At 41.5% G+C, this 101,741-nt stretch overlaps 1 protein-coding gene across 1 annotated transcript; it reads left to right on the forward strand.

Moving 5' to 3' along the window:
• Window positions 1–12,328: 12,328 nt before the first annotated feature.
• On the forward strand, window positions 12,329–82,623 carry uvrag (UV radiation resistance associated gene). Its single transcript, XM_028422260.1, has 15 exons — window positions 12,329–12,641; window positions 15,459–15,576; window positions 15,706–15,740; window positions 16,894–17,055; window positions 17,597–17,671; window positions 17,796–17,881; window positions 23,925–24,030; window positions 27,554–27,680; window positions 33,616–33,700; window positions 35,618–35,705; window positions 36,044–36,104; window positions 38,733–38,898; window positions 50,908–50,983; window positions 73,240–73,331; window positions 80,324–82,623. Exons 1-15 carry the CDS (start codon window positions 12,537–12,539, stop codon window positions 81,168–81,170), a joined length of 2,229 nt encoding a protein of 742 aa, XP_028278061.1. The 5' UTR covers window positions 12,329–12,536; the 3' UTR covers window positions 81,171–82,623.
• Window positions 82,624–101,741: the final 19,118 nt, after the last annotated feature.

Raw genomic sequence — 101,741 nt, forward strand, 5'->3', positions numbered from 1 at the left:
CTGCGTTCATCATCTTTCTGCAGGAACAGAGGCCAAAGGTCCTGGCAGAAAAGACCTTTAAAGACAGCGCGGCTGTGAACGCATTCGTAGGACAGACAGTGAGTGTGTTTTTTATCTTACAGTCATACATGTATGTCACAGCTTTATCATCTCTAGAGAGCAAATCTGTTTAATCACATGAGCAGTAAACAAAGCCACATTTAAAGTTCCACATGTAAGAATCAGGCACCAATGTTTAGCAAAACACTGTGTGTTTGTGTGTATATACTATCATGTAATTGATCAATGATATAAACCTATGTATTGTGTCTTAACAGTGTGGACTGCAGTTCACATACTGACACACAGGTGTCAGTATTAGCAAAGCTTTTCTGACTTCCATGTAGAACATGAACTGTGAATCTGTGTATATTTAGCAAATCCAGAGTTGGATGTTGAATGTTTGCACTTGTGTTTGTGTGTGTCAGTGCATGTGGTGCTGATGTTGTATTGTTATCTGTCTACAGTGGAACTCGATGTCACCAGAGGATCAGTCCCCGTACTACACACTGGCTGCAGTAGAGAAACACCTTCATGCTCAGCAATACCCTGAGTGGTCCACCAGCGACAACTATGTATGTACAGTTTGCATCACTGCTCCACAGTCTTTGCAAAGAGTTTTTTATCAGCTGAAATCCAACAGAATGTGTTTGATTTTAGGGCAAAAAGAAGAGGAGAGACAGAAGGCGAGCTCCAGCCACAGGTAAGTCACATGCCAAATGTGGTGACTATAAGATGAGAGTTCATGTCAAAGTTGTGACGACTGATCATGTTTGTGTGTGTTCCTCTGCAGAAAAACCTGAAAATGAGACGCGGCCTCCAGCCTCCCCTGCAGCCGGCGCTTCTAACGATCAGGACTCAACAGAAAACCTGCTGCAGTTCCTTATGGCGCTGAATGTCCCCCTTTCTTAAGAGCACCCCCACCAGTGTTCTCAGAGGCCCTAATGTATATATGTACATAACATTTCTGCACAAGTTTGTTCGTTTATTTTTGCATTTTATAATTTTCTTTTAATATTTTATATTTTTATATTTTGTTTTATTTTAGTAGTTTTTAAGTAACACATTTTGTAATGTATGCCTGAACATGTATTTATCTGAATTTGTATGTATATATCACAATAATACACCTATGACCCAATCCCATTGACTGTTTTTACCCTGTGTTTTTTCCTGTGTCCCTCCACCATGACTACTACCCACTGGGTGAGTGGGGCAGTGGTTGAAAGCTTCCCTGCATCATTAGTGCCTGTTGATGGATTTCACATCTAACAAACATTTCTGCACAAACATTTCTGCACAAACATTTCTGCACACACCGTAACATTTCTGCACAATTTTGTTCGTTTATTTTTGCATTTTATCATTTTCTTTTAATATTTTATATTTTTATATTTTATTAGTTTTTAAGTAACACACTTTGTAATGTATGCCTGAACATGTATTTATCTGAATTTGTATGTATATATCACAATAATACACCTATGACCCAATCCCATTGACTGTTTTTACCCTGTGTTTTTTCCTGTGTCCCTCCACCATGTGTCAGGGTTTGAGCCAGGGCTTTTATTTTGATAGGTTGTTTTCTGTTTGCATTAATTTTAGTTTTACTAGTTACTTCCTGTTTTATTTTGGTACTTGTCTTTTCCCTTGTGTTTCAGGTCTGGTGACTTCCCCTTCCTCATGTGTGCTCCCTTCCCCCTCCTGTGATTACCTGCTCCGCCCTAATGTGCTTCACCTGTGTCCTATTGTCTTCCCGCCCTCCTGTGTATAAAGTCTGTGTGTTTCCTCCCTCTTGTTGCCAGTTCGTTTTGTGAGTATTCCTAGCGACACAGCCGTCCAAGTTGCCTTTCCGCGCTTGTGATTTTCCCTTCGAGTTCTTCAGTGAGTTTTGTATTTCCCTGTGAGTGACCTGTTTCTGGATCTGACTACTGTTTTTGCCTTTGCCCTTTTTGATACCTTTGCCTCGCGGACTGAACTCTTGTGTACCGACCATTGCCTGCATTAAAACTGTGATTTGCTTTATACTCCCGGCTCCGCTGCATCTGTGTCCTCCATTTTGTATCGGCCCTGACATTACGAACTGGCCAGAAATGGACACAGCAGACGTCGAGCCAGTCCGATCGGCGCTTTCTGGGCAAGTCCGCCGATTGAGACAGCAGGAAGAACAACTCGAGTGTCTCCACCAGGCTCACGTGGAATTATCGGGAACAACAGAGCGACAATTCGCTTCCCTGAGTGATCAGATCGGCAGGCTCGCTCACCAGTTACAACAGCAGCACCTTCCCGTAAAGCTGGATCCATACTCCGCGAGACAAAGAGCGGAGAACGCGCTCCACGGGTGGTAAGAGATACAAAAAAAAAGGTCTTTTCCGCACTGAGGTACCATACTCCGCGAGACGCGTGTGTGCAGAACTCCTCATACGGCCCGCCCACTAAACTATAAGGAAAGACTTTACTGAGTTTTTTAACACACCACAAGGACGTGTGCCATGGCAAGAGGGCATTATACAGAGAGGGTGCCTGCAACAGCGTGAGATGTCCGGCGATGAGTTGTGAAAATGCGACATTAAAAGTAACAATAGCAAAGATTCAGTGTTTGTGCCTTTATGACCACATTTGCACATCTACTGTGTTCCAATGTGCCTGCGATACTTCAAACTGTCCGGTGACGAGCTGTGAAGATGCGACATTAAAAGTAACAATAGCAAAGATATACAGACATTGTTAACGAGCCTATTATGCCTGGGTATGTAGGAGTATATAGAATGGTAATAACAGTCACCATCTGGTATGTGTGAACGGCTGTCTGGAGTTATTGGTGACAAATCACCCTGACTTGCCTTTCTTTCTTTCTTTTATTGCTCATCATGCAAAACCGGTATGGTCTTATCTAAATCTGTTGAATCAGCGCTGTTTATACACCTACCTATATACCTGGAGAGGCTCTTGCGCTTCTCCACTTTCATCACGCCCACAATAAATTCCGACCAATCACAGCATGGTTGCCGCACAGCCTTGAAAGACAAAGTTCGGCCCGGACCCTGTGCACAGGAGTGCGGATCAGCGGGCGGTCAGAGACAAAAAATGACGTCATTTTGTGGGCGTAACGTCTGCAGGGGGGGAAAATGTCTTTGTCTCGCGGAGTATGGATCCAGCTTAAGTCCAGCGGCTATTCCAGCGCACCCCGACGTCGCCGCTCCTCCGGCACCAGTTCAGACCGCCATGTTCCAGATTCCTGTGGCTCTCCCAGAACGTTTTTCGGGTGAAACGGGTGACTGTCGTCCTTATATCACCCAATTCCGACTCCTGTTCGCTCGACAGCCCTCCGCCTTTCCCACTGATGAATCGAAGATCTCCTGTTTCATCTCTCGTCTGTCCGGGCGAGCCGAAGCGTGGGCTACGGCGGAGATGGACAACGCCACCCCAAGCTGCGATACCTACGAGACCTTCGTTGCAGCTTTCACCCAGGTTTTCCAACGATCCCGGCCCGGGAGGGAGGCCGCTCGGTCTCTCTTTAACATCTCCCAAGGGAAACGCAGCGTGGTGGACTACGCTATCGAGTTCCGAGCTCTGGCTAGCGACAGTGGGTGGAATCCTACTGCTTTGTTTGACGCCTTTTTAAATGGGCTTTCTGAGGAACTGCAGGACCGACTTATTTCCGTGGATTATCCCTCAACACTCGATGAACTAATAACTCTGGTGACGAGGATCGAGTATAGACTTTGGGATAGGAATAAGTCCTCCATATCTCATACAAAGACTAATAACCGGAACTCCTCGCTAACCCCCTCTCTACCATCTTCCACAGGTGATTCCCCGCCTGCTATTCAGGCTGAAGAGCCTATGCAGCTAGGACGGAATCGACTCACGCAGGCCGAACGGGACCGACGGATGAGGTCTGGTGAGTGTCTTTACTGTGGTCAGAGGGGTCATGTGATTAGAGAATGCCCGGTTCGCCCTCGCTTGTCAGTAACTGTGGGTAACCTGGCGAGCGGGGGCCCATCTCCCGCTAACTCCTGTACTCTAAACGCATCTATTGTTTTTCAGAATGGCACGCTCCCAGTTAAAGCTCTAGTAGATTCCGGTTCAGAGCAGAACCTCATTGATCATGAGCTAGCCAGGCAGGTAGGCATCACCATCGAACCACTCAATTATTCTGTTCCAGTTACTTCTCTCAATGGCCGTGTGGTCTCCTCTGTTAAGTATCGTACAGCTCCTGTTCACCTCATAATCTCTGGCAATCACCACGAACACACTAGATTCTTTGTATTCAATTCACCTAATAACCCAGTTGTACTTGGCCACCCATGGTTTGTCCTTCATAACCCTGTAATTGATTGGCCCACCAGCCGGCTCATCGGTTGGGGGGACCACTGCCATGCTACCTGCCTGCGCTCAGCTCTACCCCCCTCCAGTGACCCCTCTGGCCCTGCTAAGGCGCCGCCCTCACCAGATCTATCCTTAGTCCCGCCCGAGTATCATGACCTAGCTGAAGTTTTTAGCAAGGATAGAGCTCTCTCACTTCCTCCTCATCGTCCTTATGACTGTGCCATCGACCTCCTGCCAGGGGCTACCTTACCCAAAGCACAGCTGTATAGCTTAGCCAAGCCTGAGCGGGAGGCGATGGAGAATTATATCTCAGAGTCCTTGGCTTCCGGTATAATTCGGCCGTCCACCTCACCTGTTGGAGCCCCATTCTTCTTTGTGGGAAAGAAGGATGGAACCCTCCGACCCTGCATAGATTACAAAAAACTGAATGCTATAACCATAAAGAACCGCTACTCTCTGCCGCTAATGAGACTCTGCAGGAAGCTCGGGTTTTTACCAAGCTGGACCTTCGAAGCGCCTACCACCTGGTGCGTATTCGCTCGGGAGATGAGTGGAAGACAGCCTTCAACACACCTTTGGGACATTTTGAGTATCTGGTAATGCCCTTTGGATTAACTAATGCTCCTGCAGTTTTCCAACATTTAATCAATGATGTTCTTAGAGATTTCCTGCATCGTTTTGTCTTTGTGTACCTCGATGACATCTTAATTTTCTCTAAAAACATTACTGAACATCGGCGGCATGTTCGACTAGTGCTCCAACGCCTGTTGGAAAACAGGCTGTTTGTAAAAGCACCTAAATGTGAATTTCATTCCTCCACAGTGTCTTTCCTTGGTTTTGTCGTGGCCGGGGGGGAGATGAGACCTGACCCAGATAAGGTCAAAGCAGTTCTGGAGTGGCCTACACCAACCAACCGTAAACACCTGCAAAAATTTCTGGGCTTTGCCAACTTCCTCAGGAGGTTCATTCGGGGCTTTAGTACGGTGGCCGCTCCCTTAACAGGTCTCACTTCTCCCTCGGTCCCTTTTGTTTGGTCTGTGGCAGCTGAAGCAGCCTTCTCCCGTCTCAAGACCCTGTTTTCCTCCGCGCCTGTCCTGATTCAGCCAAACCCCTCCAACCAGTTTGTAGTAGAGGTAGACGCCTCTAATCATGGGGTAGGGGCGGTCCTCTCACAGAAATCTGAGAAAGATAATAAATTGCATCCCTGCGCTTACTTTTCTCGTCGTTTGTCCCCAGCAGAGCGCAATTACGATGTGGGGAACCGAGAGCTACTAGCTGTAAAGCTAGCTTTGGAAGAATGGCGTCACTGGTTGGAGGGGGCTGAGCAGCCCTTTGTGGTTTGGACGGACCATAAGAACTTATCCTACATCCGAACTGCAAAGCGGCTGAACCCCAGGCAGGCGCGGTGGGCGTTGTTTTTTGATCGTTTTCAGTTTACCATTTCTTACCGCCCTGGCTCTAAAAATGTTAAACCTGATGCTCTTTCGAGACAGTTCGAGCCTCAGGAGGAGAATAGAGAGCCAGAGAACATTGTACCCCCCTCCTGTGTACTTGGCGCGCTTACCTGGAACCTCACTGAGGAAATCAAAAAAGCTCAGGTTCAGGAACCAGACCCCGGAAGTGGTCCTGCTAACCGTATGTTTGTCCCTCAGAGTGTCCGCACCAAGGTCCTCCAGTGGGCACATGCCTCCCGCCTGACCTGCCATCCTGGGACCCGCAGAACTGAATCCTTCCTCCGTCGTCGGTTCTGGTGGCCCGGTATGGTGAGAGACGTCAAGGAGTTCGTGGGAGCCTGTACCATCTGTGCCCAAGGGAAAACCAGCAACCAGCCACCGGCCGGGGAGCTGCAGCCGCTCCCTGTGCCCAGCCGACCATGGTCCCACATTGCAGTGGATTTCGTGACTGGGTTACCCCCTTCTAAGGGGAAAACCACGATCCTCACTATCGTGGATCGCTTCTCTAAGACTGCTCATTTTGTGGCTCTTTCTAAATTACCTTCTGCTGCCGAGACAGCACAACTTATGATTAAACATGTCTTTCGTTTGCATGGGCTTCCGCAGGACATCGTCTCTGATCGTGGTCCCCAGTTCATCTCGCAGGTCTGGCGGGCCTTCTGTACAGCCTTCGGCACCTCCGCCAGTCTCTCCTCAGGATTCCACCCCCAAACCAATGGCCAGACGGAGCGGGCCAATCAAGACCTAGAAGCTGCCCTCCGCTGTGTCTGTGCACAACGCCAGTCCACCTGGAGCACGGACCTCCCATGGGTTGAGTATGCACACAATTCACTCACCTCTTCTGCCTCTGGTCTCTCTCCCTTCGAGTGTTCCATGGGTTTCCAGCCACCGCTATTCCCAGAAGAAGAGACCGAGGTGGCGGTACCGTCCGTCCAACATCAGTATCGCCGGTGCAGGCGCATTTGGAGGGAGGCCCGTGCTGCCCTGCTCCGTTCGTCCGCTACCAACAAGCGGCTGGCTGACCGACACCGCTCCAGAGCTCCAGACTACTCCGTCGGACAGCAGGTTTATCTTTCCACATCCAACATCAAACTCCGTACAGAATCTAAGAAACTCTCACCCAGATTCATTGGACCATTTGAGATCATAAAAATCATCAACCCTGTGGCTGTCAAACTCCGCCTTCCCAGAAACCTCCGGATCCACCCAGTATTCCATGTTTCTCAGTTGAAGCCATTCACCACCAGTCCGCTGCATCCACCTGCTGCACCTCCTCCGCCTCCCAGAATCATCGACGGTCAGCCAGCCTACACTGTCCGCAGACTTTTGGACGTCAGACGACGGGGCAGGGGCCTGCAATACCTGGTGGACTGGCAGGGTTATGGTCCTGAGGAGAGATCATGGGAACCGGCCTCAAGGATTTTGGACCCCACTCTCATCCAAGACTTCTACCGCCTCCATCCGGATAAACCAGGTAGTGCGCCAAGAGGCGCACGTTGAGGAGGGGGTACTGTCAGGGTTTGAGCCAGGGCTTTTATTTTGATAGGTTGTTTTCTGTTTGCATTAATTTTAGTTTTACTAGTTACTTCCTGTTTTATTTTGGTACTTGTCTTTTCCCTTGTGTTTCAGGTCTGGTGACTTCCCCTTCCTCATGTGTGCTCCCTTCCCCCTCCTGTGATTACCTGCTCCGCCCTAATGTGCTTCACCTGTGTCCTATTGTCTTCCCGCCCTCCTGTGTATAAAGTCTGTGTGTTTCCTCCCTCTTGTTGCCAGTTCGTTTTGTGAGTATTCCTAGCGACACAGCCGTCCAAGTTGCCTTTCCGCGCTTGTGATTTTCCCTTCGAGTTCTTCAGTGAGTTTTGTATTTCCCTGTGAGTGACCTGTTTCTGGATCTGACTACTGTTTTTGCCTTTGCCCTTTTTGATACCTTTGCCTCGCGGACTGAACTCTTGTGTACCGACCATTGCCTGCATTAAAACTGTGATTTGCTTTATACTCCCGGCTCCGCTGCATCTGTGTCCTCCATTTTGTATCGGCCCTGACACCATGACTACTACCCACTGGGTGAGTGGGGCAGTGGTTGGAAGCTTCCTGCATCATTAGTGCCTGTTGATGGATTTCACATCTCCCTGTGCTGTAAACACAAACTTTAAGTGCACAGAAATGAGAAGACTTCTCATAGCCTGCATCTGATGTATACCCATACAAAACCTCCATTTACAGGGCCGAGTAGCCCAAACGCTGCTCTTCCTTCGACTGAATGGGTCTGATACAAAGTGACAAATGCTTTAAAAATACTGATACACTGAACTTGACATCTCCCCCTTTCCTGCACATACATACACAAACAGTTTCATCTGTGGGTGGGTGGATTGTTGCACTAGAGGGAGTAACTGAAGTGGGTTGGCTGCTCCATAGAAAACAAATGACCTCTGATTGTCTAATGCCAACTTTGTGAAGAGACCAAAGAGGGGCTCCTCTGTGGTTTGATACTGCACCAAGTGGCTAATGTTAGCTTCCTTCAGCCAGGATGGAATATGCCTTCAGGAGCCTTTTTTCTGACATTTTAACATCTGTAGAGCACTGTCAATATTGACATCCATAATGTTTACTGTGATTTTAAAGTTCAGCCTCTAAACTCAAAGCTCCATGCTCCAGCTGGATGGATAAATGCTGGCTGTGCTGCCGTGTGTGTGTGTGTGTGTGTGTAAGCTGACAACAAGCTGCAAAATGCATCCAGAGGAACTTTCCACTCTGCCTGCCTGCAGTCACAGCGGCAGTGATCCTTTGTGTGCTGGTGTGTTGGTCAATACTGCTCTGTTTGGCAGCTCGGCTCAGGTTGAGCATTTCTGTGACGCTGATGCTGATGAAGCTTTCATCTGTTTTGAGAACAAAGTATATTTCATGCTGATAATGAAATGGCCAGTGTCCATAATAAAAACATTAAAGAGTATCAGTCCATTTAGTTTTACAGTGTTTTTCATCGCATTAAACTTTTTAAATGACAAAACACTGTCTACAAGGACATTTTACATCTCTGTTGATGGGAAAATAACACATTTCAGAGAACTGCTGTGGTATATTGTAAATGGTTAATTACTTTGACCTGTAGAGGGTGCTAGCCGCTTGCAGGACATGTTAAGAAGAGAGCAGAATGAAAAAGGTCATCTTGAAGTACAGTTGGTGACTCACGCATGGTTTTTGTTAAGAGGACACGACATGGTGTCAGAAGTGCCGCTGTAGCTTCGACTCAGGAGGAATTGCTGCACTTTCGGAGCCAACACGGTCCACATCAAGGAGTGAGGAGATAGGAACCGGGGAGCAGGTTGAATGAGCGCTAGCAGTGACGAGGAAGGAGCTTCAATTCAATTCAATTCAATTCAATTCGAGAGAGAGAGAGAGAGAGAGAGGAGCAAACATGATACAAACGTGATACAGTACAGAGCAAACATGACAGCAAGATGAAACAGTGATTATATTGTAATAGATATCTATATATATCGTTAGTCCATAAGTAGGAATAGTAATGAATAGTGAATAGTGTGAATAGTAGAATATTATTTTTATATATATATATATATATATATATATATATATATATATATATATATATATATATATATACATACATATATATATACATACATATATATATATATATATACATACATATATATATATACATACATATGTATATATACATATATATATATACATATTTTCAACATAACTTTTAAAGTGTAAACACTATATTTTGAGCAAATTTTAAGATTTGTAGAATTAAAATTGTGCGGCTGCCATTTGCATCATCACTGTAAACTGTGTTTCCACCACAAGAGGGCAGCACCTCACAGTCAGTCAATATGGTCTGACTGGAGATATGACTGCTAACCAAAGAAAGGGTGGTTTCAGGTCAGTAAAATCATGATGGAAACTAAACACAGTGTCATTAACCTTTAAATGGTAAGCACTCGCACATCACCTGCACTTATTTGAAGGTGTCACCAAGGTAATGGTGACAATTTCTTCATCATCATCACATGAAGCTCCATTTTCCTTTAACCACATTGTGATCTTTTCCATAAATGCAGCATTGTCATCCTTTTTTGACTTAAACCATGCCTTCTGCTTTTTCTCCTCCTCCGGAGATAGGGGAAACTCAGAGAGCAATGTGTTATGAAGTTCAGAGGCACTCTGACACATTTGTCCAAAAGTTTTTCTAAACAATGGGGACATTTTCCTGGGAATCCAAAAGAGAGGTGATTTGTATTTTTAACTGTTTGCTTGTTTAAAATAGGCACTTCTTTCTTTTTGAAGCCTTGCAACTACTACTGTGATTCCTTTAAAGGTGCTGTCTTGATCTTTTCTCAGCAACAGCACATTGCACCTCGGCACATTCAGGTTCCACAGCATGTTGCTCATCCTCCATTGTCAATGAATCATGAGTGCCACTTCAAACAGAAACATTTCATAGCTTGTCAATGTCCATACAACCATCAAAGCGAACGATCATCCACTCCATTCAATTTCCATGAACTCGTTGAAAAGTCCGAGCCTCATCGTTGGACTTGAATGCAGCACACCGTACTCATTGTAGTATCTCCCTGCGGCAGACAGGGACAAACACACAATCCCTTTATCTGCTCCAAGTGTATGCACCAACCGGACCTCCTTTATCTTCTTTCAATGTCCAGAATCATTTTTCACCAGCCTTCAGCCACTCGGTTGGGTGCAGGGGATGTTGTTTTCCTATGCCAGGTATTTCCAAAATGAATCGTTTGATGCATCATAATCTTTGGGTGAGGTTCCTGTTTATTGTTAACAAACATATTTGATCATGATTACAAACAGACAAAAATGGGTCAGCGGTAAAAACCGTACGACCCCCTTCCCACACCTGTCTGAATCACCTGTGTTCATTAAGCCTTACCCACCAACCCTAAGCTGCCATCTAGCGACAAACAAAAGCAATTGCAGGTTAACTTCATGGCTCCTGCTTTGGTTGATTTGTGATTGAGATTGCTTTAAAAACTAAAGTGTGTCTAAATGTGATGACACCCTTGCTATGTCTTTTAGTGCTGATAACTAAAAACTGATTTTATATGATTTATAATCTGAATTATTTTTTGAATGGTCGTCTATGGGACAATCTGACATCATAGTAATTAAAAATTTACAACTTAAAAAGTAGCCATGCTATACAGCTGAAACTTTGTGAAAATATTTTCCAGATGTATATACTTAAATTTAGTTAAAACTGTTGTTGTAGCGCCACCATGAGGTAGGATATGAACTGTCAAAAACTGAAAAACGTTTTTAGTAATAACTCAGCAACCCTGAGGGCTACAGCAACGTGCCCGGTGTCCATGGATTCAGTACATGATGAGGAATGTGGTATAGGCCACTCCCATTTGCGTCATAATAGTTTTTCCGCCATATTGGACAACTGAAGATACTGTGAGATTTTTTATTTTATATTATCTAATAGCGTTTCATTGCTATTGGCTTTTGTAGGCGTGGCCATGTGTACTTACTACTACTTTAACTCATGCATACTGTAACATATTGCTGCCAAATTTGGGTCACCTATGTGGGCTAGTACTAGGATTTAGTGTACCAAGTTTCATGCAGTTGGCCACTAGTGGGCGCTTAAGTGAATGTATTACTCACCATAAATCCATCCTGTTTTTCAAATGCTTCTGTGAAATACCTGATATGACTTTAACAGCACAGCTTCAGGTGTGAAATGGTTGTGTGTATTAGGTGATATCTGTTACACTGTACAGGCTTCAGTGAAGGTTGGACTGGCTTAAGTGAGACCTTGGAGACATGCTTCTCATAGAAAGTCACAACACTGTAAAGCTTTATAGCCTCTGTACTGCCTCGTGCTTCGTGATGTGCTCGTGCTTCTGGTTCTCATCTCTTTTGAAGCTTCATCTGCAGCAAACAGCTCTGCAGTCACACTCGCATTTTATTCAGGAACTGCCATTCTAGTTATTATTATTTTTAATAATAATAATAACAATAACTTCCACGTTCCAGCCATGGGAGTGCTGCAAGACAACTGCGGGGCAATATTACTAAACCCGGACATTATTAATCAGATGTGCCACACATTACTGCCACCCCCTCACTGCGGTTGGTTCCTAGCTCAGAGTGTTTATTGGTAGGTCAATAAAACAAAGTTAGTCCCTGTATGACATATAATTTGTATAGATTTTTGAAATCTGATTTACTATAATCTCTAACACAGATGACAAGCGAAGTATACGTACATATTTCACCTTACTACTTACTGTCACCTGCATGTCACGCTGTACTATGCAACTTCCTCATATTTTGCAGCTTTGACAGATTTCACTCGCCCCATCCTGCAAGACAAACAGAAAATACAACCAATAGTGACGCGAGTTTCCTAAGACAGGCCCCGCCTTCACATGACGAACGTTACTTTCAGCCAATCAGAAGCCTCAATGTCTCGCCCCCAACCGGAGACGGATTTCCGAACCAAATGAAGCAAAATAGCCTGTACTTTGTTTACGTCCCGTTGGTTAGCTGACAGCAGTTGTTGCGCGGTATACACACACACAACAGTGTCTGCATGTCTCTAGCAGTTACCCGGAGCTCCGTAAACTTTTATCTAAGGATCGTGTACGGTGAGGATGGGATGTTTTGTTGAATGAGGGGGAACCGCTAGATGCCGACAGGAGGATGAACTCCATCACCGGTCGGGTTCTTGCTATCCCTGCCGCCTCTGTCACCAACTCTGGAGCTTCATCCTCTCGAGCCTTACATGTAGAGCTCACAAGCCAGCAGGTAAATGCGAACCTTCCGAATTCGTCGACTCCATCCCGGTTGAGTCAGAAAGAATCGGAGTGGACCGCTTTATAGTGTTGTAGTAGTTTACAGCGTCAGTTACAACTGCTGCTTGGAGAACCATGGCAGGCCTGTCAGGCTAGCTGGTTAGCTAGCAGCTGCTAGCTTGCTATTGGCTAGCTTACTTGCAATAATGTGAGACTGGAGTGACCACACAGACACATTAAAACCTCGGGCTGTTGTAAGAAATGATTTCCAAACGGCCCTTTAGGTGTACTGTCCTTATTAGGTACAAATACCCTTCTTTATGTTCAAATGTGGGAAGAGCTAGCATGCTAATGGTAACTTAAGTTGGCGTTATGTCAGCACCCAGGTGACAGCTCAGTTAAAGGGAAGAGATAGTAAGTCATTAAAATGACGTTACACCGTTTTATGGCACTGTTCTAGTGTATTTTAAAACTCTTTTATGTTGTGAACACATTTTAGGACTACTTGCCGAGTCATTTTTAGGAAGCGTTTAGACTTGAAATAATCATCCATCCATCTTTCCATTTATCCATCCATCCATTCATTCATTCATTCATTCATACAGAAACAACATGTAAAGTTGACAGTGCTGACCTCAGACACAGACACACAGCACTGTCTCTGTTATTCAGCTAAATACTCTTTATAGTGAGACACATTTAAAATATAATGTATACTAAAATATGTTTATTTCATTGGTTTATTGAGTGCTTTCTTTAAGCAGCCTTTAGTGAGTCAACTGTATATATTGTGGGGTTTTTTGGGACATGTCTCGGCTTTTACCCTGCATACTTTTCACCTTTTCGGTAGGAGTGTAGAAATTCTGTAGGTCAAAGTATCTACAGTGAACAGTGGCACAGTGTGTGCACCTCACCCCAAATATTTATGGTATTAAATTCTTGCACATGCAGCAACATGGTTCTCAATGTCTTGCACACTGGTGTTGCTCATATTGTGGGTGTCAGTGACACAGCATATTGTCACTATAATAATAATGTAGACATTGTCTCATTAGCCCACAGTTCTTAGAATGACCTTGTCCATACAGTGTACAAATCAATGACTACATGATTGATTTTCATAATTGTATTGAGTTGTATTGATGCACATTTTCAGTGATGTGGTTTTTAGTTGTGGTGGTAAGTAATAATAATATTGATTGTTTTTTTTGGTGTTTTCACACTTCACCCATTTTCTTCTGGACATGCAGATAGTATACTGTATGTGTTAAGGTTTCAAATGATCTGCCACCTGAATACAACAGACTAATTGGCTTTTGATTGTAGTTTCCAGAACACCGACAGCTTACTTTTGCAAGCCTTGTGTTGCAAATGATGTGAAATTCTATTCACATCATTTGAGTAATTGCTGACAAACATCTCACAAAATATAAAAAAGGTACTATCAGCATTGCTCTACTAGTGATACTAGAGGTCTGCTGTGGCCTACAGAGGAGTTGTGTGTAATTCTCAGACCTGGATTTTGATAAAAACTCTTGCATTGAGTCTGTTTCTAGTAACATTCGTATAATGCAAATAAAAATGCTATGCTGCATAAAGGGTTTTTCATTAGTGTCAATGTTTCTCTAAGGTGGCCAGACATGGTGATTTGTAAATAAAAAGTATGTACAGATAATAATCAGGATGACTTTTTAGCCGTGTGAGCGAAGTTCTGAACTTAACTGGATCCAGAGATTGGTTATATTTGTTCTAAGTATTTTTATTTCTGAGTGCAGTTTCAAAATGTATCTGCTTGGATCATTTTAAAACAAATAAAAATTGTAGCTCTGTTTCTATAGCTGTGATTTAAGTCGTCTAGTTTCTAAAGAAATGGAATGTCTGTATGGCCATGAATTACAGATGTTCAGCACAAGACTTGTGACCAGCTAATCACTTTGTTACACTAATCGCTAATCACATACCACTTATATAATCAGTTAAAAAAGTGGTTAGCTTTGTAGTCAGCCTAACTTTAATCTCTGCTTGAGTTTTTACCGCCGGTTTTTATATTGGACCTTCTCTTCTAATTTACAATCCATGTTCTTTGTCTGTAGTTCACATTAGCCCATTCAGAAATGTGTAATGACATACCCTTTGTAACAATCAGTTTTTTTGTTTCTGAGGTCCTTAATCTTATAGGCAATCCCATGACTTAGATTTAGTCTCTGCATGGCTGCAGGAAAGAGGCAGGGCCAGTCGGTCGGTCAACTGAGAAGTTGTGTTGTGTGGTGACGTGTTTGCCTAAAGCGGGAAGTGCTGTTGTGTTTCTCCTTAAACACACATTGCCAGATCAGTATCTTTTTTTTCACATCAACATAATAGACTTCTACTTGATTTCTTGAAGCTGTTTTTTGTTGCATTAGCATAGAAACAACTATTCACACTGGTACACTTGTATGAAAAGTCACGTGCTTATGACTGATGTCTCATGTTAGTTGGGTCTTTGCAGATTCTGAGATAAATCGAAGTGGAACTAAAAATGTTAACACATTTATCATGTGACTGTCATGTCTGCCTGGTTAAGTGACTTAATTCTGCCATGAAGATGTTGTGCTTCTATTATGATTAAACTTTCAGTAACTGTTGTTTCCTCTGTGCATGAGAAGTAACTGTTTATATAGATTAGGATATAGATTCTCTCTCTTTTACCTGTTGTGTTTTGTCGAGATTGCATTCGGCAATGGCCATCTCATGAGTCAAATGAAACTGAATACATCAGCTCTTATGTCTGTCGTCATTGTATCTTCACTTTTTTTTGTCCGTTTCTCTCTGTATCTTCCCTGGCATGCAGAGACGGTTGCGTCATCTCCGGAGCATTGCGGCCAGAAACATTGTCAACAAGAATGGATTTCCACTGCTTGATACTTACTTCACTCTCCACCTCTGTATAGGAGACCGCATTTCTAGAGGTGAGGGTTAACACTCATGCCAGGTCAATGTATCTTTCAGTTTAAGTATTTACTTATTTTTAATATTATACTGTATTTTTGGGTTAATTGTGCCCTTCTTTTAATTGTCAATCTTTGATGTGTTTTTAGATTTTTACAAGAGTGAAGTCATACGAGACTCACTGGTGAGTATACCTATATAAACCTCAATAAGCTTTCAAGATGTTCAAGATGTTGCCATTACCTGCAGACTCCTGCTGCACTCCTGTCAATGTATACAGCCACAATGAAAGAAGCAGGCTTTGTTGTAGTTTAATCACTGCCAGAACTGGTATTAAAACATTATTTTAACTGTGGTTCTAATAATACGTGGTATGCATGAGCCTAAGTTAAATATATTTGCTTCCCCTTCTTGGCCTGTAGGCCTCAGCCAGTTGTGTACATGATCTAGCTGTGTATTACAATGCAATATTTGGAGTGTTTCAGAAAAAGCTCTGCATGAAGCTAAGGGAGCAGCCAAGGACATCAAGCCATTACTGTTGGGCTTGCTGCCTGTCATGAACTGACCTAAGCTGGTTTCCAGGCATACTGTTCACTACCCTCAACAGACAGAATGTATAATGCACTGCAGGAGTAATGACTCCTGTCGTCTCCTAGCCAGCCCAACTTCCTCCTGTTGAATTTAACAGCCTTGCAGACATTCACCTTCTAATATTCCTTCTCCTTCCTGTCATCGTTCTTCTAGAGAAATGTTTCCTGTTGGTCTTCCTGCTTTCATTGTAACTGCTGTACCCCTCTGCTTCCGCTACTGGCTCTCACTTGTTATGTTTTCTGACCCCTCCCCCATCCTATACTCCATGTACAGTAGATTGTACTTATGCTTTTGACTTTCCTCCCCTGTCTGTCCTTGAATTTAACCCAAAGAGCCAAAGATTTTTCTCTCTGACAGAGGGAAATGGACATAATTAAATGATAGAATGACTCCGGTGCAGTGTCGTAGCACCAGTAGTCATGCTGTTATTTTGGATGTTCAAGGACAGAGTACAAACAGAGGGTAGGGAGAAGACTTTAAGGTTAATGTACAACAGGATGATTCGATTACATTGCAGCAGATGGGATTCACGTTAGGAATTTGACTCACAATATGTTTAACATGCACTCTCAATCTGCATATTTTCCCTTTACCGTTAACTGTTATGAATGCGTTGTTACAGTTTCATTAAATAAACCAGTTTTTGTGCTGATCACCTGTTATATCAGGCAGTAATGTACAATTACTGTGTTCATTACTCTTATCAAGTTATTCCTAACATGTGTGTGTGTGTGTGTGTGTATCAGAATCCAACTTGGCGGAGCCTGGACTTTGGCATGCTCCCGGACCTGCTGGACACCTCAGTATCTTGCTTTGTGGTGAGGATCTGGGGAGGACAGGAGGAAGAGTACCAGCTCCTAATTGAATGGAAAGTCAATTTGGATGGTCTCAGATACACAGGACAGCAGGTCAGCAACTGCACGAAAAAAATAATGACAAATGTTTTTGTAGAATATAGATATTTGTCACAAGGATGTTAACCCTTTTTTTTTACTTTTCTTGGTTTACAATTTTAGCACTTTATATTCAGTTGTATACTTTCAAGATCCTTTTATGGCCACACAATATTAATTGGAACAAAAACCAAATTTAATTTTTCAATATTTTTACAGTATGATTGATTCCTGCCTGCATCAGTTTACTGATAAACATATTTTATTGACTCAACAGTAGGCTGTTAAAGCTCGATAAGCCAGACAGCATGTTGCATTTAGAGTTATGAACTTTGCAGTTCATGTTGAGTTTTGCACTTTAAAAGAATCTAAGCTTTAAATCCTAAGGGACCTCGTGTTATTACCATTTCTTTACAATGAGTCTGAGTCTGAATTAAAAGCTCATAAACAGCTACTGTAGCACAGTCTCATGTGCGTCCAGATGCTGGATGTACTTTGTCCTTTGTTCTCTGTCTGTCCCTACAATCAGCGTTCTGCTGCCTCGCTTTGTCCACAGATTCGATCCAGAAATCCAAATGAGATCATATTTGGATTGAATGACGGCTACTATGCAGCTGACTTTGATCATAAGGTACAGCCTTTTGTCTCTTTTCCAAAGTGTTTGCATCATAATGAATAGCCCGTCCTAATCTCATTAGCTTTATTTGAACTCCGTTTGGCATCTGCACTGAAACTCTGACATGTGGCTGTTCCAGGATCAGTCAGAGCGGAAGAAAAACAGTCTGCTTCAGGTCGACCAGAGTTCAGTCAGAACCTCCTACAGTGTTTTCCCTTTGCTCAGGTAAGGTTATTGACCTTCAGCTGTATGGCATCATTTCCTAATTCTGAACTCTGGGATCATTACAATGCAGCAGCTTCACTGCATCCTCTGTAGAGGCTCACTATTAAAGATGCACTTTTAATAGTGCATTGCTTTTATTTAATTTATTTAATTAATATAATTTTATTGATATACTTCCTGCTACTACCTTTGTGTTGCACATTGGTCTGTAGCGTTTGTTGTCCAGCAGATGGTGCCATAGGAAAGCCAATATTTTTGCGCCATAATCAGGTGAAACCTGGCCTAATATAATTCACAAAGCCTGCAGACAAGACTTTGTTTGTTGGAAACAAAAAAAAACGATATATAAAACCTTTTTAAATTTTCTACACCATTGAAAGTTTTTTTTTTAACTTGTGATTTTAAGTTGACTTAAATGTGTGAAGCAAAAAAAAAATGGCTGCAATACTGTATTACACCACAAGGAGGCGACACCGTTTTGCTGAATAACTTGTTTGTTCGTAGGGAAACCCTCTATCAAGACACAGTAATTAAGAACTGAAAACACAAGGGTGTGCTGGCATCTGTTGACAAATACAGGGTAGTTGTTCTGCATTTGTATTTAAATGCGGTTGAATGTAAACACTGCTTTCAGGAATCTCCAGGGCTTCCCCCCAAGGGAAACCCTCTGTTACTCAAAGCCTGATCACACAACAGTGTAATTACACCACCGTTTTCAACTAAATAAATCTGGAGGGTTTAGGTTAGACACTTCCAAAATAAGATAAGGATCCTGTCATTAGGGCTATTATGAAGGCTTTCACTAACATTTTCCTTCTATAAGAATAAAATAGGGGGTCATAAATGCACCACAGGCTTTGCAGTTTAGCAGTACTCCCTCATCTTAAAGTGGTGATGGTTTATGTTTATAAAAGAGACCAATTTCTTCCCCAACAGCTTTCAGGGAGAATATCCAGGTTGAATCATAACTTTTATGACCTCTGCTCTTGCTTTTTCTTTTATTGCAGCCTTCCTCCTCATCCCCTGCTCTCTGTCCATACCCAGTGGGGGTTTAACACACTTATATTGATCCTCCTCTTTCCTCAGTGCTGCTCTGCCTGCAGTTCTTCACCCTTGTCAGTTTTTCTTTAGCTCAGTGCACTCATATGCACTTGCTTTATGATTATGTGATCTGATTCATCAGATTGTGTACACTCCAACAGGGATTATCCTTAATTGCTACTTAACCAGCCACCAGAGTTCTGCCTTCTTCTAAGTGCATTCATTTTCTGAAGCGTTTTTTGTGGAATTCTGCTTGTGGATGCATTCATTACACACGTTGTACTGCTGGGCTGCAGCATGAGTTGACTTTTTTCATTAGGTGACAGGAAGTACAGTGGTCCGATCCAAGAATTACAATGGTCATCTATTTCTCAGAGTAAATGTCTTTTTCCCCTCCCAGAACAGTGATGCATGTCCACAGGGGACACCCACAGTGTGAGACATTCTCACCCAAGTCTCTCCCACTGTTTGTTCCTTGGCGCACTGCGAAGTGTCTTTCTCAGCCTAGCACTTAATGGAAAAGGATGAGAGCCACTTCCCTAAGTGCGCGCTGATCTTGATTAATGATGGTAATTTGTCAGCAGATTCACCGTCTGCTTTTCAGCCTGGCTCCAGTTGACAACACCCTTCACTTGTGTGAGTAACATGGTGATATGGGCTAGCACACACAACACGTCTCAGATGGAGAGATGAAGAGGGAGTGTACAGGTCATCAATCAACAAACTCTTGTCATTTTTAGAGTGGCTGAGATAGAGGGCAAGCCACATCCTACATAAAATCGGGCCCTGTCTTGGTTTAAAAAAAAGAAAAAAAAAAGACAGTGACGAAGCAGATCCAGCTGTTTGTAGACTAGAGGTTCAGATCATCCTTGACCTCCCATGTAGGCTCCTCGGTCCTCTACAAGAGTCCTGATGTGTAAATAAGAGAGAAAGGACAGACATAATAGACTACTTGGATATTAATCAAACAAAGAGATTGAAAGAACTTGACGGCCTCTCTTTATTGTTGTTAACGATTATCTTTTGTGATATATAATATCTCAGCTCTCTAAATCCAATGAGATATACACTAATTGTGTATAATAAGTGCGATTTTTATTGTTTTGAAGTGGGGCGCGGTTCATCACAGTGAAGCTGCAGATTAAATGTGTCTAAAATTCATGAAATCTAAAGAGGAAAGTTTATTTTCTTCTGCTGTGATCAGAGCCATATGTCGCCCATGTTTACTGATTTGCCTGTTCCTGTTTGGAGCATGCATACGTGTACATGCGGGTCGTGTCAACAGAAGCTACGCATGGTGATGGTAAAGTTCTTTTAGGGGGTCTTTCATGCCCCCGGAGCTGTTGAGTTGATAATGCTTTCCTGCAGTCAGACCCTGAGCTCTGCTCGCCTGCTGGTTGGATACTTCAGCCACATCTCTTAGCCACAGGATGCTCTTGTAGCTCTGCACTAAACTGGCAGTGGGGGCAAATAGCTAACCCTGGGGTTTCAACCAGCAGCAGCCAGACTACAGAAATGCTGGAGCTTTAAAGCAATATGTGGAGATTTATGATCTTGTTTTCGTTTCACACCTCTGAAGTAGAGGTCCACAGATTCAGAGTAATCTCTATATACATCACAGAGGATGTGGGATGGTGTGGGGTTGTTTTTCAGTTAAGACCCCTTCTTGTATTTGCATTGCTGCCTGTCCTCCCCCAAATTTTTTAAACATTTTTTTTTTTTACCCTGAGATTACATTTTTGTCAGACATGCATTTTTTCCAGCTTGTCTGCCTTCCTTTCTCTCTACTGGCCTAGCTATTTCTTGTTCTTTTTCCTCTCACTGTCTCCAACCTGCATTCTTGGTGAAAATGTTTTGATATACTTTAGGATTTAGTATATATTATATACTACAGTATTTTTTTTATTTTTATTAACTTCACCAGGCAGCTCAACTAATCATTTATAGTGTAAGACAATGGCTATTTTCACTCATCTTGTTTAATTGTCTATAGTTATCTGAATGCAGGACCACTTTGTGACCCTTTAATGACCAGGACATATCTTCTTCATAATCTCTGCTTCTCTGTTGTAGGTTTCATGTAAACATGACTTATAGCACCTCAGCAGATTGCCACAACAACCACAGCCTGGAGGAGTAGAAGTGCATATGCAGGCTCGCCAAAGAAACGTCACTCAAGCAGTCTTATCGTGAATTCTATTGTTGAGGGAGACAAAAGTCAAGTGATGCGAATAGCAAGTGGTTAAATCTGTTGACATTCTTTTGCAATGAGATATAGATATATATATTAAACAGCCATATAAAAAGTGTTGCTGGGTTGGCTTGGTGTGCTGGCAGTGTTAACAGTAGAGGTGTGGAGTATCCTTTATTTGCTGTCACAAAATAACTCAAATCCTCACACACTACTGTGTGAGGAAAATCATTCTCATCATGATGAGTATCTGCACATCTCTCTACTCCCTTTTTTACTTTTGTGCTGAAATGAACAAAATGCTTTGTGGTGATGAGGGTAAGCAAAGAAAGTTTTGAAAGATTGTCTGCAAACAAAAGACAGGAGGTGTTCATGCAACAAGCTTCAGCTGCTGCACAGTGAAATGAAAGGATATCTCATCATTCGAACCCCCCCGCTTTGAAGAAACAGAGCGACATAAAGGCTTACAATATGCCAGACTTTTGTTTCTCTCACGTTCTGTTAGAAGAAAAACAGTACACTCCCAGGTGTCCCCCCTGGATTCTTTCTTTTTCCATATCGCTGTAAGCCAGATGACACATTTGCATTTGCTGATTCTGACTCAGCCTTGATTACAAAATTGGAAATGCTGGACAACAACACAGAATATAAACCACAGCAAATGTATTTTATTTCAGAGCCAAGGGGTACGGAGGCTGCCCAGTCTGCTGCTGTCTTTAAAAGAGACCTGTAGGTCATCATTTTTACCAGATTGTACGATGGGATTATCTAAAAAAAAAAACAAAAAAAAAAAAACACTTACTGTTTTTTTTTATTTCACTATACCTGCGTAAAAGCCCCTATCGAAGTCTTCTGTTTATCAAGAAGTCTGGAAGTTTCAAACGCAGATGTTCCATCTGACACCCCTGCAGAATGTAATGCTGTGTTGAAGGAGCAAATGTTATTGTTTGTCTGATGTTCATCAGGATCAAGGGTTGAGTGCGCAGCGGCAGCCATAACTTCCTGCACATCCAGGAGAGTTCTCTCGTTCCAAGGAAAGAGAAAGTTGTCCAAGCTTGTGAGTTAGTGTCCCCTGGACAGTTTCATAGTTATTAATTGCCAGTGAGTGTGTATGATGAGAACCCTCCCACCCCCTGTTGGTCTATAGGTTGTAGTAATGGACAGGCATTAGGCCAAAGCTTAGCAGATGATAAGAGAGCAGACATGCGTGAAAAGAAGAGAGGAGATAACTATTCTCACCTGGGGGAAAAGGCCATATCAGATTCTCCCATCGCAATCATCTAAACAGATGAAGCTGTCAAAACAGATTTGCCCTGATGTTCCAAAGGACTATCTCCAACTGCTATCACTATCACCTCAGATTAAAAAAAGAAAGATAGAAAACATGAAATGATTTTTCATCCAGGACTGCTTTTCAAAGCTCTGTTTACATCGTCATAGAAACCATTTTTTCTGGGTCAGTTGCTAGAGAGAGGCAATAATATTCAGAGGTGACTGTGAGTTTCATAACAAAAAGCCCCCTAGGATTTGTAAAATGACCCCACCAAGCTGTTAAAAAAAGAGCTTCTTACACTAAACCCACTCAAGAGGCAATTTCTTGAAGACTCAAAGCGAGCACATACCTCAAGAAAAACCCTATTCACATCCCCTTTATGACCCAAACCACAATCCTCTCATTCACTCTGCTATAATCACCAGTCTCCGATTTCTGCTTGTTTCTTATGAACTCTATGTGATGGGGCAGCAGCTGTCTTGTAGTTTTTAACACAGTTTTAAACAATCTGTGTCTACCTTGGTTTGGTCTTGGTTGGTCTCTTCTGAAGCTAAGAAAATTCACCAAGAGGTTTTCTCAAAGTGCTGTACCAACAGACAGTGGAAAGAAGGAGTCACTCTAACAATAAGATCCAATAATATCTTAATCTTTGGGAAGGGCTGAAAGCCATTCTGTTTCCACCAAGCAAGAAAGATGTTCGTGGTTGTGTAATCCAGCACTCATGGCATATGGATGGCATTGAGACATTTAGCACGAAGTAAATGATCTAACACCATTCTGACAGCTGGATTGCTAATTGGCAGCCCTCTTTGTCTGTGCTCTGTAACTCATTTCCACCATGTGGGATTGTTGTCTGTTGATGAGTCGTTGAGTCCCATGGGTTGCGCTCAGGGGATTTTTGTCAATATTTCTATGTGCTGTGGACGTGAAGAAAACATTCTTGGAAGTTAATTGCTCTCGTGATTGATGCTCTAAATAATGGGCTAGCTTGTCATTTGTGTACTGATGTTGTTGTTCCTTATTTCAAGTGATGACAATGACATGGAATTTGGAAATGGACCTCCATCTTTGTGGTTTCAATTAATTAGTGGGACTTTTGACTGTTGGACGGTGTTTGATCTCACACTTTATTGTGGTTAGATCATTAGATGATGATAGTTATTAAACTTTTCTTGTGGTGTTTTAGAACTCGATCCTCCGTTCTGAACTGTAAAGTTTTATTATGAGATTGTTTTTGTTTTTATTTGATGTCATAACTCATTAACTTTTAGGGTTTAAGAGACCCAGCAGGAAAAATGAAGATAAAAAAAAAATCACACTGCACACACTGTCCCCACATGGGGACAATCATAATTCTTATTATGTCTGATGAACAGTCACTGTAAACAGAATACATTGCTGGTGTATTTGTAATTGACACATTTTTATTCGGCCAATCAGTTTAATGGTCTCTTGGAAGCACAGTTTCAACACCGAGTTGGTCTAATTTGTGGTCGTAATGATGTGGATGGTGACTTTGTGTTCTCCTCCTCCTGCAGGCTTCACACAGTCCAAAGAGCCATTAAACAGACTCAAGTGACGGTTCAGAAGATTGGGAAAGAGATTGAGGAAAAACTGAGGACGACTGCAAGCTGCACAGAGAGGGTGAGCACCCATCAGCAGTAAATTCCAACACATCAGCGAATTTTCATCCATGTTTACTCTTTACTGATTATTTTCAGTAGCAGTTTGCATTATTAGTCCATCAGCTTATGGTATAGTGAAAACATGACAAAATATATGATGACATGCAGTATGAGATGTGATGTTTTCATAAGAACATTAATTGGAACAGGCTTATTGTCCTCTCCACGAATAATAAGCATCAGGAGTCTGTATTGTGCTTAATGCTTACTGGGATTTCAGTGCTTCAGCTAAAGCCCCAAATGTAATTGTAATGTATAGCAATGTAAGATATCATTACACTCTTTGGGCTGCTATTGCGCCTCTTTGTTTTGATGGCTCCACTAAAAAGTGTAGAAAGAGCAGTATCTAACCAGGCTTAATGATGGGGCCAAAATCCCATGTTTATGTTTCCACCTCTTGTCATATCCTTCACTAGGATCCACAGCAAAAGCAAGAAAGCATATTTAACATTTTTGGAATTGGCAGCCACACAGCTGTGAAAACGGAGCACTGATCCCAGGATTGACATTGTGTTTATTGTAAACATAACTTCAAAAGCATCCCCTCTCCTCTGCTGTTAAAAAAAAGAAAAAAAAGCCCAAGGTAGTGACACTTTGGTGTTTTTGTCCTCCAGGTAGATTTGCCTATAGAAAAAGCTTTTTTCCTGGTGACAGGATTCCGTACATGGTAAAATTCTGTGTTCTTATGATGTTTAAATCTGTGAGTGTGTGTGTGCTGTTGCACAGATACCACATTTGAAGTGTTTGAGGGCCTCTTTAGTGAGCTTCTTTAGACAGCTGTTACAGCTGTTGCTTTCCATCTTGCTCTCCATCAGCTTTTGATATGCCTCATTTTTTTGTTCCTTTCCCCGGACCTTCACCCTACCTATTAAAGAAACTCCACTATGCCTTAGCCTCTCCACAAAAACATTGAGGCTCCTTTCTTTTTGCCACAAAGGATCCCTTTCAAAAACTTGCCTCTGATATTTCCCCTTCAGTGAAACATTCCTTGAAACCCCTTTCAAAGCTCAAGTCAGCTAATAAATCACATAATCCTCGTCTTCTACCTTTCTGTAAAAGCCCTGAATCTTGGAGAGAGTGGAGCATTGTGTGACTCTTCTAAGGGTTTCCCTCTCTAGATAGCTCTGTACTATCCTGTGCACGTCATGGTGAGCCTAGATCAAAGAGCGACAGGCTGGAGGCCACCAACCTCAGCGCATGCCCCTTTCACCCTCTCACCCACACTCTTGCCATTAATCTGCTGGGTTATAAGTTGCTCCCCCCCACGCCTGCTGTGTATTTACTCAGCTGACCCACTCCTGTTTGATGTTCATTTGGAGTCAGACGGACCCTGGTGGTGGTTTACAGTCTCTCTCACACACATACACGACTGTGACCCACTTGTCAACTATGCTGCTGAGTGAAAGTGTAGGAGGATCATCGTTCGTGCCAAACCTAGTGGTGGTTAACATGCAAGCATCAGGGTGCGACACATTGGAGGGATGGAGGCTCTATCAGTCGTCTCTCAGTGACTCTCTGTTTTTTCCACAAAATCCTTAGATATCTTCCAGAAGAGGCCTATCTGTGTTTCCTCTGTTCCAGGCCACGATCACTATCTAAGTGTGTGAGATTCCACAGTCCCTGTTTGCAAACTACAGGATGAATAGCAAGGCTGAATCACCCTGCCAGCAAGCTCACTCACCCTCCAAATCTCTATTATCCATCTCTCCACTGTAACTCCCAAGTTTTTGTCTTCCAACTCGTATTACATGAGCATTTCTTTATCGTCCTCTGCACAGCCCTTAAAGGTTGCCTCCTAAATCTGTTTCTGAATGTTCTGAAGTCACCCGATCAGTGCATTTCAACTTATCGTTTTTCATTGTACGGTTCTGCTAACCACCAATCTCTCCCATCTACTGTATACCACATCCATCTGTCCATAAATCCCTAGTGCTGTTCCTCATTAGATGGTTAGCCCACTCCAGGCTCCCCTTTGCCCAATAGAGACATGAACCCTGATGAAGGGATACCCCCATAGAGAGGGCAAGATGTTGACTAATGACCTACTCTCTGATGCTGCAGGCTGCTGGTCAGAGAACATGTGGAGAGAGAGACACCAGGCAGAATTGATTGAGATAAAGATGGGCACTCTTCTGGAGTTGATGGTTTTCAGTGTAGTGTGTCACAGAAAAGTAAACTCTGGCCTTTCCTTATGCTACTTCATTTGTTTAGTACCACTGCCTCCAAAATTTCTATAACACATATTTTCAATTTCCTGTGCTGCCACAACACATTCTTTGTTAAGATAACACACTGATAGTGTCAGGGTCTGCATCTGTTCCAAAACACCTTGTGTTGACACCTGTCTGATAGATATTTGCTCAGATTGAAGTTGGGAACAGCTGCTTCCAGTCTTTATGCTTAGCTAATGTTACCCTTGCAGAGAGGACAATTTTTACAAATCAAAAATATGTTGGATGGGTTGCTTTATGTTACAGTGTAAAAATAAACGCACACTTTTGGTATATCTGTCACAAACGGTAATTACATGGCTGAAAAAAGAAGGTAAAAACAGTATGAAATGGGTGATAATTTAAAACATGAAATCAAAATGATCAGTGCAGTATGATGTAACAAGAAGACACCTAGCATCATCTGTTCACATCTCATTGGTGCAGCAGTTTGAATGCTAAAAGCCGGAACTCCACATCACTGATCTTCATCCATCCATTTTCGATAACCGTTTATCTGGAGCTGGTTCGCAGGGCCAGTAGTCAAAGCAGGGATGCCCAGACTTCCCTTTCTCTGGACACTTCCTCCAGCTCACAGAGGCGTTCCCAGAGACATAGTCTCTCTGCTGTGACCTAGTCCTAGGTCTTTCCCAGGGTCTTCTCCCACTGAAATATGCCCAGAATACCTCCTCAGGGAGGCGTCCGGGGGGCATCCGGAATAGATGCCTGAGCCACCTTAGCTGACCTCTCTCAATTAGAAGGAACAGCAGCTCTACTCCAAGCTCCTCTCGGGTGGCCAAGCTCCTCACCCTATCTCTAAGAGAGCGCATAGCCACCCTGTGGAGGAAACTCATTTCTGCCACTTGTATCCAAGATCTAGATCTATCCCAGACCACTGAACCTGCAGCCAGCTATTCCCATGACTTGTGTTCATTACTAAACATTTTCACCAGTGATGTTGATCTCAGGGCTTAGTGGGATGTTTTGAATGGCCAAATCGTTATCTATCTTTCGTGTCATTAGCTGTTGACAGTGGATTCTGGATTATTAACTGTAAACGTTGGCTCAGTTGATGTGTATTAAATCAATGCAACACAGGATCAGCCGACGAAAACAAACTTTGTTTTTGAGAGAGCTAATAGGAATTTGGGGGCCTTTTACAAAGTGTAATTAACAGGAGGAATCACTGTGACCACTTGCTAAATATTTTCTCTCATCTTCTTTATCTGTTTTTTCTTCATATCTCCCATCTCTTGTGTTTCCTGCTTCCAGAAGAAAGAGCGAGAGTGCATGCAGCTGCGTATAGCTGTGCTGCGTAGTGAGCTGCAGCGGCAGAGGAAGGCCCTTGGCAGGGAGATTGACCTGCGACAGAAGGAGAGAGCACAGCTGCAGAAGAAAGGTAAACTGAGTAGCTCCACATACAAGTAGACGTAGACAAATGTGCCTATTAACACCATGTCACCATGTACAAATCAGCTTTTTATGTTGCATGCCCTTCAAAGTGTAGAGGGGTTCACACAGAGGTGTGGACTGATCTTAACTGCTTTTGCAGCACACATAATACGATGATGAGTTATTAATAGTTCAGTAGATAATTTACAGTTTGTGTTAGCCATATGTCACTTTAATGTGATCTCTAATCTGTTACTTAATATACACTGGCAGCAAGCATGCTCCTTTTTGCACTAGTTTTAAGCCTATATTTGTATTTTTATACAGGGTAGAAAAGAACACAATTTAACCCTCTGTTACTCCTACTATGGGCACACAACTGCAAACTGACAGCTGAAATGAAAGAAAAAGGGCGTTCCAAGTTACATAATTAACACGTGATGATCAGTCGGCCCTTCTGCAACTCATTTTGTTGTCTTCAGCAGTGCTGCATAACTCAAGTCCTGCTTGTGTAAGAAGACCTAATATAATGGTAAAAACATGTGCAGCTAATTCCAACAGAATCCCTAATCCTTGTTATGATTATCATCAAAAGTCTCAAAAGTTGCAGCTACTAATTGAAAAGAGAATAGAATATGAGTTCTTAGGTGATCACATTTTTCTATGTTGGAGAAATCACAGACTAGGACATTTTGGCCACCTTTATATTACAGCTTATCTGTCTCACTCTGCAGTTCAGTTAACTTCTGCACCCCAAAATGAGCGCACTCGGTAACATTACACTTTTTTCCGCTAAATATGTCACCAGTTAAGGTCCGTGCCATTACTAAAATAATCGATTTTGCACATATCACACTATAAATTGTGTTTTAAATGTTGATAATTTGTCTTAAATGTATGACATGTATAATAATTTCTCATTTCACCGTGTGATTTTTTTGTTTTTATCCACTTTCAAACCTCTAGTTCTGAAAGCAGCAGATAGACCTTATGTGTGACCTATTACCTGCTCATTTCAGAGTACAGTGCAGAGTGTTGTCACATACAGGAAACCTCTGTCACACTCCCAGTCAGAAAATTGGAGTCACTCAACACATTCACACATGCACACACATAATGTACAGCATATAGAGCCATTCCTGTGGTTTATACAGCCCACGCCAACCTACTAAAGTGGGGAGTGCTGGTGCAGGGGTGTCGCAAAGTTAACCCTGTGCAGGCCGCAGCTTGTGGCTCTGATGTTTGAGTGCTTGTGGAGGATTTTTTTTACTGCTATATTACAGGGAAATAAAATATACCCACACATATACATAAACAAAATGTAGCTGTACATGTTATATATGTCCTCAGCTTTATTTTGTGTCATAATTAGCAGTGCTTCCTTACAGTTTTGTCTGAAAGCAAAGTTCTCTCTATCTGTAAGATCTGTTTGACCAAAGGGCAGGGCACCACTCAGAGGCTCCTACCTGAGGTGGGGATTGTCAATGATTAGCATGAAGTATGCACATGGACACACACATACTTTCACAACATGAGAGCACTAAGAGGGGCTCAGGGAGAATTTTCCATTGTGCTGCGATTCTTTAAAAAAAAACGTCTGTTAATCCTCTGTCTCTTTGCCTGTCACCACTTTGTCTGCAGCCAAAAGAACTCGTTGCTCTACCAATCTGCAGCTCTTTCATGGCCTTTTCCCAGACTGGACAGGTGCTTATTAGGGCACAGAAGAAAAATTCCTTCTTTTGGTTAAAAAGAAAAAAGGTATTTTGGGATAAATTGAAATTCTGTCACTGAATAGGACCAGCAGTGTAGTCTTGTTGTTTTTTCCCAGACTCATAATTCAAAAGTTGAAAGCCATATGCTGCAGAGCTCTGCTGTACTTCCAGCGTGTTGTTTAACTCTTCTAATCAGCCTGCTCCCATTCATTTGTTTCATGATCGGAAAAAAAGGCAGCATTAATTACAGACAGGATACTCTTGAAGACAGGTGTTTATAGTGCCTCATACAGCAGCTGATTTCATGTCTGATTATATTTAGATTGGCACCGCAATGTGTTTGTTTCATCTGAACTCCTCTTTCACTTTGGAGACACATATGATTTTATCAATATGTCGCTTAAAATTTCATTTTCAATTTTCCCTCTAGTGAGCAAAAATCTTTCTGTTCTGTCCTGTAGAATCATACAAGAAGTGAGGTTTTGTATGTCAGCATTGATTCAGTCAGAAGCATGTGAGATTTTTTACACATTCCAACACTCATTAGGTACAGGTTTCTTTTTAAGTTTTATTGACAGTTTAACAGTGCATAGGTACGTTGCTATGCACTATATATCCCCAGTGGGCATCCCGTATGGATTGTTAATCTCCATTCTTCGTCACGCTCTTTATGATCTCATCTATACCTGGCCGTGTGGTCTTCCTGTCTCTCACACGTTCAGAGCACCCATTAGCAAATAACTCTTATCAACCTGTTATTCCCGGCAAAGGGGCCTCCCTCACAACAAGTAGCCCAGAAAACCCAAACATACGCGGAGGTTCTGCAGGTGTGTGCGGTGAACTCCTGAGCGAGCAGATAAAGACGAGATGAAAGTTGGGTGTCCGCATTTTTTGTGAAGTAACTATTAGATTGTTGCCGCAGACTTGCTGAAGCCTGTTCGACGCGTGTCTTTGTTCACTCCCTGTCTGTGCCAACCTGGACAGTGTAAGCATAATAAGCACTGAAAAATATCAGCAGTCTGTATCATCCTGACGACAGGTTAACAACTAGCTGTTCAATGCCCGTTGATTTACAGTAAAGCCAGTGAAATCATACCAGCAGTGTAGACTTAAGCAAAGCGGTTGTTTTTCTCTTCTGCAAATACTCACACGACCCATAACGGACACATGTGCATGACATGGCTGTGACATGTCCTCCCCCTAAAATGAATCAGTTTGCTTTTGGTGGGGTCACACTCTTGTCAAAATTTCCTCCCGTCTAGTTTCCCTTCCTTCCACCTTGAGCCGAGGACATAAATCAGGTCTGTGAGCGGCATTTATTGTGCTTAGTAACGGTAGTTATTCTCACGCTTTGCAACACAGCCAGAGCTCCCAACCAATAAATGTCAGTAGTTGGGTTTCTTAAGTGTGAAGAACTCCGTTTTGTTAAGGTACGGTGTGTGGAGGTATTTGTCACCTCAGAGAGAAGGTCTCATATTGAAGCGATCATCATTAGGGTTACTTTAGCAGCAGCTCAGCATTCTGCTTTTTCTTCCACCAGCTGGCTGCAAACGCTCTACCTCTTGACTTTTTCCTGGCTTTTCTTATCTACTGTGACATCCTGTTCTATGTCTGTGTCATGATCAGACTTTTTCCTTGTAAAACAAACGGGCTATTCTTAATTTTTGGTCTCCCTTAATTCACTGTTTCTCAGACATAAATATACACTTTGTGCTTTTTTAAGCTTTCACAGTTGTGGGTTAGTCAGATAACACATGGGTCAGCTGTTCAGTTTGATAGTTGTTTTCTTTTTAAAATTAATGTGGACTGTATGATAGGTGTGATCCAAGAGGATGTCAAAGCAGTTTTTTCTTCTTCCTATCCCTGTGCAGAAATGTCTCAGTTCTTACAGAGTTGACTAAAGGTCAGGTCGATATGAATAAAGGCCAACATAGCAGTGGTCCATTTTGCAGCAGGATTTCCTTCTCTATCCCTAAGTTCAGCGCCTGCTGTAGGAGGGAGCTTTCATTGGTACATGGGTTCATAACCAAAATCAGAAAAGCTTTGACAGATTTAAAGTTGGATCATATTTTTTTTCCACTGAATTCAGTAGCAATATGAAGCCACTCGTTTTATTGTGGCTTTTATTTTATAATGAAACAGTGGTGTATAGATACAAAAACAGGCAGAATACTGCATGTGTGTTTTTGCAGTCGATGTTCTTTCCATACCGTGACAAAACTGGAACAGGTTAAAGGGATAAAAGGATGGGAAGATGGATAGGATAGAACCGGGCATTACATAAAAGCAATAGTGAAATGCAGGCCTGTGCTATCCGTGTTCAGGTATGTTTTCATGTCATCACTCACAACAGAGGGATGGTCTGTCTGATATCTGCCTGACTGTCTTTATCTGATGGAGATACTTCGGAGTGCCTCCATTTTTTCCTTCATTCTTTCCTTAGTGTTCTCTCACCTTGTACCCTCATGGTGCCAGTTTAAGAATCATGAAGCAAGTGGAAATATGTGATATAAATAATCTGGTCCAACGAGGAATCTAAGTGCATGAGGTTTGATGGTGGTTAGAGAGATAATCTTAATTGCTCCTAACTAATCTGCTGGCTACTGCCCGTGCTTTTGAGTAGGGACTGCCAATTTACCCACACCACCAAACTTCCTATCACCTGAACATTCTTTAGATATTGTCTACTCTTGATAGAAAAGTGGTCATGGAGAAGTATAGAAGTTGGAGTGATTCCAAACTTAGTAGGCAGGGGAGAAGTGTTTGTTTCTGATTCAACATTCTGCCTTCCTTGCTGGTTACGCATGAATTTCAATGCACATATAGTGTTCACAATATGGTAGGACCGGAGCAAATGCTAAAAAAAAATGTGGCTGAAGTTTCACAAAACACTGCTGAAGTTCACAGCGTGGCCATCTGTTTCACAGAAATGACGGCAGTTTTGTGTCTGCTTTTCTGTTTTTCTGTCCAGATCTAAAATTTGGTACAAGTTTACAGAAAACTTTATGAAATGTTGAGTTTATGTTAATCACAGTTTACATTACACCAGTGTGGCTACATGATATGACTACATACAATAATGTGGCCTAAAGAATTACTGGGTCCTACTTTTTAAGAGGCAACAAGATCAGAATCCATGCTCGAGTTAATTGATTAATTATTTACACATACTTGTTTCCAGGTTGCATAATAGATACCAGGAAAGTGTCACTGGAAAAATAATCATTAATGTTTATTGTCATTAACAGACTGCTCGACTACTAGAGATCAAAAAATGATCTGACTATATTTTCCATGTTATAATACATGTTATTTTCTCTCTCTTGAATCCTGAAGCCTACATTACCCAAAATGCAACTTGAGTCATCTTCAAGGGTAGTAGAGGCTAGTATATCCAGCTGCTAGCCTAAAGCATGTAATATTACAGAAATGCATAGACTTGCATCTTGTCTGGTGTCTCCTCTCCTCACCACAGTCTGATCCAAACTGCTATTGCTGTTACATTGCTTCTGTGCTATTGCACCTAATATTTAGTCTCACATACCTATTATGTGACATTAAAAATCAGGGATCAGAGCATTAAAAACCCTTACACTTTATCCAGAAACGTGAAAATGCAGCAGAGAAACATTAATTTAAATCTGTGCTTCGTGTATCTGTTTACCTTCAGTCAGGGCCATACTAAAATACAAAATAGAAACTGTTAGACATTTGAAAGTGAAATTACAGAATGAAAGTTTCTTATGTGAGGCACATTTGAATGAAATTACTGGTATGTGCAACCATAAGTAATGTTTCTGTTGCATTTACCTTTCATTATACCAGACTGTAAGTGTTGCTATATGAAGATAGATCCGAGAAATTCTCTGTTACAACCCTAAATTATACTTTACATCTTTCCGGGTTTATGCTACACTGAGGTATTGTGAGCTTGCCAATATTGCGGTTACCAAACTTCCACATGCTGCATCATCACTGTCCCTTATCTGTCTGGTTTTATTTATTTGCTCAACTCTGTATTTACAGCGTCTGATGAATCCTATAATCTGCATACATATGTTGTCTGGTTTTATGTGTTGTCAAAAGGAAGTAGTTTAGCCTTGATCAAAAGAGCAGTTTGATCTCAAGTATAACAGTGGATGGCAGCCAACCAAACACAAGCCCACCTGGCTGTTGCAGCAGAACAGAATGTACACACCTAATAATTTACTTCTTTCTTGTCTCTTTCAGAGGAAGTGTTTTCTGCTCAGCACGAGAGTCTAAAGGAAGAGAAGGAATCCCTAACCAAGCTGCAAAAGGAATGCACGGCCAAGAGGTCTGTATGAAGCAGTGCTTGGCTGTTGTGTTGTGACTGCAGAGAAAAACACTAAAAAGTGTTTTTTTTATCCTTGTCAGAGGTCCCACTGCATGATGAAGCCCTTATGTGTTGCTCAGTTGTGTTAAATTGTGAAGAGATTACACCCTGCACCATGCCTCCCACTTTGCTCTTTCAAAAACAAGGGGATGTTTTTGTGGCTGGTACCCTGCCTATTTATGTGTTCTCAACAGAGAGTTTGCACATTGTGCTAAAAAACCTATTGGCCTGTGTTTGCCTTGGCCTGGGGGCAGATGTGTGTGGTGGGTGCAGACCCTGGATATAGTTTTGTTTGTCTGAGAAGTACCTGGCAGTCACAGAGGGTAAGCCAGAGCCCCAGGAACGCCAGCAGGGGCCAAGAGACCCAGCGGACAGGAAATTAACACCGACACTTGTACATCTGCCTAACATCCATTCCTTGGAAATATCTGTCGTTGATGTTTTTTATGGAAGTTTCTCTTTTCACTTCTTTTTAGCTGGAAACATGCTGAGCATGCACACGTTTTGCCATTTCCCATTGCTGTTTAATATTTTGCTGCTATTGATGTTTATCTTATCTCACCAAACTGCAGATGCTAAAAGGCTTTACTCCCGTTTTCTAGCTGTGGCATCGGCAAACAATCTTAACAATCCAAATTGTTGTGTACAACTCCTGCCAGAAAGATTCTCTAGAATTTAAATCTTTCTTTTAAGCCAGGTTGTTTCATCTGCTTTTTCCAGCTAATATGCAGTTTGTGTGTCTGTGTTGCCTGGAGTGACTTCCTTTGCAAACAATAGGAAAAAAAGGTTTTGTAACCTTATGACTTGGCCATTTTAACAAAGCAAAGTCTGAACGCGTGAGTGATATTTAGATCAAAAGATCGTTGCACACCAATGTGTTTCTGCCCTCACTTGTACAAAGCTGCCACACACTGAAAAGGAGAAATGATAAGAGAGTGCTGACCACAGCCAGAGCCAAATAGGAAACTCAAGTGAAAGGCAAGTCACATTTATGTCAGGGCGCATCACATCAGTAACTGTTCCCCCCCAAAAAGCCACTTTTGCCACATCTGCATGAAAATGATGGGTTATTACCCACACTACACCCAAAGAAAACCATTTCTTAGTCACATAGGCATACATGTGAAAAAATGTACAGTCTGTATGGTCTATTTGAAGGGTTATTTTTCAGGAATGTTGCTTTTAGTATTGACAGGAAGTACTACATGCCTACTACTACTCAGCCTACCAAATATATGGAATCCCATTGAGGCAACAAGTAAAATTAGAGCAATTAATTATGTGAGTAATATGTCAGTAAGTCTGGTCAATAGTTTGAAGCTATTTCTCAACTTAGTACAGTTTGATAGAGATTCGAGAATCACTCTATATTAATATATGTATTACTGTATTTTATTACCAAAGAGCTGTGAGATGATGCTCTGTACTAAAACACGTCCAGCCAGTTCAAACATAAGTACCTGTGACTGTAAATCGAGTATTCTTTTCCCTGTGATAGGCCTTAATGTGTGTGATACTGAGATAATGATAATGTGAATTTAGAAATGACTCACTAGGTTAACTCACGCCATTGATCAGCATTAATTTGCTATCACCTATTGTCATGCTGCATACATAAACATCCCTCTCTGTTTGTCATCTGGCTTTTATATTTCCAGTTACTGTAATCGCCTTTGAGCTCTACTGTTGATCTCTGCGGGGCAGTAACTGGAAGGTTTCTCCTGCTCATTTTCACTTCCTCTCATCTCCTCCAGCTACAGTCTGCTCTGCTCTTTCTCTACACCGTACTTTGCCTCACTTCTCCCACCACTCTTTTGTCTCCCTTTTTGCCAGCCGGATACTCGTTGTGTCATCCTTACATCTGTTTTATCTCCCCAGGGAGCAGTTCCTCAAGTCCAACGCCCAGCTCACCTTCCGCTGTCGTCAGCTCATCTCTGAGCTTTCCTACATCTACCCCATTGATGTGGTGAGTTGTCCCTGGCGGTCCACTGCTACATAACACAATGCTGACATGACAACTGCAAAGAATTATCTGGTTACAGAACCAAGGCTTTGATATAGCAGAACCTCTAGGAGATATGTGCAACTACAGTTCTACACTTATTCCAAAGTATCGTCTTATATAGAATATCCATTTTTCTGTATTATAATTTTTCTGACACCATTAGGCAATAACTGAATGATTTAAATCAAATCCCTTTTTGCCAGCTGCAGAGCTGTTCGTCACATTCGGGTTTTCATCTTGTCTGTTTCTGCTGTCTGGTGGCTGTCTTTTAATATGAAACTTCTCATTTGAATCCACAGGCCAATCAGTCAGATTATGTCATCTGTGGAGTGAAGCTGCCAAACTCGGAAGACTTTCAAGGTAATTTATGATGTGCCTGCTTGCTGTGTTTCAGGGTTACAGAAGGATAAGCTGCTGTAAGGCATGCTGAACAAATGTTTCGCCTTAGCATTAATGCTTGTGGTTATATGTAGATGTGTGGTGAAGGAAAGCAGTTTTACATTTAAAGTTTGAATGATGATGATTTCATAGATACAGTATGTATTGGCCACTGTATTTGCAATTGTGCAAATCATTTTTACAATGTTAAGACAAGCAGATATGTTAATGTAATGCATAAAGGACAAGAAATGACTTAGTGACAGTTTTATTAGCTGGGAAAGGTAGAATTTTCCATTACAATTAAAATGGCAGTACACCCGCATGTAACAACCCTAATCTAATTAACTGACCCACATGCATATCCTTTCCTTGGCTGCATTTTTTCATTCTTCTCTTTTTCTTCTCGACAACTTTCATTCATTTTTTCTCATCAGCTTAATAAATAATAAGACAAGACCATTAAATACATCTCAAACCCAGCATTGCTGGTATGCATACAAAGAGTGAGGAGAAAGATCCAAACTGATCTACGGTAGCTAAAATGAATAAATGAAAAAAGATTAAAGGAAAGAATTTGTTCTCGAAACCGTGTGCAGAGATACGCTGAGGTTAGGTTGCATTCTTCTGTTTGTAGACTTACTGATCTCTCATTGGCAGCCCCTGGAGGAGTTGTTCAACACTACCACACTTTAGGAATCTTGTCACAAGATGCTTTTGTATCCACCATCCCAGTGAGATACGACCACAATAATAACAAAGACTCGGTATTAGGCAACAGATCAGGCAGTTTTAGCCACAAAGCTCTTGTTATCATCCTGGTGGGGTAGTTCAGAGTAAGGGTCACATTGTATGTGTCATGATAAATTGGATTTGCTGTCACAGCAAGGGAGACTTGACAACTTCATGACCTCCAAATAGCTTAGATGAATTGAAGAGGGGGGCAGAATTGAACGGGTAATGAATGGTTAGCTTTGGTTTGCAGCACTTGTCCTAAGAGTGGGAACACAGCAGCCACTGTCCATTCAACATTCTCTAGCTCCTCTTCCTCACAGCTGGTGACCCGGGCACGCCTCCGTATTCATAATTCAAACATATCGCTCCCAGTGTTCTCTGCTCCCTGCTGTCACACCCCACCTGTTAACATCTTTTAAGAGTGCACAGAAGCACACAGCAATGACAGCAGCAAACACTAGATACAGTCCTGTGTGTACCCAGTCGTGCTTTGGTGGACACCTTGCAGGCCTGCGCATGTGCTGTTACACACAGAACATCCCAGCACTCACTGCCATTTCCTGTATGCCCTCAGTCCTGGCCAGGCGGCTAATGGATTGAAAAATGTTTTCCTGCAATAGTAGCAATTACTGTTCATCCTCTAACCCCCCTGAACCCATAGGATAGGAAGAAAGGATAGAAAAGCATCAACTCCTCCATTTTTATCCCTTTTTTTCCTCTCATTTGTGTGAGGTCTGCCCCATTCAAGTCCAGAACTGCCTGAATGTGTGTCAAAGTCAGTTTGAAAAGGCCTTCAGGGGAGGATGTTTCACATTAGAGACCAGGGTCAGGGTTAGTTAGAGTCCTAATCCCACTGAGGGTCAAAGTGGAGCAGGGTGGCACTGAAGCCCATCTATGTTTTACATTTAGCCCGGCTTTCCTTGTCAGCTCAGGCTAACAACATATCAGCAGTTTCCAGTTGCACCCTAAGGTGTCTCTTAGTTGCATGTCCTTTAGTTGACCTAATATTCCCAGAAGTCAGGATGCTGTTTTCTCCAGGTGCTTTGGCTCCATGGACTTTAAAATACAGGAAGGAGGATGATATAATGCAGGGGTTCCATGTTAAGTTAAAAAACATATAGTATGAGCCAGGGAGTCTGCCACTCTCTGTTGCCACAGTCTATTATTTCAAAGCATTAAGATAAAAACCACGGTGATTTTATGTCTTTGCCTCAAGCAGTGTCCTGCTGCAGTATGAGAATGTGAAACCACTTAGTGTGCTGTCTTGAAGCCATTTTTGGTACTTAAAGCTAGCTGATTTGCCGTGTCTTTCCCTGTCAGAAAATGCTCACAAAGGCATCCAGCTTTCCACCCTAGAAGAAATTTGGACTCAGGGGTTAGTTATACGTGATGCTTTTGCTTCTCAAGCACATATCTGACAAAAATTGGGAATCCCAGCATAGCCAATGTTTTTGGATGTGTGTGTGCTGTGCCATATTCTGTTAACGCTCTGAAAACACATGAATGCAGCTGCTCCTCTTCCTGTGAATACTTGGTTACCAAACTATCTTTAGTTGAATGTTTATACGTTTTTGTTTGGATTCACAAGATGTGGACATGGTTCAAGTAAACTCGGTTTATTTTCTCTGTGTAATAAAATTCCAAACAAAACAGTCACTGCTGACTGTATCCTTTGAAGTTTTTCACATAATAAAATACGGACTTTTCTAAGATTAAATGCTGCCATTATGAATTTTTATTTGCATTGAGGTTCAAGCTTAGAGGGTTTAGTGTGTTGATGTAGATCACCTTAAAACCCATCAACATCATTTCATTCCTACATAACTGAACTTTAATTCATGCGTATAATACCACATTTTATTTTGTGTTCTGCAGCAAAGGATGATGGGAGCTTGGCAGTTGCCCTGGGTTACACAGCACACCTGGTCTTGATGATCTCATGCTTCCTGCAGATTCCTCTTAGGTATCCAGTGATCCACAAAGGTTCACGCTCCTCCATCAAGGACACCATCACTGATAGACTTACAGAGAAGGAGAGAGAGTAAGTAGATAAATCCACTATCTGATTATTCAAATGCATCTCATGCACCACAAATGCAATGTCAATGAACATTCCCAGCTATCCAGGTCATTTTCTATTAAGGAACTTGAAGCAGGGCAACTGGACTTGTTAGAGGTCCTTGAAGATGTTTCACTGCTTCTCCTTAAAGCTTGATCCGTTCTGGACAAATGCATGGATACTAGTTTAGTCCATGATTTTCTTCTGAACAAAATACTCTTTCAACAGGCAGATGGTATGCTTTGGATCATTTTCCTGCTAAAAATCAACTTCTGTCGCTTGAATCATTTTTTGGCTGATTCCTTTAGACTTGCATCCAACATTCCTCGACACACTACAGGGTTTGTGATTCTGTCAATAAATACAAGTTCACCTACACCATTGTGAGAAACCAGACCAAGACTTTGACATTTCCACCTCCATGCTTTGTGGTACGGGTAGCGCTGTCTGGCTGCATTTCTACCATTGGCTCCCTCCTCACAGGCTTTTTACCATTACATCTGTGTAATGTAACTTTGGTCTGGACTCATCCTAAAATAACACACATCTTCAAAAGCTGCTGGCCTTCTGTGAATACTTTCAGCACATTTAACCCTAGTTGTCTTATCCTAGAATACAAATAGTTTCCACTGTACACATACTTACTGAACCACCTATGTTGAATGGCCTTTGAACGGAGTTGTACCTGAAGTGATTGCTACTCTTCACAATGCTACAGCACACTCTTCAGTTGATCTTCCTGTGTGCCTTTTTCTTAACCCCTTTCCTCTGGCCAAATACTGTATAGAGCTATGTATATAGCTATGTTTCAGCTTCTACTGATCGGTTTGTGTAACATTTCATGAACTAACCCCATAATTAACTGTCAAAACACTTTTTTGGGCCTCTGTATTAATAGTTATCACCAACAAATTTGTACTCGTTTTGTTTTTAATCTTCTATGGCGAATGTTATGGTTCTTAGCTGTGTGTGGATTTTATGATTAGTTCCACTTTGGCAAAATATTTGGATCAAGTGTTCAGATGAAGGCCTCTTATTTCATGGCAAAGATCAAGACATGAGCTACTGTGACAAAAAGCAAACTTGTAGTTATTTGGGGTGAGGACCTAAGAAAACAACAGCCTTTTGAGAAGGTGGAGATTCTACTGAACCCAAAAAAATGTGTGCGCATACTTTACCTAATCCTTAATTTAAGATTTAATTGCCGTGAAGAAAGATGTTTTATGATCGAGTATAATCGTAACTGTAATTGTTTAGATTTGTTTTGTGGTGAGTCAGAAAATGAGTTTTTTATCTCGAAAAAAAAACAGACAAAAACACTTTCTGTGCCGTTTTGGCACATGAACTGAAAAAGTTTTATAATTTTTTTTAGCTTATACAAACAAGGGTCAAACACGCTGAGCACAATAGTTTTTATAGCAGCTATGTTTTTAGTGTATGCAGAACTTCATTTAATGCAACCTTATAAACCACTCAAAGTAAAATGTAGGCAAAATCACATATTTGTTAAAGCTGTGCACACAGAGTGTATGATTCAGTTAAAATAAACCATGCATAACTCCACTCACTGAAAACAATTTTATTATTTACGGTTTTCAACATGGCAGAATCAATATAACTGGCAGAGAAACAAATACATATTCACTACAGAAATGTTACATATAAAATGTTCTGTTTTATATTACCTCTAGAGAAAGTACAACATTTCAAGCCCAAACCAAGTTGACAGTAAAAAAATTTTCAGTTACAAACAGACGCACGTTTTGGATTCAGCACCTGGACAAGAAAGGTGTGTGTCTGTGTGTATTTTGCACGCTGATTATAAGGTTGTGCAACCCATTTCTCCTTCAATGCTTCCCTCCTTTGCCAGCATCTTACAATTGTTTGTTATGTGTTGTCTCTTTCTATTATCTGAATTTCAGTAAGCAGACAAATTAAAATCTAAATAAAAAAAGTATATTTACTATTTAGTTCACATTGGATTTATATCAAAATATTTTCAGCCATGTTTTCATCTCAATCATTTTATTAATTAGTCTTAAAACGAATGGCTAATTGAGCACTTCAACAACAGTTCAATGGGAAAAGTGTTCTTATTGTCACCACTTTACACTCCCAGCGGTTTGCCCGAACTAAAGCAGCCACATCAAATAACTCAGAGCTGCCAGATTTTATAGATCTGAAATATTGTAGCTTATAAATTGCCAGCCTTGTTAAACTTTTGGTTTCGTGAAGGCCCTATTATTTAAGATTTTGACAGACCATAAAATTAGATATCAAATGCAGAGTGGTAATGTGTGAAATTACAGCCTAGCCCTGGAGAGGTCTTGCTAAGCCCGAGAAATCTATTTTTGTATTAAAACTTTTTTATTTTATTAGGTAATTGGGAATAAAAACAATCATTTTAATTCCATTCCTTGACCTACCAAATCTTGAATGTATATCTTTGAATAAAAAGCCTACAGATGTATGTGTGTGACCTGTTAATGAAGGCAGGCAAGCATGACCTCATGTTGTAGCTGGTTGCATTTTCCTGGTCAGTCGGATTCTTGAGGACCCAGAGTTACACATCAACTTTTTCTTCCTTTGCTGTGCAAAAAAACAGGGTTACATTTGCCCTCATATCAGCCCTCAGCTGTGTGTTACTACAGTACCCTGGCTTGCATTAGCTGCTCGTAGCTGCAGTGTTCTGGATATAAGCAAAAACAGATAAATTCCAAGAGGATATGGGTTGGATTGGATCATATATCGTGTGCCTCTGTGCACTCAACTTATTTCTTTTAAGGCCTACTGTACATTATTTTGAAATTGCTCTGTCACCCACTGGCATTCTCATTCACTTTTTGCTTTTAGTGTATTTACTTTTATTATTTACTTTACACAATGAAAGAGGAAACCTGACCCATGCACACATTAGGTTTTACATTGTGTAAAACACAGGGCTTTCTCTTGTTAACCACATTTGGTGTAAAGTGTTGCCTCCTCTAAGTTGTATTATCCTGTGGTGCATTCATGTCATGTTGAAACCTCCAGCTTCTATTAAAAATGAAGATCGTACCAAGCCAAATATTACCCTTTGGAAACTTACTTTGACTACAAATGTCACACTCAAAGTCCAGATTTTTTTTGAGCTACACACTAGTGCAAGAGTACACATTACAGCTTGGCTTCTTGATTCAGATACAGGTCCAAGTTTGGAATACTGATTTGAAATTAATAGGTCTGTCAATCAAATTAGTGCTTAGTGCAGATGCCTAGTTTTTGGTTTAACATGTCTTTTGCTGTTTCCACTGTAGAGTTCTAGTCGAGTTCTTAAGTTGTTTTGGCTTGCTGGTAGTATCTGAAGTTTCCACTTTTCTCGATTTCTTCATGTGTTCAGAGAACTAGGAGATAATAAATAACACCGCTGAGTTTATGACCCTGTCTCACAGTGGTGGTTCGAACCTCTTTGCCATATGTCTTCAAAGCACAATATAATTTTTGTTTAATCATGAAGTGTTTGTGATTTGAGGATGCTGTGTTGACATAGAACATAGCGAATGATAAAATGGTAATCTAAACTCACCAAAGGGTTTTTTTTAGGGGCTGTTTGTGCCAGTCATGAGTTGTAGAGGAATTATAATTACAGCAAAGGCCGATGTAATGAAATTATTATTTGTGTGTGTTATGGTCGCGTTACTATGCACCAAGTCAGATTCAAGAAAAAAAACCCTGCTGTATAATGATAATAACACACATGCAAAAGTACACACCTTACATTTATTCTGGCTTTGCACACATGGATCCCACCTCAAATATTTGAGCAACATTGAGCAAGTGTCTTTGATAGTCATAGATGCAGAAGATGTAAGTCATATTCATGCTTGTTGATATCATTTAAGTCATTTTTTCGAAAGTTGTATGGTTAAAATATTATATTTGTAATTACATGTTTATTGCTCGAACATTGAGCAGATGTTGCCACTTTGGAACATGTATGGGCATTTGTAAATGATGTGCTGTGGTCTTTAGGTGGAGGTGAGATTGTTTGAAACTTGGAGTTGACTCATTATAGTAAATTACTTAAATTGGTAAGAGAAGAGATGCAGGCCACATGTCACATGTTAAATCCGGCTGTTATAACGGGACTGCAGGCCATTTCGCCACACCATGTTTTTGTTGTTTTTAATCTCAACTTTTTCATGTGCTGAGGTCTGCTGCACACGGCAGACAAAATAACCACTCCATTGTTTACCATTCTTAGTCAAACACAAGTGTCTGCCTATCTTCAGCAAAGGCACTTGTATGGAATTTATGTGTAAATATGCACTGACACTTTTGTGTCCACATGTGTCACACATAAGGAGACAAACAGCTGGGGGAAAGTGTGTGAGAAGAATACAGTCATTATGAGACAACCCTGTGATTGAGAGGCCATCTTGCCGTGTGGGTGATTATGTCATGACAACAGCTGGAGAGCCTCAATGGGAGTCACTTTTTACAGTTCCAGGATATTTACACGAGCATCCACCAACAAAAAATTAACCTGTAGCTTACGCTTGGTGGTTGAACTGACACCACAGACTGACTTTGCCCTTAGGTGTCTCTGAGTGGGGCCAAACGCTTTAGCAACCCCCCCACACTTTCACATGTTTATGACCTCTGAGTCCCTGGCAGGCTGCAGACACGCAGCAAAATGATGTGTGGGGAGACGGAAAGCAACTATCCAGGCTTTAAAAGTGTACAAAAAGAAGGTGATTAAAGTGTCGGAAAGAGGCAGCCAGTGGTGATAAGTGAGGTGGCATGGGATCAGTTTCTCAAAGCGTGGTAGGATTAGCAAGCAGTCAGTCAATTATAATGGCGTGCGCATAGGAACATTATGTCATTTTCGCTGTATGTTGCACTATAGGTCCCGGTTACATGTCTTAACCTGGATTTTCTCTACGATTCACTTTTGCAATAAGATGAATCTTTGTGCTCTTTGTAGTCGACTGTCTAATGTTTAGCACTGAGCAAGGAGCACCCAACATTTAGACTGAAACTATTTAAATATACTTGTTTGAGTTGGTTTTAGTGTGCCCTATATTACTTGATTCCTTTCTACAAATGGACGAAAATAACAGCTGCCTTATTTCAAATATTAAGACATTTTGCCACAGGAAAACCAGTCAAGGCCTGTGTTAAACTGTACTGCATTACCTTCCAACAATTGACACAGGCTGGAGTTTAAAACTGGCTGTTTGAAAGTGAGGTGTGGAAGATGGCTGTTCTGTTTGGCACTCTGTTTGATTTAGCCTTTTTTTAGGATTTCAGAATCGATGTCCTCCTGGTCAGAGATGATCTCTGAATCAGTAGACTAACAACATGCTGCGCCCACATTTGGTCTCCAGTGTTTCTGATTGCATGGGGGAGAAACTGGGAGATGTGATCCAGATGTCCACTGTTTGATTGAGACCAGAACCCAGCCATTAAAAAGCAAGATCTGCCTTATATAGTCGTTCGTCCAAAGTATTGAAGAAAATCTTTCATAAAAAAAAAAAATCTTTATTGTTGGCTAAAGGAAAATTGATGTAAGTGGGATTTACACATCAGTGCTTGGTACAGACACAAAAGAAACTGTTGGTGGAGGTCCTAAGCATGAACGCCAGGGGAGGGGGGCCAGCTTAAGACGAGAGGAACCTGTGAGCTCCAAGAAAAGAGGTTATTGTTCCGGGGCTTCAGCGGTTTCATGTCTCTTAACATGGACCATGTGCACAGGCAATGAGGGAGGGAATTGCACCCAAACTACTCTGTACCGCCTGCACTGCAGAGATATGTAAAAGCACTGTGAGACAGCAGGCAGGTTAAACGCCCTGCTTACAGGGTGACCTAAATTAATTGCACACACAAAAGTAGAGTTTGGCTTATTATTATTATTATTATATAAAAAATATATTTTTTTGCTCTTAACTGTCCAGTGAGATTTCTATACTTTGTAGTATTGCATGTGCTTTAAATAAGAGATTCTGTAGTGCAAGAGATAAAAACCAGTGTCTGGGTATATGGGGCTAAATTGAATTCGTTGTTGTAGCGTGATGAGCATGTTTGCTAGAGGTTCAGATGAATTCTTACTGTATTCTTTATAGGAGAGATGAATGAGGCCATCAACTTGGGAGCCAGAAGACCTTAAATCAGTTTTGAAAATAGTCATTATTTAGGTCTGTATGTCAACTACAAAGGCACCCTGGGACTGGACAGAATGTTTACTTGTCTTTTGAGGTTTTCTGCCAAATCACTCAAGGACAATAGCAGAAACGGTTTGTTTATAATAGCTCCGACGAAGTCTAAGAGTCTCTTCTAGGTTGACAGGTTAGTTGCATAAGCAGCCCTTTATCATGAAGTCCTGCTGTTATGCAGACTGTTCAAGCACTCTTTGTCCATTCTTCATTAAAAAGATAACAAGGAGCATCTGCGCTGAATAGCTTTTCTGAAGGATGCTGTAAGTAATGTAATAGTATTGTATACTTATTTAAAGACATACACACAGTAGTATGACTCACAGTGAATTTAGTGACCCATTGACTTTCCTCTAACGCCACTGTGAGAGTCACACCTGCTATAGATAAGCACAGTCGCCAGACAATGATAAGTGGTAAATCCCCTTGATATTTCCTGGATCATGAGGCTGATGAAGTTAAATGATTCAGCAGCTACTTGATGGATTGCCATCACATTTGTTACACAGATCAATGTCCTTCTCATAAGAAATGGTAAAAACTTCAGTGAATCCCAGACTTTCTGTTGTTTTTCTCTGGTTTATGAACAGCTTCCTTGAAAAAAAGATATTTTTTTACAAGCCTAATGTGTCATTTGCAGGTATTACCAACATTCTAACCTGGAATCAAACTGTAAAGAAAGATAGACAAACCGTCTGTGGGGGATTCTCGGAAAAACAAAAAATAGTTTATAGATTTATGTAAACATGTTTTTTTCTGCTCTAACTTGGACAGTTTAACATTGAGGTCTACAGAGATTGATCTGCTTCTGGAGCCAACCTTAAGAGGACGCTGCAGATTATGGCGCTTACACATTATCTTAGATGAAGATTTTGGCAAACATTAAATTTCAACATTCTCATTGTGAGCATGTGAAAGCCACAGATTATGTAGTAAATTTAGTACAGTCTGTACCTGCTGAAGTGGGAATATTTTGATTTGACCTGACATAATGTTTTATTTTGAAAGATACATTTGTTGTGCTTTGGCACAAGTTATTGGTTACTGTGTCAGGTGCTGGACAGGCTTTCTCTTCTCAATATCTGCTTGTGATTAAAACAGAGGAAGAATAAAAAACAAAGGAAAAGAGAAAATGAGAGTGTGAGTGTTGGGAGCTGAATGTCGGGGTCATTGGAACCCTGGATATTCTTAAGAGCTGTGATGAAAACACAGTATGACAGAGCGAGCAACCGACACATCACTCAGGAGACACTTTAACGGCATAGAGCTAGATGGTGAAATGGTTACGCTGGGGTCTTAAGTGCAGCAGCAGTCATTAAAATAGCATTCACTGACAGATGCTCAGTGTAATCATTTCTCAGATATTGAAAATTACAGCTCACTGTGATTTATATAGTAACCACTGCCATTAGAGACTTGACAGTTGCGAGGCAGGTGTTTTTTTGTTTTTTTTCTTTTAAGAAGTCCAAATGATTTATGGTCCCATGCCGTTTGAAATCACACATTAAAGACATTGTGAAACTCACAAGCCCCACCACCACCATGAAAAGGTGGAGTGTGAGCAGTGGCCAAGACTCAGCCCCAGCATGTGAGCTAGAACTGTTGTTGTGCACATTTGGAGTATTAATTAAGATGTCCAAACAGGCAAGCCAACACATGTGGAGACCTCAGCCTGTGTATACGTTACAGCAGGTCAGTCAGTCACCAGGAGCCTTCCCCCCATATTCCCATTAACCGCAGTATAGTTAGCTTCGACCACCCACCTGAATGGCTGTGTAGTCTTTTACACTCCTTTATTTAATACAGTGGACCCAAAAAGGAAGACACGGCAGTTGGTGTGTGCAAAAAAATACTTCAATATATATACTCCTAATAGATTTGTGAACTTCTCTAATTGGCAGGTTTTTACAAGGCTGCCTGTGGAGATGCAGCTTTAAGTGGAAAAGAGCTAGGATGAACTCACCGCCCTCCAGTTTGACTTTGTTGTCTTAAAACTCCAGAAAGAAATGTCAGTTTTACACATTCTGTATGTGCAAAGCAGCATGTTTTTACAAACCTTTAAACAAACTCGCCTTTCTCTTTGCACAAATAACCCACAAATGTTGCCATTTAACCAGAGACTATAAAAGAGAGACTATCATGTGCTGCTGACACCTGCTAACGGGCCCCCAGGTAGCAGCCTAGGGAGGGGGGGTCAAACCACTGATGAAAGAATTCAAACTCAGCCTCCTATTAAAACATCCCTCGAGAAATAAAAGACAGGGCATGGAGTGATTTTAAAAAGAAATGGACAGGAAGACACAGCAATGAACTTCCCTTTTGCTTCGTCTCATCATTGTAGCTGCATGTTTATTGGTTGTTTCCTCCTTTTAACAAGAGTCCCGGCTTTATATTTTAAAAAGGTCTGTGTGGATAACGGGTGTCTAGACCCTACTGTTAAAAGCTGGCAGGCCGGGGGCATTCATATTTTCACCCATAAAGAGTGGGGACTTTCCTATGAGATGATGCTTTTGTCTTTTTACAATGTCATGGCTCCACACTTAATAATTACATATTTTTCTGTGTCTACACTCTGAGCCAGCACTTGTACATTAACTAGCCTGTGGTGTGTAGATGTGAAGGGCACTGTTTTTATGAGAGGGGAAGAAAGTGACAGATTTACTTCTGCTCTCAAATCACTGTCATTTCGTTTTCATCTTTTTTGTCCGGTGCATGCAGAGTTGAATATTAGCTAAATGAAAGCAGATTTCATGTGTCAGTAATCAGTCTTTTGACTAGACCTTACAGTGAGGGGGTGTGTGTTGATTATGGTACTTGTCATTTTCAGTTTGCTGTGTTAGTTTCGCAGACATGACCCTTCAGCAGAGCTGCCACTGAGAGGAGTAGGAGAGGGATGTGCTGACGGAAGGAGCGGCTTGATTAAAAAAAAAAAGTGAAGAAATGCATGGAGCGCTGTTAACATGGAGATAATTTGATGTGATTTATATGTACAACAAAATTAAACAAAGTAACCAAGTACATTGTGCACGTGGAGCACGAGGTGAAGAATGACCTAGTTTAAAACAACACAAAAACAAATAGTTTGGAACCAGTAGAAAACGAGTGTCACAAAGCAGTTCTCTGGCTGACTGTGAATCTTTTTGGTTTGTATCTGTTTATTCTGGACCCTCCATCTTGATAGATGAACAGGGTACTGATTTTTGGTTTGCGTAGTCCTCTAGGACTGTAATTTATTTCATCCTGTTTAGTGTAGAGGACTGTTTCAGTTTATGCTGCTGGCTGAGTGATTAAAAATGGCGTTCATTCTCCTCTCTCTGTATGCACTTATGTCTCTCCCAGACACACACACCACTTACAGTTTTACTGTTGCAGCGGGATGATAGCAGTGGCTATCTGTCCCCAAGGTCAGAGCTGAAGCAGATGAAAGTTTAAAAAATATGAGAAACGTTTGATTTCTGTGACTTCTCATTGTTAAAAGTGAGACACATGATCAGATTAGAGAAGACATAAACAAATAAAGTTTTCTTTTTAGGTCATATGCTGCTTTGGACCCTCCTTCCTTCCCAGCATCTTTAGACTTCCTCTTTTCATCCTCCCTGCTGCTGTTTAATAATATATTTAACTTTACTGGATGTCCCTGTGAGGAATTCCTGGTGTTTGGTGAACCAGAGTCTCTCCAGTGTGATTTCAGACACAGTGGACAGCGGTCATTAATCACTTTGCAGTGACGGAGCATGTGTGTGTTCATGTGTGTGTTGGAAGTGGCTCTGTTTTTCTTTTATTACGTGTTCATCAGCAAACAAGTCCTATCTGCTGGTAGGGAAGTGATATTGGGTATGCCAGCGGAGTGAAGAGAATGCCTGTGGTATTGTTCTTCCTCTCTCTGGTAGTTATTTCCTAGTGCTGAGATATGACCTCTGGCATGTCGCTTTCTCCATGGGGCCCAGCCTGCATGTCAGGGATATGGAAGACCAACAAGTTAATGGCTGTGTGGCCCTCAAGCTACAGTGTCTCACATTTTACTTGCCAGAATTTGCAGCAGCTTCCTGTTAGATTTCATTCTAAGGATACAATGATCTCCATCTGTTTGGAGTTTATTTCTTAAGCTTCCCAGAGCAATGCATGAGTGAGGAGGTGTTTACAGCAGGCACTAGTACAGAATGTTGTCTAAAGCTCTAAAGACAGGCTCGAATATGATACATAACAAACTTGCTAAATAAAGAAAGGGACCTCATGTAAAAACCCTTTACTATGCTCATGTTGTCATGGGCAAATACTAAAACATGTTCATCATCAAAGATTTGTGTTCTAAGAGTAATGAATAATGCTGTAAGCACACCTACTACACACCAACTGCTGTGCTGTTGGCAACGTCTCAGTGAACAGTCCTATGCTGATAAAGTACATTTTCTGCTGTATTATGTGCTTACCTCAAACACGTACAGGTCAAAGAGGAGGGTTAACAAAATATTGTGACCTGGTCCTTGGGACACACGCACACACACACACTGGAAGGCAGCATGCTGTATACCCTTCATGTATATGCACACACATATTGTACAGTACATACATTGGAATGCTGCCATTTAATAGTAGAAGCATAGACATTCAGTCAGATTATAGTAATTAAATTGTGGTGGACAGTTAGGATGTGCTTGTGTTGCATTTTTTTTTTTTTTTTTTTTACAACATTCTTACATTTTGTCATCCCTAAGAGGTGCATCAGGGTGTCTCTTTGAACACAATTCTGTGTTGCTGTTCCCTCCAAACGACAGCAAACAATGAGACAAGCTGTTTTAATTCATTTTCAGATGGAATTGCTTGTCTTTACAATAATATTTCCTTTGCTTAACAAGCATTGTTGTTTCCCAATGGAAAACAAGAAGAGGCCCTCTGGCAATATAGCATTTCGTGTGTGTGTGTTTTTTTGTTTTGTTTTTTTCAAAGACCAGATGTCAATTCAGTGAGCAGTGCTGGCGCTGAAAATCCTCTAAAATGGAGACATCTTTCCCTCTTAATTCTTTGGGTGAGAGGTTAAGAGTGGGATTAGGTTTAAGTTGCAATGAAGTTAAAGGTTAGATGCAAGTATGATAAAAATTTAGATAATGAAAGTATGTGTTTACGTACAGGTGTGTGTGAGTGTGTGCAGGAACAAAGCCGTGCTGAGTCTGTGGAGCTGGTTTCCTAATATACTGTAGCCTCCTCAGTCAAAATCAACAAATCTAAGCATGTAATGACAGGAAAGGATGAGTCCAGCCTTACTGGTAGCACAGAAAACTTCCCCTCACTGCTCTGCCACAAAACCCTGAGCTGTCTCTCCCATCCCATGTGCAGCCCTAACTGAGACATCTGACTGGCACTAATGAGAGTTTCCCACCAGGCTAAAAGAAAAAGTTGTCTTTGTTCCTGCTCCTGTTTGATATTTCAGTTTTACAAGGTACAGAGGTGGCATCCGTGGGATGGGATCACAGACCCTGCTTCCTTAGCCATCTGCAAGTGTTACCCCTCTGTAAACGCTGCTGGCTACAGAAACGGACACTTTCAACAGTGCTAAGAATTCACTGCCTGTCACAAAGCCCAAGAGCAACAGTTGTGTGAATCCCTTAAATTAAAATTAACAAGCAACGTATGTCTTTTTCTTTCCACAAGTTTTGTTGACTTTTTCACATGGATCAAACTAGTTGATACGTAGTATGGATGTTCTGCCAGTGGAAGTTTGCTTGCAGAAGGTCTTACAGACTAGTAATGGATCAAGTTGAGTAAATAACCTGATTAACATTTTCCCTGTCTTTCACAGATTCCCTTTGTACCCCAGAGGAGAGCGGTTTCATTTTGAATATGGTGTCTACTTACTCAATAAGAACATTGCTCAGGTAATGTATGAACACACATGTTTGCCTATAATATGTGACAGTTTTATGTATCAATGGAAAAATATTATGCCAAATTTGAGAGAAAACAATTCTGTTATTCTATAGTCTAAGCTCAGGAGGTGTATGAAAAAAAGACTTCTTAATAACATAAATTCTCAAAACGGTGGTTTTGCACATATACCTTTCAGGTTCTCGCATGCATTCTTTTGGACACATGCACAAACCTGTGGACTCACACTTATCCCTGGCAATATTCAGTGTTTTTTTTGTTAAGCGGTCTGTTGAAAAGACCAAAACTAACAATGAGTTACTCCATCTCTGTGCTTTCTGGCTTTCACAGTATTTCTGTTGCTTTTAGAACCAAACTTGTTTTTTTGCTGTTCTCTGAAGATATCAGTTTTTAAAAATGTCTTACAAAATATGGATTCCTGAAACAGCTGGGTGCAGTTATGTTTGGTAAAAGTGATTCAAAACATATCAAGTATTGCATTAGTTGGACTATTCTGAGCCTCAGAATGTGTGTATACAGATTAATTGAAAATAAATAGCTGTGCCCCATGTTCATCATAATAATGTCATGTAGTGCACTAGTTTTGGTCAGTCAGTTCAGGACAGAACAGGACAAAACTATTGTCTTTTTTTACCTATTGCAACTCATTTTGAACATAGTAAACCGTATATTAGCACATGGTGCTTATTCATATGTTGCTGTTTTAGCCTTGAAGAGTTACTAGCATGCAGACTCTCTGTTAATAGGTTTTATTTATCACATTCATGCCATGTTTGAGTGAAACAGTCATTAGAGTCACTTCATAATTAGTCTTGTTCATTCCATATAATTTTTTTTTCTTGGAGCCTCCTTTCGTTCACCCTTCAGACACTTAGCACTCACTTTTATCATTAAGCATTCTTTCCCCTGTTTTCCCTCTTTGTTTGGAATGAAAGGTCTCTCCCCTGAAACACAGAGCCAATTAATATTAGCAGGTAGTTGACTTCAAACCATTGCATGTTCAGAGGTTTCACTAATAATACTTACAACCTGCTAGCCAATATCCAAAGCTATCAAGTCACAAGAAAATCGTTTAGACAGCTATGTGCTATAGCTGTAATGCTGCTACACAACTCTGTATAGTCCACCCCTGCCTGTCAGGGAGGTGAAATATTAGCTGGGCTGTGTGGCTGGTATCATTTGGTACATTTTAATGTACTGTAGTAGTTGTCAAAGTGAGCAGACACAGTCACATGTTTGACTGCTCACATCCACGTGCATTTACCCAATTGTGCAAGAGATAGACTTCTCGACCTGGCAGTAAAGTTCAGAGATTGTTCACACAGTTTATAATCACACAAACAGAAAATTATTAGAACTTACAGTTGTTTGTGGTGTAAATATAAGTACATCTTAGGACGTTGTACTTTTATTCATATAGTGATGTAAGTGTCTTTTTAAATGTTGAAACATTTGGCATGCAGTCATCTTCATACATAATCCTACCTTTCATCTTACATGAAACCCCCCCCCACCCTTAGTCCTTTTTATCAAAGCAACACATTGTGATCTAACAGGTTTCTGATAAATGAATCGTAACCATATGGTGCCATGATATCTAGCACTGCAAGATCACCCTTGCTGAAACTTCTATTTGATTGAACTTTAATGATAGAAGGCATATGTTGCAGCTTGAGGAGGAATATTCTCAATCAAAATCACGATATCTGTTGTAAGATCAGAAATTATAGTATATAAATTATAGCGAATTTGCCCTTTTGTGCAAAAATTGTGCAATGATGCATCAGAGAGGGGTCCTTTTAGTTTTTCAATAGAAAAACATTCTTTAAGAGTGATCATAACAATGGCTGTATTGAAAAACAGACTGTAGTCATCAAAGGAAAGTGGTCCACTGCAGATGAAAAATGCGATCCAGACAGGAGGACATCCTCATCTGTATCCATGAAACCAAAGCAGAAAGAGTCAAACGTAAGGTTTTAAGAACAGATGGAAATCATCATAATGCAGGTGGGCACATGTGAAGAGTGCATAATATCTTTGTAAGATGAATCTGTGGAATGATGAATCAATATTAAGGGCAGCATATATCTGTGGCTACGTAACCTCTGTGTAGGTTTATTTTTGTAGTGACAGAAAGAGTGGACAGCAAGCTGAATGTAATCTTTGCAGACACAAACAACCCAATACTTATCTGTACTATGGCTACTTAATGGTACTTTATTACTGAAGCTAAAGTGATATGCATTGCTTTGCAGCACAGGAGTGCACTGGTGTTTTAACTGGATGAAATTTCAGCTTTCATTTAAAGCACTGTATTATACTTTCCATGTGTGCCTGACTTCGTCCACACTAAGGATGAGTTATCATGTTGACCCCAGACAATACAATTTTGCCACATTAGTAGTCCAGCTCCATATGATAGTGATAATAGACCATTGTTTCAGAACTGAACAAGTGGTAAACATGTCACATTCGATAAAATGGAACTCGCCGCAACGAGCTTCTCCATCTCAGTTCGGCTGGTCTCTGCACACCACATTAAACTGTTCACTCCTGTGAGTTTGTGAGTCTTCTGATCTTTCGGTTTCTTGGATCTCACTATCACAAATGTTCAGGTTTTGAAGTTAAGCCTAGCAATTGCAGGAAGCATTTTTTTCTTTTTTGAATCTAATTAGGATTTCTTAACCTTGTCAATTTCAACCGACTTTCACTCCTGCTCTGCTGTATGTTTCTTGTTAATTTGTTAGGGCTTTTATAAGGAAACGGCTGTTTCATTGACCCCTTCACTTTCAGTGTGCGTATTCTGTTGCAGAAATGATTCACTGACAGCATTTTAGCTCTAGCAGACAGTTATTACATTCACTGTGGTTTTGAAAAGTTCTTTACATTTATTAAGGGTCCTCCTTTGGTCGTGCCAGCCATGTTATGCAGTCAGCGCTTGTCCAGTGTCTGGCCTTGTGAAACTAAGCAGTGGTCTGGTATCACAGCAGGCCTCCCAATGGTCTGATTGGCTGGTTCAGTGAGATGACTGGAGCCTGGGTGGGAGACGTTAGCTGTCCATCTCTTTTTGAATTGCCTTGTGTGGCTATGTTACAGAGGAGCTGGCAAAGGATCAGCAGGATGACCCTGCTTTGATGTGGCAAGGTTTGCTTTTATTAGGCCTCATGTCATGAGGCCACGGGTAGGGATAAGGAGGCTGCTTGGAGCACCAAGGATGTCAGGTGGTAACAGGCTTCCATGCTGTTCCTTCAGGTTAATTTGTTTGACAAAAGGAGGTTAAGGAATGTTTGGGCAGAAGCCCAGACTCTCTTTAACTCCCTCTTATTTCTTGTGCAAATAAAAAATTTTTTTTCTCCTTTTTTTTTTGCAGTGCCTGACTGAGTCACTCAAATGTGAGGACATTTTTGGTAACATGCATATTTTCTCCTTGCTCCAAGCTGAACCTATACCAAAGCATGTTTTGAAGGTAATTGAGATAAAATGTGTGTTTCTCTTAGCTTTGTTGTTAAATGAATGGCAGCTGGCTGCTGCTATTTGTCTGCATGTTTTGCCGCAGGTATGTAACTTGCCCTGTAGTGCCCATCCACAGGGAGGCACAAATATTAAACTTGCCATTCTCCCGGTCACAAAGACAAATTAGCCCAGTTAATGTGGCTGACTCCAAAGAAAAACCAGCAGCGTTTTGTCTGGAGGAGGGCCATGTGCTTTATTACTTACTCCCAGTGTTATCCGCTAGGCTACAGTGTGTTGTTGTGAAACAGGCATGTGGGGCTGATTACAGGACAACTGATGCTACGCAAAATCTTTAATAGTTTTTTAGGAGGAGGGGGGCAGGCATAACAATTAGTTCTCAGTCACTACACTTGGTGTATCATATTTTGTGGGCCTCAGGCACAGGAAACCAAGTATTGGAAATTAAAACACAGTAAATCTGTTGCGGCCCAACCAGGTCACCCTTAGGTTCACATTTATTTCTGTCTGCTGGGAAAAGCCGCCTGTAGTCTCCCACCTTCCTAGTCTCTGGGCAATTTTAACACCATGATCTACAGGCATAGTGCCATACTGGTGGTCTGGTGCATACGTCAGAGTGCCTGCTGTCATTAAGAGTGGCAACTGTGGCTCCATAAAACACAGCTATGACTCATTGGGGAACCTACTGTATTTAGTGGTTAGTTGAGGTGGCAGCAAGCGGAACAGGACCTGGTTGTACTGGAGGGATCCTTGGTGAAAGTATTTGGAAAGGCTGTAGGTCCCTCTATTTGTTATGGTGTTTTTCTTTACATTACTACATAATGATGTGAATGAGCCTTATAAATACAAAATAATAAATGAGTGCTTTGCATTGTGGGCCATAAGCTCACTTGCTGTGAGTTAATTAGCTCAATAAAATCTAATAGTAAAAAGGAAAAACTCAGATCATGCAGAGTGTAAAACTGTGTAACGTCTGCAGGGTTACACACAGCAAAGGTCCTGCGTCAAAATGTTGTGGTTATGTTGCATGGTCCACAGGCCACTGAGCCCAAATTGTAAAGATTTAATTTTCACTAATCTCAACCTTATAGAGAGGGCTTTTTGGTTTGGATGCAATACAATAAGAGAAATTGTCCTTTTCCTCAACTGACACCACTAAAACCGAAATTAAACAATAGTCTGATTGCTTTATAAATAAAAATTGAGTTGACTGGAAAACAGTCTGAGTGCTGAGTGACTTACACACAACACTATTTACCTCCTCTATTTTGTTCACTCTCTCCCCCTTTATTGCATATGTGTGCTGTATTCCAAACTTGAGGGCCTTCCTTCATTTCTTCACCTCTGTGACAAAGCTTGGGACCTTAGTCAGAAGAGATACGAAGTCTTGGCATGGCCCTTTGCTGCCATTAGCTCATGAGATTGTGCTTCAATAAAAACCATATGCCCTGGTCAAAGACATGCAAAATGTGAACATTAAGCAGCTCCCTCCCACCTCATAACTCCCCTCCACCTCAGACTGAGTTATCATGACGGTTAAAATTCCCCAATGAAAACTATCTCCAGCTATTACCTTATTTCCTTTCTTCTTAATTATGCAGATGTTGGAGGTACAGGAACAACAACAATTTGGTTTTGTGAATACAGTTGACTCCCTTTAATGAAATAATGGGTGTACATATTTGCTCATTTACTCAGTTTTTCCACAGTTGAAATTCCTGTAAAGCTGTTGTGTGTTGTTTACTCGCCGTCTGTCCACAAGAACTGGTTCTGTTCAATGAGTGATTGTGTGAAAGTCAAATGTAGACGTGTAGTTCTTGCTCCTCTGCTCTGCTGGGTGCTGTGTGCTCTGTATATAAATACACACGATTCTAACACATTCCTTCAATTGTAGTATATATTTAAATGTTTTTTTCCCATAAATTCAGACTTTTGCAGTGTAACAACATACTAATAAACCTACAGAACATAATAGAACATAATTATTTTGTATGTACAGTATTTAGCACTGTTTTTTCTCTTCATACTAGAATTCTCTTCAATTAGAGCAGAAACTGGATTTTTAGCCTGTTTCTCAGCAAGATCTTTCTTAGAATTAGAAGCCCTTTTGAAAAAACTATACCAGGTTTCCCTCAGAAGCCTGTTGGTCTTTCGCTTCTTGTCCAGTTAAGGCTTGTGGTTTGTGACTCAATTCTCAGTGCGTTCCAGAGAACCTACAAAAAAAAAGAAAGAAAGAAAAACAGGCGATTACATCTCCACTGTCCCCCCTTGAACAACTGCAGTCATTCTTCTGTCCAGCCGCCTCTGCGCAAACCTCATCTCAACAAACAGACCCCTCGATGTTCAGAAATCATAATGCAGCCCACTGTATGCTGTTTGTTTACTTGAACCCTGGACCACTGTTCCCCTGGCTCTGCCACCATCTTTATCCTAAGACAGACAGGGCCTGGAAGTAATCAGGCCATTTCAACTGCCTGCTGCCACTCATTGTCTTCATCCTTCCATAACAGCCACATCCGTTTTCCATTTTCTAGGGATTGATAGGATAAAACACATGGCACCAGAAAATGCAGCACTAAGTTAACATAGTATGCCTCACTTTCACTCTTAACAGGAAAGAATAAAGACAAAATGGGGTACCGGGTGAAGCTCCCCTATAGGCCAAGCCATAAACTTGTCTGTTTTTACTTCTGCCTGGTAAAGAATAGCTTGAATTTCTAGCCTTTGAGAATCATTTCCCACATGGTCACATGCTGTCCAAATGTTAGATAATCATCCCCTTCCATCTAATGGAGGATAAGCTATAGAGCCTGCATCTGATAATGTGCCTGTTTATTTGCCATTAAGGTGCCACTTTTAACAAGTTCTCTTTACTCTGTTGACAGCCAAAGGCACTTCATTAGTATACTTTATTTGTCATGAAGCAAACAAGAAATCATTTCGGGCAGGTTATAAGCGGCTTGTATGGGGAGCAGTATGGGGTGTTTTGTGAGATTGTTAGCAGTATGTAATGAGTAGAGACAGTAGGCTGACGTCTGTCTGCTCACCCCTCGTTAATGCAAAGATGGCACACATGACCCAAACATCAAATAATAAGGTGAATGTACAAAAATGATTCATTTTGGACCAAAAACAATTAGTTTCTTTGTAAAATGCAGTATTTGTCTACATGAGTCTACATGTCAGAGAGAAAAAAATCACTGTTTAGTTTCGATGTGACGTCATTGTTTACCACAACAGAGATATCCTGCTGTATTCTTGTATTATATTCTATATTATTTGTGTGTATGTAACAATACCATATTTTGGATTAGATATGGGCACACACATGTTCAGACATAATTGGTCTTTGGGACCTCCACAGTGGCAAGTACAAGAGGCTCAGCTCACAAGTAAACGGCATTTAGAATTAATGGGGGCTTTTGGGGAGCTGGTCTTAGAAAGCTGCAGCCAATTTTAGCCATTTTCAGGCAATAACTGAAGTGAGGCTACCTTGCAAGGCAGCTCGCAGGAATGGTCAGATCAGACTCACACAAATCTATCTTGCCAGTCTTCAACCTATGTCTTTGAAGTTCATCTGTTGGCCTACATGAATCAGTGTCTTGTATGACAGCATGAAGTTTTGTTGGATTTGTTTTTATTTTTTTTTTTGTATAAAAGAAGCGTTTTCTTTAAAAGAATGGCAAAATGTGCTCAGGTTCCCTACTTAAGCTCACTTTTACTACATTATCTGATATTCATTAAATTAATTGGTTATAATTTCCTCATGATAAATAGTGACTGACAGACAGTTTATCCGGTCACCTGCTTAATATACTTTTGAAAATACCTGGCCTCCAAAAAGTTTCATGGAGAGCCTTTCTAGATGGTCCTGTGTAATAAACCAAACCTCATCTCAACAAACACACCACGGTTATAACTTCCACAGTATGACATAGATAAGACCTGTGGAGCATGAGGACTGTGAATTCTAGTGAATGGTGATTATCTTAGTTCAGCTCAAAATAGCTAAAATAAAACAGGTTATATAAAATAAAATTATCCCTTAAAGGTGATGATGTGTTTATCTCCCCTTTAATTTATTATACTATACACTCACTACACACTGCCACAGTGTACGAGACTGAATTGATATGATTGGATGCATAAATTGGGAGCTACTCTGGTAAAGGTATCTTGGCCTAGGCGGGAGATGTGTGAGGAGAAACCTGAGTAGCTCAGCAGCAAAAACAGCTCCTAAGAAGGTATATTTAGGTAAGAACTGTTTTTTGAGTCTGAAGTAGAAGCCTTTAGGGGATAAAGGCTTCCAGTAGTTTGGTCGTCCTCAGTTTCTCTGAAGCTCTATTAACCAAACCCAGACTTTAACATACACCTCTCTATGCCCTTGGGTTTTCATGGCCTTACTGTGTGGTCCCTGTTTTCCATCACAAACTCCTGTTGTTAGCTACAGCCTGCTTCCAGTGCCACTTATTGGCTAGAGAGAGTTGTTGGTGGGACCTCTTTAACAACCACAAGAAGGAGCACCCTTTTCCATAAACATATTTACATACTGCTGGATCGGCGAGGCTATGGTAGTACTATGCCATGCAAACAACGCCTTCCACATCAGGCTCAGGTACTGTTTTAAAAGAGAATGGCATTAATGGATGCTCCAGAGCTGACCAGGACAAAGAAGAGTGCAGCCTTTGTAGCCTTCGTCCGCTCCTGCTTTCCTTCAGCCCGAAGTTGCGATTTACAAGCAGGTTTTAGACCACACTTTTAAGTGTATGTCGCTAGTCTGTGGTTTCCACTTAAGGGCGTGTGTATGCAGTGAGGCTGACAGTGCGCTTGTGATTATTCCTGAGCTCCAGGGTTTTATGGGAATTCCTCTGGACAGCCACCTATGACTTTATGAAACACTTAAATTCGTCTAATTGAATTTCCACATTTTGTGGTTGGTAGTTCCAGGTTTGTCCATCACCACAAAGAGGTACCAGAGGAGCTGCTTCCTTTAAGTATAATGGTAAAAGTAAATGTTACTCCTGTGTCTATGTACTTGTGAATGTGAGTGACTGGAAAGAATTTCACATGAGCAAAAGTGTTTTCAGCCTCGACCATTGTTAAGTGTTTCTGGGTACAAGCCAAAATGTTGAATTAGGGCTAAGGCATCATTGGACAAAACGTCCTAATTGAAGAATCAAAATGTTGTCAATAATAAATAAAATGGCATATCCACCCATCCATCATTTGAACCTGCTTTGTCCTGCAGTGCAGGGTCACGGGGGGCTGGAGCCTATCCCTGCTATCTACGGGTGAAAATGGCATATATAATTTTTAATTTAATCACATAATATAGTAATTATTCCCCTGGTCAGGCTGTGGAGTTTTCTGGCAAAATGTTCTAAAACCGAAGGGTTTTGCTATGACTCTTGGTCTTAAGAGAGCGTTGGCTTCTCTGCTCCATCATTTACTTAATAGTGTGTCTGCAGTTTCCAGCTGGTTGGAATTTGTAGCTAAGGCCTGTTTGTTTGGAGTGTACTGTCCTTGTCTCACTACATGTTACACCTCTCTGCTTAGCACCAAGGCCTCTCATAAGTCCCTCCACTTCTAGAGGAAAAAAAAACATTGTTGTATGGTAATATTGAAAAATATTTGGCTTAGGTTAGAAGGAAACTTGCTCCTCAGCAGATTAAAGGAAACAGAAAAACCCATCAGACAGTCCAACTCGAAGTAGGGAAAAAAATGTATTTTCACTGGTTTTATCAATTCCTTTGATCATAGTTATGTCATTCTGTGTTACATTATCTGTAGTTTTTGGATCCGGTCTGTTTTTCTCTTGTTGAAGTAGAAGGAAACTGGACCAAGGCACACAAACAAAAGTACTCTCCCTGCCTGTGGGCTTTTTTCTTCTTTTGGCCAGCCGAGCTTAGCTCCTGTGGCCCCCGCAACTTGTCATAAGAATGGAGAGGGCAGAGACCAAGTATATTTTATGTCAGCAGGTTTAGAAAAACTTGCTTTTCTTGTTAATTTGTCAAACCCTGTGTTTTGCCATTTGGGTGTTTGTGAGTTGAGGTATTCTGTCATAAGTCAGTCAGTTCAGGCCTTGTGGCTCACTCAATGACATGAAACAGCTCTTAGAATTAAACAATGCTGGCCCCAGCTGGTCAGTATTTGGAAAAAAAAATCAGCCATCCTGGCTCTGCATTAGTCCTTCAATCCAGGGCTCTTCCTGCCTCCACGTGGATTTCATTACAGTACTTTGACTCTGGCCAATCGGCAGCTTCTCATCCGCATTAACACGGAGGCTGTGGTCCTTTCAGTGGCACTCGTTGTCCAGGTGAGAGGGTTGAGGGTTGATGTCAGTTGCACTAACACTCCTCTCTGTCATTAAAAGTCTCACCTCATCAGGGTTAGTGTCTCCATCAAACTCTGACGTCAGCTTTCATTATTTGGCCAGAAGTGGAGGATTATGGGGCGTGGGTATCCTTGCTGTTATTTCATCGTCTCTACCATCCAGAAACAGTTTTCACTTTATTAATGAAGCGTCAGCGATGAGCCCAGACCTGCTCTGTCCCAGAGGTCACATAACTTTTACAGTTATTGGAGAAAAGGGGCTAAGTGGCTCATGAAAGCAGCTGTTAAATAAACACCAGCTCAAGTTTAAAAAAAAGGAGGCTGTGAAGGGGCTGAAGGGATCCTTTGGAAATAATTAGTGTAAGCTGTATTCTCTGAATGCAGTTAGATCCAATTAGTAGTAGAAAAGAAAATCCTGCCATGGTCCTAAGACAAGTAACGTGATTTTTAGCACTTGGATGTCATCAGTTTGGACGTATGTGATATGAAGATAAGCTGAAATAATTATCTAATTGTGCATGTCAAGGGGTGGGATATATTGTCAGGACTTAGGAGAAATATGCAAATTTGCTTTTGCTGCTTATCCCCTGTTTTTTTATTGCTGCAGTCAGGACTGTAACCCTTTCATTATGATGCCAGACAGAGTTTTAGTGGATAAATTATTGCCCATGCTGTTGTTGTCCCCATGGAAACCAAACCTTTTTTTAAGAGAAACCGTGTCTTTGCCAAATAGTGGGTTTGCTGTTCAGAGCAATTAGGATCCTGTTCACAGAAACTGCACCCTGCCTGAGCTAAGCATTCATCCAGCTACAAATATAAACACAAATACTTGTGCTGTAACTATATTATGTCAGCGCACATGTTTGGCTTTTATGAATTCGGAGTGACCATTACAGCAGTCGCAGTAAGGCAGCTTAAAGTTATTCTTGCGAGCAGCAGGGTATTGCTGTAAATGCAGTGCAGCCAGAGAAGTTCACCTGTCAGCAGCAGAGCCGTAATTCACCTCCTCAGCCCTTGCTGACACTGAGGTCTGCTCGGCTTTCTTCGCCTGACAACCTTAGCTATTGGCAGTCTGTGGACCACAGAGTTATGATCAATAGATCCGACTGATAAAAAGTGACGTGTGAACCGTTATTTAAATTTTTGGCTTTAAGTTATTTCACCTGACTTTAGTTTGATTTTGTCACATGTTATTAATGCATCAGATAGATTTTTCTTTTAAGTTTTGGATGAGACAGTGTTAGTGTTTATTTTATGAACTGAGGGTTGTAAGAGAGCTGGGTTGACCTGTGTTTCCCTCTGACCTTTAGTTTAATACAGCAGTGGCCCCTATCCAGCTCAATAGAGAGTTAGAAACCACACATTCAACCTCACAGTCTTTCCCTCATTTTGAATTAATGGAACAATCTACATAGTTGGCCATAAGAAGCGTGGGGAGGGGGGGCATTTGACCACACAATAGCTGTTTGTTTCTTGTTCATTGTTCTGTCTCTACATCTCCCTTTAAGGCCTAATCAGATTTGGTTGATTGAGATTGAGGTCACATTTTTAAAAATCCATCAGACTGAGTTTATTTATTTAGCATGAAAACTGTGTATGTTTTTATGTGGAAGATTGAGAGTCAGTATTATGGCATGCTGTCATACAGATAGGCAGGTTTTTAATGAAGACAGTGTTATGTTTTGTGTATTTTTTTTGTCTGGCCATAGCACATTGAGACTGGCAGCAGCTGGACAGGAAGTGGAGCAAATTAATCTAATCATTATATCATAGGCAAACAAATAAAGAGCTGTGAGGTGTTATTGTTAAGCACACAGCTGAGCAGGTTGAACTCTAGACGGAGGACATCATAAGCTTAAATCAGCCTTTCTAATAACACATTTCACCTCCTTATCTGATTCAAAAATTATGCAGCAAACACTCTGTGAGTGCTGCTTTGCTTTCTAGGTAACAGCACATAGTGTATACAGTGGATTGCATGTTTGCAGCCTGCCATAGTGTGTAAAGACCAGTCCCTGATTCTAATCAGCCATTATGAAGAAATCTTTCTGTGTTTGACTATGACTGTTTCTATTCCAAACACTGCAACCCTTGGCAGTGCAAAAAAATGTTTTAACATCCTTAACACTACGCAGGGTCACAGTTGAACAAACCCAGATGACCAGAGAATGCTCCAGGCTCTCCAAAGTAAACCGGACAGAGCCTATACTCTTCCCATACTGTGGCAGGTTTCAATTTGATACTGGGAGCCAATGAAAAAGAGTCCAGGGTTTTTCTTTTCTTTGTTTATTGTACCGTTACGCATGCTTTTCATTTTTTAATCCCCCCCCTCTCAAAAATTATTTTCATGCACTACTGTGAACGTGCGCAGTGCATTTCACAGCATAATTTGTTTATAGTCAAATTTGTGACTTGGAGTCTGCCCTCGTGAGACCCTGTTCATGTTGTTTTTACCCAAGCAGAGTCGTTACTGTTATTTCCTGTTTTTCTGCTAGCAGAGGACTTTAGCACTCAGCCCTGTTACAGGGCAACATTTCATATTTATCAATGACATCCCAAACTAGTTTGTGTCATGTTTTGTCCTGTATTTAATAACTCCCAAGTGTAATTGAAATCAGCATCAAATGGTGCTGAACATTTATACCACATTTCACACAAGCTGAACTTTTTCCTTGTTAGATTCTCATATAAGAGTTCTTTATTAAGCGTTGCGTAGACTTTGCCAGTGGCTCTTGGAAAGCTGACAGACTGTCCTGCAAGAGCTTAGCTATACTTGATCTGTGAGCTTATGACTCGGATGCCTGGTAATACTTAATATGTTAGTAATCCTATCCTGACGGAATTATCTGGCTCACACACAAACACACATTTAAAAATGCAAAACAAAACAAAATTCTTGCAGATATAAAGTGCAGTATATATGGTCAGCGATAACATATATATGTATTACACGTGAAACACATGGTTCAGTCCTGGATATATGAAAGACTTCTTGTTGTCCGATTTATACTTTTATCCTCACCAGCCCAAATTCCTCCACGGAGCAGTTGGATGCAGCATATTTTATCCTGGTAAAATAGCAGCTGGATCTGGCTGAAAATCCCTTTGAACTCTTTGAAATATTGGGAGTGTGAGCTTTATCTGCGGCTTTCTGCTTACTGTTTTGATAGGGCATGTACTTACCCAGTCAGTTGTACTTTAGGCCAGACAGGGTCATTTTACTGTCATCATGTCAATTCATCCTTGACAAACTGTTTCAGTGACAAAGGCTGAAAGAGGGCTATGATGTTATTTGCCAGATGCAAATGTTTTTATGTAGAGGAAATGGTGAGAAACAACCCAAGTAAAGCCCAGATCAGTCATTCTTCATTTCAGGTTATGGTTTACTCGTGCATTAGACGTGTTAAAATAGACAGTTAAAAGAGGCAGATATTTGGATAAGTAGCTCTCAACAACCATAACTCTGAAAGCAATAGATTTCAAACTCAGTAACAGTGAGGAGGAGTGTACACATTTTTATTTGCCAGCTCCAGCTCTCCCTGTGACCTCCAATCCAGTGGTAATACTCATAGAAAGTCATAAAGACATCCAAAAAAATAAGGAGCGAAAGCAATAAGAAAATAATGTACCCATTCACAGAAGTGTAACGGAGCATGTGGGCAGTATGAATCCTGGATAGGCACCTGCCCACAAACCATACATTCATCCTCTTCACTGGCCCGCTATTTTCCAAGGGGCCTTGTGGAAACGTGTATAAAAAAAATTTCCCTTGTAAAATACCACAACACTTTAATTCCAAATAATAAAATGAGTGTGATCAGACTCTGGTTAAAATTATAGTAGTTTTATGGCTATATTTGGCTGTGGTATTTAAAACGCATACTGCAACTGGGGCAAAGTTTGTTGTGTTTGTTCAGGGAAACTTTCCTCCATGAATGTATCTTTCCTCACTAAGAAGGAATACATTAATGTGTGCTGAGCTCAGGCTGTCCTCCATTTCCCTCCACTCATCACACATCGTGTACCCTTCACTCTTTGGCACCATTCGCTCTTCAGACCACAAAAGTTTGTGGCTTCCCAGAAGAACAAGCTCTGTATGCTTTGAATTTAAAACTACAAGGTAGTGATTTAGCATATTCTCCAAGGTGTGCCTCATCCAGGCACCGTGAGTGCTTGTGAGAGCTGCCATGGAGGATTGATGATAGTCCTACATGCCAATACTGCTAACAGGAAGTTGACCTCAGTGTTGTGACTTCACAAACAGGGTCAGCCTGTGTGGGTGTTGGATTACTTAGCTTGGCTCCAGTGTTACACTGACGGGGGTCATTAGCCTGGAGGGCTGGAGGCAACCCTTATGGATTGTGACATTTCCAATAGGTGTCACTGTAGCACACCAGACTGACCAGCACAGACTCTGTTACCACATGACTGTGCTAACCTCCAACCCTTCCTGTAGTGATTGGGGTCAGGGGAGACTTACATTGGTCTCTTGTCACCGGTGGTCTCCCTAACTGAATTTCCTATTCATCTCACACAGCCCTTCCCGTAATTATGTAAATCTGTTGACTGAATTTGGCAGCAATACAATACTCAGCAAAGTGTAACAACAAGTAATGCGACGGAAGAATCTGGTTCGAATTAGGGTTCTATTTGAACTGGACTTGGGCTCAGTGAGTACACCACACCTGTATTACATTACCAGAGTGTGGAGGAGACAGAGGACGGAGCGAGTGAAAGGAGAAAGCCAGCAGAGGTAAAGAATGTTAAATGAAGTGGAAGAACTTTGCAATATTAAGAATTGTTTTATTACATACTTGTGTGAAATGGCAAAAGCGATAGGAAGTAGAAAAAAAATGACATTACAGCTGTTAAGGAAGTGCTTAAGATATAAACTGAGTTCCCATGGACACAGGAGTGCGTGCTTTATTTTCCTTTTAAATATTTAAAGTGATAGTACCACTATAGTCAATTATTTAATTAAAAGACCTAAATTTGCAATAAACCTTTATTATTCACTTTCTGTGGATACGATTGTGAACGTAAGAGGTACAAAGACGTAAGAGGATACAAAGACAGCATCTTTTTTGTTCCTTTGTGCCTCCATTACCCACAATGCTACGTAAACTCTGACAGATTGATTGTACATTTGGGTGTGTTATGCTAAGGGCTGGCTGCAGAGGCCTGGTAAGCTAACTTCTGTCTAACTCTGCCTCTTCAGATTTATTTATTTTTTTTCACTTTGAGACTCGTACACCCAACCACAGGAGTGCCATCAGTTGATTTATGACCCTTCTGGAGCCACAAATGTCTTCATACAACTTACAACTCACAATATGTAGTATTTGATGCACAGTGTTCTCCTTTCTCTGTCACCTTTTCTCTGCACATTTTGTTTTACTTCTCTAAAAAACTGAGGCTGGATTGTGGCTTTTAGGCATTAACAGTTGCAGCCTACTGTAAGCTGAGCTACAAGAGCTTTAGATGATAGAGGCAGATAAAGCCATAAATGATTAACCCCTGACTTTCAGCATAAAAATGGCACTGTTAGATCTCTTCAACTTGCTGTTAACATTTAGCCACATCTAAGTCCCTGTGAATGTTCTTACTGTTTCTTATACTGCATACTTCCTTGTCTGGGTTGTCAGGGCTTTGGTTACTAAGGCTTGACCCTGTTCTCAGTCTGTTTTCTAACATCTACTGAAAGCAGTTTATATAGAACCAAAAAAATCTTCAGATCCAAATAAGCTTTTCTTATTTGTTACACCTGCGCTGACACATTTCTGACATAGCCCAGAGAGGTTTATGAGCATGTTACTGCATAATATTGACAGAAAATCTGATCACTTTAAAGACTTGATCCGACATCTGTTCAATCAGTTCAAAATACAAAAGACATTGTATACATACATTACAAGTTTCTGGCAGTTACTGCTGGAAACGGCTTCAGTCTTACTGTCTTTGTTTCTCTGATTAATTTAAATTCATCTTCCTATACAGCAGCTTTGGTGCAGGCTTCAGTTCCTTGGAACGTTTTTTTTTTTTTAAAAATAAACTGCACATGTAGCAGATGTAAAAATTTGATGCTTTGTTGATCTCTTTTTGTTTGCTCTTTGGAGCGTTTGGAGCCAGGCTGTTTGGACGAACAGTAATTTCTCTAACCACTATACAGTATGTTTGTGAAGATCCTCATTCAACCAGCTCATGCTATATAAGCGCTGAAATGAAAGCAACTTTATTTCACCTCTCACTGTGAAAGACTTGTTACTTCTTTTTCAGTTCTCTAGCCATTAACTTACTGCTTTTCCCATTACACTGACAAGTAGTATTGTTCAAATCTGTAATCCTAGCTCAAATTTATGATGGAAAATAAAGACGTACCTCTTTCTTGTCACGTTAGACAGCAGCCATTCTTCATACTGTAAATATGTGGGAAGATATTTTCAGCGGTAAGCAAACGCCTGTGGTGTTTATGAATTCTGATTCTCCGTTTGGCTCAAAAACTGGATGATGATGACCATGGCAGAAATTCAAGGCCAGAACACTGCTCTGAGTTTAAGAGACGCAAATTTGTGTTGTGAATGAACTATATGACTCTAGGCCAGACTCAAACAACGTTTCTGCCGTGCTCTGTATATTTATTGAGACACATGAAAGGCTGCAATGATTAATCAACTTGGATTTCATATTCCACGCTGAACCACACGATTGTTGAGGTTTTGAACCTCCATTGCGCCATGTGAGGTTTTACCGTTAGCCAACACAAAGCTGCGAAAGCAAGATCTAAAAAACAGCAGGTCAGCAAATAATGAACCAAGCCCTACACGTGAAAAGAAAATGGAAAGGAACATTAGAAATCAACATTATTAACATATTACTCAAGCATTGTTGATTTCCTGTGAAACAGTAATTCTTTCCACTGGATGTTACAGCTCCCATCTGCAGCCATTTTGTCTCGGCCATTTTGTGCGCATCCTGGTCAACATTTCAGTGTAATTCATTTAGTGGATGAGTGAAGGCTGTACAAGCTGAGTTTGATTATGTGGCCAGATGGGCGGAATCATGGATGCACCGCACTGTAGCAAACATAATCAACCATTGCAAATCCTCCAGTGAGCTAGAAAGAGCTTCACGTAGGGGAGGTTCTCTTTGAGATAAATCAAATGAAGTTGTGGGGGGAAACATCCATATTACTTTGAAGGATAATGCTGATAAGACTAGAAAACATCATTTTTCACCATAGGTCCTATATATACAGTGTGTGTATTTATATGTATGTATATATGTGTATATATATATATGTGTGTGTATATATATATATGTGTGTATGTATATATATGTATATATATATATATATATATATATATATATATATATATATATATATATATATATATATATATATATATATATATATATATATATACGTTAAGTCGGTATTAAGGGTCATAGTCAAGCATAGTTATGTTATATTGTATAGTAAGTTTTTAGTAAACATAAATATACTGTTTAACACAAAGCCATATGAGTTCTGGCTTTGCAGCTTGGCCACAACAGATAACAACTGTGCTATAATTCTTATGAACGAGACAAACTGTTTGATGAAATGTCAAAACAATAGATCAGATGGAAATCTCCCTGTAAGTAAATACAATTCTGACATTTGCACTATATCTGCTCAGTGAGGTGAATGAGTTGTTTATTTCCTCAGAGCTGGACACTGCCTTCGAACATTTGGAAACTGAGGAAAAAAAGATGCTGATCAAAAGATTCTGAGCGGTATGTGTGGCTCACAGAGCTGTAAACAAAGGCTAACAATAATTGGACCAACAGCCACTGTGCAAGCTGGTTGTTAAAGAAAACAACAAATATATAATGAGCGGATTAAAAGTGTGGATACAAATTGACAGCGGTAATAAGATGACTAGAACCTCACCTGCTGACGTGATGAAAGTTGGCGCTTGCAGGCTCGAGCTGTGTGTGGTTAGCATGTGCCAGCCAAACGGCTCGAAAGGACACTATAGATCCCAAAAGCTGCTCTAATGAGGCACGCTGCAGCTGGTTATTGAGCATTTTATTGCATATATTAAAATCTTTGATGATTGTGCTCCATTTACTGTGAAGTAAATGCAGCGTTCATTAGGAGCATGGTACATTAGAGTCTAACACTTTTTTTTACTACTTTATTGGATTCTATAATTTGCCAGAATTTCATTATAAACAATTGCAGAATATCTTGCTGGAGGTATAGTTTCTTTTTGCAGTTTTTTTTACTCAGTGCTATGTAAGTAGTTCAGGAATCAGTCATCTTAAACAGAAAAGGCACTGGCTTGAAATATTGTCAGTGGCAGCTGATCTCCCAAAGCTCCACTTCTCTACATATGAGGTCTGTATATGAAAACTCATGTCTGTGTCAACCTCGTGGCCTCCGCTAAAGGATCCAGTCCACAGTTTGACCAGAGGGATAGTGGAGGCAGGAACACCTGGTCAGCCCTGCTATAACAACCTGTCATACAGCCTAATGAGCTCCCTGATTATCTTCCCCAGGGAGTAGGTAAAAACCTATGTACTTTATGAAATAGCCATTTCTATTTTTACCCCAGTGGTCAAAAGCATGCTGATTATAGATCACAGGGCAATTGTCTGTGATGCAGGTCAGACATGCACAGAATACTCCGGAGTTTTATTTGGTGACTTTTAACCTCTCGATGCATGCAGTGCATCGCTCTTGATGAAAATATCCTGTGACCCAGATTTCCTCCACTGCCCATCTTTGGTGATGTCCACACTGACATGCCGCTCCTATGCTTGAAAGGCAGCAAATGGGGTGTGCATGTTTGTTACCTGGTCCACCCTCCTGCACCACATCATCAGTAATAAGCCTCAAACATTTTCAGCAGCCCGCCTACATTAGCGGGCTAATCTGAAAGTGATTAGCACTGGCAAATTCAGGGAAACAGTAATACGTGGCATAAGCGAGGCTGTGTTTGTTTAGCCTCTGTACAGAGCTCAGGGCAAACAAGCAGGTTTTTGCCAAATGATGGGTGGCATGTACTGTAAACGTACTGGTTCCCGCCAGCTCTTGTCAGCTTGAGTGTGTTTGTGTGTGGCCATGGTTCCAGTGGATTGGCAGCCTGGAGCTGTATACATTGCTGCATTCTTTGGGGTTGTTGCTTTATCTTGATAATGGATGCGGATGAGTCCCTAAATTCTCCTCCACTACAAACACACTCATACCAAACCTTGCTGTCATACCAGCTCTCTTAACCACTGTGCATGCCGCACAGTCTCCAAAGCCCTAACTGGGTTTTGTTGAATAGGTAAACAGGGAAGGGAGTGTCCAGACACAAAGGTGTGAGCAGCAACAAGGAGACCTAGCCAGATCCATTTCACTATGTCATCATGTGAAAGAACCCTAGTGGGTGTCCCCACTTTAGCAGCTCCCGCAACGAAGTCCTCTCACATTTCAGCTGTCCTCAATGGGCCCTGGGAATTTCTCACCACGATCTGGTTAGCACTATTACAAAGAACCCTGTGGCCAGCTTGAAAGCACACATCCGTACACATGCGCACAAGCATGCAAAGGACGCCAGCATTCATCAAAAAGATGTATGAAAGGGAAACTGAAAATGACAAGCTGTCTCAAGTGGACTGATTCTGAGCAATTTACATGATCTGGTCTTGAGCTGCTGACATAGAAACACAGAGATGTTTCTTAATGCTGTTGTTTTATGCACTAACGTTCATTCCTGTAGTGTGCAGCAGTAATCAAAGTAGTGTGTTTTTTATTTAGTGTCAATCACAACACGTTGCCTCATATCAGTTACAACACACTCCCAAAGAACAGTTTGGGTTTACAGACCAGAATCTAAACCTTCCCACTCAGCTGTTTGTTTCCATCATGCAGTCAAAGCTTTCATGGCGCCGACAGTTGGAAATGACACCCATCTTTATGTCATTAAGCTGCCTTGCACATTTCTTCCTTTTTTTACAACATTCTCTTTTTTTTCCCCTCTAGATGACACAGCCGGGTCACTAATGTTTCTCTTCGTCTTAAGTCAGCAGAGAAGAAATGTTTGCATATTTAACAGCCAGCAACCAGGATAAATGTCTTCCTAGGACAAAGGCCATGAGCAATACACGTGCACACACACACACACATATATATGTATATGGGCCAGACCAGTTTATGAATATTGATAGACTCTGGCTGGCTAAGCGTCAGGTCTGCTGTAGGGCTGCAAATATCCGGTCTTCCAAATGCGTTGAGCTCACCTCATTATAAAGACAGTGTGAAGCAGCAGTTGCCTGGTGGCTCTGCACCTTTGCCAACCAGACACTTAGCTCAAGTGTTGCTGGTGCCCACTGCCAGAGGTTTGGCAGAAGCCTTAAACATGTTTTGAATTCATTGCTGTCTCATTGGAGGCATACATTATGAAGTATTATTCCTCACAGAAATAAGTCATGCACATATGTGTCTCCTGTACTTCATAATCACAACAACAAACTCCATAGTAACAAAGTATGCTCGAAAGGCTGTCGCTCTCTTGTCTTCACGATTATCCTGTTTCTGTGTGCAGGATATTTGGCAAGATCACTGAATATAAGCAAAACAATATTAGGCATACATACACTCATGCTCTTTTTCTCCCACACACTCAGACATATAGGCCTGTAATTTGACACAGGGCTCTTATGAGACATGCAGTGTGGTTTTTACACACACTTCAGCTCTCCGACCAAGTAATGGGATTTAAGATAGGTATTTTGTTACACCTTCAGACTGAGAAGGAAAGCATACAGTATGTCCAACAATTACTTTCACCTTTTCTGAAACCACGCTATTTATTCTTTGCTCATACCTGGTGTATGATTTGTGATCTATGCTTTCTAGACGGTAACCTCAAGATTTCAATAATATTGGGAATATTTCCTTTTTTTAGCATCTGGTCACAAAACCAGCAACCCCCCTTCCTGACATTGCTATGCTCTTTCTGTTCCTAAACTGGTGGTGTTATTGATCTTGGCCAACTGTTTCAAACCCAGTTCCGCCGTCATTTGGTCAGACCCTGAGGTTTCTCTCTGAGCTGTGAATGGATGCCTGTGTTGTTCTCGTAGGTTTTGGACCGTTCCATCAGCAGCTGGGTTTTGAGGTGACACCCTTGTCTGACTCCCTCGTTCTGTGCTGCCTTTGATAAAACCTCCCTCTGATACTGTCAGGACTGTTGTTTCTGTGGCTCCCCTGATGGACACGGACCATTTGAGGCCAGAACACACAGGCGTGCAAACACACTCTGGAACATTGGTGCAGACACAGGAACACTTTGGTACTATGTCATGCACATGCCGTATAGAGTACACATTATTCTGGAAAGGATGGATTTAGGCATGACCTTTCATGTCTCTGTCTTGCCATTAATCAAGCTTTAGAAAAGACACTGTGACACTACAGCAAGTACCTAAATATATTTCAGCATTTAACACAAAAACCCGTGTGATTGCTTTAAGAGCTGCTGGCATTCTGCAAGCCATTTTTGTTTACCTAAACTGTAAAACAACCCCCCTCAAACAAAGGGGTTTTAGCTTCAGCGGGCCAAACATTTATGTCTCTTTAATCCCTCATTATTAAGTCACTCATCCATCTTGTGCTTATGTGTGTATAAGTAGAATGTCATTCTGAGTGAGTGGGCAGCTAGAGTCATGTGCACTTCTATTCTTTACTAGAAGAAAAAAAAACAGTGGTTGCTGTGGCACCCAAGTGGAAACAAAACAGATGTCAGCTGGTGCAGGCAGCATGTGTGACAGAGAGGCCCCTGAGATATACGCCGGACGTGCAGCGTGATGCTCCTCTGCTGTTCAGTGATATAGGTTAAATAAACTCTCTAGGACAAGAGTTGGCTTGCTGTGACATCACTCAACTGTTGGCCGATATTTCTGGCACTGGAGCTGGAGTTTTAAGGTGGCCTTGATGCTTTTTTTTTCCCCACAGATTTTGAGTCTGTCATCATGAAATAAAACGTTGTGATACAATGAAAGGCACTGTTCAATTCCAAATTTAGACGTGGGTCTACTGAAAAGAGAAGGAGTATGAAATAAGGTTTCACTTTGTCCCACTTTATCCAGATGTTGTAGCAGCATAGTGGTTTTTGTTGCCACCCACATCTCATCTCCTGTCTTTCCACACATCTTACATATTAGCACACACACCTGTTATCATGGAAAGGTGCCCATTGTGTGTCCAGATGAGTAATAGTCTGAGGAGGAGAATAGAAATGTGTCATGCTGAAAGAATGTGGACGAAAACCTCTTCAGTAGGTATTATATCTCTACCTCTAAACATGGGGAATGTGCACACGTGTAGTACACAGAAGGGCTAGCCCACCATATTCTCTATGTGTGGTTCAGTATTTTTTGAGGTTAAATGATGTGTTCTCTTGTCTTGCAGCTGAGATACCAGCATGGCTTGACCACACCTGACCTACAGCAGACGCTACCCAACCTGAAGAATTTCCTTGAACATGGCCTCATGGTGCGATGGTAAGAATCAGAAAGACACTTCACCTGTCCAAATGTTTGTACTGGTCAACTACAAGAAGCTGTTCAGTATTTTAATAGTTTATTATTAGGTTAGATTTCCCAAAAACACACTCTGTGACAACATGTGAGCAGATAATCCTTTCCCACAACTCCATATAATCCCAACTAATTCCAGTATAGGAGTCTTCTGAAGCCTCTTCTGTGAAACATGAAATACTTTTCAGCTCTTTCTTGTCTATCAGCCACATATCACTTTGTGCTGCCAGAATAATTTTCTCTGGCAGTTATCATCTCTGAAAGGCTCCTCATGACAGTCAGTGTCAGAAGTAATTTCTGGCTGTCTGACAGATGAGTCTGCAACTAGTCTGCTTCTGCAGTCGATGTCAGGAGACAAGTCTGTTACACAAGTCCTCTGTGATTGACAGAGGACTTGTAAAAGACACGCATTACTTGCATGTTATACCTCACTACAGCCTCCATTACAAGCTAACTGCAATTATAATTGTATTATTTTGTCCTGCTGGCTTTGGAAAATATGTAAGTGAGATTTATAGCTCTCAAGTCCTCTAAATGACACTTTTTATATTACATGGCTTTTGCGTGTAAATAAATACAACCAAGATTCTAATGATACAGATCCTTTAATCTGGATTTTAGTATATTACATTGATCTGTACAGTGTTCATCATACATCACATACTGTGCGATACGTTTGGATATTGGTAGTTACATAATTTGGTTTGTTGTCTATTAGCTCTAAATGCATTGGGATCAGGCCCAAACCCCAGCAGCCCAAACACAGCATGTTGCAGGCCGCATTACCTCTATGTATAGGTTTGTTTTCAATTCAATTTAGTTTTTATATAGCACATTTTACAATCAGCATTGTCTCAAGGTGCTTTTACTGTCACTTGCTTCATATGTTCAAGTAAATCATATTCACATATTAAACAATGCCTTGAATAATAGCAAATGTATGCTGCAGGTTAGTTTAATCTTTAATTTAATTTAATCTTTCTGATTGTTGACGTAGAATCAGCAGAACTTTATTTAGACACATTGATACAAAGAGAGAGATGCTCCACCTTACCCTCTAATGATGGACCGCCTCTGCATATCATCAGTATCCCAAAAAAGCAGCAGCAGCAGATTTGCAGCAGCCACCCTGTCCTGCTGAATTGGAATGCTTAGATCTCTGTGTCCCTCCTACAGTTCAATGGCCTGTAAGTAACCCTCCTCTAAAACTTTGGAGTCACTCTGTGTCAGACTTCAGCTCCACTGCCCTATAAAAGAGAAAGCTGTCTTTGATCTCCGCTCCTCTCCCAGGGTCAGCAAAGGGGAAAATGTGTATTACACACATTAATTGAATAATCTTTTGTTTTGAAAGGAAAGAAGCCATGAAAAGCTCGAGCTCTCAAATCAGCTCTCCACCGCTCCCCCCCTTGCTTAATGGGAAGTGGAAGGGCCCAGAGATAGATGAGATGAAAGCATTGGCCCGCTAATCCTGAAGCTGTGTGTGTGTGTCTGTGTACACACGCATGGAGGTTTTTAAAAGAAGTGGAAGTGTTACAGTTCTCCAGTGGTTTGCCACAGCCACACTCCTGTACAACAACGAGACCACAGGGACAGAGCTGAACAGCAAAGAGCAGACAGCAAAGAAAAAGTCTTTCTCTCCAGGCTCAGCAGCTCCGAGCCACAAACACACTTTCACGTTGTCACAGCGTCATCACAGGATTAAATGCTTAAGTTTTAATATATTGATATCAATCTCTATAAATAGCACTAAGATGACCTCGTACAAAGACAGAAAGCAGTGCCCAAAGATACAGTTCCCTAAAGTACATTTTAAGCCCAAAAATTAATAGCTGTTAATAGTGTCACAGTTGTCATACTGAACAAATATATTAAAATATTATTATATTATATATTAACCCTGTTGTTTGTGCATGCACCAACTTTTACACTCGCTCCTTGTATGCACACATAATTCAATTACTAATACATTTACTATTGAATAATCTTTATTAGCATGAAGATACTTTATAGTTACTCTCTGACTAAATACTTGTCAGATTGTAGCACACATGTTAATGAAGGGAAATGTAAACATTTATTTACATAAAAAACACAGCTAATTTTAAAGAAATCTTTAAACTTTAAATAGGGGAAATCCTCTTTGTAGAAATATTTGTATTGTACCAGTCAAATAACAGAAAGCCTCCTGTGAGCCTGGTGTGTGTTTCACAAAGCCCTGTAACAAGAAGGATATGCATTTTACACACACTGTTGCACTATTTCCCTCACATATCAGTTCCAGTCCTCCTCCCTCTGGTTTGAAAAAGACTAAATTCAGATACAATGTCTAGCTTATGAAATATGGATGCATAAAAAGGCTACATGGCAGCTGCAGGTAATTTTCCTATAGACTGTGACAGACAGGCTAATCTGCTTCCTCTGCCTCTCCTTGCCACCTCTTTCGTTCTTCCATGCATCCAAACAGGGATGATGTGATGAAGGATATGACTGAGCGAACTGTTTCCAGGACCGATTTGGAAACAGCTCCCTCCATATAGAACTAATTCAGCACGCATCCAGTCAGCAGGGAGAGCCTCTCTCAAAGTGCCAAGACCCACACCGTGGAAGCATAGTGGGTTCATCTTGGACATTTATACAGACCGAGTGGAAAAACTGAGGAATAGCAGAGTGTGTGTGTATTGTTAGAATAAAGGAGAGCACTACAAAAAAAGTGTCATGTTTGCACAGTGGGCTGCTTGGCACTCATCTGGCAAGCTGCTGATCTTATCTACATACATTTCCAAACAGAGCTGTCTCAGAAACACATCATAACATGTCAGAATATATACAGTCCAGCCCTGGTGAAAAATGGGCAGTATAGGTTTTTTTTTTCAATTTTGCTGAAGGATAAGAAACAGGGGATAAATGGTGAATCTATTACCACAAGGCAGTCAGAGACAGCACCAGAATCCGATTCTTTTTAAACGGTGCAGTCTGCCTAGATCAAAGCAAAAGCGTTCAACATGCTCCCATTTGCCGCTCCACATCCGCTGAGGTCCTGGCAGAGGTTCACAGGGTCCTAATCCCACTCCAGTGCCTGTAAGCAGCTACGAATGGCTACGTACGTCGAGGGGGAGGCAAGGTGTGGCAGGGTGCCTGGCCAGGGAAGATTCAGTACTGCAGCTGGAGGATGTGAATCTCCCCAAAAACCCCATAGTGAGTGAAAAGTTTGCAAAAGGACCTGTGTTACATGATGCACCCAGAGGGCTGTGATATTTAGACAGCTGCAGCCTGTTCACTGGGGGAACAGGGAAAGAAATCGAAAATGTATATGCCCAAAATAAGCATTTGTAAGGAGCCCTGTGGATTTACTATATTTCTAATAGTCGATGATGTTGGAAGGACAAATCAACAATGTTTTCTTTTTGCTTGTCATGTGATTCTTTGCAAAGCTACATTTAGTCTCAGAACAGCACTCTCTCTTGGGAATAATAACGCTATTAACATCCCGTTTTTCTTCCTCTCTTGTAAACCATTATTTTAACTTACCACATGTTTGTACTTTTAGGGAATTTAATACAGCATCTTAATAAACTAAAATATAACATTTTACTTTTTGAAATGTTTTAAAAATAGATGTGTTTCATATATGAAGTCAACACACCATGGCCTATTTTTTTTATTGTAGCAAGTCACTCCAGGATGCCAGCAGCATGGAGAGCCTAAAATTAAGAAATTAATCAATGTTCTTTCAAGCCACACGTTTGTTTTGTTTTTGTTTTTATTTCCTCACCTCAGCTATCCACAGCTGTGCAGTTTAACAGTGTCACCTAGTTGCTCATGTTGCACATGCCGTGCGTTGGTTATTCACTATCTTCATAGGTGTGAAAGTCAATATGACTTGCCCTATTAGCAAAAAGAAAATTTAGCTCCCACCATTGTGCATATCAAATTTTTAGTAATGTTTACTCTAGAACTTTCATAGGGATTTCCCTAAACCACATCAAACAACCAAGGCTTATCTGCCATTGTTTGTTTTGGCCCAAAACTGTGGCTCCTTAGCAGGATTTGGACATGAACAGGGCCATGTTGTGAAGCCTGTTGGGGGGGGGGGGGGGATTGGACAATGAAAAGGCCTGGCTTACCGAATTCCTGAGTCTGCTTGAAATATGCCAGGTTTGACATCAGCAGTGGAAAGGAAGAAAGCCGGCAAATAGCTTTGGAAGAGTGAAGGCTATTTCTGGCTCAACATGTCAAGTTTTCTGCTTGATGATTTAGGCAGAGGTCTCGCCGTAGCATTTCTACTGTGCAGTCAGTTGGTTGTAAGAGTAATGCAGCAGAGAGACACTGGGGCCCATCATGACTTCAGGACCTCCTGTTGGCGCATAGCTTTGGCTGCCATTAAAGGAGTACTGACTACATAGCTGTACATCATACATAAGGGATGATAAACAGGTGTTTGAATCAAGCTGCACAGAAACTTTGAAATTTAGAAATTCCAGTTATTCATTCTCATATTCTCAAATGTGTAAGTCCAGATAGATTTCATCCATAAACTTGACCAAGTGATAAGATACTCATCATCGGGATGATGATCAGTTGCAGCACCGTGAGGATAGACTGATCAGCCGTGATTTGTTTGTGTCTGGGTGATGTTGAGCTGCACATTAAAGTTTTGCCTTTTTGTTCCATGTATTTCACGTTATTATCTCACGTGTCACTGACCGTGTCCAGACTCCAAAGTATCCTGACAGGGATGTGGGAATATGTGCTCATGCATTTATTTCACATCTCACTGTCTGCCCTGTCATAGTTGAGGGGAGTACTGTAGACTTCAGAACTCTTAACTTACAGTATATAAGATCTGACGATGGTGGATATGGATATTATGTCATATAATAAGGCCTTCAGGAAGGAGCTCAGCCTCCCAGTATTGGTAATCAGCACTCATGCTCTCTGTGGCTGTGCATGTGTAGCCTAATTGCCTGCATTAAAAAAAAAATGTGTCATCAGCATAACAGTTAAAATGCTTCAAGAAAAAAAATGTTATGACTGCCCAGAGGTTTGCTTGGCGGAAGTCCTGACTGACACACCCCGTCGCCCGCTGTACTCATACGCTGCTGCACAATTTGACACAAATAATGGAACAAATGCAGGTTTAACATCGTAACAAAGTGGAACAAAATAACATGGTCCAAATACAAAATTCCTCATTATACAAAAGACTGTGTGATGACCATGAGATTTTTCTATGCCAGTGTCGTTAATACATTTATTTGTGGGGTTGATGGCCAGCTGAAATCAGAGGGTGAAATGAGAGAGGCAGCTGGAGGGAATACTGAAAGAATAATAATTAAAATCAAAGCCATCCAATCAGCCGCTGCCGTAGGGACATCACTCAGTCAAACTAAAAACATAGTAGTCACTTATTAGCTTGTTATAAATGATGCACGGAAACCTTCTTCATTTCACTGAGGAGCAGTCGTCTCCGATTTCCTAACCTGTATTATGTTTCAAAGAGTCTGAGCAATGTTTTCCACTTACTTAAATGATAATTGAATTCTCATGACATCTGTCTCTATTCCTTTCCAACAAACTGGGTTTAGAATTTTGCAGGCTTCTGGAAAGCCCATGATGGTTTCATTGGGAAAGTCACAGATAAGTTTTTGAGATGGCAAATCATTAGACCTCTTCCTATTCATTGTTTTTCATTCATCTCCACAGAAAATTAGGTGGTAAAGAGCACAGTGTTTCCATTTTGCCAGAATAAATGCTTTGCTGCAGAGTCTGCTCATTATGGTCATGTTAAATGATGTGTTTTGGTGAACCTGCACGGCCAACTAAAGCACAGTAAAAGCCCACTAAAGAGAAGCACTTTCAGCAGATCAGGTCGTTACCCTGTGCCTTTATTTTCTTAACCCTGGCCTTGGTTGGCCATCCCACAGTTACATCTCAGTGTCTCCAATTTGTTTAAAAGTTAGCCATGAGGTACAGTATCTACAGGTTATTATCATAAGCAGTCACATTCTGTACTTTTAGGCAGTGGATGGTTCTCATTTACTGTATCACCGGCTCTTTGAAGTTTGACAAGTTTCTCCTAAAACTAGACAGGCTTCTCTCCTCTCCTCAGCACCGTGTCCTGCTTGTGAACCTTTACAGGACCACCTCTGCTGGGTGCCTGCAGGGGTCAATCTGAGGCACCTTTTTACAAGCTGTCATGTGTTTGGTGGTGAAACCGGCCGTCAGACTGTTAACAAATACACAACAAATGCATGTGTCAACCAGCTGCTTTTACCACTTTCTTGGTATAGTAAGACCCAGGCCAAGTGAACATTTTTAAGGGCATCTATTTATGGCTGCGTGTCCATCTGAATGAGCAAAGATGTGTCCTCAGCTCTTTAACCAAACCATGTAAATCTCTCCAGAGCACAGGGAGGCCCTGCCTCACCTTCGACCCTGGCAGTACAGTGCCTTGGCTCTCGAGATAGCAGAACGGTCACGTTAAGCATCCCGCTAAGTAGTCCAGTGAATTACACATGGCCTTGGCTATCGGAAGAGGCGGTGAGGCCCCCATTTAAGTAGATTTATGGCTCCAGTACTGGGGCGGGGCGTGGTGTCCCAGATCCCAAGTCTGTTATCTGTTATAGAAGAAAATGTCTGACATACTTGGGTGGACGCCTGCTGCGCTCTTCCAGTCAGCAGAACGCGAGGGTATTCTTACAGGCTGCACAAATGTTTTCTGAATGCTGTAAGGTGGAGCGATTTAAGAACTGCAGCTGCCTTCATCATGGGAAGGAGTAGGGGTGCTTTGGGTGGAGAGGTCCTGATGAATTCTATAGAGAGCCAGGTCCAAAGAGAATCTGGTTACTCATTTGAATTCTTTGGACATCCCAGTGTGTGCTGTCTGTAGAGGTGTTTGCTTTCTTTCTTTCTTTAATAACTACTTCTTTTTGTGTTCATCTGTTTTCTTCTCACAGTGACCGGCACCACACGTCCAGCTCCATACCAGTGCCTGTTAAGTCCCAACTTGGTGTTTCCACTGCCTCAGACATAGGCTACCCGTGTCACACCAGCTCCCCAGACCGGGGCCTGAGAAAGAGGGCGAGCTCGGAGGCTGAGGCAGAGATGAAGTTCAAGCCAACTCCTCCAGCCAGCTACAACACAGCCATGGGCCAAGAGCAGGCCCCAGTCGGTCTGGCACCACCTTCACCTTCACCCAAACACCTGTCCTCCTCTCTCGATGCTAGCACGGCCTCACTTAACCTCACCACGACCACAGAGGCCAACGAGGAGGGAGAACAGAAAGAAGACAAAGAGGAGGGTGAGGACATCGCAGCGGAGTCGGACAGACCCAAAAGCATCGACACAGAGACTGAATTAGATAAAGAAGAACAGACAGAAGAGCAGCCACCAAGCAGCACTGTGGCACCCAGATCTTCTGCAGTGCAGGACACTGGTGAGGAAACATTGGCCACTGTCCAACACATTGGTGCCATGAATGGCTCATTGTTACCAGGACAGACACCTGTTAACCTGGTCCCAGAGCTGCACTGCTCTGTGGAGCAAGCTGAGGAGATAATGGGCACAGAGGCCACAGGTTTAGGCCTGGGTCTGGGGCTAGGGCTAGGGTTAGGGCTAGCAGACGAGGCTCGACTGGAAGACTACCGCTGTATCCCTGTGGACCACGCAGTAGCTGTGGAGTGTGATGAACAGGTACTGGGCGAGCTGGATGTAGCTGGCTTTGAGGAATTCTCTCGGCGCATTTATGCACTAAACGAGAACATGTCCAGCTTCCGCCGGCCGCGCAAGAACTCTGATAAGTGAGGCAGAGGACCGAAGGAGAGAAGAGAAGGAGGCATGAAGAAACTTGCACAGGGGTTTTGGACAGATTCAAGGCAGGGACATGGACTGAGAGGACCGACGTCTGGTCCTCAATCCTTAATTACAGCATCAAAACTCATAGGAACTATTGTGAAATAACAACCAAATTGCACTTATTGTTAACATTTCCATAGTAATGTTTTAAATAAAAACAGATGAAAGTGCAAGTCCTGGGACAGCAAGCTTGTCTTTCTCCTTTTTCTACTACAGGGGACCATTCATGTAAAAGGACACACAAACTGGCTTTGTTTTCAAACCCTGACTGCAATAACAGCCCTTGACCTCTTTTATACAGTAATTACTAAACCAATCCACACCCAGAGTGCATCACATTTCACTTTTGCAGATCAAATCTCTCTTATCACCGCAGCTTTTCACCTCTGCTTGTTTGTTTACTGTTTTACATTTTTTGACGAGCCAGCTGTCCCAGTGCTTTCACCTTTCTGTACAAGCAATGCTAGGACGCTTCCCGAGCCTTCGTTCAGGGTGCATGACAGTGGAGTGTAGGAGGGAGTGTATGTACTTCACATCAGCATGCAAACTACCGCCACACAGTTAGATTACATCCCACCAGTGACCTTTGGACAAAGTGAGGTGGGAGCTGGAAGCAGTAGCTCAGTGTGAGACTCTCTAACTGTGAAACACAGCATCTCCTTCTCTCCCTCAGTTGTCACGCAGGCTCGAGTTCCTTCTTCAGGCCTTAAGATGAGGATCATACGAGTGGCAGGTTCACCATACGTGGCAGGGATTCGGTGCAATCGTTTTTTTTTTTTCTCCATCTCCACGTCCTCTTTTTTCTCTTTTATTTTTGAATTTTAATGTACCCCCAACAATATTAAATTCAATGTTGATGTTATGTGTCTGTATTTTGTTGGAATGTCTCACTCAGGCTCTCCTCTGCTGTTAAAATAGCAAGTGTCTCAATCCCACTGTCTGTGATTTAGTCCTGTGTCTCCCTGCCCTGAATGCTTTCTTGCACTGGTATTCAAATTTTGCTTTATTTATGTCTCTCAACAACTGTGTGCGCTTCATTTCAAAGAGGATCGATATTTACTTTCATGTCCCAAACACTTGGGGTGTCACTCATGAATATTGTCCGTTGTCAGACTGATATCATAACCAGTGTCTGGATCCCGACTTGGACGGCTGCTTTGCATCACCTGCCATGACAAAGGATGGACTCTCCACCCACTTAGACCTTCAGATCCAGTACTGTGGTTGCTGACTGTTGGGAAGTATAGTATTTAAAAGTGAAAGATGAACCATGTTAGATCATTTCCATTAACTGCTATACAGTTCAGTAAGTGACCATGTACATATACTTTTGTATGGAGATTTTTTTTTGGTTATTAAAGACTTGCAGTCCAATGGCATGGGTGTATGTACCCCCTTTAAAGGAGTCTTTGCCTACATTTGTATCAGAATGGCTGTGAAACTTCGAGGGTATGATGGTTTTTAAAAGATGGGAAAATGAACAAAATGTAAATGTTTCCTGTTGATGTTGGCAGCTGCAGTGACAGTGCCAACATGTGGATGCTCAGATGGTAGAGATGACATGGCAACTGTCATGATGCAGCTAACACCTCTTGTGTCCCATGTGAATGGATATAAACGTATGATGTCATCAGTAGAGATAGGTAAGAGACCGAATTGTTTGAGTATTGTTTTTATATTTACATAAAGAACAGCTAATATTAGATGTTTAAAAAAAAAATGAGTCGGGTAGGGCATTTGAAATAGTGAGTTGCCACATCTTTCCAGAGTATTCTGCTGAGACACACAGAGAAGTCTTTTTTATTTTTTGTCGGACTTTAGTGTCAGAAACTTCAGTTTACGACTGATGGTGCAGGTGATCTTCCTTCGATGGCACCCAAAGTCCTCAGTTTAGGCACCTAACAAAGAATTTCTACAGCAGCTTTGCCACTTGTTGGACAGACATCTGGTCCTCGCTCCTTAATTACAGCATCACAGGAACAATTATGGAATAACAACTAGTTTGGCTCATAGTGCTTAATATCCCATACAATGTTATTTGACACATTTTAAAACCTAACCTAATAAAAGTAGACCCTATTTTTGTTGTTTTGACCTACACATTTACATTTCCAAGCTCTAGCACCAACACCTTGTTAAAACAGGAAGTTCTGGGAGTGAGAGTTGTCACCTACAGACATTCCGTGGAATCTTCTCACATCAGTATCAACAGGCCTAGAACCTGCTGCTGGTCTCCTACAGGTACAGGGCTGCAGCGCACAGTGGAAACATCCACACAGGAAGTGCAGTGTCTTGTTTCTTAGCTGCCTATTTGAATTGCTAACATTTGCTTTTTATATAATGGAGATTTCCATCACTACAATTCACTCATTCAGAAATGTTATCTGTGCAAAAGTTTATGGCAACAGCTGTGGTGATAATTCAGTCTTGAGCCACTGACACCAGCATCTCTGTTCCCCCTTCTCTGGCTCCTGTGCAGAGAGCCTTCCACTGAGTCCTGGCCATGTCAGCACTGTCCTGACGGGAGGTCTAATCTGGACAAATTAGAGAAAACACCTGGACCTCTTCACTGCCTCTCATAATATGATGTGTTGGTGTAGGACAAAGAAGAGAAACGAAGAATGCAGGTGCGTCTTCCTTTAAAACACATCAGGGTGAAGCTTTTAATCTTTTTTTCTGCTTTTGTGTTTAGTTTTTCATCAGTCTGGAAAACAGCCCACGTGAAATATTTGACACGTAGCATGGTTTAATTTTGTCAGATGGAACTATTTGATCCTGAATGGTTATTTAGGATTTAGAGGCATGCTGCACCTTGCATCCCTGCTTGTTATTGTAGCGAGAAGAATGGAAGACTTGTGAAATATGCTGACATCAGAAAACAAAAACATCATGTGTAGAGCAATAAATCATAAAAAAAACAAGCTTTACGCTTTGTTCCCACACCAGCAGAAGCCTACGAGGAGTATCTGTTGTTTCTGTGTATTTGGTCTGCTTATGTTATTCATTTGATAACATGAAACCTCAGTGAACCCTGCTGGGTAAGTTGTTACGTCAGGTTATCACAATATTTCTGCTCAAACTATCTTGAGTTATGCAGTGATGAGGTGTTCTCGACAATGCGGTGAGCATTTGAAGTAAGCCCTTCTGCTTTAGAGTCAGATCTGACCTTTCTGTGTTACTACATCACTTTGTGGGCTCCAGATAATGTATCAATTTGTTCAGATTACGCACTAATTTAAAGCATGCTGAGTGTTCCACAGCTCCCTTTGGCTGTCTCAGACAGATTACTGATGCTAATGTCTGCATATTATAGCCCATCATTCATGAAAATAACCTCCTAATCGTCATCCACAATAGGAATCTCAGTAATGCTGAATGTGCTCTTTCTGCTTCCAGATTCACATAAAAGCAGTTTCCTGGCCCTCGATCCCATAAGCTCCTCAGTGTCACTCTGTGGACTGGCTGCTCTCATAGTTAAGCTCCTACAGGTGTCTGAAGGCCTCAGCGCTCCACACTTCATCTAGCCAGAGATGGGGCACCTGTGCCATCATGGAGAGGCAGACCATGTGTGGAATGTGAGTGTGTCTGCACAGGTGCATGTGTTTAAATCTGCACATTTATGAGAACAAGAAGCTGGGCACTGACAGTGAGAGTAAGCAGGCCTTTTCTCCTTACACTCAAAGCCATCTTCATATTTGTGTTCGGTTTAAAGAGTTCAGCACCGCTGCACTGTATAGTCTGCTGTGCTGCTCATCATCACAGGCACCTCACAAAATACACACTAGCCAACCCTGCACCGCTAGCTGTCTAAGCCCGGGCCCATGGGCTTGTGTGTGTGTGTGTGTGTGTGTGTGTGTGTGTGTGACGGTAATGAATGAACTCTTATGCTCAGCCCCATAGCAGTGTCCTCATTTATTGGGATTATTGATTTAAACAGTCACCAATCAAACCGACCGGATGACCGCGCTGTGATGGAGCAAATGTTATAAGGAGGATAAGCAGAGAGCACAAGTGAGGAGAATAGGTGCAGTCCATCAACACCTCATTTATACAGCAGCCATATCATCTGACATGCAGTCATTCCCAGGTCAAAGTCATTCACTGTACCCTTGTCATTCTTAGGTCTCAGTGATATTCTATATCCTTGTCATTACCTGGTTTCTGTCATACAATGGATCCCTTGTCATTATCACAGCGGATGTCACTCATGCGCTGTAATCCTGTCACACCACACGTCTGCCATAATGGAATACCTTGTGTTTATTTTTGGAAATCTGTGAACAAATGGGTGACGAGGAGGGAATATGTGGAATATATGGAATATTACTGTAAATTTCTTCTTTCAGCTTTCAACTGCAGCAGCACTCACAGAGTATCTTGGTCAGTTTCATTCAGGAAAACTCAACCAAGTTTCACAAATCACAGCACTACAGCAGCATCAGATTAATAGACAGTAGCAGCAGCCAGTCGCTTCATACGCTTTTTACATTGACTCTGCAGCTTTTTAATTTCCAGTAAATGACCTATTAACTGGTTAGCAGAGTTGTATTTGCTTGCTCGTCATGTTTTTTAAAAAATCAGTAGAACGCTACAGAGGCCAGCCATAACCCTTAAAAAGCAAGTCTGTTAGTTTAGTGGAGGGAGACGTACAAAACATTTTGAAAACATTTAATTGGATGCAAAATCAGAATACACCCAGAGATAACTGTGAGGCACTGACAGTTTGTAAAAAATGTTTCAGGAAATTCCAAATAAACAGTGTTCCTGAAGAGCCAAATACTGTAGCATAGGTTGGGATGTACAAGGCAAATAAATAGACATCTTTTTGGCCACATAAACACATGCCTTTGAGTTAAGTCCCACCTCGGCAGCCATATTGGGCCATTATTTCACACCTAGGTCCCTGTCTGAAGTAAGAGGACTGCATTTTAAATGGTCACTGGCTCATAAAAAACACATTCATATAATCAGTAGTCAAATAAAAAAGAATTAAAACTATAAAGATGGACTAGTATTAATGTAAATTGTCAAGCATATTCATATATGTATTTATATTATATTTCAGAATAGTCATTGCATCGGATGTATTCATGAACATCCTGCATCATGATGCCCCAAACTGTCTCATCCCCGGTGCTGTGAGCGGCTCAGGAGTCAGGTGTCAGCCTTGGCCAGTGCTCAGCTCTGTCTACACAAAGATGCAAAGTACTTTCTCATTCATTAGTGAGCTGAGACCTCATACTGCAACTGCATCTCTTTATAGCTGGATTAGCGTCACAATATGAGGATTTAGGGAGTGTGTTACGAGCCAGGAGGGACACTCAGCAGCTCTGGTGTCCTCTCTGCAAGCTCACACATGTCCCTGCAGGATTTCCTCACCTCAACCCGTCCTCGGTTGTGCCGCGGCCCAACTCAGCTGTTTAAGCCATCTCAGAAACAAATCTATCTGCATGAATGAAATCCCAGTCACCTCTTCCAATTTTAACAGCAGTAAAACCTCCCTTCTATCATTTCCAGTGTTTTCTTTCTCAAAATGTGAGCCCGAACCTTTCAGCAGACTCAGACTTTTATAGGGCTGACTTATTCTCTCCACATGCATGGCCTAATGAAATGCAGTGCTGTCCAACTGATTTCACTGCAGCAACATCAATATTGGGATTGGGGTGCAGAATTGTGGGTAAAAAAATAATATCAAAATGACCATGACGGTTTTATTGTGAACCCTGTGAAATTAAAACCAATTGCCGAGGACTGATGTCATCGTGCTCAGACCAGGATTTCGTGGTAATTTCATGCTTGTAGACGTTGTGGTTTTCCTATAATTACCCTCAGAACATTTGAATGACGTAATTGACACCTGACATACAGACCAGAAGGGGAGTGCTCCCCAAACACACAAAGGGCTTCAAGAACAGTCCCCCTACAGCAAACAACAGGAAACAATAAGACAAGGCATATCAGTGCACAGAGGGGGAGGTTCGATTTTTGCCAGGTACAGTAGCCTTTGTGCTGTATATGGTGTACATGTTTTGAAGTTCATGTATAACATCATGTTTTCTGCTCTCTTATTTCTGGGTGTGAATCTCTCCCTGTCATGCCTTTGAGATACAGCCATGCATCACTGATCTCACAACACTGGCTGAGCATCAGTCCTCAAAAACAACCGAATTACAATGATCGATGTTCCATTTTGAAGACCAGTTACATTGTACTGTGCTGAAGTGAATTAGGAGCAGCTCCTCCATTCATTACACTTTTGAAGTTGTACACATTTAGATGTTACGTGGTGGGGCAGCTGCATACTGTGGCTGATTTATGAGTAGTGTGGACCAATCAGCAGCCTCCTGTGAGGAAGTACTGGAAGTTATGGCCATGTGTTGTCCACATAAAGTGGATACTGACAAGCTAACAGTGACGTGCTGACATTAGCAACCTCTTGATCTGATTACCTAAAGTCGCCTTATAATAGACAGATGTTTCATCTTTTGTAAACAAATGGAAAGGGAACAAAATCCTGAACCATGCTAATGCTAACTTCTGAGTTTGGCTGTTATGTCTGCAGCACTCACAATAGTTTTATGTCCATCCATTAATTTTGTTTGGGTGTGAAAGGCCAAATGCACCTTGACTATATATATATATATATATATATATATATATATATATATATATGTTAAGTATGACAACATATGACAAAAATGTGTAATCAAATAAAATGATAAGTGGTGGATTAAAAGGTCAAAGGTCAGTTCACAGTGACATCACAGTATTCTGCAAATCCCCTCAAACTACAAGAACGATGCAGAGATCCCTGGAGGTGCAGTGTCCTTCTTAAAACATGGTAATACAAGCACTTTTTAAATGAGGTAATGTAGTTTGAGAAAGACTTCCTGTTTATCATGGCATACTGCTCTTGCTGCCTAGCAACATGCTGTTGACACTAACACCCTGCATCCCTTACCAAGGATGAGAGGAACACATTTGTCTACACACATTTTCAAATTAAAACAGGGCAGTGTCGTCGTGACTGGTGGAGCATGCTTTACCACAGCTAGCACACACTACGTCTCTTACTGTAAAACAGGACACTGTCCACATCTGTGTCTTCTTTGGGACACTGCACATTTGTGTTGTGTTAAAATAGAAGCTGAATTAGTAACATGTGCTGTGTTGAAAAGTTATGTAAACATACACACATTGAAGATTTATTCGTTTCTATTGGTGATTGTGAAGAATCTCAGGATAAAGGATAAAGGTTCATTTTATACGATACACTTTATGTAGTGTAGCTTCAGATGGTCACTGTTCATTAGCTTGTTAAATAACAAGTGTTTTGGTTACATTTAGGATCCATGTGATCTGACCGTTGCTGTTGAAATGTCCAGCCTGGAAAAAGTATTCAAACCAAAGCCACATCTTAGCTGTGCTAACCTACCGATAATGGGATCCACATGGTCACTGTCACTGATAATCACTGAAAGGCCGCCATTTTATAGGGAAATCTTCAAGGTTGTTATATCGACTCAGTATTCTTCGTGCTAATTACCTTGTCATGTGTGTAATTGTCTCGTCTCATACATCACAGGTGCATCCAGGCCTTTTAGATCCCGGTGGCTATTACACACATCTGATGCTCATTGTCTCCCAGTGAGAGCAGCCACACAAAGGAGCCGGAGGAGGTGAGGAAGGACGGAGAGGAATGAGGGAGCCGCTTCACTGCTAAGTACAGGAGGTAAGCTTTTTAGGGAGGGACTAAGGCCACTCTTCTAAACAAAAAAAACAAAAATCCATCCAGCAGGTAGAGCTACCCTGCCTGAGGATTTACAAGGGCCTCCTGTGGCTGCATTGCGGAATAAAAGCTTTAATCTGTGAAAAGGGAAGAATGTCCCGTTGGCTGTACAAACAGCTCTGACACGCCTGGAAACAGTGACTGATTTACCCAGAACAAATCCCATTCTTCCCGCCTGTGCTAAGCTAAACTCGCAGTCACAGTCTCACCTCTCCAACATTAAATCCACGTTTATGGTCGGCACTATCTGACCGCCATCAAGAGCTGGTTTATGAACTGTATCTGGTGGTCAGATTTTCAGCAAGATCGTTCATCAATCTGTCAAGTTAATTTCTGACGAATCATCTCTGGTCTTTCTCTGAAAGCTGCCAAAGCTCAGTGTGGAAACACAGTCATTCTGGGAGAGCTCCCAGCATTTCACCTCGGATAGAAAACTCCTTCAAGAGTTCAAGGAGCCGGTGGGGAAAACTAAAACTAAAACTGCTGATGAAACCTGAGTAACAGGGCTGAACGCTTAACACCCAGCGTCAGGGACAAGCATGTTTAAGATCCATTTATTAGGAGTCATTTAGAGCAAGAAGTCAGCAGGGTTCAGGTAATTATTGTTGCACATCTGTCTGTTATAATGGGTTGTTGTCGTCAATGCAGAAGAGTGGGGACGAAGAAGCCCTCGCCGTTCACAGAGCCGCTGTGGTTCTACGGGTGCAGCCAGCAGCACGCCCGCTGAGTCAGGTGCGTGTTGTGAGGCCATAGCAAAGGACGGACAGCCACACACAGGCCTGTTTATTATGAGAGAGGCTGTGAGAAATACACTTATTTCTAACTTTACTCACACTTTTTATTTTTCTGTTCCTGCCGGAGCTTTGACCTTGACTAATGCATCATCTCTGGTTTTTTTTTAACAGCTTTGGTTACATATAACTGTGTATTTATGTACATATGTGTATTTATTGTCGCTTTGTCTTGGATACTGCTGCTCCAACAACCTGATTAATTCATTCATATTTATTAAGTAAATCTTAACCTTAGTCTTAATTTGTAGTATTTTGCAGATGCTGCAGATGTGTGACCTTCAGATCACATGATGTGATCAGATGATCTGATTGGTTGAGGTTAGTCTGTGATAGATGGTTTTGTGAACCTGACCACTTTTACCAAAGTCTTTGAAGCTAAACCCTGCTGCTCAGGAAGAGCAGTCTGCGCAAACCAATGCAGAGAAAAACATATTCAGTAACGTTGGTATTCTGTCTGTTCTTGATACATGTCATGCACCCATCTGTGGTTAACGTAACTTCTACCATCTGTGATGAAAATCCTGATTCATCACCTCGCCGTGATCCCTATAGATTCAGTCTAAAGTTCTTGTTTTTAGGAGAGAATAATTCCCAACATGCATCAGTCCCCCAGCAGCCAGAACACGCTGCTAATTGATGCCATTGGTGGAGTCCTGTTGTGCTCAGCCTCCTGTTGGCCCGCACCGCATCCCACTTGGCATTTCCCTCTCTCTCCCTATTTGTCATATTAGAGGTGGATTCAGTCTCCTTGTTTTCTCCCTCTAAAAATTTAGCTTCACTTTTAATGAATACATAAAACATTCTTGGAACCGCTTTTGATTCTATAAAAACGTCACGTAACTCGCCACAGACTGTTCATTCTGTACACAGAGAGAGGAGGAAACACATGACGCAGAGCATTCCAGAGGAAACACTCACTTTGAGTGAAATTCATAACAATAAATCACAAGGTGGATTTGCAGACAATAAAAGTGAAGTGTGCCGATGTGTAGTGGAACAATACTCATTACTCTCTCATTGCCTTCACATCAGATTAGCCGGCGCAGAAATCACTCTGCTAAACGTCACACATACACTTTTACGACTCCATCAGCGTCACTGGATCAGACTGCGCAGCATTAGTGCTGTTCAATTAAATGTGCTGAGACTTCTGAGATCACCTGACAACTTTAACTGTAGAACGTTCTCAGTACAAAGAATGGGAATGGGATTTTCATCGGAACACCTCATAATTCTGTGATACTGATGACAATCTCTGTCCAAATGCTCTGCCTCCTGTCCAGCTCCGTTAGTGGTCACTTACTGACACATGCTACACATTATTATAAGACATGTTAAAATGAAACAGGTCCCTTCTCCTCAAAGAAAACAAACAGCTGGATTTGGACTGTCTTTGATAGTAGAGTATCATCAAAGCCGTGCATGTTCAACAGCTAATAGCTTCTATGTGTTTTTGGAATGCACTCTTTAATCATAATAAATTAAGCAGGAAAGTGAGTGGATCTGATGGTGGAGCTGCAGGGAGCTGGTGATTGATCGCCGATCGCTCTCACTCAGTTGTATTTCTTTGGAGAAAAAGCTAAAATGCATTTGAGCATCATAGTTTGTATATTCCTAAAACTAGAACTCTGGACTTTAAGCAGATTATATTTTACCCATGGGCCTTTTATTTTGTACTGAGTGAAGTCTGCACTTCAGGTCTGAGGGCTTTTCCTGCTCCTCTTGGCTGCAGGCTTAGCAATAAATTCTTCATAACTTCTTAGAAGCAACATAAGTTCGCGTGTGAACCCACACAGTCTGTTCTTTGACGTGCAGGCACTGTTGTGGTTTTATTTTACCACACCTCTGATAACAGAATGCCGCCATGTGACCTGAAAGTACACACGGGGGAAGCATTACATCAGCCTTGTTTATTCACTGTAAATGAGTATAATGAGGGAGTCTTCTTAGCAGCATTATAATCCTCTCTTTGTGTGGAGCAGGCCTGAGTGTTTGAGGCCATGCTGTTCTTTGGAGTCGCTCTATTTCTGATACGAACATCATTGTGCATGTTATTTGAAGGATATTCCCTTCAGTTTGGTCAGATCAGAAAGAATTCCAAACACGCTGCCAAACTCCTGCATTTATTCAAGAAGAAGAGTCATAAAAATATATATATAGGCTACAGCCTGCAGGCCAGACATGAGGCTGAGGAGGTGTGAGGATCTGAGCAGATGCACACTTGGCAAAGCTCATTGGACACTTGGCAGGACGTAGAAGTAGAAAGTACCGCCCACTACACCAGGACACAGGGAGAACATTTCATATACTCTTTACATTCAGTTAATGTATATACCACACGGGTCTGTGTGAATGTACATTTGCGGTCTCTGTCCAGACAATTCAGTCAGTATCTACAGTACCATCCAAACCTTCTGAGGCTATACCTGCACACCTGTGATTATCATCATTCACTGACTACACATCAGTTAAACATATCGAATTCTACCTTTTAATTTTATTTCCCTGAAACATAATCAAATATCATCCAGAGTTTCTTCTTCAGACATCCATTTACACCTCATGGCGGTGCCTGTTCCAGGATGCTCCCCATGTTAGTGAAGCTCCAAGCTGAAAAATAGGCTTAGACACCGAATACATCCGATAACATCACACAGAACCTGCTACTGCTCAGCCACGGACGCTGGTGTAGGTCCGGATATTGTTTGTTTTCTAGCAGTTTTATCTCTTCGTAAATCAGGATGAGATACAGTGAGTGGTTTACCAGACCTTACACACATTTACTATCATCAGGTAGATACAAGAATCCGAGGAGGTCCGTTCAGGGAAGTGTGAAGAAAGCTGTGTGAGAAATATTCAGGAAAGAAACCGTGAAATGCAGTGTGCACCAAAGGCATCAGATCTGTTGATTTAGTGCCGTCTGTGTCCTCATCATGCCTTTTGTGTAAATGATACTTCCACTGACACGCATATCACAGAAAGTAATACTCATACTCACTCTCTGGCCAACAGCAGAGATGAGATGAGAGGATTAATAGCACTTCCACGTCTGTACTGTAAATATACAGCAGCAGCCTGCAGCTCAGCACAGCACAGCACAGCACAGCACAGCACATAAATCTGTTTCATACAGGAAAGAGAAGTTAAAAAGATCCTTATAAAAAAAAAAGAAAATCTTATTTACTACCACTTAGTCGTGATTAGAACATTTATTGATGCTTAAAGTAATTAACCATCTGGATGCTGACGCCAGAATAAACACGGAGCTTCAGAAAGCAGCAGGTTATCTTAGTTTAGCATATAGAACATTAAAAGTAGGATTTCACTGCAGTTGTCAGTATCTGGGAAAACCTCCACAAATAACACATAAGTAGCTGGTCAATTTTTCTTAGCTTATAATATAACTGTAAGACTGAAAAACTCTCAAACAACACACGGAGAGTGAAGAAATCCGAAAAGGACTCTATCCCCCTGTGTTTATCTGTAGTCCATGTTTAATACATGTTGCTTTTTTTTCTTCCTCGATCTAACATCGACTGATCTAACATGATGCTGCATAATCACCCTTAAGGTTTGTTCTTTAATCATATCTATATGTTTTACTTCATTGATCCGATGTCCCCTCTTTATATGTGGAAAACAGCTTTTTCCATCTCTGTTATTTACATAATTATGTAAATGAGGAGGTGAAAATAACTTCTTACATTCACAAAAACATACCATGAAGATGAGCCATCTCCCAGAGCACTGAGTATGGTTTCACTTACATCTTCCTGCTGTGAAGAATGCAGCAGCAGAGGGCCTGCCTGCCTGCCTGCCTGCCAGGAATCAGGCGGACTGTAGGTCCGCTCAGTCAAACCCGTGCCCTTGTTTTTCATGATAAAGTGGGCCATATTCTTATCAATCGGAACATTTTTCAGAGCTGCTCTCCAGACTAGTATGCGAATACTCCCCTATTGTGCGATACGGGGAGGATTATTTTTGCTCCAGGCATCCCGTGTTATTCTAGCGGGCCTCATGGTCTAGTTTTTCAGCGGGGAGAAGAAACATGGCAGACCTCTGTTTTGAAGACCCCTCCAAAAATCTGTTCCAGGTCTCCAGCTCTGCAGCCGCACTGACAAACAGCTGTAACCACCCTGACCTTCCCCAACCAACTTCCTCTGGAGAGGAACCCAAACAAATGTTGTTATTCAGGGCCTATTAATATTCTGGTATAAATACGGAAAGGCAGGTTTGCGTCACGGGTGGAACAAAAGTTTAGGAGCCTTTTATGAGCTCCAGCTCCAGTGACAGAAAGACGAATCTTTAAGGTTTGATACTCCGACCAAGATTGTAGAAACACTGAGGTCAAATTGTTTGGATCGTTCGCACAGACTATTATTTAAATGAAGCAGCAGCTCTGTTGAGTACATTCCTCTGGATAAGGCTTAAAAGTATAATAAGATTTCCAGGAAATTATCAGGACATTCCAGACCTGTAAATAAAAAGTTTTTCCCAACAGTGACCTCTGAGCCATCCAGGAGTCCACATCTGACCGGAGAGATGTAGTCTGTAAGTCCTGTAATCACATACACAGCCTATACTTAGCACACAGTGCATACATTTTCAGCTCTAAGCACTCTGTCCAGCTTCCCACCAAAGAAAAAATGAGCAAAATCTGCCAAAACAGCTCCATCTCTAACAATGATCCGGCACTCATAATGTAGACTCACACTAGGCTACCTCCCAAATATCTGCTGCTTGTGTTGCCAAAGATTTCTCATAAGTTATTAATGCAATGCGTGCAAAAATGGCAGCACCAGCAGTCGCAATATCGAGGCTGCTTCCTCGATTGTGTTGTGAAAAATAAGAAAAGCAGTACGTGTGATGAAGAATGAACAAAGTAAGGAAAGAATGCAGCGGTGACTCCGAGCCAGAGCGTCTTCATAGACACCCACAGACAGTCCAATGTAAAATCAAAACCACCAACTGCTTCCAAATTATTATCAACTCTGACCAGGATCATTTGTATTCCCAAATATCGTGCAAACAGACCTGTTTTTATTTTTCCATGACCATGAAGACCGCAGCAGTCAGTGTGTCTATTGTTCCGTGTCTTGTGTTTGTAAAATGAGACCTGGAACATTCCGGAGTTCCTTCTGTCACACCAGTGCTCCATTATAGTGGCCCTTGAAATGGATACCCAGCCTGCCTCTATCATAAAATGGTGGTATTACGCCATTAACATTACTCTCATTACCGGTTTAACACTGAAATCAGACACAGTATCAAAGTCTTGTGAAATGTGAAGAATGACATATTAGACAATATCATCTTGACTTAGCCTAAGAAAGCACATAACAAGTCCTTTTAAGGTGTTATTATGTTGTTGTAGGTCTAGTTAAAGATGTCTGCTAGCGTTACTTTAATCTGTGTAATCATCCGGCCCTCGGGGGAAAAAGAACTGTATATTTTGGAGATTGCTGTGTTCTGGAAATATTTTGCATTTGCCCTCTGGTGTTCGTTACTGTTGGCTCTATCCAGGCTAGAAATTACTGTGACAACATAAAGCATGTACAGCATATAGCTGTAAGGTCTACTGCTCCTGTTATACTTTAGAGCTGAGGATGGTAAAGTGTTGATGGGATGCTCCTTTGGTCCAGACTGATGGATCGTCAGGGACATTTGTAGAAACATTCCTGGAGAATGAAGGCATCTGACTTCAGTGAGCCCCTGACTTCTGACCCACCATGACGATGATGTTTGTTGTTTTAATACTTTGACAGCTGAGGTGAGATATGTTTGATTTTCCTGACAAAAAGGATTCTTTGGTGCAGACCCACTTTTCATCTAACACCATCAGCTCAACATTCTTGCAGTTATTACGATGTGCCTGCAAAACTGTTAATAACCCCATTTTCTTCAGCATTATGCTTAAAGGCAGAATTTTAAAGCAGCTCTGCATCCTTTTTAGTGCATATATGAACACACCCCCCCCCCCCCCCCCCCCCCCCCCCCGCCTCCATGAAAACCTGCTACCTGAGCTCCACATTCATTCAGGTCCACGCTCCACAGCTGCTGTCTGAACTACACACCATACTTCCATTCTTTTGTATGCTTTGCATGGTGCTGACTTCACAGTCAGGCTAGTTATGTTACCCCATCATGCACCTGCAATGTGCTTAACATAGTTTATCCTTGTTGCCATTTGAAACCTAAAAAGCAACGAGCCCTGTGCATTAAGGTTATTATTTTGATACTTCATAGGATGGTTTGAAGATGATTTCAATTATTATGTTGCTGGAGCTGGTTGGCGTTAGCTTTTGGCCTTTATATACAGCCCCCTGTATATCTCAGGGCTACATTGCAGACATTTTAGCATTTTAACATTGTCACAAAGAGCACGTACCAAGATCATTTTTATCTAGGGGTGCTTCTGTGTTGTGTGGTCTTTTCACATTTGTTCACGCTTTATGTTTAATGTGATAATATCACAAAATACAGAACAACTGGTAATAATAAGACATAAGAGAGCATTAATAATGTGCATTGGTAGCAGGAGGTGTGCTACAAAATGGATATTAAAGATGGTCTACAGGCAACATGCTTCTTTGCTGCTGTACTGGGCCAAACCAGGAAAAATATGAGACATTTTTTGTGTGTTTATTGTGCCACCCATAACCACCCATTCATACTTTTGAAATAAGGCCCCATGCTGAATAAAAACAGTGCTGTTTTATCTCAGTACCAATGGTGACTGACAGGTACAGAGTGAAAGACAAATATGCACAGATCCTGTAGAACAGCGTGTCCTGGTGTCTTGTGGCTGTTCCTGTGACGCACTCAGATACACTTCTTCCTGCTTTCATCTTGTCTAATTGGTCTGCACCCAAGGTAGACCAGCGACCTGCCTATCAGCAGCAGCAGGGAGGGGAAGGATGAGATAATTCCAACAGCCACTATTGTTTTTTTTGTGTGTAACAATGGCTTGGATGGAAACTATCAGGAGTTTCCTACACAATATCAGACTCAGCCAAAGGAAAGCAGTCTGGAGGAGACCACACTTAAAGCAGCACATAGAGAGGCCAGTATGTCAGCGAGTGGTACATATAACAGACAGAAGGAGCACAGAGAAAACATGCATTGGCTGTGGCTAACCCAAAGGTATACTTTTCAGTTATAAATGGCCGAATCAGAAATAGTGCACAGCATGCCATGCAGCTGTTACAAAGCTCTTATTCAGCCGTGATAAACCAGAGTTCATGTAACACATACTGGACTATCTGGCAGAGCAATAACATTTTCAAAGCCTGAAATTCACTCACATTCCCAAAAATGTTAAAGCAGTGTCTGTCTGTGATGAGAGGCCCTGCACCACTGATAAAACATCGCTTTCTATCCACCACCAGGTTTCATCATCTGTATGTGTCAAGCACAGACACCATGTTTGACTTCCTAATAGAGATTGATGTATTTAATCAAATGTTCCCTCGGCCTGTGCCATTCCAAAGATTCTGTCCTGGTTATCATAACAGCAATGTCTAATGACGTTAAAATGGCAAGTGGCAGAACAAGGGGAGAAATCGTTCCAATCTATCAAGAGCACATTAAAGTAAGTGTACCCTGATTAACTGAGTAGTCACACATAAGTCACACATGCACTGTACAATAACACAGAGCCATATTAAAGTCTGATTAGAGTCTAATGAGGATGGTTGGAGTGCAGACTGCTTGTCCATTAGTCTGCACACAGTATGCAGGGCAGTGCAGTTCATGCTCCAGTGGCTTTGTGACAAATGTGCCGTGGACACTGGCTGCAGAAACATCAGTAAATGTACTTAGCTTTACACTGGGTTTCACATTAAAGGAGCACTTTACTCATTTTCAGCTTTATTTCCTGCTGTCACAGTATCTTGTTCTGGTGGAGATCTCTGTTCGGCTGCAGCTATACTTCACTTCCACGGTCCAGTGACGAATTCTGATGGCAGGGTCGTTACAGCAAATGTACTGAATCTAAATGGACTTGTAGCTACTAGGAAATGGAGGAGAAGCTTCAGGCATTTTTTTTAACTGTGCAGCAGAGATGTTAGCAAGGATGATAAAGGCTGAGCCAAAGCCTACAGATCAATCAGATCAGCTGCTGATTTCCTATAATGCACACTGATGTGCTGAAAACCTCAAGGTGCAGGCCAGATTAATCTGTTGGTACTATCCTTCTTTTTAAAGAACAGACAAAGAATTAGGATGAGTCAACCAGCGAGGTGATGACACTGAAGTCACGTGATGTTGATGGTACAGATTGGTGAACAGCTGTGAAGTAAAACAGGGAAGAGACATAGAAATAGAAGAATTAGAGGAAATGTTGCCTGTCTGGATCTTGAACTGTGCCTGTTTCTGTTTCAGTCTAGGAACTCCCAGGGAGAGTGTTTGATTAGAGCTCTGTGCACAGGTGCTCTCTGTTTGCTGTGTAAATCTCTGCTTTGGATGGTTAACTCCAAAGCAGCACCCAGAGTTACTGCTGTATCTGTAAACATAGCCATCAGTGAGAATTAGAATGCACATAAAAACATCATTGGAAACTCTGAAAGGGGGAAAAGAATAAATCAAATTATTATTTTCAGGCCACAAAAAAGATTTTCAGTGACAAACAGCAGAGCGTTAAACACTTAGAGAACTCCCTTCCTCCTCCTATAACACACAATCTCCAGTTTTAAAGTGTTTGAAGTGGTGCAATATAAAAAGGCTTACACTGTCTGTCAGTATGAGTGAGCACCGAGTAATTATTAGTATTTAACTCCACAAACTTTTTTCCATCATGATCCAACTTTTGTTATGTCTCCAGTTAAGCTGTCAGTAGGTCCGCAGACAAGATGAAAGCTTCCATCTTAGGTTTCACGGTGAGTCATCCATCAGCTGAGGTAGGTTATTTGTTGTTTGTGGACTGAGTGGATCTTGGCAGGGGTTCGGGGGAGCGTAGAGAAAAGGTGGTATGTGGATTCCTGAGGAGGCAGCTGGGCGAGTGGGAGCAGCCTCACAGCCTTGCTGCAGATGAGATGGATGAGATAGACGCTGGAGTGCAGGCCCAGTTACAGAGTGGAGCAATGAAGGTGGGGCTGGGCGGAGGGGTCTGCCTTAAGAGCCTCAAGGGCTGGGGCATTGATCTAGAGATGTCTCCTTCAAAGTCCTCATATCTCCTATCTGACTAATATTGACTTTGCCAGATTTATATCTCCGCCTTCTGATGTCTTGTCGGCCTTAGCGATGTCAACTTTGACCCCCATTTCCCGACTCTTTTTATTGGAGGCATATGTGGATACATTATCAGAATTGGTATTTCTTCCACACAGGAAACAATGCGGCTGTTTCAGCTGTGTTCTTTACCGGTTCAAGGCTAACTGAATTAGCATGAAGACACATGACATGGTTTAAAATGGACTTCATTTGGGCTGAACTTTTACCTGTGTTTGTGTGATGTTTCAATAACAGGAGTTACATCTGAGAAAATATCAGATCCTGTTTAGTTACTCTCCCTCTCCCTGGTGACGAGGATGGAGAAAACATGACATAATCTCAACTGTCAACATTTTTCTACAAAAGAAACCTGTACTTATAATACATTGACCCTGCATATAGTGTCAGGGATATTATTTATAGGCAGCCTGCAAAGCAAAGGACTCTTCTTAATGTGATAGTGATGTTTTTGTTTTTTTTTATGTGTGGGACAGTTGAATAAACCTCTGCCCGCAGCATTTCAGTCTCTGCTCTGTTTGTCCACGTGGGTACAGTTTAGTGCACAATCTGTGAACCAAAACAGGAAGAGGAATGCCTCACTTGTTTGTTGTCAGGAAGTATTGTATTACAGGTGAACAAATACACAGCTGGCCCAGATGGTGTGAGGGAGGGTGAGGGGGGGGGGGGGGGGGTTCCAAACCACTGCTAGTGTATGAAAAGATCCCACCTGATCATCACTGTTTGTCACACGTGCAGCTGTCTCATAACAGCGGTCATAAAAGTCATCCGATTTCACTGGAAACCACAACACAGCAGGTCAAATAGTTCACCTCTGCTTATATGTCACATTTGGCTGTGCAGCTTTAAGTCAGTCGGGTGATGAATACGATCTTACAGCAGCTTTATACAGTGAGTGCTGAACCCTAATCCAGACATTGTGTGTTAATAAATAAATAAATATATATATCTACACTGGCTTTTCTTTAATTTGGACTATTGAAAAGAACAATTATCCTGTCTGCCTATATTGTTTTTGCTTCGTTAAATCAGCCTGATGCTTGGCTCTCCCTGTTGCATGTGAACCATCCAAAGCCGCTGTAGATGAGGTTTGTTTCTGTGAATGTTTGTTTTGGAGATTATTTAGTTTGGATGTTTTACACGATTAGCTTTACATATGTTTACATGTGTTTAGGAGAGCTGATACTAGGCGCAGTGGTATTCTGAAGACTAAAGCATTTTTGTTATTGTACACATGTGTTGCTACTTATCCAGAGCCTGATATAGATTTAATCACATTATAGCTAATGCAACATACTGTACATCAGCCTTACATGAGAAACTCTGACCCAGCTACTATTTGGCTGCAGAGAATCTGAGGCCAAAATACATAATATTCTCAGACTAACCACAGTCTGATGGTTTACATCGGTTATAAATATATTAAAGGAATCTGAGGAGAGGACCCCAAATGTGTGAAGTTGGTCATAGCATTAGGGCTGCGAGCATCTACGGAGAAGAGGGAAATGCATACCTAAAGGAATGGAGTCAGGTTATGGCATTATGAGGCCTATGTATGAGAGGCAGGTTGTTTTTTTCATTGGTGAAAGGAGCTCGCTTTTTCCCATTCCCACATACTCTTTGCTTATGTCTGTCTCTTTATATTTAATGTGATCTACTGTCTAAAATGTAAATTCTATTCTTTAAAGAGTCAGTAAAATGACGAGTGTAACAAACAGGTATTCTATCATTTCTAAGTGCCTTTTCCTCCGCTGTGAGCAAACCCATCTGTAACCTCATCCAGGTGTGCAGTGCGTGTAAAGACACCTGTAACCTGCACTGACTGAGCGCAGCGTGTCCCGCAGCGGCGGATGCTGTACTTGCTGTAAGAGCCACAATAGACAACATGTCACCGTAATCCCAGCTACAATGGAGCTAAGAATAGAAGCCAAGTGGATACTGGAGCTGGGCATGAACAATAGTAAAATGTAGTGAAAATACATCTTCAGTGGGGACAATGATGTATTTTAAGCCCCGACACAGCTTTGACATACTGATTGCTAACCTTTGCAGCTCACCTCAGCAGCTCTTACATTTGTAGCCTGCAGTCACACCCAGGTTCTCCTGTAATTTAATATTAGGGCCACACAATGGCTGCTTCTCAGTCTTAAGGTAACAGCTTGTCAGTTGCTGGCTCTCATATTCTTCCTGTCTGTAAGCTAGGATGGATGTTAGCGTGACAGCGCGCCAGCTGTTGGTAGTTGAGTTGAAGCCTGCCGCTTGTTAAACAGCACAAAGAACCTTTAAGGCCCAACATGTACAACAACTGATATGTGCGCTGTGGCCGGCAGGCTTGGCTGATTGTAAGGTCAGAAAATTCTTTCTGACCCCTTTGGACCCTTAACAAATGACTCCCAAGGCATCAGGGGCAGCAGTCATATCCGATGTGCAGCTCTGTCCATGTGAGACACATGTGCTACAACTTAAGTCTGAGGAATAAATCATCTTGTATGAGGGGAATAAGGAGGATTTCACATTAACCCCTGAATGCCTTGTAGTCACATGGGATCTCCCCCTAGCTAGAGGGATAAATAACATCCAGAGAGCCCTATAAACTCTTACACAGCCCAGGATTTATTCTTCTTGAATTCCGCTCGCTGAATGGTAACGAGATCAGCCGTTCTGCAGGGTATGAGGTAGGTATGAATGTCAAATGATGTCAGTGCAGCG

The sequence above is a fragment of the Parambassis ranga genome, chromosome 14, assembly GCF_900634625.1.
Source record: "Parambassis ranga chromosome 14, fParRan2.1, whole genome shotgun sequence".
NCBI lineage: Eukaryota > Metazoa > Chordata > Actinopteri > Ambassidae > Parambassis > Parambassis ranga.

Coding starts and splice junctions, on each gene's coding strand:
- uvrag (XM_028422260.1), top strand. CDS start 12,537: ATGAACTCCATCACCGGTCGGGTTCTTGCTATCCCTGCCGCCTCTGTC. Junction 15,577..15,705: donor AGGAGACCGCATTTCTAGAG/GTGAGGGTTAAC, acceptor ATGTGTTTTTAG/ATTTTTACAAGAGTGAAGTC. Junction 27,681..33,615: donor AGCACAGCTGCAGAAGAAAG/GTAAACTGAGTA, acceptor TGTCTCTTTCAG/AGGAAGTGTTTTCTGCTCAG.